Source organism: Gorilla gorilla, chromosome 5 (assembly GCF_029281585.2).
Source record: "Gorilla gorilla gorilla isolate KB3781 chromosome 5, NHGRI_mGorGor1-v2.1_pri, whole genome shotgun sequence".
In the NCBI taxonomy this organism is placed as follows: domain Eukaryota; kingdom Metazoa; phylum Chordata; class Mammalia; order Primates; family Hominidae; genus Gorilla; species Gorilla gorilla.
Genome location: NC_073229.2, coordinates 54,371,169 through 54,493,064, shown reverse-complemented (window position 1 = coordinate 54,493,064; position 121,896 = coordinate 54,371,169). Strand labels below are relative to the sequence as shown.

The window sequence follows — 121,896 nt, the reverse complement described above, 5'->3', positions numbered from 1 at the left end:
CACCAGCTGCTTGGACCCCCCAGCCACACCCTAGCTGCCCCTCAAATGCATCCAGAGACTGACAACTCAGGCCAAAGCCCTGTGCGTGGGGACACCATGGCATTGGAGCAGGGGGCGGGATCCCCAAATGTGACCCCTGGGAGGTGTGTTTTGTACGGTGGGGAAAGGGAGTGAGGTTGGGGCTCTGGAAGACAGGAGGGCATCGAGGCATATCAGAGGCCTTTGGAACATTACTCTTCCCAGGAACCAGATTCTGCTGGGAAGAAAGCCCATGCTTGCAAATAGAAATAGCGAGGGAGACCAAGCCAACAGCGCCCTGCCAGGCAGAGCACAGAGGGACCTCTCTAACACCGAGCAACATGTGATTAACAGGTTACACTAATTAGGAGCCAGCAGCACCCAAGGGAGCTCCTTGGGAAGTTTCTCTCCTCCTCCTCCACATCTCTTTTTTCTGATTATGTATTGAATACCGTTATTGTTGAAAATCTGAAAATACAAATATGTGTAAAATGGAAAGTAACACCCCACCCCCCCACATTCTCCCTAAAATTTTACACCCACAGATGTGTGGCCAATATTTTGGTGTATTTTCCTTAAGTCGTTTTTCTAGACTTTCTTTGTTTGGAGAGTTTTGCCATACCCCTGCCCCCCAAGCCTTGTTCACTCAGCAAAGCCCTCCTTTGGAGTGTGAAAGGCAGAGGTGATGCGGCCCTGCTCTGGGATCCGAGTCCTGAGTTGAGAAGGGTTTTCCTGAACCTCCAAGCTGGTCCTCTGTGTCGTTGCTGTCCAGGAACGAAGGACAGGAGCTGAGGGACAGGAAACCCTGCGGGTGTCCATCCTACCCGGGACAGGACAGGTGATCAGGAGCAACAGCTGAATCTCTTGGGCGGCCTCTTGGGGGCCACCTTCACCAGCGAGTCCTTCAGGCCTTCTTCTTGCATCCTGAGTGACCTATGTGACAGTGCCAGGCATCAGTCCTCTCTCTCACCTCCTATGGGCAGCATGGATGGGCCCATGGGTGCAGATGGGGGCTGGGAGGCCGCACCCACAACCCCCACAACAGCTCTGCCCCTGCCCTGCATTCCACATGAGACCCGAAGAATTGAGTCACTGAGACTTTGACCTTCTCTTTCTGCCCTACTATGTGCCAGGCACTGTGCAGGACTCTGACTATGATAAAGAAGCCACCATTCCCTCCCTTGAGTAGTGAGAGAGACAGACAGGAAAAGGGGTGACTGCAGCCCAGGAATGATGGGGAGGCACACAGGGACTTCACACCAGGTCCTGGAGGGATCTGGGGAGGAAGGAGATGGTGACCTAACTGAGCCATGGACAAGGTTTGCCAGCAGAAAGGGTGGGGGAGGTGCATCCCAAGCAGAGGGCTATGGCTCAGTGCCAAGAGAGAGCTTGGAGGCTGGGGAAGCAAAAGAAGTCCATTCATTTCTTCGTGATATATATACTGTGTGCCAGATGGTGCTCATCTGATCTAGCTCCCCTCATCCCTTACTCATTTTATTCATTTATGGAGCACCTAGGTCCCAGGTATGGGGAGAGGGGCTGAACAAAACAGACATGGCCCTGCCTTCCTGGACAACAAGAAAACAGATAAATGCATATATCATTAATATGTGTCGTGTCAAGAAGGGCCATGAAGGACACAAACAGGGGCTGTGATCCAAAATAGTGATGGCAGGTGGGTGATCAGGGAGGGAGTCTCTGAGTGGCTGGAGCTTAGCGAGTGTGTGTATGTGAGTGTGAGTGTATGTGTGTAAGAGTGTGAGTGTGTGTGGGTGTGAGTGAATGTGTGTGTGTGTAGGGGTGGGGGAGATGGCACTAGAGATGCTGCAGGCCATTGCAAAGCATTTGGATTTTAATGGAAGCTACTGGAAGTTTGGGAGCAGAAGAGAGACACTCCTTTTCTCAGCCCTCTTTGCAAATGAAAAAACTGAGGCTCAGAGAGCCTAAGTGCCTGTGGGGAGTGATTCAGCGAATGGGAAGGGCAGAGCTGGAGTCAGGAGACTCTCAGTGCAGGGCTCTCTCTCCCCTCAGACTGGTGAGCCCAGGTCTTTAACTAGGTGCTTCCCTGACCCATTTCCTCAGAATGCGCCTTCCTGTCCCACCTGGGAGTCAAGAGTGGGGCCGGAGCTGTCCCAGAGGATTCTGCAAGGGGAGGTGGGGGCGGCGGGGGGCAGGCAGCACTTACCTAGCCAGGTTTACTACAGGCTCCAGGATGTTGTGACCCAAGGCGGCACTGCACTCCCCAAAATAGACTCCCAGTTCCTGCAGGCCAGACAGGGAGGGACATATGTGCCTTGGGAGAGACAACTGAAAGGCCAGGCCATACCCCGCCACTAAAGTCCCAGCCATCAGAGTCCCAGTGCATCCCTAAGCTGACCTCAGTGGCGAGCAAGACAGCCCCATCTCAGCGTGGGCCACGGTCCCTGGCTGGAGCCCTTTGCCCACAGTCCCTTCACCCCGGCTGGCCAAGGTGTCAAGGAATGCATTGAAGAGACATTTCACAGCCTTCCGAGTGGCATGGGAAGCCTGCATCCCAACTTGGAGAAATGCCTCTGGAGACATTTTATAAATGTTAGTTATGTTTTTTAATTTCAGAAATATTTCATTGGGGGAATATTGGAAGATATAGTATAAGACAGTACCAGCTCAATATCTAAACCACTGCTGTTAGTGTTTGGGTAGATATTGCCATTCTGTTTTATATAACCCTTTTACGGGGCGGGGGCTAAATGTCCTGTACAGTTAGGTTAAACCATACGAAATTGCTATTTTTGGCAAGCCCCAGTCAAATATCAGCAATTTCATATGTTTCAACCTAACCTATATCTAGATTTGTAGCTGCTTATATGATTTTCTATTATATTGTAAGCATTTCCCCCACACCCTTAAATATTTTTCCAAGACAGGATTCTTAATGGCAAATACTAAACTCTCACATGAACATCCACAGTTTAACCACCAATTGCTGCCAAATGTTTGTTCTTATAAATAATATTTGAAAACCTTCATATAAACCTGTTCGATTGTACGTTATACATGGGTATCCATTAGGTGTTCCTTTAGGGATTATTACTTCTGAGTCTTCCCTTACGATAAATTGCTAGAAGATAAATTACTATGTCAAAGGGATGAGTTACTACTTTTAAGAAAAAGGCCGAGCATGGTGGCTCACGCCTGTAATCCCAGCACTTTGGGAGCCCGAGGCAGGCAGATCCCTTGAGGTCAGGAGTTCCAGATCAGCCTGGCCAACATGGTGAAACCCCGTCTCTACTAAAAATACAAAAATTAGCCGGGCGTGGTGGCACATGCCTCTAATCCCAGCTACTAAGGAGGCTGAGGTGGGAGAATCGCTTGAACCCGGGAGTCGGAGGTTGCAGTGAGCCAAGATCGTGCCACTGCACTCCAGCCTGGGTGACAGAGCAAGATTCCATCTCAAAAAAAAGAAAAGAAATAAAGAAAGAAAAAAAATTCCCTTCCAGCAGGAGCCACAATGATGACGTCACAATTTATGGGAAGTGGGAAGAGAAACAGGAAGGAAATACAGTATGAAGATGCCAAGAGGGGTTGTGTGAGAGGTGGGGCGAGGAGTGATTTTTCCCTCTATTTTTATTACTCTCCAGATTTTCTGGAATGTGGTTAAATGCCATTCATGAATAGATAGTATTCACTGTCTGGCAGTGGGGCTTTTGATGTAATCATCCCAAGGGAGAATTTGAGTCTTAAAATAGGAGAACTTAGAAGGCAGCACGTTAATTAGAGACCAGAGATAAAATTAAAATTTGGGAATTTTAAGCAAAGCTTTTAAAACCTTTTTACTCTGAAGCTATTTCTTATGTAGGTGGGGACATGGTGTGGGAATGTGCTAATTCAACAGTGAGCTTCAGTGTCACGCCCGCCACTCCAGCCTTGGGTTTGGGCTTAAAGCGCATCTCCAGAGGCCAGGGCTGTGTGGGAGGCAGACGCGGCTAGGCTGCTGTCCACTCTGAACAGGTCTTTGGTTGGGGCAGGGGCAGGAATGGGCCACGGTTTCTTCTTGGCTGCCCAGGTCAGGTGATGCCTATCCACCACCTGCCAGGGAGGTGTCTGCCCAGTCCACGCACAGAGACAGGCTGATGCCCAAGTGCTTACCTGAGCCAGTTGCTGCCCAGCTTCCACGGACACTTGCCGTTCCTCCTCACAGTCCATCTTGTTTCCCAGGAGAAGGATGACCACCCCATCCGACCCTGCATCCTGCGCACAGAACATGTTCTGTCAGCCACACCCACTGTGTGCCAGGCTCCTGGCACATTTGCCTTCCTAGAAGCTGAACTGTGTCCCCCGCATGTTACCCCTCCCAGGCCACATCCACTCCATAACCTTCTCACCTGGACCCTTTCCCCCATCCTTCCTCTCTGCTGATAAACATCTCACTTATTTTCCAAGGCCAACCTTAAGAACACCTCCCCCAGGAAGCCTTCCTGGGTTGTTCCTGCCCATGTCCTCTCTTCCTGCCTGTTCTGAACAGTCCAGCACTTGATTATACATTTTCTCAATTGTCTCATTAATAATAATAATAGTTTCTGATTAGTGAGTGATTGCTATACACCAGGTGCTGTGCTGAAAGCAATTCTATCAATTAATTCTCCCAACTCCCCTATGAGAGAATTCCAGAAATTGAAGTTCAGAGAACTCAATTCACTTGTCCAAAGTCACAGAGTTCGGGTGGGTGGGATTCAAATCTAGGTCCTGTCAGACTCCAGTGCTCAGCTCCCCTCTTCACACATTACCTTATCCTGCTTCTTTTGCTAAACTAGAAACTTCCAGAGAGAAGGCAACATGGCTAACTTCACACCCCTCTGCTGTGCTAGTACACACTGCAGAATTTCAGTATATATGCTTTGAGGAAGTAAGCAGGGGAAAAACTAGAGATGTGTGAACAGAGGAATTACCACGTGGAATGGCACAAGAACTACATTAGCCTCAAGTGTAAGAAGAAGACATTACAAACAGCTGCCATATGTAGGAAGAGAATGTTCACAGGATAAAGGAAGTAGTTTGGTTTGAAGGCTGTACTATGTGGTTGTGGTTTCTTTGTACTACTGCATTCCCAGCTCATCCAACCACATGCCCTCAGTGGGTGGTGTCACCCATATGTCTGTCATGTCATTTGTAATCCTGGGAGAAAAGAGGGAGTGGGCAGGATATAAGGTCCCTCTTGACTGGAGGGACTGGGGCCAACCCCAGCAGCCATCTGCTCACCTGGAGACAGTCTAGCCAGTAGCGCACGTGGGCAAAGCTCTCCTGGGAGGTGATGTCGTACATGAGCACCACCCCGTCAGCCTTGCGGAGCAGCTGTCGCGTCATACTGTGGTACCTGCCCAGAGAGTCTGCATGAGGCCACACCAGGCATCCAGACCCCAGGCCCTGGCCTCTGCAAAGTGGGAGAAGTAACCTATCCTACTTCTAATTGCTTCCCACAGAGCATGTCCGTATGCTTTCCTTCGTACAGTGTAGTTATTGTTGACTAGGTAACAGTTCTCATGGCTCAGATTTCAAAAGGTCTCAAGGAGAACTCAATGAAAAGTCTCCTTCCTTCTGCCCCATCCTGGAGCCACCCAGTCCCCCTCCCCAGAGGCAACCAGGGTTATCAGTTTCTTAAATATTTTTCCAGAGGCATTTTATGTATATACATATATATACACACACATATATACACCCATACACATACATCTTTCCCCCTCTATTTTATACAAATAAAGTATAAAACATTCATCATACTCATTAATATTCAGTGTTCTGCATTTTGTTTTTTTCCAGTTAACAGGATGTCTTGGAGAAATTTCCCTATCGGGCTGGGCACGGTGGCTCACGCCTGTAATCCCAGCACTTTGGGAGGCTGAGGCAGGAGGATCACTTGCGGTCAGGAGTTCCAGATCGGCCTGGCCAACATGGTGAAACCCTGTGTCTACTAAAAATACAAATATTAGCTGGATGTGGTTGTATGTGTCTGTAGTCCCAGCTCCTCAGGAGGCTGAGGCACAAGAATCACTTAAGCCCTGGAGGTGGAGATTGCAGTGAGCTGAGATCACGCCACCGCACTCCAGCCTGGGTGACAGAGCAAGACTCTGTCTCAGAAAAAAAAAAAAAAATCCCTATTAGTACATAAAGAGAGTCCTCAGTCTTTGTGTGGCTTTATGGTGTTATATTGGGTAGATTGACCCTCCTTTATTTAACTGGTCCCCTATTGATGGACATTTAGGTTGTTTCCTATGTTTCATAACACAAGTGATAATACTATGAATGGTCCTGGTCCCTTTGTTATTATAGTCATATGAGTCTATTTATAGAATGAATTTCTAGAAGTGGAACTGCAGGATCAAATAAGATATGCCTTTTAAGTTTTTATCACTGCCAGGTGCCGTGGCTCATGCCTGTAATCCCAGCACTTTGGGAGGCCGAGGCAGGTAGATCACGAGGTCAGGAGTTCGAGACCAGCCTGGCCAATATGATGAAACCCCATCTCTACTAAAAATACAAAAATTAGCTGGATGTGGTGGTGGGCACCTGTAGTCCCAGCTACTCAGGAGGCTGAAGCAGGAGAATCGCCTGAACCCGGTAAGTGGAGGTTGCGGTGAGCCCAGATCACGCCACTGTACTCCAGCCTGAGCAATACAGCGAGACTCCATCTCAAGAAGAAAAAAAAATTTTTGATCACTACTGCCTAGGTTGAAAGTAGAAGACCAGCATTTTTAGAAGGACAGGTGATTGGGTGGCTGTCCCCTAATGACCATGTTGGGACAGCCCTAATATATGCCCTGCCAGGCTGAGGGACCTCTGGCTCTGCTGCCCTCTCTCCCCTGCCTTGGGCTTGACTCATCTCTCCTTCCCTGACCTCCTGAATCCTTGGGGGGCAGTTGCCTCCTGCCTGTGTTATTAGGGCTGCTCCCTGTCCCTCTGCACCCCTACGCTCAGCCTAGGTTCCTGACACACTGATATACATTGCCTGTTACCTCTCTTGGCCAGCCGTGTCCCAGAGCTGCAGCACAAAGCACTTGTTGTCCACCAGCAAGGTTTTGACCCGAAAATCTACTCCTAGGACACACAGAGAGGGGTGAAGCCTACTAAGTTACTATCCATGACTCCTAGCCAAGGCCTACCCCAGTATACACCTGTCTCCTGTACCAGCTGCGGTGCGATGGAGCCCTTGGCTGCCGGGCTTCCCCTCGGCTCTGCATCCCATCCATCCTCAAGGACCCACTTCCTCCAAGAAGCCTTCCCAGACCTCCCTGCCGCAAGTTGTGCCAACATAGGGCACCTTGTCTACGATGTTCATTCCTTAGGCCACCCAGAATATAAGTTTCATTATTTTATTTTTACAGTACTCTTTGTTCCATTCCCTAATTACTGCATGCACTTTCCCCTCTTAACGAGACAGCAGGGGAGACAAGCAGCCCAGAGGGGCAGAAGGAATGCTGGCTTCAGGCAACTGTTACACTGGTTACAGGACCTCAGGCAAGTCACTTCACCTCTGTGAGCCTCTCTTTCCTTGTCTGCAAAGTGGCAAATTAGAAAGACCTACACTGCAGAGTGGTTGGAGGATTAAAATGCTGTTTTAAAAGGCGTGGTGACACATGCCTGTAATCCCAGCTACTCAGGAGGCTGAGGCAAGAGAATCACTTGAACCTGGGAGGCGGAGGTTACAATGAGCCGAGATCGTGCAGCTGCACGATCTTGTTGCCTGGGCAACGAGAGTGAAACTCCATCTCAAAAAAAAAAAAATGCTGTTTTAAGTGACCCAGAGAGCATGCAATTCTGAACTGAAAAGAGGATAAAACTTCTGGTGTGGAGGCAGGGCTTTTAAGGTAGGTGGCCTTAACTTTGGGGGCCCAGCTAGGGCAAGAAACTGAACCAGGTCTTCAATTCTCTGCTTTCCTCATCTGTAAAATGGGGATAGATATGGAAAATGTACATTCAAATATAACTCCGTTGGCTCTGATTCTCTATCTGGTCCCATCCTCAAATGCAGGCAGGGTAGAGTTCTTATTTTGTGAGGTGGGTGGGGCAGGAATGGAGGGAAGGTGACGCTAGGTAGGGAAATATTGACCTATGAAGGCAGGATCATTTCCTGTGGTATTTAAACCAGAATAGGCGATAGCCACCCGGGGGCAGCAAACCGTAGCTTGGGATTGGGACAGATCTGGACCAAGCACTTGGATCTCAGGTACTCCCAGCAGGCTAGCAGTGCATGCCAGCTTGCCTGGTTGGTTGGTTGGTTGGTTGGTTGGTTGGTTGGTTGGTTGGTTGGTTGGTTGGTTGGTTAGTTGGTTGGTTTCACGATTATGCAGCTTGTGTTTTTCTTGATTGAATTTTGTGAGAACTTCTTACCACATAATAAAGGAGGAGGCTCCATTCTAAGGAAGGCTGTTGTAAGGAATAAGACATGTATGGAAGATGCCTAGTGCATGAGAGGTGGTCAGTAAACAGTAGCTTAGGTGACTAATAATGGTAGCCTTGGCCAGACACAGTGGCTCACGCCTGTAATCCCCGCACTTTGGGAGGCTGAGGCGGGCAGATCACCTGAGGTCACCAGCCTGGCCAACGTGGTGAAACTTCATCTCTACTAAAAGTACAAAAATAAGCCAGGTGAAGTGGCACACACCTGTAGTCTCAGCTACTTGGGAGGCTGAGGCAGGAGAATCACTTGAACCCAGGAAGCAGAGGTTGCAGTAAGCAGAAATCGTGCCACTGCACTGGAGCCTGGGTGACAGGGCGAGACTCCATCTCAAAAAATAAATAAATAAATAAATAAATAAATAAATAAATAAATAAAATAAAATAATGGTAGTGTTGTAGAACCTGTGACCCCACTCAACATCAGGCCAGCCTGCTATAGGTTTCCTCTTCCCGAGGGAACTGCATTTCTAACTAGCTCCCAGGTGAGGCTTCTTGGGCAAGAAAAGTTTGAGAACCTGCCCCAGGTCTCTCTTGGGGGGGGCTGTCATTTACCGACTGGTCTGGCACTGATCCCCAGTCGGCATGTGCCGCGGTCTAATACAAAGACAGGCGTGACTTCTTTGTCCCTAGGTGGCTCTCCCCTCCATTCCCTCGGGTTTGCTTTTTTTTTTTTTGGAGACGGAATCTTGCTCTGTCGCCCAGGCTGGAGTGAAGTGGTGCGATCTCGGCTCACTGCAAGCTCCGCCTCCTGGGTTCACGCCATTCTCCTGCCTCAGCCTCCCGAGTAGCTGGGACTACAAGCAACCGCCACCACGCCCGGCTAATTTTTTGTATTTTTAGTAAAGACGGGGTTTCACTGCGTTAGCCAGGATGGTCTCGATCTCCTGACCTTGTGATCCGCCCGCCTCAGCCTTCCAAAGTGTTGGGATTACAGGCGTGAGCCACCGCCCCCGGCTGGGTTTGCTTTTCTGTAGCTCTGTACAGGGTTCAGTGGCCACATATCCTGATACTTTTAGGGAGGGAAGACTCTCTGCTTTCGGCCATTTCTTGCAGGAGCCACTGAGTTAGACATGATCAAATATTTACTTATAATAATAATAACAACCATAATAACTAATACTTACTGAGTACTCACTACATGTCAGTTATTATTCTAAGATCTTGACATATTAACTAGTCCTCAACCACTCTAGGAAGGCAGCACTACTGTTGTCCCCATTATGCAGATGAGGATTTGGGGGTTCAAAAGGGTTAAATCATTTGTCCAAATTCAGACCCCAATAAGTGGCAGGGCTAAGATTTGAGCTCAGGCACCTGGGTTCCTAATTTACCACACTCTACAAATACATTCTGTGTAAAATATCCAACTTGCCCAAGGTGACTTCTTGCCAGACCGTGGCTGCCCAGCCTGGAGCTAGTCATGAGCAAATCCAACCAGCACAGACCCTGCTCTGGCCTGCCCATGGGCCACATGAGTGGATACTTGCTTGCTTTCACCATCAACTCTCACAGGCACCTAAATTGCAGGGTGCGTTGTTGATGTGGCACATTATAAGCTAATCAGATCAATGCAGAAAAAGCAAATTACCTGTAATTAGAGACGATTAGTGAAATAGTAAGGTTATGCCCATATAAAACAATGTCTAATGAAGGGCCTGTGGCCAGGGCAGAACCTGCAGCTTCCTCAGGGAGGGCTTGGTCTGGGCCCGCTCCCACTCCTTGGCCCTGGCCCCTGCGTCTCTCCTTGCTCCCTGCCGCCCTCCCCAGTGCCCTTACCCACGGTAGCTGTCAATCCGGTGGCGAAGGAATTCTGGTGCAGCAGGTGCAGGAAGGATGTTTTGCCCACGTTGGAGTCTCCCAGAAAGATGACATGGAAGAGGTAATCAGGGTTGGCCTGGGGTCCCCCTCCAGCCATGGGGTCTCCCGGGGATGGGGTCAGCCCAGCTTCCCTGGAGTCCATTCCTGGATCTTCAAGCCTGCTCTCTGCCCTTGGTTCCCTGGAGTGAGGCGGGCCTTGTTCTTCTGCGTGAGCAGTCGTGAGGGATGGCCTGGGTTGGGCCTCCTGCTCAGCCATGGTGGGAGGGGTTTGCGTGGGTTCCTGGGGTCCTGCTCCAGCCCCAGGCTGAGCGCCCCCGGGAGGAGAGCCCCTTGGAGGTGCCGATTTTCCAGGAGTGGGGCCTTCTGCTTCCACCTGAGCCTGTGGTGTGGCAGATGGGAGAGAAACAAGCAGAGAGTCTTGCTGGGGGAGTTCCGAATGCGCAGTTTCTAGGCCGTGAGCCTCAACCGACTGCTCTGACTGCTCTGAACTGAGGTCCTGCCCACCTCGGCCCTCTTGTTTTCCTTCCTCAGACCTGGGTTCCTCTTCCAGCCCCTGGTGGGGGAAGGCAGGCAGCTCACCCAGCCCAAGGACCTGGCCATAAGCTTCTCTCAGCCCCTCAGGAAGGCCCTCCTGCACCGCTGGACCCGCCTGGCCCTGCTCCAGCCTCTCTGTGGGCACCGGACCCACAAATTCCAGGCCCTGGAAGGGCTCAGCTGGCCCCAGGGTGAGGGCTCTAGCCCTCTGGGTCCCCAGTCTTGGCTCAGAGCCAGTGGCATGCAGGTCCTGCTGGAGGGCATCTCTCTGCCTGGGCGGCTTGGCTGGGCCCACTCCTGTGAGGGCAGTTGTGGGTGAGGGTCCGGGCTGGGTTTCCCGCTCAGTCATGGTGGGAGGGGTTTGTGTGGGTTCCTGGGGTCCTGCTCCAGCCCCAGGCTGAGCCCCGCTGGGAGGAGCCCAAGACCCAGGGCCCTTGTCATCTGGGTCTGAGGCCTGGATCTGTTTGCTGGACCCAGCTGGGGCCTGGGGAGGGGGAGAGTTCGCAGGGGGAGGGGGCCCATCCTCCAAAGGAATGAGCACTTTGAATGCAGGTGCCACCAGGCTTCCTGAGAGACCCCAGAGGAGGCGGCCCTCGGGTGTGGACCCTGGCTCCTGGTTGGGGTCCGGGTCGTGCGGTTCAACAGGCTGCTCTGCTCTAATGTCCTGCTCATCTGGGTCCACTCCTTTATTGTCCTTGGCGCTGAAAGTCACCCCAGGCGGGGTCCTTGGAGCCCCATCTGGATCTGAAGATGGCTCCTGACCAAATAGAAAAGCCTGTGGCTCCGAGATGGAGATCTGCCTGACCACACGGGGTGTCTGGGGGCCTGAGGTGGTTCTTGGGGTTGGGGGCGGGCTCCAGCAGAGCTGCAGGGCTCCGTGCGGAGGGCTGCCAAAGTTGCTCAGGAGCTGGTCCCAGTCATCGTTGTCCCCAAATAGCCCAGGCAGGGGGGCCTCCTCAGGGGAGGCAGCCTGAGGGTCTGGGGTCTTCTCACCCGCTCCAGGAAAACTGGAAAGGAAGCAGGGAAGCAAAGATCGGGGAGGGGCAGGTAGGTGGTGTCACACCCATCCCACCTGCAGCCCTCACCATCCCTTGCTGTCCCCATGGCCAGGTCTCCTCCCAGTCTTTGCTTAGGCAATCTTTCTCACCTGGTATGTGCTCCCCATTCCTCCTCCTCATCCAATCCTGTCCATCCTCAAGACCCACATGAAGCCTCACCTCCTCCAGGAAGCCTTCCTTGATCATTCTGGCCCATCCCACTTTTCTGAGCTATAACAAGTAGAGTGAGTGCCTGCTAGGGATCTAGCACTGCACTAGGACATGTGTGTGTGTGTGTGTGTGTGTGTGTGTGTGTACACGTACATGCACACATGTGCATGTTTTACTTCTAGCCATGTGGTCTTGGGCACAGGTGTTTCCCTTTTTTGTGCCCCAGTTTCCTCATCTGAGAAATGGGTATGATAGTTCCAGCTTGGCAGAGGGTGGGGTTTAAGGAAGGAGTCTGTGTGTGCACTGTGTGCTAGCTAGATCCTTAGAGAACTCAGAGTTCCCCACTGGTTCCAGGAGGCCCTTAGAGTCCACCCCAGTCCAGGGATAGCAGCCACTTGCCTCAGTTTCTCCTCCACCTGCCAGGACACCCGGCCCCTGGCGGCGTCCAGGCGCCCCCTGGTCACCTGCAGCTGCCCCCGCACCTCCTCCAGCCGCCCAGCCAGGTCACGCTTGGCCTCCTGCAGCCGCTGGTTCTCTGAGGCAGCCTCCTGATGTGTGCTCCTGAGGTGGGAGAGCTGGGCCTCCAGCTGCAGGGTGGAGGGTGAGGCGGAGAGAAGCCCAGATGCCCTCCAGGGCAGCAAAAAGCCTCCCAAGGCCATTGTGGGACACAGACCCCCATCCCCTGTCCAGGCTCCTGGAGACCCAGCTTAAATCAGAGTAGGAGTGGGCGGTTATCCCTCCTTGGCCTAACTAGCTCCATTAGCTCCTGTCTAGGAGGGGCACTGGAAATCCTAGGGTGGGGAGGGCAGGGAGACTGTGTGAGAAACAAAAACCACCAGCGCCACAAAGGCCCCACACCCAAACCAAATCCCACCCTCCTCTACTCAGCGCCCTACAATGGCTGCTGGCCCCTGAGCCCGTCTGGTCTACAGGGGGCTCCTGATCCAACAGCAAATCGCATGACCCAGAGAGGGAGCATTGCTTGGCCAGGTGCAGGGAAAGGCAAAGCTCTTGCAATGGCCTCCGGGACACTGCACAGTCTCCTGCGGCCTCCTCACCTCCCCTCATGACCCTCACCTCCTTTCCTACGGCTGTTGCCTCAGTCTGTTCCAGTCCACAGCTCTGCTTACTGTTCCGTGAACTTCCACAGCTCATGCCCGCTCAGGGCCTTCGCACCTGCTGTTCCCTCTGCCTGGATGCCCTTCCCCCGCATATCACACTTCTCCAGGTCTTTGCTCCAATGTCATCATCTCAGCCAGGCCTTCCTTGACTCCCTTCTCAACTTACTTTGACTACGATTTCAACTCCACGACTCTTCTATCCCCCTTCCCTGTTTTACTTTATTCTCCTTAGCACTGATCACCATTTCCTATGTTATGTATGTCACCTGTCTCCCTGACTAGATGGTAACTCTGTGGGCAGAGGTTTGTGTCTGTCATGATCCTCAGGACCTGGAACAGTGTCTGGCACATAGTTGGTGCTGGATAAGTAGCTGTGGGGTGAAGGAATAAATGGTTGGAGGGGAGAAGCTTCACGTCCACAGGGGACAGGACGAAATGGCCCCATGTGTAAAGCCCTATCTCTTCACTTGGCAGGAGGGGCCTGCCTCGATTTCCAAGGAGCAGCTGCAGAGGCACCTGGGAAATCAACCTGGTAACAGGGCCAGCCCAGGCCGTGGTAAGGACGGCTCGAGCAATCTTGTCCCGGGCTGAAGGGATGCTTCTTGTCTTGGTTACAGCAGAGCACAATTTTACCAAGGTCAGTAGCCTTCAAGTCGAGGAAGGAAGAGATAATGGGGCGCTGATCACAAGGTCAGGAGATTGAGACCACGGTGAAACCCCATCTCTACTAAAAATACAAAAAATTAGCTGGGCGCAGTGATGGAGGCCTGTAGTCCCAGCTACTCGGGAGGCTGAGGCAGGAGAATGGCGTGAACCTGGGAGGCGGAGCTTGCAGTGAGCCAAGATTGCGCCACTGCACTCCAGCCTGGGTGACAGCGTGATTCCATGTCAAAAAAAAAAAATGGGGCAGGGTCTCAGACCCAAACACTCAACCACAGTGCCACCTGGAAGTGACTACAGGCTATAAGACCTGCAGTGTCCGGGCAGCAGCAAGTAAACTGACCCTAAGCAGGAAGCTAGGTCAGTTTCAGACATGGAACAACTGAGGCACAAAGCACCTACTACGTGCCAGGCACTGTCTCAGGCCCTCACATGTAGTATCTCTAATCATCACAGTACCTTCTAAGGCAAGAGTTCTGATTTCCATGTCTCTGATAGGAAACTGAGGCTCATAGATATTAAAAACCTGTTCGGAAGTGGGTTTCTGGGAAACCCTGTCACTCACCTCCCTCTGGCCCTCAGCTAGTCGCTGCACCTCACGCTCCTTGGCCTCTAGGACGTCCTGCATCTGGGAGGTGAGGGCCAGGCCCCGAGAGTCGCTCTGTGGAGTAGGTAGATTCAGCCCTCACCCTGCAGACTCTAAGAGCTAGCCAGGCAGGCCAGCCCTTCTCACACTCCACCTCCACCACCCGGGGTGCCTGGGCCAGGATGCCCCAGCAGGGAGGGTTCTCAGGACAACTCCTCCAGTTCCAGCCTAGATTGTGGCAACAAGGAGACTTGGCAGAGACGGGAAGGGGGCCCAGGCTCGACACTCCCCACCTCTTCTCTCTGGGGAACATCAGCTGCTCAGGACAGGGAGAGGATTCACTACAGCAGCCTCCTGTTCCCCACCCTGGCCAGTCACTGGCCCCACTCCTTAGCCAGCAGAGGTGTCCCAGGCAGTGGGAAGGAGGCAGGCTGCCAGCGGGAGCCCACCTCAGCCTGCAGCTGCTGCTTCTCCTGGCGGAGCTGCTGCTCCATCTCCTCATAGAGCTGCTGGACCTCGCGGTGGTGGTCAGAGTCACGCCTGGGAGGAGCAGGAGTTGGGGCCAGGCAGCCCATCAGCACCTCTGGGAGCCTGCTGCTGGCAGGGGCAGTCTGGGCTTGGGTTTGGAATCCATCCTATTGCTTTCCTCACTCTGCCAGCAGTCACTGACCTCTGTCACCCTGAGAACAGCCATCCCAGTAACAACCCCCTGACCCATACAACTTTGACATTGGTCCTGCTGATCCTACCATGCCGACCCTTGTAACCGTCACCAGTTCCCCTGGCCAGGGTCTCATTGTCCCCATCACCCCATCACTCAGTCCCCACCACCCCATCACTCAGTCCCCACTCCCTCTTTCACCATCCTCCTGCCCTTATAACCCAACTCCAGGGTCACCACATGCATTACAGTCTACGGAAGCAGGAGTTGGGCGTCACAGTGGGTCCTGTACCAAGACACACCCTGCCCTTCCCACTCCTGCCATTACCAACTCTGTCCTCCCCACCAGGTCCCCTGAGCCACCTCTTCCTCCAGCGCAGCTCTGCCCTATCCAGCTCACAGGCCCAGCTGCAGGAGGAGCTGGGGAAATTCAACCAGATTCCACTGGAATGTGAAGAGCACCTACTTCATATCAGACACCCGGCCAGGCCCCCCACTCACTTCCTCAGGGTCAGCTCCAGGGCCTCCTTGTCCGCCTGGGCCTCCTGCAGGCGGCTGGTCATCTTGGCCAGAAAGCCTGCCAGGTTGCCTGCCAGCTGGGGCTCCTCCTGCCGCAGCTGCCCCCACAGTTGCCAGATTTCCGTCTGCCTGGGGAGGGGAAGACAGCCAGAGATGGGAGGGTCAGACACGAGGTGGGATGGAGAAGCAAGGGGAGCCCCACTCCTCAGTTTTCACTGCAGCGCTCCAAGAGACTTTGGCACCTGGGCCAAATCTATTGACACCCTACAAGATGCAACTAAAATGCCACCTCCTCCGGGAACCATTCCCAGATGTGCCCTCTCCCTTCTCAAACCCCTGCCACACTTTGTCTCTCTATGATTCCGTAATAGTGGGATGGGGGGATTTGGGAGCCTGATGGCCCAGAGCTTCCATCTGCCCTCTCTCTTCTCTCACTCTGAGGCTGTGTGACCTCCAGCAAGTCCCAAGCCCTCTCTGGGCTCATTTGTAAAATGGGGTGGGGGCTGATACCTGCCAAGCAAGGTCACTGGGGAATGAGAAACGCCTGATGAAAGCACCAGCTCAGGGCCTGCTACACGGTTGGTGCCCAATAAAGGCTGCTTTCACATGGATTTAATTAAGTCACGAGGACGGATGCCAGAGGGCTGAGCCTAGGCCAAGCTGCCAAGTGAATACAAGGCTCCCCACCCCCTTGCCCCACCAGTTTACACCCTAAGTCCTACCCTGCCTGCCTCACAACACCTGGCCCCACCCTCCAGGAGCCAAGCGTGAGGAATCTTGTCCTCACAGAGCCCCACGGGTGGGGCGAGCAAACCTGGGCCAGTGGGTGAGGGCAATTCCCTCACTGGTTCTAACAGACCCGGGGGGTCCTAGGAGGGGACGTTAGCAGGCAGGGCTCCCTTTCTCTCTCTCTCTCTTTTTTTTTTTTTTTTTTTTTTTTTGAGACAGAGTCTTGCTCTGTCACCCAGGCTGGAGTGCAGTGGCGCGATCTCAGCTCACTGCAACATCCGCCTCCCAGGTTCAAGCAATTCTCCTGCCTCAGCCTCCTGAGTAGCTGGGATTACAGGCATGTGCCACCACGCCCGGCTAATTTTTGTATTTTTAGTAGAGATGGGGTTTCATCATGTTGGCCAGGCTGGTCTGGAACCCCTGACCTCAGGTGATCCACCCGCCTCAGCCTCCCAAAGTGCTGGGATTACAGGCATGAGCCACCGTGCCCGGCCAGGGCTCCCTTTCTCTAAGCAAAGGCAAACCCCTGACACCTAGAGCCTGAGATGGATGGGAGGAAATGCACTTCTGTCTCCAAACCCGTTCAACCCAGGGCACAAAATGCCTGAAATCGCCCCCAACTCCAGGAACCATCACTGAGTGAAGAAAGGCACCCGCAGGGACCCCCATGGTTTTAAGAATTCAAGTGCCTTGGGAAGCTGAGCCCAATCGCTAGTCCTCCTGGAGAGTGACCCTACAGGGCAGGACAGGGCAGGGAGGTGCGGGGGTGGGAAGGACTCCCCATGAGCAGGCATCCTCTGCACGTGGTTTTAACCCCACAACAACTTTTAGGCTCATTCTGCAGCCCAGGAAACAGAGGTCAGAAGTCAAGCCATCCCTGTGGTCACACAGCTAGCCAATGGCCAAGCCAGAATTTGCACTTGGCTCTACCTGGCGCCTGCTCCCTTGACCCCTGCTGTGTCCAGGAAAGTCCCTGCCGTCAATGGCTGGCAGAGCCTCTCCCCATGCACATGCCGCCCTGGACTTACTTGGGAAGTAAGTGTCCAGTCCCCAGCTGCTCCATGAAGGCAAGGAACGCCTCCTTCTCCTCAGCATCCGCCTCCTCCAGAGCTGGGAAGCTGGTGGTAGCACATACCCGCTTAGAGGGCAGTGGCTTCCTTCTGTGGAGCCTGTGGGGGCTCTGGCTGGAGCCAAAGATGTTTTCTGTGGGATAGAAGTGGACAGAGGGGAGCACAGTGGTGTTGGGCCCAGGCGCCTGGCCTCCTACCCAGCCCTGGTCCAGCCCTCAGGGAAGTAATTCTACCTGTGCCAGTCACATTTACACAAGGCTACATTCACATATTTCTCATATCAACCTTAGGAGTCTATTTAAGGTACCCATTTTACAGATGAGTACCTGAGGCCCAGAGACACCAAAAGACTTGCTGGAAATCACACCACACCTCCAAGGTGGTGAGCAAATTCTTCATGCATTCAATCAAGGGATATGTATTGAGCATCTACATGACAAAATTAACCAAAATCCCTAACATGGAGCTGACATTCTAGTGCGAGTTGAAAAGAATATATATATATATATTTTAAGCCAACTTGCTAAGTGAGCCAAAGGAATATGCAGGGTAATTTCCACTGAGAGACTGGGAGGATCGACTTATATGAGGTGGCTAGCAGTGTCCTAAGGAGGTGACATTGGAACTGAGATGTGAATTACAAGAAGGAGCAAACCATGTGGACTCCAGAGAAGTGTGTCACCGGCAAAGAGAACAGCACTGCAGGGGCCCTGAGGCAGGAGCCAGGCTAGCAAGATGGACGAGGTGAATGGCACTGAGTGAGCCAGAGAGGTTGGCAGCGTCTGGATGGTGCAGGCCTTGCAGGCCCCAGGAAGGGGCTTCCAGTTTGTCCCACAGTCACTGGGAAGCTCCTGGCGTGGCGGGCATGATTCGATTCAGGAATGAAGACGGCCCCAAGGCTGCGTGGACAGCAATGCTCCCTCTGCACCCCACCGGCAGTTCCTCCTGCCCAGCCCCTGAGTTCTCCTCCCCACTCTCAGCTTCTCCATTGCCAGAACTGGAGCAGCCTCCTCCTGGAGTGGGCCCAAGCGCAAATGCAGATTCCTGGCCCCCTTCTCTGCTGGTCTCCAGGCTTTTGGAGACTCAGCTGACCTGAGAACTCTGGGGGGCTTTGTGGACACTGAAGGCTGATCTGTGTCTTGCAGGGGCTCTGTGAGGACACCACACCTTCCATTGCCTGGGCTGGAAGGTCTTCCTAGGGAGAGGATTAGCGGGAGGATTGTGCCCTGCTAGCCATGGGCTCCCTAAGTCTTGTCAGCCCATCTAGAGAGGCAGGTGCTGGGGCAGCCCTGCCCAGTGGGGGCTCAGCACCTGGAAAGCCCCCACCCCTAGATATCACCCTCTGCTGCTCCCTGGCCCATGGAATTCCATTAACCAAAGCCACAATGTTACTCTCCTCAGGCGGAAACAAATCTGTGGTGTCAAGACCTCTGGCTCAGGAGAAGCCTTTTACTGGGGAGAAGACATAGGAGTCAGAAAGCAAGCCCGGAGGCCTCCCTGGAGGGGCAGAGGGGATGCACAGGGGAGGGCCCCGGACCACTGTGGCAGCTGGGGATGGGGGGTGAAAGTCCCTGGGAAAAGGGTTGCCTTTCTAACGACCCAGCCTAGCCCCATGCAGGGCACATTGCACGGAACACCTGGGTGCCCAGAGGCCCTCCAAAGACAGACATACTGAGTCCAGAGCTGAATTCTTCAAGGGACAGGTGTCCCTTCCGCTCCACGTCCACCCAGTCGAAGATCATCTCTGACTCTTCCTTGCTGCCCAGGAAGCTGAACTTGGCCACCTGGAAGGAATGGGCAAGTTGGGCAGGTGTTCCCACTGGGGAAGGCTCTCACCCTTCAAAACGGAGAGATGTTTGTCTTCAGCCACCCCTACCTCACCTCACCCCAATGTCAGAGTCCCCCCAGTAACCTGACCCAGGGCCTAAGCTTGATATTCCCAACCCCACCCAAGGCAGCCCTCCCAGCAGGGTCCTGAACTGGCTCCAGCTCTTTTCACTCTCTCCATCCAAAATCAAAACGTACGTGTCCTAAGTCCCATGTCTTTAGGAACTTGATAAAGGACAGCAGCCAATCCTCCCCAGAATGTGGTGATCAGTGTCCAAAAATTATCTGAGGCTGCGCGCGGTGGCTCAAGCCTGTAATCCCAATGGTTTGGGAGGTCGAGGTGGGTGGATCACCTGAGGCCAGGAGTTCAAGACCAGCCTGGACAACATAGTGAAACCCCATCTCTACTAAAAATACAAAAATTAGCCGGGCATGGTGGCAAGCGGCTGTAGTCCCAGCTACTTGGGAGACTGAGGCAGGAGAATCACTTGAACCCAGGAGGCAGAAGTTGCAGTGAGCCAAGATGGTGCCATTGCACTCCAGCCTGGGTGACAAGAGTGAAACTCCGTTTCAAAAAAATAAAAATAAAAAAGTCAATGAGTTAAATCTCCTATAAGAGTTCATTTTATATATCATGGCCTACAGGTCATGATTTTGCCTTTTTGAAAATTATAACAAGTTTTGGACTAAGGTCTAGGAGATGGCCCAGTGGGCTCCTCTGGCAGAATCAAGTAGCCTGCATGGCTGCACAAGTGCACGTCATGGGCTCTTTAAGCCCACACACTTTGGCTCTCAGAGAGGGAATCCCCAAGCATAATAGAACTTTGAGTTTGCTGATTCTCTGTTTCTCTAGTTACTTTTTTTCCTTTTTGTGAATTTCGTGTTTTTATCTGAGGCCGCACATGACTGATAAGTTATTCCCCATTGGTGGCAGCAGTGATGGTCTGGTCTAAACCAGTGATGGTCTTTATGTTCTATTTGGTGATCTCTGGGGGATGCATCATGGAGACCTAATGCCTATTGGTTGAAAAATAACAGAAAAACTGGTTTGCTAATCGTTTTGTTGTTGTTGTTGTTGTTGTTTGCTTTTCTATTTGTGATCTCAAATTAGTTAAGAATTCCAGGCTGGGTGCAGTGGCTCACACCTGTAATCCCAGCACTTTGGGAGGCCGAGGCGGGCAGATCACTTGAGGTCAGGAGTTCGAGACCAGCCTGGCCAACATGGTGAAACTCCGTCTCTACTAAAAATACAAAAACTAGCCGGGCATTGTGGTGGGCGCCTGTAATCCCAGCTACTCAGGAGGCTGAAGCAGGGGAATCACTTGAAACCGGGAGAAGGAGGTTGCAGTGAGCCGAGATCGCACCACTGCACTCTAGCCTGGGCAACAGAATGAGACTGTATCTCAAAGAAAAATAATTTCATATCCACTGGGACTGGGAAGGAGAACAGCTCTTTGAGATCTGGATTGGTGAGTTTTCATGTTTCATGTTGTTGTGTTTACTGTCATTCAGGCTGGAATGCAGTGGCACAATCTTGGCTCACTGCAACCTCCACCTCCCGAGTTCAACTAATTCTCCTGCCTCAGCCTCTTGAGTAGCTGGGATTACCTGTGCCTGCCACCACACCTGGCTAGTTTTTGTATTTTTAGTAGAGATGGGGTTTCACCATGTTGGCCAAGCTGGTCTCGAACCCCTGACCTCAGGTGATCCACCTGCCTCAGCCTCCCAAAGTACTGGGATTACAGGCATGAGCCACCACGCCCAGCCTGCTGTGTTTACTTTTGATCTGTGGCTGGAACTGTAGAAATGAAGCCAGACATTCTCTGTGTGTCTGTGTATCTATATGTCTGTAATAGACAGGCCTTTAACTCTTTTTTTTTTTTTTTTTTTGAGATGGAGTCTTACTCTGTCACTCAAGCTGGAATGCAGTGGCGCAATCTTGGCTCACTGCAACCTCCACTTCCTGGGTTCAAGTGATTCTCCTGCCTCAGCCTCCCGAGTAGCTGGGATTACAGGAATGTACCACCACGCCCGAAAGGTCTTTAACTCTTATGTCAGTGTGAAATACTTTTGTACATCTGGAAGGTATTCATAACTTAGCGTACTATGTCTCTTAAAGGAGTTCTGTGTTGATTGGTTTATAGAGACAAATAAGTGATTATATAAATCTAATTCTCCTAAAAATAACAGAAAATAACTGAAATTTGAATGCTTTAAATGAGTTAGACTTAAAACAATTCTTAGAAATCGCTAGCTCAGAAAATTTTTCAGGAGCCAGGTCCATATAATTAACATGATTCTTTGAACAAATTAGACTGGTTTAATAATTGTTTTGACAAAACACATATAATAGCTATCTGTCTTTTCTGTGCTTTATGTTAAGTATAATTCAAGTATACATTCTGTTTTTCATAAGGTCTATACTTGTTTTCTGTGAAGAAACGAGTTAATCTAGATTTCCTATACTTCTCATTTCGACTTTCGGATCAAATAAGTCAACTTTATCTTTACATATGTTTGAGATTATAAACATGTAAATTTGTGCCCCGCTAAATTGATTAATTATTCTAACAAATAAATTTTGTATCAACAGTAATTATAACTTCCAGTGTGTCACCTTAAACACAGTTTCCAAGATTCTTAGGTAACTTTAAAATTTTGAATTAATATTGAAGTACATTAATTAATAAATAATGTTTGGCTATCTGGATAATTTCTAAAACAAATTTAATACTGAAACATTGATTGCTAGGCATATTTTTAAGTTGATATGTTTTTTACTTCTTATTTTCACATGCTGGAAAGTAGCTATATCTTTAGGTAATGTTAAATGAATTCATTTTTTTCTGCTTTAAAAAGTTGTGCAGGCTGGGCGAGGTGGCTCATGCCTGTAATCCTAGCACTTTGGGAGACCAAGGCGAGTGGATCACCTGAGGTTAGGAGTTCAAGACCAGCCTAGCCAACATGGTGAAACCCTGTCTCTACTAAAAACACAAAACTTAGCCACACGTGGTGGTGCATGCCTGTAATCCCAGCTACTCTACTCAGGTGGCTGAGGCAGGAGAATCACTTGATCCCAGGAGGCGGAGGTTGCGGTGAGCCAAGATCATGCCACTGCACTCCAGCCTGGATGACAGAGTGAGACTCCCAGGAGGCGGAGGTTGCAGCGAGCCAAGATCATGCCACTGCACTCCAGCCTGGACGACAGAGTGAGACTCCATCTCAATTAAAAAAAAAAAAAGTTGTACAAAAGAAAGCGGCAAAGACCCAGATATTTGTATGCCCATATTCATAGCAGCATTATTTACAATCACCAAAAGAATCAACCCAAGTGTTCACTGACAGATAAGAGGATAGACAAAATGTGACGTATATGTACAACGGAATATCATTTGGTCTTTAAAAAGAACATTTGGACACATGCTACGATACAGATAAACCTTGAGGAAATTCTGCTATGTGAAATACACCAGTAACTAAAAGACAAATACTGTATGATTCCATTTCTATGAGGTATCTAGAGTAACCAAAGTTATAGAGACAGAAAGTAGATTAGGGATAGCCAGGGGTTGGGGAGAGGGAAGTATGGGAGTTACTGTTCAATGGGTGCAGAATTTCAGTTTGGCAAGATGAAAGAAGCTTTGGAGATGGCTGGGGAAATGGTGGTACAACATTGTGAATGTACTTAATGCCACTGAATGGTACATTTTAAAATAGTTAAAATGATAAATTTTCTGTTATGCATTGCATATTTGACCACTTTTTTCTAAAGTTGTGTTAGGGATATGCAAGGCTGTAGAAAGTTGGCTTATGTGTATTTGTGAGCTTTGCTTGTCTGCTAAAATGCTTGTATAAGACAGTTCTCAATTATTTACCCTTAGTTCTTTCTGTGAAAGAGGTTAATTACACTGGTTAAAAGTGCAATTAATACAGGCTGGGCATGGTGGCTCACAGCTGTAATCCCAGCACTTTGGGAGGCCTAGGCAGGTGGATCACTTGAGGTCAGGAGTTCGAGACCAGCTTGGCCAACATGGTGAAACCCTGTCTCTACTAAAAATAGAAAAAATACTCCTGGCATGGTGGCGGGCGTCTGTAATTCCAGCTAATTGGGTGGCTGAGGCACGAGAATAGCTTGAACCCAGAAGGCAGAGGTTGCAGTGAACTGAGATTGTGCCACTGCACTACAGCCTGGACAATAGAGCAAGACCCTGTCTCAAAACAACGGCAACAACAACAACAACAGTTCAATTAACTACAGATGCTTGAGGCTTTACTAGGAGCTATAGCGACAGACAAACAAAACTTTGTCTGCAAGGAAAATGGGATGCACTGTTGTGTGAAATTGTCTGGTTATTCTACAACATGAAAAAGGATAAAAAGGCAAAACTTGAATGGATATAGAATGTCGTAGAAAGTTTACTGAAAGAGAATTTTATTTGCCTTGATTTATAATGCCTGAGTCTGAAAATAAGCTATGAAATGTATTAACATTTTGCCAAATTTGGACCAGTTTTAATGGGCTTAAAAATTGATAATAAATAGGCTTGGCACAGTGGCTCATGCCTGTAATCCCAGCACTTTGGGAGGCCGAGGCGGGTGGATCACCTGAGGTTAGGAGTTCAAGACCAGCCTGGTCAACATAGTGAAACGCGTCTCTACTAAAAATAAAAATAAAAAAAATAGCCAGAGGTGGTGGCAGGTGCCTGTAATTCCAGCTACTCAGGAGGCTGAGGCAGGGGAATCGCTTGAACCCAGGAGGCAGAGGTTGCAGTGAGCCAAGATCACGCCATTGCACTCCAGGCTGGTCAACAAGAGTGAAACTGTCTCAAATAATAATAATAAAAATAAAAATAAATAAAAATAAGTAAAAAGAAATAAATAATAAAAACTCATGAAAATTTTATGGCCACATATTCTATTAAAGCAAAACTAGAATTTGTCTTTATCTCTACTAAAATAATAAATTGGTCTTAGAGCTCTTAGCAAGGGTTAAAAAGAGGCTACTGTTTAGCTTCTGTGTAAGCCTCCCAGATAACAGAGATTCCCTATCTCCCCAGAATCATTTCCTCTGCTTTGTTTTGACCTTATTATATCTTAATTATTTTAAAAAACAAAAAGCAAAGGTATCTCCCTTATAAAAAAGCTATCTACTCTTGTAATCATATTACCTTCTTCTATGTTTATTTCAAAATATTTTATTTTATTATTACTTTGATTAAATAGATAACAAAGTAATATTTCTTGGTCTCCCACGACGTCTTAATCTAGTGCCCAAATCTTCTCTAACCGTTCTTTTGATTTTGCCTTCCCAAGATCAGATCCTAAATTTAGAAAAAAATACAATAAAAATTTTAAGATATCTTTCTCTATGTGTTTTAAATACTTCAACACTATTACAAGATCATCACGGGAAGAGCAATCAAATCAGAAGAGATGTTCAGGCTTTCCTAGGCTAAATTTTCATAGGCAAAATGCTATTAATATCAATATTTCAGAAATTGCATGCTTTATGGGAAGACCCTGGAGATTTTTCAATGATTTTGCTTTTTATAATATGTTCTTTTTTTTTTTCTTTCTTGAGACAGGGTCTCATTCTGCCTCCCAGGCTGGAGTGCAGTGGCGTGATCATGGCTCACTGCAGCCTTGACCTCCCAGGCTCAAGCAATCCTCCCACCTTAGCCTCCCAAGTAGCTGGGACTACAGGTGCACACCACCACATCTGGCTAATTTTTTAGAACTTTTTATAGGATGGAATCTCGCCATATTGTCCAGACTGGTCTTGAATTTCTGGGCTCAAGTGATCCTCCTGCCTCAGCCTCCCAAAGTCCTGGGATTACAGGCAGTATGTTTTTATCTGCAGGGGAAAAACTGATCAAACCATTATGAAATAGTTGTGCATTGTACCCCAGGAGAGAATTTCACTGTCCTCCATTCTGACATTATTAGGTAGTGTAATAAATAACCACAGCCTTTCAGTCTCATTACTGGACACGTTTCTCCTTTCCAATGCCTGCCTGAAGCCTCTGCTATAAGCTGCAGGCCACAGACTGCATCTTCAACAAAGAAAAACAAACTCAAAGTCTAGAGAAAAAGGACTGTACCAGGTTCGATGAACTATTTATGCTTCACTTGGGTGTAGGCTTCCAAGCTGACACTGGATGTCCTTTTGACTGAGCTAGTAGACTGAGGATTCCTACAACTCTTTTGAGTCCAAAAGCAGACAGCTTACCCAAGATCCAGCAGAACAATAATTGATTACATGGTGTTGATTGAACAGCCAAAGGAAATCTAGTTATGGCTCTTTGTGGGCAATATAGTTGATATTATTTTTTATTGTTCTACTTTAATAGATCTGTAAGGAAGCTCTTTCCTGGTCTTCTTGAGCTATCTCTAACCCTCAGTTTAGTAGATTATACTTTTCTTTTTTTTTTTTTTTGAGACAGAGCCTCACTCTGCTGTCACCCAGGCTGGAGTGCAGTGGCTTGATCTCGGCTTACTGCAGCCTCTGCCTCCCAGGTTGAAGTGATTTTCCTGCCTCAGCCTCCCAAGTAGCTAGGAATACAGAAAATAGCCACCACGCCTGGCTAATTTTTGTATTTTTAGTAGAGACGGGGTTTCACCATGTTGGCCAGGCTAGTCAGGAACTCCTAATCTCAGGTGATCTGCCCACCTCAGCCTCCCAAAATGCTGAGATTACAGGCGTGAGCCACCATGCCCTGCCAGATTATACTTTTGTAAACTGAAATTCAACATTTCAAGTGGTATCTGAATCTCACTGACCCCCTCACAATTCAGAAACCAATAATTTTAAGCCCGGGCAACATGGAGAAACCCGCAACCCTGCCTCTATAAAAAATACAAAACATCAGCTGGGCATGGTGGCGCATGCCTGTAGTCCCAGCTACTCAAGAGGCTGAGGCGAGAGGATCACTTGAACCCAGGAGGCGGAGGTTGCAATGAGCCAAGATCGCACCACTGCACTCCAGCCTAGGTGAAAGAGCAAGACCCTGTCTCAAAAAAAAAAAAAAAAAAAAAAATTACTTTTACAGACTCTCCTTACTTTCTATGGCAATATAATTATTTGCACAGGTTCAACAGAATCTGTCCTCCTTTTTTATCAAGATATAATTGGATAAATCAATTGTGCAATCAAGACCTTACCTGGAGTGTCTTTTTATGGGATGTCCTCATTTAATCAGGTGTGACAAGCCTACTATAAGGAATGCTCATGGAGCCACTCCCTACAAAACCCTACCAGGAAGCTGGCCTGGAACCACAGGGATTGCTTCTTGGCAGAAGAGGGACCTTAGAAAAATCAGGGACCTCAAGAAGACAGGAAGCCATTTAAATTTACAGGTGATGCAACTGACATCTGGTGAAGAGAATATCTTGGGATTCCTTTTCTAGCCTTAGGACAGAAGTTGGGTGACCAACTCATCCTAGCTTGCCCAGGACTTTCCAATTTCAGCACTCGAAGTCCTACATCCCAGGTACCCCATTAGTCCTTGGAAAACTGGAACAGTTGGTCACTCAATAGAACAACAAACTACAGATTTTTAAAAGTCCAACCAGCCTGGGCATGGCAGCTCACACCTGTAATCTCAGCGGGTGTGGAACCTGAGGTGGGGGGATTGCTTGAGGCCAGAAGTTAGACAACAGCTTGGGCAACATAGCAGGACCTCATCTTTATAAAAAATTTAAGAATCAGCCAGGCGTAGTGGCCTGTGCCTTTAGTCCTAGCTACTTGGGAGCCTGAGGCGAGAGGATCGCTTCAGCCCAGGAGCTTGAGGCTGCAGTGAGCTATGATTGCACCACTGCACTCCATCCTGGGTAACAGAGTGAGATCCTATCTCTTAAAAAAAAAAAAAAAAAAAAACAACCTAAGATTCTGTATGAAAGCTTCCAGACAGAAGCTAAAATGTCTCAATACTGTCTCTATTTGTAGGGCAAATTCAAAGAGACTCACATTTAATTACATCCTTGTTGATCCTATGGAAATAAGCCAATGTAATGACAGCAGCCTTTTATACATCAAGAAAATTTTGGAGATTATCTGTGATCACAGAAAAATTATCTGGCCGGGCGCTGTGGCTCATGCCTGTGATCCCAGCACTTCGGGAGGCTGAGGCAGATGGATCTCCTGAAGTCAGGAGCTCGAGACCAGCCTGACCAACATGGTGAAACCCCGTCTCTACTAAACATACAAAAACTAGCCAGGCGTGGTAGTGGGTGCAGGTAATCCCAGCTACTTGGGAGGCTGAAACAGGAGAATTGCTTGAACCTGGGAGGCAGAGGTTTGCAGTGAGCTGAGATCATGCCTCTGAGATCGAGCTGAGAAGGAAGGAAGGGAGGGAGGGAGGGAGGAAATCTGAAACTTGGAACTTGGATATGAGGCAAAAAGAATGCTAGCACAACACATTGTTCACCTTTCATGAAAATCCCCAAACTTACTGAAGTTACTAGTAGAACAGATAGCCTGAAAGATTCATGGCCTGTTAGATATTAGCCATTTTAAGAATTGAACTCAGTAATTTTATCCTAATACTTTTCTGTCAAATTGCTGGCTTCTCAAACGCTCTTTGAACCAGTCATAACATCTTACTGGTTCCCTCATTCTTTTTTTTTTTTTTTTTTTTTGAGATGGAGTCACCCAGGCTGGAGTGTAGTGGTGTGAACTTGGCTCACTGCAACCTCCGCTTCCTCAGGCTCAAGCAATTCTCACGCTTCAGCCTCCCAAGTAGCTGGGATTACAGGCACCTACCACCATGCCTGGCTAATTTTTGTATTTTTAGTAGAGACGGAGTTTCACCATGTTGGCCAGGCTGGTCTCGAACTCCTGACCTCAAGTGATCCGCCCGCCTTGGCCTCCCAAAGTGCTGAGATTACAGGCATGAACCACAACACCTGGCCACCCTAAGACTCTTTATGGGGACACACAACCATGGCTGATCTTATGTTTCATTGAAGTTTACAGTCATTGACATGGTTTGATTTCCAGGGCTCTGACTGCTTCCCAAGATAAATGTCCTTGCTTAATGAGCCTAAAATTATACCATTTGCAAATTACTTCTTTGGCTTAAAGTACTTTCACTGGTTAAAAGACAAATGTTTCTGGAAAAGGGCAACACATAAAGCCTTACCTGTCATTTTCACATTAGTATAAACACATCCCTAGCGTTTTCTGAGAGCTCTAAATGAGAGAAAGGGGCAGGGGTAGCAAGCCCTGCCTTCCTGTGATGGTGGAGAGGCGGTGTCAGGAGCTGCGGAAAAGGGATTCAGCATTCAAATGGGGGTCTTGGGCTCACCGCCAGGTCCTCGCGGGTGACAAAGCCCCTCTCCTTGGCACCACAGTCCTGGAAGAAAGCCTGCAGTTCTGCCGCTGCCTGAGAGGACCAAGACTCTGGCTCTGGGGCCACTGCAGCGTCTTCACCATCAGCTGGCTCTCTTGTCTGCCGCCGCCGGTTGGAGCCCAGCTTCCGGACTTTTCGAGACGTTCTCTGTCCAGTCTCCATGGTGCGTTGGCCCTGGGGACAGAGGAGTGAGGGGCACCGGGCTGCTGGACAGTCACACCCTCTCATGGCTCAAAACCCTCCCCTGGCTCCCATCACCCTTGGAAGAAAATCCACTGTGGCTGCCAAAGCCCGGCCCGATGGTGTCCCGCCGGGTCCTCTGACCTCGTCGCCCAGCCGCCTCATGGCCTCTCGTCCATTCTGCTCAACGCCTTTGCCCTTTCTAAGTTCCTGCTACCTGGAATGCCCTTCTCCAAGCTACCCACCTGCCCTCATCTCTTCAGGCTACTACTCAACTATCAAAGTCTTCTCCGACCATTAGAGAATATATCCTATTCACCGCACGCAGAATCTATCCCGTGTTTTGACCTGGAGGGTGGTTACACAGGGTTTTCCAGGATCTAGCTGTCTGAAGGGCCATAAGCAGCTTCTGAGCCATCTCTCTGATGTCTCTTCTTGCTCATTAACTCATCTCAACTGTGTCAGGGATCCCTCCACCGACACTTCCTCCCCTGTCAGCCTCACCTCTCCTCCAGCCTTTTCTCTCCAGCATCATGTCTCTAGTCCTTCGACACACGCAGCATGGAATCAGTAGCACCCCTATGCGGCTCTTAGGGCCCCACATGACATGGCCTCAGCTTCATCCACCCCACCCCTGTGCCCTTGGGGTCCATGGCAACACCACTGAACCACTCATGGTTCCTGGAATTCCTGATTCCCTCCCACCCTGCTCCCTTTGCCCCAAACTCCTCAACTCTCTCACTCCCTTACATAGTTAATACCTTTTACTTCCTCACCTTACAGGCTGCCTCCTCCAAGAAGCCTTCCCTGCAGTCACCCCTGCATTCAAGCTGGGCTCAGTGCCCCCTTGTCTGCAACCCTGCTATGGTTTGAATGTGTTCCCCAAAGTTCATGTGTTGGAAACTTGATCCCCAGTGAGGCAGTGTTGGGCGATGGGGCCTGATGGGAATTGTTTGGGTCATGGGGGCGCCATCCTCATGAATGGATGAATGCCATTATTGTAAAAATGAGTTCCTTGTTAAAAGATGGACTCAGACCCTTGTGCTCCCTGTCGTCCTTCTGCCTTCCACCATGGGAAGACACCACAAGAAGGCCCACGCCAGATTCTACCTCCTTAATCTTGAACTTTCTAGCCTCCAGAACAATGAGGAAATAAATTTCTGTTCTATCTAAATTTCCCATTCTATGGTATCTGCGGTAATACAAAAGAGACTAAGGCAGGCCCCATGCTGCCCCAGCTGTGGATATCACTGTTTATCTAGGTCCGTACTGCTCCCCGCCCCTTAGCACATGTCAGGTGCTCAAGTAAGGGGTGTCAAATTCATTGTTCATTCACCTGTCACTGAATGTCTTAGTTCAGTCAATTGATAAGGATTTTGATGGTTGGGGATTCATCCAGGTGAGGCCCCTGGGGTGAGGAAAAGAGAGGCTGTGGTTTGGAAGGGATAAAGTCTGAGCCTGCTTTGCGGGAACAAGTCTGGGGCCCATAAAGCTATGGGATGAGAAGGACTTGATGTCCAGACAGACAGGGCAGCTTCCTGCAAGTGGTGGGGCTTGTGCGGGTTCTGCAGGAGGCATGTAGGATTTGGAAGCAGTAAACAGTGTGTGTGAAGGAATCGAGGCAGAATAGTAAGGCTCATGCCCAGGAGATGGAATAGACATCTCCCCTGGGCATTCTCTGTTGAGGCCAAAGGCCACAGACAGGCTGGGTGGAGTGGTTAGAGGGCTCTGCTTTAGGCCTCATGGGCTCATTCCAGGGGGTCATTCCACGGCCTCCCCTTGGGCAAGCTTCCCAAGGGGAACTGCACAGGTTGCACAGAACTTGGATGAAGCAATCTGTCATCCTGAGGAGGCCCCAAACTTCAAACAGAAGTACATTCTCTCTCTCTCTCTCTCTCTCTCTCTCTCTACCCCCCTTCAAAGTCTGTTTCAGATGAAGTTTTAAGATCATAAATGTAAAACCGCAGTGGTGAGCTGGAGTCCACTATTAGGGGCTTGTGAGGGCCGACTGTGCACACCCCTTCCTATCTCAGCAGCTTGGCATCAGCCACTGTGGGAGTATTGGCACCATGGGAATCAGCAAATACCATGAATCAGGTCTTCTGCCCCCACCAAAGAATAGTCACCAGCACACCTCTTCTGAAGACTTTCATCTGCCCCAACCCTTCCCACCCTCTATCATGCACATAAGCAACAACCATTTACCGAGCGCCAACTGAATGCCGGTACAGTGCTAAGCAGGCCCGCTGCAATCCATATGTTTCCTTTAAGTGAATTAGGAAAAGGTACTTCCTGCTGGCAGACACAGCCCAGTGCCAGGGCTCATGGTTTGACAAGTGGAATGTGGGCTGGATTCCAGTCCCCATGCACCCCCTTGGCTGGGCATCCTTGTGCAGGACACACCTTGTACACCCCAGCAGAGTCCCTGGCCCTGCAGGTAGAGGTGTGACTAACTCCTGTTCTCCCCTAGGGGCCCTCACAGCCTCATGCAGGAGACACAAACATAATTACAGTGCAGCACAGAAGGGGCAGCATACCTGTGTGTCAGGTGCTGGGAGAGCACTGAAAAAGGAGCAACTCACTGATCAGGGTGTCAGAGAGGGTTTCCTGGGGGAGGTGACATAGCTTAGCAGTGAGCTCCAGGGCAGGAGAGATTATACTTAACCCTGATGCCCTCATAGTGCCCAACCTTGCTTAGGATATGTACTGGGCTCTCAACCCACTTCCTCTGCTGATTCATGGTCCCCTAGAATGTGGAATGTTCTAACAGACAACTGAATAGACTCAGAAAATATCACGGCCAGACACAGTGGCTCACACCTCTAATCCTAACACTTTGGGAGGCCAAGGCCTCCCAAAGGTGGATTACTTGAAGCCAGGAGTTTGAGACCAGCCTGGGCAACATGATGAAACTCCATCTCTGTCAAAAACAAAAAATTAGCCAGGCATGGTGGCGTGTGCTTGAAGTTCTAGCTATTAGGGAGGTTGAGGTGGGACAATCACTTGAGCCCAAGAGGCAGAGGTTGCAGTGAGCCAAGATTGCACCACTGCACTCTAGCCTAGGCAACAGAGTGAGACACTGTCTCAAAAACAAAGTCTTTCTAATAAAAAGCAGGGAGCCAAAAAAGCCAAGAATGAGGAATAAGATTCTAAGGGTTAGAATAGGGAAGTCCCCATGCTAATCTAACTGGCCTTCACCCGGTATCTCTCACCCCTAATTCACCCCATGTTGACCCATGGAAACAGTGACCACATAGATACCCCTTCTTGGGCCTAGAGGCCTTCCTCACCTAGAAAGACACCATCTATCTCCATTCCCCATCCTCCTAAGAGGGGAGCCCCCTCCCTCCATGGGCCTATGACCCTTCTTCAGTGGCTAATGGGGTTTGGCCTGGCAGTTCCAGCCTTGCAGGTTACACTCAAAGAAAGACTCCCTGTAGAATAGAAGGGGATTAATAAACAAAACAACAACAACAAAATAAGCTGGGCATGGTGGCCTGTAATCCCAGTACTTTGGGAGGCTGAGGCCAGAGGATCACTTGAGCCCAGGAGTTCAGGACCAGCCTGGGCAACATAGCGAGACCCTGTCTCTACAAAATAAAATAAAACTAGCTGGGCATGGTGGGGTGCCTGTAGTCCTAGCTACTTGGGAGGCTGAGATGGGAGGATCCCTTGAGCCCAAGAGGTCAAAACTGCAGTGAGCTATGATTCACCACTGCACTCCAGCCTGGGCGACAGAGTGAGATTCTGTCTCAAAAAAATAAAAAAGTAAAATTAAAAGAAAGACTCACTGAGCCTCAGTACTATGAGGGTCAGTCCCACTCTCGTGACCTGGAGATGCAGAAAAGGAGGCTCACAAGAGACAGTGACTTCCAGTCCCATTGCTGTGAAGTCAGACAGACCTCTGCTTCTCCCAGCTCTGCTGCCCATGGGCTGTGCAACCTTAGGGAAGTCAATCAGCATCTCTGTGCCTGAGTTTCCTCACTGGAAACTTAGGACTAATATCTCTCCCACGGGGAGGCTGCGAGGATTAGGCAAGATAATTAAAGTTGAAACATCCGTTCCCATTCCCCAGCATGGCCCACCTCCCTTTCCAGCTTCACTTTCTCTTAGCACTTGTCACGTTCCCAGAATAGAGAGCCTTTTGCTCATTTTTGTTGTAAATTTTCCTTCTCCTCATGCTGAAATAGAGGCCTCACGTGAGTAGGGAGTTGACCATTCTGTTCTCTGTTCTATCCCAAGAGCCTAGAACAGCGCTTGGCACACAGTTGGTACTCTGCAAATATTTGCTGAATATATGATCCACATAAAGCACTTAGGAGTGCGCTTGGTATCAGTGACTACCAGGTAAAGGTAGCAGTGACAACAGTGGTGATGAAATTGATAAAGGTGAATTCTATTTGAGGCACATAAAAGCCAGGTTCCATGCAGATACAATTGATCCCATTTGACAGATGAGGAAACTGAGGGAGGTTCCAAGAGGCAGAGTGACCTGCCCAAGCCATGATGTCAGTGGTAGAACTACACCAGACTCTGCTCTTCTGGTTGGTCATGGGATGGACTTCCCCAAGGCTACAGAGGTGGCTCTTCCCTGGGCAGAAGGCCCCTCTGGGGATGACAAACGCCCAGTGGAGTATCCCTGAGTGGGACAAGGGCTTTGGAACGGGGTGGGCGTTGACGGGCTTGGCTCCTGTGGTGACGCCCAGTGTCTCGTGTACTTCCGGCAATGGAGCTAACACGGCCAAGGGAGCAAGATAAGATTCCCTGTGCAGAAGCCTCCAGAAGCAAAGTCCACTGTGATGTGAGTGTCACATCGCAGCCTGCCGGGCTCCCACAGGTGTAGGAAGTTAGAATCCTGGAAGAAATTCCCTGCAGCCACATCCTAGGACATGTGGCATTCCTGACATTCCTTTCTGGAAGTTCCTAGCCAAGCTGCACCTCCACAGCCCATTTCCAGCAGTCCCCTGGCATTTTTTAAGAAAATAGCACCTTCCAGACACCTCGCCTGCCCCACCTCAGCATCTGCCCTCTCTGCCAGTCAATCCTTCTCTCCCAGGAGGGGTACTCAGCTGCCCGCTCCTTGCCTGTTAGGTGGCCTGGGGCAGGAAGGCAGCAGGTGCCCTCCAGCCATCGCCACCTCCAAATCAGTCACTTGTCACCATCAGGTGGGATGGTGCACTCACCCCTCGTGCCTTCACATTCGGATCCCTGACAGCACCCCCACAGCCTGACAGCACACCCTAAAAACAGTCTGTGTGCTTTCTAGGCGAGGCCTGGTCCCTCAGAGACAGCAAGGACATCCTTCAGTCAATCCACAAATGTACACATGCAAACGTGCACGCACACACACCCTCCTCGGCCATCATCCTCACCCTCCAATCCCTCACCATCAGCCTCTCAGTCAGACACAGCACCCCTCACGGCCATTCCATCATTCCATTCTGCATGTGCAAATGCCGTCGCCCAGCACACACATCCCTCCGAGTCAGCTGGCAGGGCCACCCTGCCACCGCCCTTCTCCTCCACCACTTTCCCCTTAGTGCATCCTCATGCCTCACATCCTTAAGAATGGGGGACCCCTTCATGGCTGGGACACACATACAGCCCCTCAGCATGACCACCTCTCCCCACATCCCTCACCTAAGAAATCGCATAAAACTTGAAGCCAAACATGAGAGCAAATGAATCCCACTCCCAAGCACCTGCAGGAATCCACTACCACCATGGTATTCTGTTAGGCAGCAGGCACCACAGGCTGCCCACCAGGAAGTGGAAACCAGAGAAGAAGAGTGGGGTGGGGCAGCGGCAGATTACAACCTGGCATGGGCCCTGCCTGGGGCCTCTGGGTGTCCATCACTGTCTCACCAAAGGGCGCTCAGAACTGGGTCTGCTCTCCACTTGGCTGGCTTCAATAGCTGTAAATAATAGCCACAGTCGCTAAACCCCAGTGGTTCAAGTCAGTGGGCCTGAGAGACCACCTAGTGTCTTGTTCCAGTCTACTTATCCTCACTCCTCCTCTCCTAAGAGAGAAACTGAGGCTCTGAGAAACCAGGTGATTTGCCCTAGGTCACACAGCCATTTACGGATAGTGATGTACCCCAGCCTCTTGCCCAAGTGCTTTCCCATCCCCTCCCTTAGACCGTGCAGAGAGCTCCAAATGCAGGAGAAAAGAGGGCTCTGCCTTTTGCACCCTTGACATAGAAGTTAAACAGGGACCCCAGCTCCCTCCCCCATCCTCATCCTTCCAAAGAAAAAGAAGCATTGCAACCTCGGGATGGCTCCTACCTCTCAAAGGCTCCCAGTGGAACACACAGCTCTGGGCTCTGGGACCTGGTGGTGGGGTGACTGCTGCCCTGCGGAGCCCACGAGCTCTAGAACTGTTAACAGTCTTGTCTTGCTTAATCTCCCTTTCCGTTCCCCAGCGAGCCAATCTCCTGTGCTCATCTACAGGACTTCCTGTGGAAGCGACCACTGGCGGCCCTTTCACAATTTTGCCTGGCACCCCCAGGCATCCCTGCCCTGATTGATGTCTTGAAGTGGAGAAAGCTGGAGCTGGCAGGGAGGCCCTCCTAAGCAGAGGCTCCAAAGAGTGAGATGGACTGCTCAAGATCACCCAGCCCTTAGTGGCACAGCCAGGACTGGGCCTCAGTCTCTGGTTGCCAAGGCAATGCCTTATCCCAGACAGCAGCAGGTTGATGGGCACAGCCGTGGCTGAAGCTAAGTGTATGGGATGCCCCGGGAGAACTGCCCATTCTGCCTCACTTCAGGCCCTCACTCTCAGACAGTGTCTTTGAGCCTCAGGGGAGGCTTTATATCTAAACCACCTTTTAGGGAACAATCTAGTCTGATACCAAAATACATTGTAGAGCTACAACCATCAGAACAGTGTGGAATTGGAGCATGACTATAGACAGATGAATCAGTGGAACAGAATAATGAAATAGACTCAAATATTTGTGGGACAGAAATAGACTCAAATATTTGTGGGAATTTAGTGTATCATAAAGGCACCATTTCAAATCATTGGAGAAGAGATGGTTTATTCAATAAACTGTGTTGGGAGAATGAGCTAGGTATCTGCAAAAAACAAAGAGCTCTAACTCTAAAAGCATTCCAGATGGATAAAAGACATAAGCATTTTAAAAATCAAAATCACACAATTATATGTTGTTTGGGATTTACTTCAAAATTATTGAAGAGTGGAGAGAATAGGTAGGACATAGATGAAACAAGACTGGCTCTGGCCCTGTTCTGATCCCTGCTGGAGTTAATGAGGGTACCGCAGGCTCATTATGTTCTTCTGCTTTTCTGTATGTTTGAACAAATGCCATAAGAAATCATGGCATAGTTCATTTGCCATGGTTGCAGAAGAAGGAAGGAAAGAAAAGGAAGGAAGGAGGGAAGGAAGGGAGGGAGGGAGGGAAGAAGGAAGGAAGAAGGAATAGAGAGAAAGAGAAAGAAAGAAAGAGAAAGAAGAGAGAGAAAGAAAGAAAGAGAGAGAAAGAAAGAAAGAAAGAAAGAAAGAAAGAAAGAAAGAAAGAAAGAGAAAGAGAAAGAAAGAAAGAGGAAGGAAGGAAGGAAGGAAAGAGAGATCTGTCATGGGATAGGCTGGGTGTGGTGGCTCACGCCTGTAATCCCAGCACTTTGAGAGGCTGAGGCAGGAGGATCGCCTGAGCCCAGGAATTCAAGACCAGTCTGGACAACATAGTGAGACCCCGTCTCTATTAAAAAATAATAATAATAAAGAAGGAGAAGAAGAAGAAGGAGGAGGAGGAAGAAGAAGAAGAAGAGAAAGAAGAAAAAAAGGAAGAAAGAGATCATGGGATAATTTTTAAATAATCTTGGATTAGGCAAGGCCTTTCCAGATATATCACAAAGCATTAGAAGCCACAAAAGAAAATATTGAGCCATTCAACCATATGGAAACTTTTTAAAAATAAATAAAACTGAATAGCAAAAAAAGGTCACCACTGATAAGTCAAAAGGCAAACTCTGAAAAAATACTTACATATCATAGAAAATAAGTTAATTTCCTCCCTCTGTAAAGAACTCCTACAGATCAATGAAAGACCAATAATGCATTAGAGAAATTGGCACCATATATGAATAAACAATTCATGGAAAAATAAATATCAATGGATTTAAACATATGAAAAATATTTATAAAAGTAAACATTTCTGTTTATAAAAACATAATAAGAGAAATAAAAGATAGAACTACGTACCATCACAAAGAATATGAGGGTAAAAATTAAAAATAAAACTACACTGAGACATCATTTTCAGCTATTCAATTAGTAAGATCCAAAAAGTGATATATTATATCATAAAGGATGTAGGAAACACATTCACACATTATTGGCAGGAATATAAACTGGTACAACTTTTATGAAAAGAAGTGTATAATATCTGTCAACATTTAAAATGCAAAAATCTTTCTACCCAGCAATTTCACTTTCAGTCATTGATTCCACAGATGATATACAATATGACAGTATGGAAGGATACTCATTACAGTATTGTCTGTGGTAGCAAAGGATTGGAAATGATCTAAATTTCCATCAGTAGGGAGCTGGTTAAATGAGCTCTGATACATCCGAACATTGGCATACTCTGCACCGTGAAGAAAATGAGAAAGATCCAGGTGGACTGATATGGAATGACCTTCAAGATATTGTGTCATATGAAAAAAGTAAGGTGCAGAACAGTGAGGATAGTGTGCTTTTTATGAAGAAAAAAGTGTATGTGTGTGTATGAAATATATGCAACAGATAAGGGCCGTGATATAGTTAAGTTTTATGTCCTCACCCAAATCTCATCTTGAATTAGACTCCCTATGTGTCAAAGGAAGGAAGTGATTGGATTATGGGGGCAGTTTCCCCCATGCTGTTCTCGTAACAGTGAGTGAATTCTCAAGAGATCTGATGGTTTTATAAATGGCAGTTTTTCCTGTGCTTATATACTTTCCTCCCCTTCTGCCATGTGAAGAAGGTCCTTGCTTCCCCTCACGTTCCGCCATGATTGTAAGTCTCCTGAGGCCTCCCCAGCCATATGGAACTGTGAGTCAATTAAATCTCTTTCCTTTGTAAATTACCCGGTTTCCAGTATTTCTCTAAAGCAGTGTGAAAATGGACTAATACAGGCCAGGTGAGGTGGCTCACACCTGTAATCCTAGCACTTTTGGAGGCTGAGACAGGCAGATTGCTTGAGCCCAGGAGTTAAAGACCAGCCTGGGCAACAAGGTGAAACCTTGTCTCTATAAAAAATAAAATTAGCCAGGCGTGGTGGCGCATGTCTGTAGTACCAGCTACTCGGGAAGCCAAGGTGGGAGGATCGCCTGAGCCCTGGAGGTCAAGGCTGCAGTGAGCCGTGATTGCACCACTGCACTCCAGCCTGGGCGGCAGAATGAGGCCCTGTCTCAAAAAAAGAAAAAAAATAGATAAGCACACACATTCATATATGTTTGTAAATGCATAGAATATTTCTGACAGGATATGCAAGAAACTAGTCAGATTTGGGCTGGATAGAAGTGTTGGGATGGAGGAGGCGGGCAGATTTACGTTTCACTGTTTACTTTTAATGTATTTTATGTTGCGTACTATCTGTATACATTACCTATTCAAAAAGAAACAACAATAGTATGTACATATACAAAGAGAGACTGATGAAGGAAACATGGTAAAATGTTAACATTTAGGAACAATGGTAAAGGGTATATGGGGATTATTTTATTATATTTGCAACTTTTCTGGATGTATAAGATTATTTCAAAACAAAAAGTTTTAAAAATTATTAAATTTAATTTCTAAATAAATGAATATTCTCACAACCAACTATCTGAGGAAATTGATACTCAGAGAGTTTCTGAGGCTTTATTGAACTAAATAAGGCACTCATTTATTTACTATTATTATTTTTGAGACAGGGTCTCACTCTGTTGCTTAGGCTGGAGTGCAATGGCACAATCATAGCTCACTACAGCCTCCCGGGCTCAAGAGATCCTTACACCTCAGCCTCCCAAGTAGCTGGGATTATAGGCATGCACCAACACACCCAGCTAATTATTGTATTTTTAGTAGAGATAGGGGTTTCACCATGTTGTCCAGGCTGGTCTGGAACTCCTGGACTCAAGTGATCCACCTGCCTCGGCCTCCCAAAGTGCTGGGATTACAGGCACTAGCCACCGCACCCGGCTTATTTATTCAACAAATGTTTATTAAGCACTTCTAGGTGCTGGACACTTTGCTACGAAATACAAAATGTAGAAAATATAGAATATGAAAATGTAGGAAATATGAAAATGTAGAAAAATGTAGGGTAAAAAAAGCCATACGTAATATAATGCCAAACAGTGGTAATTGTTTTGAAGAAAAGCAAAGTAGACTGAAGGGCTAGAATGGTGGTGTGAGGTGTATTTTAGATGAGGTGCTCAGGGGAGGCCTGAGGAGGTGATGTTGAAAAGGACATGTGAGAAAGAAGATCTGGAAGAAGAGGTTCGAGGGGAGGGAACGGTGAGTGCCGGGGCCCCGAGGCAGGAGCATGCTTTGTGTGCAAGAGAAACAACGAGGAGAGCCCCATGGTGGGAGCACGCGGGAGAGGGAAGGGTGGGCGGAGATGGAGACAGAGGAAACAGGCAGGACCCGGAGACCATATGGGCCCATTTGGAGGGCGACATGAACCAACTTAGGTTTGAAAGGGATCCCCCCGCTGCTTTCATTCTGGAGAAGAGGCTGTACTAGGCAAAAGCAGCAGCAGGGAGACCCGTGAGGAGTTAACATAATCCAGACAAGAGGCAGTGGCTTGGCCGCGGAGGGCAGTGGTGGAGATGATGAAAGGTGGCTGGACTCGGGATATGTACTGCAAATAGGGCCAGCGGGGCTTGCTGCTCTATTTGGGCAAATGCAACAAATCCAGGACCTTCTTTCCAGCAAAGGACTCTCTCCACTCCTCTGAGAACGGAGTGAGGTTGGATTTTTAAGACCCAGCCCTCAGGATCTCAAGGCATCCTCAGTTTATTTGCCCCCCAACCCTCACCGGCCCTGCTCCCCACCATGGAAACAAAAGGGACATGGGGAAGGCAAGAGTGGTCACACCCTCGCGGGTGGAGCCGGAGTGCCAAGGAGTCCTGCGGGTGCTGAGAGCTCAGCCTGGCCTTGTCCTTGGCACCGGCCCCAGGGAAAAAACCTGCCAGGACACACCAAGCGCTAGGAAAAAAATTAGATCCAGGCACGTTTGGAAATGATGGAGCTAACTGAAAAATACGATGTTGCTGAACTTAAAAACACTGTGCTCGGAACTAGGTTTTGCAAAAATAGAATCAGTGGACAAGGATCAAGGGCAGTGAAACTGTTTTACAATTAGGAAAGTTTTCACACTCACTAATTTTTAATTCCTCACAGATGCTTGAAAGCTCTTCACAGCTTGTTAAATCCTGAAGCAAGAAACTCTCCATTCTAGGGCCCTGCAGTGTGAGCTGACGTGCAAGCTAGGACCTGAGCCTCCCTGCCTCCAGCTACTGACTCCAAAATAGCTCAAGGAGCTTAGGCAGGTGGGCAATCCCACAGAAAACCAGGGTCAGGGAGCTTGCTTCAAAGCTGCATTTGGGTAGCATTTTACATAAGATTGAGAAAACCTAAGTTACATCAAAGACTGAGGAGGTGCACAGAAAGAGGTGGGTCCCTGCAAGCCTCCTCTTAGAATTGTCACGGCAGCAGTGGCCCTGGGTGAGACACTTCCCCTTTCTGGTGTATTGAGCAGGCAGTGTGATCTGGAGTCATCAGCATGGACATCCTGGCCCCTCACCACTTCCTAGGGGTGTGAGCTCAGGCACTATCTGGCCCATATCTGTGTTCACCTAAAGCTTTGGTAGATAGTTCCTGGCAGGCTAATGATTTCCCACCTCAAATGTCTTCATCCCTCTGGTTTTCTTCACCATTACAGGAATTTCTTCCACCCCGTGAGGAGCAATCTGGACTAGGCCCTAGAGGCAGCCCTATCAGTGATGGATAGTGTCCTTAGATAAGTAGCCTAGGTAGCCAGGTAAGTACTCCAGAGAGAAAATTGTAGGGTGTGTTCCACACGGTTTCCTTGAGGCTCCCTAGCAGGTTTAAGCCCCAGTTGCACACAGTGGAACTTGTTCACTGACACCTTTATTGGCCTTCTCCTTTTCTTTCTCACATTCTCTACTTTCCTGCTGTGCCTCCAGGGACTGCCTCCCAGGCATTCCACCTGCACACAAGTCCTTGTCACAAGTTGTTTGGGGAGTGGGAGTTGGGGGTGACTAAGACAGTTACCAGAAACGGCAGAAGCAGGATGGGCTTCTGAAAACAGATCCCTCACCAGTGAAGTGACAACGTGGACCCAAATGCTGGTAGTGAGTAAGGTGGTGATAACTCTCGGCAGACTACAGCATCACAGTGTCCACAATGTGTGTAGTGGATTGGGATGAGGCGCAGGTAAAATTTCAGGGGCAACACTGACTTACACTGTAAGTCTAATACTTGAAAGATACAGGGCAATAGTAATGATAAGGATTATGGGGTTGGTTGGCTTTTGTTAATTGCCCTAGAAGCCCTGAAGAAAACTCAGGGTATGTTGTGAAGACAGAACTCCATAACAGCATTCTAAATGACACTTATCTCTCATGGCCCAAGAGTAGGCTGTGCTGAAAATCAGGCCCAGGATCTGATTGTAAAAGGGGTGAAGCTTCAAGAGAGACTAAAGGCACAGCCTCAGCAGACCTACTACCCTAGGGTCAGAATTCTGATAGGGAAAGAATGGGGCATTAGGACCTGAATGGAGATATTTGGATAGATGCACTTGAGAAGCTTGTACCCCCAGCTTCCTTGAGCCTTCTAGGCCTGCAGAAGGGCTCCTTCCGTTACTAGAGAACAATCACCCATAACCTGAAGACCACACTAATGACTCACCTGAGGTGGATGTCTCACAAGGTGATGCTTATCTTCCTAAAGATCCTTCCCTCCTTCCTTCACTGCCTCTAGACCAGGGTCAAAAAACATTTTCTTAAAGGGCAAGAGAGTAAATATTTTAGATATGCAGGCCGTGTGGTCTCTGTTGCAACTATTCGATTCTACTTTTGCACTTAAAACGACAGTGCAAAAACAACCATGGGCAACACGTAAACAAATAAGTGTGTGTGCATTCCAATAAAACTTTCTATACAAAAACAGGCAGCTGGTGCATGGAACTATGGTTTGCCTATCCCTGCTCTAGACCAGTAATTAGGGTCAGGTCTTACCATTGCCCAAGCAGGAAAGTATATAGTCCCCACTGCTGGAGGAAATAGCTTATTCACAAAAAAAGCTACAGGTCTGGCTGACAAATATTAGTAGGAACAGGAAAACACATATAGGAGGAGATCTTGAGGATGTGGGACTGGGGCTGGGAGGAGCTGAGGAATACAAAGCTAGATAAAGAGGGTTTTATGGAGGGACCCTTCCTTTGACTCGGAATTTAACATCCTGGCGAGACCACTGGAACTGGTCTTAACACACTGCTGAATTGGTCCTTAAGGTTTAGACACGGTGATGGCTGACAGTGAGGTGGCAATGCTGAAACAGCCTTGGAAGAGTACTAATGAGGGATTAGAAGGCTCAGAGAGGACGGCCCAAAAGGCCTTCCCTTTGCAAAGCAATAAAGAAGTGCCTAGTGAAAGGAGCTCAGTGCTGGGTGTCCTCCATAGCCCAGGTTGACAGAGGAGATACTCCCACGGAATGCCATGGCCACTGTCAATGGAGACATTAAGGTTCTGGAAGAGCAGAGACCACATAGGACCACTTAATCATCAGAGGCAAGGTGGACACAATTATAATGACAGGCAGCAAGGCCTGAATGGTAACCAGGGGTCTTTGGTCTGCAGGGCTCTGCAGCAGTGGTGTCCTTAGGGCAAGAGAGGTGAGCATTTAATGAGAGTCTTGCTTGACTTAACCGCAAAAGATCAAGGTGAGTGAGCAGAGGCTGATGTCAGCTGCCGAGACAGAAAATCGCAATCTCTTACCTAGTTTCCAGCTTTGAGCCAGTTCTGACCCAGGACGCACTGATGGAAGACAAAAATCCGTAATGCCACTATAAATATATAAAATAAACGTTTCCTTGATTCTTCCTGAAAGCACCCTCTGGCTATTTACCAGAATAGCTGTACAGTGTGGAACTGGGAATAACCAGATCATTTGAGGTCTGTTAGATAAAGGGTTTGAGCTTTCACTGCTTCTAGATGACCCAAAATACCATTATAGCCTCCTTTTAGAGAGGGGGGACATAGAAGGCCAGATGATAAATAGAGTTCTAGCCAAGCTCATCTCCCAGTGAGTCTGTGGACCTACTCTATGGTTATTTCCTAGCCCTTGAGTACAAATTGGGATGCATAGCTTCACAGATAGTAGAACTCTCACATTCTGCCACATTCTCACGTTCTCTCTCATCTGTAGAATAAGAGCCATTACGGGAAGAAAGACCAAGTAGAAGTCTCTAAAATTATCCCGCTGGTCAAGGTAGTAAATCAGAAGCAATAGCATATCCCAGTTGGGTAGAAATTAGTGATACCCTCAGAGACTTAAAGGATACTGAGGTGGTCCCTATAGCATCTCCATAGGTTCCACCTCATACTGCCCCTGTAAAAACCCACTGAAGCATGGTGATTGATGATTATCCACGGGGCAGCCCTAATCACAGCCATGATCAGATACCGTATCCTTACTAGAATAGTCTATACAGCCTCTGATGGTAAGAAGCCAATACTATGACAAGTGTGTTCTTTTCAATCCGTATCAGGAAAGGGGATCAAAAGTGGTTCACATCCACTTTCCCTACAACAATTTAGAGATCTATCAAATCATTCAAGTTTTAAGTGGTCAAATAAACTGGGGCATGCTGGGTCATTCCCTCTGTGGTAAAGGACACCTTAGTATATCTTGCACCTCTTATCATTTTTTTTTCTTTTTTTTAATTATACTTTAAGTTCCAGGGTACATGTGCACAATGTGCAGGTTTGATACATAGGTATACATGTGCCATGTTGGTTTGCTGCACCCATCAACTCATCATTTACATTAGGTATTTCTCCTAATGCTATCCCTCCCCCAGGCCCCCACCCGCCTCTTACCACTTTTTAATTTGGGTTTCAGAGGCAGTGTACTAAAGATCACTCCAGCCCATTTATTGGATGATTTAGTAAGCTGCCATGTTTAAGCAGCGGCCGGAGCAAGAGAGGGCTCTGAAACAGGTGCAGGCTATGGGACAAGCACTTGGGTCACACGCCCCAGTGTATTCCCTGGTCCTGGACTTTTATCTGTGGATAAGTAGACAGTTGTGAAGTCCCTGGAAGTCCCCTCTGGCGGAGAGAGTCTCGTTTCAGAACTCTATGATTCTAGTAGAAAGCTCTGCCCTGTGCAGCAGAGAATTATTCCACATTTGAAAAGTAGTTCTGGGCCAAACTGCAGTGTTGGGAGCAAATAAATGATTATTGTTTTAAGCCACTTAGTCTTGGGGTGGTTAATTATGAATAGACAACCAGAAGATGCATGCAACAGTACCTTGTTTTTTGTAATGTTGGATAACTTTCCACTATATAAATATACCACAATTTGCATATCTATTCTGTTATGGACATTTCAGTTATTTCTAGCTTGGGTCTGTTAATAATAATGCTGCTGGAAACATTCTTTTGGTTTTTTTCTTTTTGAGGGAGACAGACAAAGTCTCACTCTGTTGCCCAGGCTGGAGTGCAGTGGTGCAGTCAGGGCTCACTGCAGCCTCGACTTCCCAAGCTCCTCAAGCAATCCTCCCACCTCAGCCTCCCAGGTAGCTGGGACTACAGGCACGCTCCACCACGCCTGGCTATTTTTTTTTTTTTTTTTTTTTGTAGAGATAAGAGTCTCGCTATGTTGCCCAAACTGGTCTCACACTCTTGGGCTGAAGCCACCCTCCTGCCTTAGCCTCCCAAAGTGCTGGGATTATAGGTGTGAGCCACTGTGTAGAACATTCTTATGCCTTTTTCAGTGGAAATATGAACTCATTTCTCTCGAGAACATGTCCAGGAATAGAATTACTGGGTCATGAGGTAGCCATGAAGGTAGGCATCTTTAGAAGATATTGCCAAACAGTTTTTTATTTATGTATTTATTTATTTGAGATGAATCTCACTCCGTCACCCTGGAAGAGGCTGGAGTACAGTGGTATGATCTCAGCTGACTGCAACCTCTGCCTCCTGGGTTCAAGTGATCCTCCCACCTCAGCGTCCCAAGTAGCTGGGATTACAAGCGTGCACCACCATGCCCAGCTAATTTTTGTATTTTTAGTAGAGATAGAGATTTCACCATGTTGGCCAGGCTGGTCTTGAACCCTTGGCCTCAAGTGATCTCCTGCCTCAGCCTCCCAAAGCACTGGGATTCTAGGTGTGAGCCACTGCGCCCGGCCCGAACAGTTTTTTTAAATAAGAGATCCAGTTGCTCCATAACCTTGCCAACGCTTGGCACTGTCAGTCTTTTTTAATCATTCTGGTAAGTGTGGTATCTTAATTTGCATTTATCTGATGAATAATGATGTTAAGCTATAATATATTCTTTACAAAAAGATTACACAACAAACCAAAATATTGACATTGGTGATCTTTGCAGAGGTGTGACAGTAGTTTTTGTTTTGCTGTTGTTTTTTGCAGCACAGTCTTTCTGTTTGCTAAGTTTTCTGCATTCTCTAAATTTAAATGCTTCATTTTTAAAATTATTTTTTAAATTATGAAATCCTTCCCAAAAGCCCATTTGTTTGTTTTTATAATAAGGTATAATAACCACAATAGTAATATTACAAGTAAAGTCACTAAGAATCATTTATTGAGCACCTGCTGTATATTCAGCATTGTGGGAGGAGCTGTGAAAGACACAGAACAGTACAGGGTGTGGTCCCTGCCCTCGAGAGGTTTACAGTCTAGGTGGAGAAACGGGAACCAGGACACATGGGGAGCCGAGAGAAAACAGTCCAGGCCAGTATGTTACAGGAGCTGGAAGGTGTTTGGGGTCAGACCCCAACACTCCAAGTACACTAAGCACTTCAGTGCCTCCAGGGGCTCAACGTTAGTGCCAGGAAAGACAACTACTCCCAGCCCCATATGAGCCCACGTGGCATGCCCTGTCCATAGCCTCTACTGCCACCATCTTAAAATGTCTGACTCCTTGTTCCGCTGCTAATCAAAGTGCAATGAACTGGGGAGGGATGGGGTGGATGAGGAAGGTCGCTGGACGATTTGAGGGGCCAGTGTCTCCCTCCTAGAAAGATCTACTCCCCCATCATATACCCCTAACACAGAGATAACCCCACTCAAGGGGGCCTGTGCCACCACATGGGACCCTCACCCCCACAGCTAGAGGAGGGGGCGGTCGCTGCTTGAGCTGCCTGAGGTAGAACTAGGGTGCCCTTCTTCTTGTGTGTCCCTTCCCCTTCCAGTCCATTGAGCTGGGGGTGGGGGTGGGACAGGCACCTCAGAGCCACCTGGAGCTGAGAGGGTACTGAAGGGAAAGGACAAGGGGGAGGGACAGCAGCAGAGGGGAATTGCAGAGCCCAGCTGGAGAAGAAGGGTAGCTGGGGCTCCTCAAAAGGTACAGGGGAGCCAAAGAGGGAAAAGGCTCAACACTGAGACGGGCTCCCCAGTGCAGGTCAGAGGGGCCATGAGGGCAGGCGGGGTGGTCTGCTCCAGGACCCCACCTTCCCCCTGCCTTCACAAGACAGAGGGGGGTATCAAGAGCCAGGAGGGTACCAGGTCCCCAGCTCAGCCCTAGGCTGTGCTCACTTCAGGGTCACCCTGCCCAACCTTAGAGGAGGTGAGGGGACTCCAAAGTTTTTGATGATGCCCCCACTCGGTGAGGCCCCTTCAAAGTGCCATCTGTTTACTTCTCAAATGAAAAAGAATTCAGGTCTGAGTGTCCAGGAAAGGGGGTGAATTTCATAACCGCCTGTGACAGCAATGGGAGGGAGCCACACCCCTCCAGAGGGTACCACCCAGCGGACGAGTGGGGAGGAGGAAGTAGCTGGCATGAAGCCGGCCCACCCAACCTCCAGGAGAGAGGAAAAGAACACGGGATGAGGAGGCTTTAAATAGTATTTCATAAAATAAAAATGCCCAGCACTCTTAGGAACCTCTCATTCAACCGCCTAGTTTTTGTTTAAATAATTCTAATGCCAGAGGCTGGGGGCAGGGGGCAGCCAGGGTATGTACATGAGGAGGTGTTTAAATTAAAACACAAATAATAATTAAGACACACAAACTGAGACTAAGGCAGAAGATGTAGAGGGGGCCTTTGAGGCCCTCGCGCTTCCAGGACTGCAGGCTTCCTGTGGGCGGATTAGGGCTTCCTCTTAGAGAAGATCAGCCGGCGTTTGGAGTGGTAGAAATCTGAGGAGAGACAGCAGAAGTCAGCCAGGCCAAGAAGAGGACGCGGCGGAGCTGCCCAACTGAGGAAGACAGTGGGGGGCCGGGACACCCTTCCCTGGGGCCAATGGGGCCGACTGCTGAGAACAGGAAGAACTCGGGGAACGTCCACTCTGTCTCTTGAGGGGTATTATGGAGTGTCCCACCATGCTTCACAGATGTGATTTTATCCATCACCGCACCCGCACCCATGGGTCTGCTCTAAGTCAAGCTGCCCAGCAGAGGAACCACTACTAGCTCTGTGTGCTTGTTTAAACAGACTACAATCAAATAAAATGAACAATTCAGTTCCTCAGTCACATGAGCTGTGTGTCAAATGCACAACAGCCGTATGTGGCTCGTGGCCCCTGTACCGGACACTCCCATCCCTGCAGAGTTACTGGACAGTGCTGATCTAGGGATTCTGTTACAAAATCCATGAAAGTGTTCAGCACAATGCCGGGCCCATATAAACGTCAGTAGTTGTTGTTATTATAATTAGTCTTGACCCAACTGCAAATTCACTTTGAGACCTTAGATAAATCACTCTACCTCTCTGAGCCTGGTTTCCTTGCCCTAAAAGGATGGCAAGGGGCTGGGCATGGTGGCTCACGCCTGTAATCACAACACTTTGGGAGGCTGAGGCAGGAGGACTGCTTGAGCTCAGGAGTTCAAGACCAGCCCGGGCAACATAGTGAGACCTTGTCTCTACAAAAACTCAAAAAATTAACCGGGCATAGTGGTGTGCGACTGTAGTCCCAGCTTCCCAGCTACCCAGGAGGCTGAGGTAGGAAGATCGCTTGAGCCCAGGAGTCTGAAGCTGCAGTGAGCCATGATCGTATCACTGCACTCCAGTCTGGCCAACAGAGTTAAGACACCTGTCTCAAAAAGAAAGGCGGGCAGGGTGACAAGAATGTCTTATGTTATAACATTGCTATAAGGACTAAATAAATCTACCTTAGAAGCTTGGCAAAGGGCCTGGCATAATGAACATTCCCAATAAATGTTAGCTAGTTGGTCTTTGCTGCCTACTTGCTGTGTGACCTCAGGGAGGTTGCTTCCCCTCTCTGGGCCTGTTTCCTTCTACCTAAGGAGCATGCCGGACCAGGACCAGACAGGTCAGCCCTTGGACCATGGATTCTGAGAATCCTGGTCCCTTACAAAGTCCTTCCCTGCACATGTCCTCACCTGTCATGCTGGTCTGCCGCCGTTTTCGACCCTGAGAGTCTCCAGGTCCACCTGGGGACCCTTCAGCCTGCTCCCCTGAGCGAGGCACAAGGGTACAAGACAGTGACAGGTCCACATGGTCTTCCTCTGCTGTCCCCTGCAGCAGAGCAGGTGAGGTGCCAGGCCGCCTGCCTCCTCCCAACTCATCCCGGCCTCGCCGGGGCCCCGTGGGAAGGTAGAGCTTGGGCAGGCCAAGGCCCCGCACACGCTCCCAGGCGAAGTCACCCTCCAGTGGTGTCTCGGTGACAAAGTCGAAGTTCCATCGCTCGCGGGCCTCCTGGATGCAGCCCGCCATTAGCGCATCACAGTCGCGGCTCAGCTGCTCGCTGTCCACCGGGCCGAAGAGGCGGCGGCAGGCCTTGCTGCCACATGGGTTCTGACGGACATCCCCAGCCGGTTCTGACATGGCGCCTGCAGCAGAGATACAAGGAAGGCCCTGGTCACAGAGGAGATTAGACACGATGTTACCTGGCCGGGCTTTGCTGTGTCACCTCAGGTGACGTCTTCCTACCAGAGGGTCTCTCTCACTCCTTCCAGCTGGTCTTCCTGCTTCCTTCCCACAGGAGGCCTGACCCCCACCAGCAGAGCTCAGCCAGCCTGGCACCCCAAGGTCACTGGGAGAGCAGGCAACTGAAGGGCAAGCTAATGTCAACAAAGGCAAGTCTATTGCAAGAGCAAGGACCAGGGTCCTGTTTGCCACCAGGTATTATCAGCTAAAATCAATTTGTTTTCCCCCCAGAGGTGTCCCTCATGGGTGTGAATGCCCCCCAAATATGTGTGAATTGCCAGAGTCCAGCAGTTTCCTAATCGCAGCCCTGGCCAGAAGGTCAATTCCCAAAAGAAGAAACAGTCTGACAGTTCCTCCAGCCTCCTAAGTCCCCCCACCCAGATCCCCAAGTAGGGTAACCCTGCTCTGCCAAGTAAAAGTACCCTGGACTTTGGGGCAAAAAGCACCCGGGTTGTGGTCCTAGCTGTGCCAGTTACTACGTAAGCTTTAAAAAGCCACTTAATGTCTCTAGGTCTCAGTTTCCTCATCCATAAATGGGGCCATGTACAAGTTTAAAGAGCATGGCTACAGACACATACTCAAGAAATTGATCACAGAGTCCATGCAGCAAGGCAGACAGAACAGAGCTGAATGAAAGGCTGTATCTTGGTGGTTAAGCAGGAGGGCTCTGGAGCCGATCATCTGGGTTGGAGTCCAGGTTTTACTAGGTGACCCTGGGCAAGCAACTTAACTTGTCTGAGCTCTAGTTTCCTCATCTATAAAATGGGGATAGTAATGGTGACTGTCTCAGAGGATAGACATGAGAATTAACTGAGTTAATGTAGGTAACGTGCCAGCAGCACTTCATATAGAGAAGTGCATTGAAAACAGAAGTATGATTATTCCTCTCTGCCTTCAGTTTTACTGAGCCTCCCCCCTATCACTTCCCCCTGCCAACTACCTCCTTCAGACAGCAGCTGACAGGTGCTGTAGGCTGAGGGCCTTTCCCAAGGATGTCGTCAGGCGGGTGGCCTAGGGGTAAGGAGGGGCCGGGCGGGGCAGCGCAAGGGATGATTTCTCCCAGGCTGAGCCACATCCTGCCAGGCACATCAGGTGATCTGAAGTCTAGACACCTGGCAGCCCCTGCCTTGTGTTGCCTGTGTCCAAGGAACCCGTTTTGCAGGCAAAAAGAAAATTAAAGGTGGCTGGTCTACCTGGCTCCTCTCCTCCCCCTTCAGGAGAGGGAAAACGGAGAGTGAGTTTGCCCATGAGGGAGCCCTGGCACCTACCTGCCTGCTCTGGCTTGACTCCAGGGCTGAGTGACTGCACGACCTTGGCAGCAACTGGGTTTTCCTAGGGACAAGTCCCAACTTGCAGGCTCTGGGGGTGAAAGCTCTGCTGAGTCCTCCTGAGGCAGGAAGCCCGGGACACATGCCACATCTGCTCCACCCCACCTCACCCCACTGCTTGTGATCAGTGGAGCCCACAGTTTCACGTCCCAGCTGGTTGGGAGAGGAGGCTCTTGGTAACTTCACACCAAGTTTAAAGGGCAGGAGATGGAAGAGATATGAGACTTGCCCCTGAGTCATACAGCTAAAAAGGCCAAAGGCCACTGCCCCATAAAGGGGTCACCCAGTACAGTGGACATAGCCCTCAAATAACCTCTATCCACCCTCTGCTAGGCATGAGTTGGGATTTATTTATATATTTTCATGTTTGGGAGCTGTTCTAAGCAGTTTAAAAATATCAATCCCCCTAAAAAGTGGATATCTATTAGCTCCCTTTTTACAGAAGAGGCAACCAAGGCTCAGATAAGTTAAGTAACTTGCCCAACATCACACAGTTAATAAGTGGCACAGCCAGGATCTGAACCCAGGACTGTTTGCCCTGAGTCCTATGCTGTAGTATTGAACCCCACTCCCTCTCTAATTTTGAGGTTTCTTAACCAGAGAGGCCCATCACAATCACTTGGGGAGGCCAGGGGCAGTGGCTTATTACTGTAATCCTAATACTCTGGGAGGCAGAGGTGGGAGAATCATTTGAGCCCAAGGGTCCAAGACTAGCCTGGGCAACTAGCTGAGACCCTGTCTCTACTAAAAATAAAAATAAATAAAAATTAGCTGGGTGGTTGGGTGCAGTGTCTCACGCCTGTAATCCCAGCACTTTGGGAGGCCGAGGAGGGCGGATCATGAGGTCAGGAGATTGAGACCATCCTGGCTAACACGGTGAAACCCCGCCTTTACTAAAAATACAAAAAAAAATTAGCCGGGCGTGATGGCAGCGCCTGTAGTCCCAGCTACTCGGGAGGCTGAGGCGGGAGAATGGCGTGAACCCGGGAGGCGGAGCTTGCAGTGAGCCGAGATCACGCCACTGCACTCCAGCCTGGGTGACAGAGCGAGACCGCCTCTCAAAAAAAAAAAAAAAAAATCTGGGCATGGGGGCGGGGGGATCACGCCTGTGGCCCCGGTTACTTGGGAGGCTGAAACAGGAGGACTGCTTGAGTCCAGGATGGTGCCATTGCACTCCAGCCTGGGTGACAGAGTGAGACTCTGTCGAAAGAAAGAAAGAGAGAGAGAGAGAGAGAAAGAGAGAAAGAGATAAAGAAAGAAAGAAAGAAAGAAAGAAAGAAAGAAAGAAAGAAAGAAAGAAGAAAGAAAGAAAGAAAGAAAGAAAGAAAGAAAGAAAGAAGAAAGAAAGAAAGAAAGAAAGAAAGAAAGAAAGAAAGAAAGAAAGAAAGAAAGAAAGAAGCACCTAGGGAGTTTTTTCAAAATATAGATTGCTGAGGCCCTGCCTCCTGAGACCAACTTAATCCAAATTGAAGATTTAAGCAAGTGTTTGGCACAGTTCCTCAGATGGGCACTCTTGGGGTGCCAGCTAAGCGGAAACACACTGGTGTGTTTGAAATGGACATTCTGGGTCTCAATACATCATAGGCACAAGGAGGAGGAGCCCGCCTAGGGCTTCATCAAGGAGCTGGATATTCCCTGGCTCCCGGGAGCTCAAGACAGGACTAGGATCTAGGCAGGCACCCTCTCCTCTTCTACCACCCCTCCTTCTCTTATGGCTCTCATAGGCCTCTCCTCCCCCATCAAAATCTGCTCTCATGCTCATAATAACTTTCAGCCCAAAGAAAACTCAGAAACGCAAACCCTTGTTTTAGAAACAATTAAAAATAGCCTCCTTTATTGGCCTTCCTGCCTTAGACTTCAGCCATATTTTAATTTCCAGTAAGAACTCAGTGAATACTGTTGAACCTAAGGAGTGCTCCTTTGAAGGGGTGGTAATGGCATAGGGGTTGATCTCGGATGAGCCCAGGAGTAGCCGCGGCGGTTCGCGCCGGCCAGCCCCACTCCGCGGGAAAGCCTGTGTGCTATTCCCGCCAGGGCCGGGAGGGGGCGCCGGCCTCCAGGAAATCACGCGCGGGGTGGGAGGTGCGTGGGCAGAGCCTCGGACCGCTGGAGGGAGTAGTGATGAGTCAGTTTCCTGCAAGGCGCTGCTCGCCCGCCAAAACTCTGCTTCCACTCCGGCTGCGCGTCACCCTGGGGTGGGGAGGGGGAGAATGGGAGGGGACCGGGGGGCCGCGAACACGTCACGCTGAGCCGGCCAGGCTTCCGAAACTCCCGCCGCTGTTGGGAAACCGCGCGCTCTTGTGCCGTCTCTGACACACACACACACACACACACACACACACACACACACACACACACACACACGCCCGCGCAGACACGCGCGCGCGCGCGCGCGCCGGGAGCCGGCCCCTCCACCTTATCTCCACGCCCAAAGCACGGGATGAGTCAGATCCCTGGAAAATAAAAATAGACGGGAGCAACGAAAACAAAACCGCTCGCAAGTCCTCCCAGAAACGCGACGTGGAGGGAGGCAAGGAGAGGGGAAGCTGCCTGGGCGCCCCAAGTTCCAAACCCAGCTCCAAGATGCTTTTCCTCACGAAGAGGGCGCAAGTGTCCCCCAGGGGTTTGGGACGGAGAGGACGCGCTGTGGTCCGCGCCAGGCGGCGGCGCCCCAGGGGGCGACTCGCCCCCCTGCTCCGCTCAGCCCTGTCGCTTTCGGAGAAGGAATCTGGGCTAGGTCGGGAAGCCCTGAGCCCCCGAGGCAGCTGATGGAGGCCCTGAGCAGCGTCGTGCCCCCAGACCCCCCACCCCTCAAAGACATGAACCCTCCCCGCCTCCCATCCAGGCGTGGGCTCCGCTCTCGCCCCGGAGTCCAGCGCCCCGACCCGAGGGCAGGCTGGGCCGCGATTCTCCCGGCCGCGGTGGGAAAGAGGTAGAGGAGACCCTTGCCCTTCCCCGAGTGACAGGCTGGTTAGAGCCCGCCCGGCGCAGGGCCGTGACTCCCCGACCCCTACAGCGCGCCGCGGAGCGGGGACCCGACGCGGTGTCCCGGACCTCCAGTGCCCGGCTTCCTTGGGAACAAACTGTTCCAGCCAAATAGGTCACTGTGCCGATGGGAGGACGGAGACCGCGAAGGGGCAGGGGAGAGGGCTTCTGGAGTCCCACTGTACCCCATCCCGGGCGGGGTTCTGACCTCATACAGTCCGTTCCCTGGGGTCTCCTTGTCACAGTGAGTCACCTCCTCGCTAGTCCTTAGGGGACGGGTCCTGGCACATTCCCAAGGGCCAGGAAACAGCCCGCGCTGACCTCAGCGCTCAGCCAGGTGGTGGACACAGTGGCGTAAAGGACCTGAACCTGGGACCTGGGCCAGGGAGGCGCAGATTGGATCCCAGAGCCACCCGGGACCGATCCTAGACGAACTTACTCCACTCCGCTTTCCTCGCCCTTCCTGGGCCCCTCCAGGGACACGGACTTCATCCCCACGCCACGAGCAAACTGCGCCTGGGGCCTGGAGCCAACCGCAGCCAAAGGCGAGCTCCCAGAACGGTCCCGTCCACGCCCTCCCTCGCCCCGGCTGGGTTTCCAGGGGCGGGGAGCGTGGCCAGGGATTCCTGTACTTGTAATCCCGCTCTCCGCCCGGGGTCTCCGGCACATCCCGACCCTCGTCACCCACGCACTTAGAGACACCGTGTGCGCAAGCCGAGCGCGCACCGACCCACTCCCGTCATTCACCTGCCGCAGAAACACCTGTGAACGCAGCACACACCCGCGAACACGCATCCTCGCGGACACGGAGGGACACACGCGGGCACGCTTGGCTCGGCTCTGGGCCGCCGGCCCGGGGTCCCCTGTTGTCTGCCGCCGCTCTCTCACCTCCTCTGAGTGCCTCGGTGCCTCGGCGAATCCGCGCCCAGCTCTGGCTCCACAAGGAACTGACTTCGGCAGCTGCTCACACCTCAGCTGGCGCAGCTCAGCGCGGCCCTGATATACAACCGCCCCGCCCGGGACCGCCTCAAGGAGGCGGGACCCGCGCTCGGCCCACCGCGCCGCCCGGGACCGCCCTCCCCGGGGCCCAGGCTCCTGGCTGCCCAGCGCCGAGCCAGCTGAGCCTGGCCGAGTTCCAGCAGGCCAGCCGGTCCCGGAACCTCGCGTGCTGCAGGAGGGCACTTCCCTCCTCCCCCAGTCCCTCGCCTGCGTTGGTGCGCTGGACACATTTCCCCACGAAGTGAGCCACAAATCTGGCTTTTTTTACTTGGAGAATGAGTTGGCACTCTCCAGGAGGACACAGCACTGTTAGAATGAGCCCCCTTTCTGGCTCACCGCTGACCCACTCTGGCAGGCAAGGATTTACCCAATGCAGCTGAAAAGATCAGGAGGATGACATTAATAAATAAAAATTCATAAATAATGAAAACGATGCACCTCTCTGCAATTTCCAGAAAAGCCCCACAATATCACCTCTATTCCCACTGATCCCTCACTAGGTCACCTCTCCCAGAAGCAGCTGGAGCACCTAGACACCCCAACAAAGCATCTTGAGGCCAGAATGATTTTTCAGTCCCGTTTATTTCATAGATGAGGAAATTGAGGTCCACTGAACTTAAGTATACAAAGTTGTTGATTGTCACATGCTTCCGGGAAGGAGGGAATTGGAGAGACTGCCAAAAAAGGGCAACCTGATCTCCAGGGAAACAGAAGAATTGGACATTGAACCAATCTCCCTACACCCTACACTCACCTGAACAGAAGAAATCCCTGTGGTTGCAGCAGCTTTGTTGGCCAGGAAGGGGAGGATTTGACGAGTGAGTTGTCTGTCTCCTGAATACTCCCCACATAGCCCCTATACACTGCTGGGGAAACTGGGGCTCAGAGAAGTCTGGTGACCTAACTCAGATCATGCAGCAAAGAAATGACTATAGTTGGAACACAGGACTTTTGCCTCCTGCCCAGGGGTCTCTGCTTGTCATCCTTTATTTCTGTGGCTCCAAAATGACAAAAATGCCAAATAACCCTCATTTGCAGATGGTTTATGGAGATGACATAAATAAAGGACAATTCTGGAAGCATCTACTGGTTCTCTGACAGACACAGAAATGAGTGATGTGTCTATCCGCTCCCATCTACCTCACACCCCTGACCTCCCTTGGACTTCACCTTTGCCTCCTTTCTGCGCCTGAAACATTTGTAGTTTTGCTTTTAAAAAATTGCAGAGGATGGATTGTTCATCTGAACAGAAATCCCACTAAAAAATAGAACCCGGGCTTGGAGCAGCTACAATTACTGACATCTCAGGCTGCTCAGAGTCTGGAAATCTCTGCCCAGACATGCCCAGTCTTCTTCCTCTAACGCAGCTGACCTCGGGCAGGACAGGCTTCTTTCTCCTCTGCTGTGGGGATGGGAGCCCGGGTAGGGGTGGGAGGACACAGCAGCAGACCCCCTTGGCCTGCCTCGCCCTGGAGTCAGGCCAGGATTGTGGCTAAACCCCAGAAAGGCCACGGCACAGCCTCAGGACCCCACTCTAAGCACCAGTGCTGTCTGCACCTTCGCTCCTATACATCCAAACCATCCAAAGGGCTGGTTGTCAAATGTCCAGCAGAGGACAGGCACCTTCTCCCACTGCCTTGAAGCCCCTCTGCTTTCAGGCATTTCAAATAGACTAGACATTGTCTGTCTGTTTACTTTGGGGAGAAAATTTTTTTTAATAAAGGCTTGTAATGAATTATTTAAATTTTTGTGGTACTGAGCTTCACAATGAAATAATTCTTTTTGTTGTTGTTTTTGGGAAAGAATTTTTTTTATAACTTCTAGCTCACCACCACCATGACATTCAATATTTCTTAAGTACTTACTAAGTGTCTAGTACTATTCAGTGCTTTTAAAAAAAAAGTTTGCAACCATGCACTTGAATGTGTACCCAGACACACTCTAAGGGAGGACCTCTGCCCTGAAGAAGGCAAGGGAGCAGGCTGTTAAAAGTCACACACAAAACCTGACTCCCAGCACACACTCACACAAGCACACATGCATCAGATCCCAGCCCTGTCCCAAGGATCTGCTGGCAGATCACATACCCTGTTCAGAGTAACAGGCTAAGGTTTACCTGGGGTCTCTAGAGGTCTACTGTCTCCTACCATCCCCTTCCTCACCTGAAAACAGGCAGCCCAAGGACAAAATAGCCACCAGCCTCTTCTATGCCAGAGCTCAACATGTTGGGACATGTTCCTGACGGCCAGAAAGCCAATCAGAGCCACAGCCTGCTGCCCAAGCATGTTCCTGGGAAACAGGCAGCATAGGGATGGAGGGAGGCTCAGCCTGGGGGACAAGAGTGCCCAGACCAGCCCCCTCCCCAGAGTGCGGTGGAGCAGCATGGGGTAGGGGAATGGTGAAAGGTGGAAAGCCCAAGCCTGAAGAAGGAGGATGTGAGGAAGGCTCAGTGGTGGCTGCAGAAGCTGCCTAGGAAGGGAGAGGAAGTGCTGGGAACAATGTCACCATTTCTCAGAAAGAGACTGGGGAGTCCCAAATAGGGGCAGTCAGCTTTCAGAGGAATTCACCTTCACACAGGCTCCCAAGAAGTGAGACCCCAGAGAAGAGGCGGAACAAAGATAGAACATTATTGAGCAGAGGCAGCCCTGGCTTTTTGTTTTCATTTTGTTTTTTTGTTTTGTTTTGTTTTTTGAGACAAAGTCAGCAGTGGCACAATCTCAGCTCACTGCAGTCTCCGCCTCCCAGGTTCAAGCAATTCTGCCTCAGCCTCCCGAGTAGCTGGGATTACAGGCATGCACCACCACGCCCAGCTAATATTTGTATTTTTTTTTTTGCACAAAAAGTTGGATTTATTGTTTCTGACAAGTGGCTAGTAATTTTCAGTTTGCTCATGTTCCTAGCATCACAAATCTGAAGTACAATTTTGCTTCTCAATTAAAAATATATACTGGCCGGGTGTGGTGGCTTACGCCTGTAATCCCAGCACTTTGGGAGGCCGAGGCGGGCGGATCACAGGGTCAGGAGTTTTGAGACCAGCCTGGCCAATACGGTGAAACCCCGTCTCCATTAAAAATACAAAAATCAGCCGGGCATGGTGGTGGGCGCCTGTAGTCCCAGGTATTCAGGTGGCTGAGGTGGGAGAATCGCTTGAACCTAGGAGGCGGAGGTTGGAGTGAGCTGAGATCATGCCACTGCACTCCAGCCTGGGTGACAGAGCGAGACTCCGTCTCAAAAAAAAAACATATAAATCTTTGTGTAAAATGAAAAAAAATCAAGGCATAAAAATTTCATTGTGTTCTACATTTTTAAATATAAATTGCCTCCTTTAAAATATTTTCATCCATTCATTCAAAAACCTTTTAACTTCAACTGTCCAATTTAAGATAGAGTGAAGACATTTTTGAGTATCTGAACTAAGCATTGTCTTGACTGAAACAAAGTAAGAACTCTATGAGAGTCCTTGTGGGCCTCCCGGTCATGCCTTTCCATAGATAGGGAACCTCATCTTTGTTGGTCATCACACCTGCTATGTCTAAATGTGCCCACTTAGGATGAGTCACGAATTCTTTCAGGAATGCCACAGATGTACATGCTCCCGCAGATCTATATTTTCCAATGTTGTTAACATCAGCCAGCTGGCAATCTACAACCTGTCTTGTATAATGTTTGAAGAGAGGCATCCTCCAGACACGGTCACCTGTTTCAATGCTGGCCTCGAAGAGCTTGTTCCAGAGCCAGGATGAATTGGTAAAGACCCCAGTGGCACCTGACCCCAAAGCTACATCTATGACACCTGTTAAGGTAGTGGCATTGAGGATGACCTTCGGGTTAAATGTGTGCACGTAACAGAGCGCATCAGCCAGTATGAGCCTCCCCTCGGCATCAGTGTTATCCTGGATGGTCTTCCCGTTCCTGGCTCTAACAACATCCCCCAGCTTGTTGGCCTTGCCGCTGGGCATATTTTCACAAAGAGGGGCCAGACCTATAATATTAATGGGCAAATTGAGCTTTGCAGCAGACACAATGGCTGAGCATATAGTTGTAGCTCCTCCCATGTCGGCCCTCATGAGGTCCATATTTGCAGAAGCCTTGATGGAGATACCACCACTGTCAAAGGTAATTCCTTTCCCAACAAACAAGGGGTGGTTTGTCTGCATTGGGGCTGCCTATGTAGTGAATTTCCAAGAAGACTGAGGGCTCGTCAGATCCTTTGGCCACACTGAGGAATGATCCCATTGCCTGTTCCTCAATCCAAGACCTGGGTCTGATATGAACCTCGGTTTACTACTAGCACTTTTGAGATTCTTCTCAATAATTTCGGCAAATCTGGTTGGCATCATCTCGCTGGCTGGCGTCTCCATCATGCCAAGTTCTGCCCAGAAGCAAACAGGACTCCTTTCTGCCAGGCCTCCTGATCCCCAGTTCCATAGAGCTTCACCGACATAGCCATCTTTTTTTGCTTTAGGTCATCGTATTCATAGAGACCAAGCACCGCGCCCTCCTCAGCAGCCTGAGCGTCTCCACAGGGATCCACCTCCACGGAAGGGAGCTCCAGGTCTTGAATCTGCCTGCATCCTGCTGCAACAGCAGCTCTGATGTTTTCTTTGCCTTCCTGCCAGTTTTCCTGTTCGTCGATTCTGGCTGCCTTTTTGCCGAGGCCAACTAGCACCACGCTGGGGAAGTCCTGATGCAGACCATAAAAGGTTCGAGTCTTGCCTGCCTTCAGAGGTGGTCCAGATATGTTCAAAGTCTCTCTCAGCTTTCCAGCTATCAATTTATCAAGATTCTCTCCTGCACTTGTGAACTGTGGCACATCATCTTCTTTTTCTTTGGAATAGATTCCTAAAACAAGGCCCTTCGTCATGTCTGCAGCGGAGAGACCCCGGCTCCCGAAACATCTCACGGCCGGACGTCAGACAATGACTCGCCCCACCCAATGTTTGTATTTTAGTAGAGACAGGGTTTCTCTATGTTGGTCAGGCTGGTCTCAAACCTCGACCTCAGTTGATCTGTCTGCCTCGGTCTCCCAAAGTGCTGAGATTACAGGCGTGAGCCACTGCGCCCAGCCTATTTTTATTTTTTATATATTTTTTGAGATGGAATCTTGCTCTGTTGCCCAAGCTGGAGTGCAGTGGCGTGATCTCGGCTCACTGCAACCTCCACTTTCTAGGTTCAAGCGATTTTCCTGCCTCAGCCTCCCGAGTAGCTGGGATTACAGGCATGTGCCACCATGACTGGCTAATTTTTGAATTTTTAGCAGAGACGGGGGTTTCGTCATGTTTCATCATGTTAGCCAAGCTGGTCTTGAACTCCTGACCTCAAATTATCTGGCTGCCTCAGCCTCCCAAAGTGCTGAGATTACAGGTGTGAGCCACCATGCCAGGCCTATTTATTTATTTATTTATTTATTTTTGAGATGGAGTTTCACTCTGTCGCCCAGGCCGGAATGCAATGGCGCAATATCAGTTCACTGCAACCTCCACCTCCCAGGTTCAAGCAATTCTCCTGCCCCAGCCTCCCAAGTAGCTGGGATTACAGGCTCCTGCCACTATGCCTGGCTAATTTTTTTGTAGTTTTTAGTACAGACGGGTTTCACATGTTGGCCAGGCTGGTCTCAAAGTCCAGAAATCAAGTGATCCGCCTGCCTCAGCCTCCCAAGTGCTGGGATTACAGGCACGAGCCACCACGCCTGGCCAGGCCTATTTATTTTTATTTTTAATAATTTTTTTAAGGCTAGTTAAATGAAGCAGTGGGAGTGGAGAAGGAGCAAATAAATCTATAACTAAATATACAAAATTATCTGGACATGGTGGTGCATGCCTGTAATCCCAGCTACTTGGGAGGCTGAGGCAGTAGAATCACTTGAACTCTGGAGGCGGAGGTTGCAGTAAGCTGAGATTGCGCCATTGCACTCCAGCCTGGGCAACAAGAGCAAAACTCTGTCTCAAAATAAAGAAAGAAAGAAAGAAAAGAAAAGACATGTATTCTTACTGTGAGGCTCTGTTCTTCATTAAATATGATCTTAAAAGCAAAGTGCTTAGCCTGGCACATAGAAATCACTCCATGAATATTAGTTATAATGATAATTGCTGTACAAACATCCCCAGGAAAGGCATCCCTTGGAATTTAGTAATTATCTATATTTTAGTGGGTATCTTAGGTAGGTTTCCCAGAAAACACATTCTGACATAGAGTTTTGCTTGAAGGAAGTTTATTGGGGAGTGCATTCACAATCAACACTTGTCTGGATATAAAAGAAACAGAATTGGGCAGAGAGAAGAACTGGGAACTGATGGAGGCTGGAGGCCCAGAGAGGCCTTGGCTGATCCCACCAGGAGCCCTGGAGCTGGGATGGTCCTGCAGAGTTCGCTGAATTGAAGCATGAGAGCTAGGCCCTTACACCCTGGGTTTCCAAACAGTCATCTAAACGTGGCTGCCCCTGCAGTAGGGGAGTGCATGCCCTCGGGCAAGAGAGCTTCCTCCTCTAAGGCCAAGGAACGACTTGGCTGTAACCATCAGCAACCAACACTCATGGCAGCCATTGTGGAAGACAAGTGCCTGGCTCTTGCAGAAGCTTCTGGGTGGTACAGTGCAGAGGGAGTAAGTTGATCAGATCATTTAGGGACTAGAAGGCAGTGAGGAAACGCTGTGAACACAGGCCACCTGAGGGGTGAAGGCCTCTTTGTGCCTTTGCACAAATCTTCCTCTCTTGGTAAAATGAGTGTCCCTGACCAACTTGCCCCACCTCCACTCCATTCTTCACCTTTGAATTCCTATTGATTCTTCATAACCCAACACATGTGACTTGGGGTGAGGCCTTCTCGGGGCTCCCTCTGCTCCCAGAGCTCCCACTGAGCAAGACTCTCCACTGTGCTTTGCCCTCTTGCTTGGTTTATGTGTCTACTGAATCCTCTGAGCTGGGCACTTAGAGGGGCTGAGTCCATATTTTATTCATCTTTGTACCTTGGAGAGGCCTACCAGCTTCAGCTGGGAACTCAGTGAATGTTTATTGAAGGGTCATTTTTGGCCTGTACTGTGAGGTTAGGCTTCAGTGCTGCTGCCTTGAGCCCTCTCTTTTATTTATTCATTTGTCCATTCATTCATTCGTTTTAAAAAATAATTAACACTCACTGCTCAAACCAAAAACTAGAATATTACAAATCACTGACACTTTCTTGTGTGTTCCACCCCTACCCCAAAGTGAACACTACCTTGCATTTTATGTATAACTTTTTTTGTTTTAAATAGTTCTATCACATGTGGCCAAGACAGTAATGCTCAGCCATTTTTCCAGGTGTTCTCCAACATTTTCCAGCCCCACTTACAGTGTAGATGGGATCATGCGACTAGTCCTAGCTGATGAAATGTGAGCATAAGTGACATTTGTCTCTTTAGAGCTGAGGCCAGGTGAAATTCTCGAGCCTTTCTGTCCTTCACAGTTGTGGCAAAGGTGAGGTCTCATGTCCCAGGTGGTGCAATGGTGCCACTCCAACATGGTGGAGCCTCCATCAGCCTGGATCCCTGAGTGAATGCGTGGAGCAGAGTGCCCCACCAACTTCTATGGGATATGTATATAAGAAAAAAGTAACCATTTGTGTGTGAAGTCACTGAAATGTAGAGGTTATTTAATACTGAAGCATAACCTAACCTAATATTTATCCATGTAGTTGTGGGTGGTTGTGGTTTGTGGAAGTCAATGTCTCCCAGTGAGGTATACCTCTGGGTATTCACACTGTTTTGTAGTTGCCTCCCCTTGAACATTTCTGGCTTGTGACTCTTTTAGCCAATAGAATGGGACAGAAGTAACCCTGTGCCCATTCCAGACCTAAGCCTTAAAAAGGTATAGAAACTTCTACTGCTTTTGTATTCTTAGGGACCTTAAGCCACCATGTAAGAAGTTTGATTACTCTGAGACCATCATGCTGTGAGAAGTCTTGTGGAGAGGTCACACGCCGGATAACCAAGGCCCACTAGCTAAGAGTTCCAGCAGATCTCCCAGCAGACAGTCAGCATCAACTTGCCAGCCATAGGAGGACCATTTTGAGAGTTGATCCCCCAGCTCCAGTTGAACCTCCCCAGGTGGAGCCACATGAAGTAGAGACAAGCCATCCCCAGTAAACCCCGACTGAATTATAGAATGTGAGCAAACAAATGATAGTGGTTGCCACTGTGTTTTAACATGATTTTTTAGGCAGCAATGCGTAACTTAAACATGATTCAATCGTTTTCCGGTTTCTATGTTATTTACTTATTTATTTTGAGACAGGGCCTCAATCTGCCGCCCAGGCTGGAGTACAGTGGTGTGATCATGGCTCACTGCAGCCTTGACCTCCCAGCCTCAAGCAATCCTCCTACCTCAGCTCCCAAGTAGCTGGAACCACCTATGCACACCACGAAGCCTGGCTAATTTTTTTTTTTTTAAATAGAGGTGGTGTCTCCCTATGTTACCCAGGCGGTCTCAAACACCTGGGCTCAAACTTCAGCCTCAATCTCCCAAAGTCTTGGGATTACAGGCATGAGCCACCATGCCCGGCCCATTTTCAGTTTTTTAAATATCCAATTATTCCTTCTCCTATCAATGGGTTTGGGTTATCACCAATTTTTGTTATTATACATAGGGCTACTATAAGTATTTTTATCCATGTTTCTAGGACACATGTGCAAAAGTTTCTGGCTATACACCTAGGAGTCGAGTTGCCCCATAATCACTCTGTCAGGAGAAGCATGATTGAAGAAGTAGCCACACCGGGTATCTGGGCCTCACTGTCTATCTGTGTCTTTTAGGATTATTGGAACGAGTCTAAAGCCCTGAACACATATTGGGGATTATCATTGTTTGCATTTTTGTGTAGAAACAAAAAGTAATCCAAAGGAATGAAGCCCTAATGGAGGAATTTCAACGATTGTGACACCTGAGAATAGACATTTGGCAGCAAAGGGAGCTGCTCACAGATTCTGAATTCAGTCCTGTGAGCTGCCTTCAAAGCTCCCAAGACACCCCCTCCAGGTCCCTTAGCTCACAACAGCCTTCTGGATGATCCCAAAATAATAGGAATTGGGCACTTTGATTTTTTCTTCTTCCCTAACATATTTTTTAAACCCCTCCCAAGAAAAAGCCTCAGCATAGGCTGAGGGGCTTGGGTTCAGGGCCTCTGATTGCACAGCAGTGTGGAGTCTCAGTGACGTCAGGTTTCAGATCCATTCTCTCACTCCTCACCATCCACATGCTCCTCCCTCCCCCAACCAGGGCAGGGGTATTAGACGCTTATACAGACAGAGAAATGGAGACCCTAGGAAGTGCTGGCTTCGGCTAAGGGGACACAGACCAGGGTCAGGGCAGATCCGGGGCTCTGGCCATGGCCGCAGCCCTTCTGCTCCCCCTCCCATCAGCTGCTTGTCCTTGCCTTTGCTTCCCTAGGGTGGCTCTAAGTGTCATCTGTAATTGTAATGCCATCGGGGCTACTGTGGAATGCGACAGCTGCAACCCCCAAGCCCCAAATGCTAGTGGCCACACTAGAGCCAAGTTCAGAGCCAGGGAGGAGATGTCATTCCCTCTTCCCTATCCTCAGTGGTTTCTAACAACCCTGTAACTGCTGGGAGCAATCATGGCTGATGTCTCCTCCTACGCCCATCCAAGCAGCTTAGGACTGGACTTATGAAGAAAAGTCAGGGTGTGTGATAGGACGACACTAGCTCCTGTAATAAATAAACTCTCACATTTCAGTGACAAGCCAAATACAAGTTTATTTCTCACTCACATATGAATCCAATAGAGGTGTTCTGGTGGGCAGGTGGCTGCCCTCCGTGTGGTGATTCAGGCTCTTAGGTTCTTTCCACCATGTGGCTCCACCATTCCCTGGGGCCTCATGATCTCTGACTGCAGCTGGAGGTAGGGGAAAGTGCCAAAGAAGCCACGTGCATTTCTTCACACCAGGCTCAGAAGGGACTGGCATCATCTCCCACCCACGTTCCATTGGTGAGAACTTGGATGCACCCCCGGATGCACAGGTCAATGTAGTCCCCAGAGGGCCGCACAGATTTGTGATGACCCACTAGCCATCTCCATCAAAGCTGGGAGCACGGCAGACAGGACTCCTTCCTCTCCCCCATCTTCTGGTAAGAGGGTCTTTTCCTACTGAGTCTCTGGACGCAGCCACAAGAATAAGAAGAATGCCACCTGTGCAGAACATGAACTTGGACCTCAATATCTTCATGTCTAAAACGGGTGCTTTCATAGCTATAATCTTACCATTCTCCGGAGAGATTGAGAAAAATGAGGTAGGCATGATCCTCTTCAGTTCCCAAAGGAGGAAACCAGGCCACAAAGAGACAGTGAGACTAGCCTAAAGTTACACAGCAGGACCCAATTTCCTCCTTCTGGTACACAGCTTTTCCTTTTTCTTTTTAAACTAGTCAACGTCAAAGTCTGGGGCCACACACTGCCTCACTCCTGTAATACCAGCACTTTGAGAGGCCGAGGCACGGGGATCACTTGAGCCCAGGAGTTAGAGACCAGCCTGGGCAACATGGTGAAAACCCATCTCTACAAAAAAATACAAAAATTAGCCAGGTGTGGTGGTACACACCTGTGGTCCCAGCTACTGGGGAGGCTAAGGTAGGAGCCCAGGAGGTCGAGACTGCAGTGAGCCAAGATTGTGCCACTGTACTCCAGTCTGGGCAGCAGAGTGAGACCCTGTCTCAAAAAAAAAAAAAAAAGGAGAGACACAGGAAACAGTGGCAATGGCTGCCTCTGGAGAGAGGAGCAGGTCCATTCTGTTACCCCCTCCAGGGCACCATTAGGAAGCCTGGGTGGACAGCACCCACCACTGGAGTTGTGCTGTGCACAGCCTGTCTGTCTTGGGGTGTAAAGTAGGCTTGTTCTTCTTAATATATATTTTTAAATCGTTAATACCATCTTAGATAATAATTAACACAATTAAAATACATATTCCAAGTGCCAGCCCTATCTCAACCCACTGAATTAAAATTGGATAAGGGTCCGCCGGCTGCACAAGTGTACAGATATTTTGAAAAAATCTCCCCAGGTAATTGAAAGCTCCCCAACCTCCATCCTCAAGGCTTGGGAAGCCTGATTTAGTCTCTCCTTGCACAGGCCCCTCTATCTCAGTTCTAGAAGTCTCAACAGACCCTTTAACCCCTGGGAGACTGAGTGAACTAGGAATAGATTCTGCCACTGAACAGGGAGGAGGGAAGGAAGGAGTGAGCCAGGGTTTGGGGTAGAAAAGCTCATGGCTGAGTGAGCAGGAGGCCAGTTTTGCCTCCTGGGCAGTCGGGGCCTCCCACTTCCCTGCAGCCCTGAAACACCCTCCCCACACCCGTGCATCGCCTCGCATCAGCAACTCTGGCCGGCAGAGCTCCCGCTGGCCTTGCCCGGGCTTGTCTTTTGTTGCATTGTTGCATCATCATGCGGCCTTGCAGGGTGCCAGAAGAGTGAGCCACCCACTCACCACTGGAAGAAAACAGCTAATTATATCACCAGGAGACCCAGGGCATATGGTCACTCTCAGCTGGCCCAGCCTGTTTCTACTTGCTTTGCATGATTGTTCTGGATTTTTCAAAATAATAACTACCAACCAGGAAAAAAAAAATCACCCCTGACTGTGGAGCGTGCTGCTGAAGTAGGAGCTTTAGTCTACCTGCTGCTCTAGGAGAGACCTACACAGCCCCCTGAGCTCAGAAAACCAAAAGCCAGACTCCCAAACTAGGGTTCAATAGACAAGTGGCTCTGAGAACAGGATACACTGGAATCAGCAGAATCCAAAAGACAAGCATTGCTTTGACAGCATCACAGTAATTTATTTTTTCCAAAATCTTTAAAATTCTATTTGTAGTTTAGTCAAAAGTGCAGAGCGTTTTGTTTGTCCATAGTTTCCTGTATTTATTTTTTCAGTAGATAATACATTCACATGGTTCACAGTCAAAAGATGCAAAAGGCTATTCAGTGAAAACTCTCCCTCCTACCCCTTCCCTCCAGCTACCCATTTTCTTCCCAGAGGCTGTGGCTGGTGGCTTGTGTCCCCTTCCCAGAGATAGTCTAAGAACATCCAGGTCCTTCAGCTAAAACCCTTGGGCACAGATGGGTTGCAGAATCTAGAACTTTTCCCATTTTAGACAGGTAATAAAGTGCATACAGCCTGTATTCCACAACACCAGCAGGCTCAGCCCAGGGCGAGCAGTCATCCCAGTTTGCCCCAGACTGTTCCACTTCCATGTCCAGGGAACCCCTTCAATCCCAGGCAAACCAAGACAGTAGGTCCCGCTAGCTGTGGGCTGTAATGTATTCACACTAACAGGGACAATTAAAAACTGCAAATGGCTTCACATCCTTTTAGCTCTGGTTTTGCTACCAAATAAATTTGCCACAAACCAAAGAAAAAAGTTTTGGTTTCCAGAGCCTTTTGGATTTGGGAATTGTGGATGAGGGGCTGGGGACCTATACACAATATACATATATATTTTTAATCTGCTTGAATGGAAACACAGTGTTGGGCACATTGTTTTTGCACTCAATTTATCTTAGTGGCTTTCCACATCAGTACATAGAAATCCTGCCCTTTCCTTTTTACTGCTGCGTTGGACTTCAACACATGGGTGAACATTTAGGATGTCTCTAGTTTTCTGTTATTACAGACACACATAGTTTTACATGCAGCTAACAACATGGGGAGGGGGCAGAGGAGGACTGGAATCATTCTTTTTTTTTTTTTATTGGAGATGGAGTCTCACTCTGTTGCTCAGGCTGGAGTGCAGTGGTGCGAACTTGGCTCACTGCAGCCGCCACCTCCCAGGCTCAAGCAATTCTCCTGCCTCAGCCTCGCGAGTAGCTGGGATTACAGGTGTCTGCTACCACACCCAGCTAAAGTTTTTATATTTTTAGTAGAAATGGAGTTTCACCATGTTGGACAGGCTGGTCTCGAACTCCTGACCTCAGGTGATCCACCCGCCTCAGCCTCCCAAAGTGCTGGGATTACAGGCATGAGCCACTGCACCCAGCCAGGGATCTTCATTCCTAATGTTTGTTTATGACTGAAAGTTTATGTCCAAGCCTGCTCAGAAGTTGCGGGGCAGAAACAAGACCTACTGAGGTCTCCCAGACCAGCTGCCCCGCCCATCCACCTACATCACGAAGAGTCACTCCCATTCAGAATGATTTTTCCAAACAAGAAGACAACTTACATTCAGACCTACTGTATTAGTCGGGGTTCTCCAGAGAAACAGAACCAATACAAGAATATATTCAGATAGATACAGACATAGATAGATAGATGATAGATGATAGATAGATAGATAGATAGATAGATAGATAGATAGATAGATAGATAGATAGATGATAGATAGATAGATAGATATGTTCCTCAATTTTATGATAAAGTAAAAAAATCATAAGCTGGACCATCATAAGTCAGACTATCTATATATCTATATACAGGCTCACGTGGGCAAAAAATACCACCTAGGGTGGGTCTCTGGTGACCAGATCCAGTTAATGAAAGGGGCTAGATTTCAGCTGATGGGGCCGTGGAAATCTGAATTGGTAGCCCCCTTCCTAAAACCAAGAGAAGATCCATCCATGTGTGGTGGGGCTGAAGTTTATGCAATGATAGAGGCCTTCTTCACGATAAAGAAGGCAATTATAATACTAGGCACCCCTATGCAAATGAGAGTCCTAGAAGCCTCCTTTCATCGGTTTCACCATCAACCCACCTCTGTGTGTGGCTGAATAAAGATCAGGGAAGTAGCGGTCTCTGGGGGGTGGGTGTGACACCTGGGGGGCCACAGTTCTAAAACTTGAAGGACCAGAATAACCCGGGCTGAAGGAGGACACAGGAGAGGCAAGATAGAGAGAGAATGGGGCCATCCTGCAGTGCCCGCCGCAACCATCTATGCATCCTGGACCCCAGGCTGGCACTATACAGGGTGCTGTGTGATTCCTCACCCTCATTCTCTGCCTCCACCAAGAGTAATAGGCTGGGCGTGGTGGCTCACGCCTGTAATCCCACCACTTTGGGAGGCCGAGGCAGGAGGATCACTTGAGGTCAGGAGTCCAAGACCAGCCTGGTCAACAAGGCGAAACCCTGTCTCTACTAAAAATACAAAAACTAGCTGGGCGTAGTGGTGGGCGCCTGTAATCCCAGCTACTCGGGAGGCTGAGACAGGACAATCGCTTGGACTCCGGAGGCAGAGGTTGCAGTGAGCTGGGATCGTGCCACTACACTCCAGTCTGGGCAACAGAGCAAGACTCTGCATCAAAAAAAAAAAAAAAAAGAAAGAAAGAGTAATAATAAAAATGAAAGTAGTTCACACTTACGGAGGCCCGGTTCTAAGCACTTTATCCATAGTTACTTGGTTAATTTTCACCATTACTCATTTCAGGAATGAGGCACCATTACTTTTATCCCCATTTTACAGATTAGGAAACTGAGGTAGAGATAGAGATGAAACCACTTCTCAAGCCAGACAGAAACAGAGCAAGGATTTGAACCCAGACAGGCTGGCTCCAGAGGCAAAGCTCTTAACCACTAATGACAATAACCACTGACACTCAGGTTGTGATTATCTTATACCAGTTGCTCTTCTGAGTGTTCACACGTATCAGCTCAACTAATCCTTACAGGTACTGTTATTACCCCCATTTTACAGATGAGGCAACTAAAACACAGAAAGGTCAAGCCATTTGCCCAGGCCACACAGGTAACAGAAGAAGGATTTGAAACTAGGCAGTCTAGTTCCAGAGTCCATGTCCTTCTGCACTGAACTGTACCTCTGTGCCATGTCTAGAGCTAAGAGCAACAATGACTATGGCTTCCAGCCTCCACATCACATGTGATGTCAACACTGGAGAATTTAATAAGCACTCAATAAATAATCAATGAATCCTCCTCTGAAACAACCCTTTTCATGATATTAAAAAAATCATATTCCAAGTTCATTGAAGAAAATCTGAAAACTATAGAAAGGCTCCAAGAAGAAATGCAAGTCACCCTTGATACAGTGGGGATAAGCACCACTAATGTTTTGATGTCTTTCCAGCTATTGTTACAAAATAGGGATTCTACTCTATGTTCTGTTTTTCTTCACTTATCAACAGATCACAAACATTTTCCCATGCCATGACATTTTTTTCCCTCAGCTTCCACAGAGGAGTGCTCTGTGATTGCCTACAAACCAGAATGTCCCCCACAAATAGCCCCCTCCTCAGGCACAGACCACTACTCCCCAAAATATGCTCATCCTATACGCTCAGCCCTTTTTTACTTCCTGTCATCTCTGGAAAGCTCGTGTAATCCTTCTGCCTTCCTTCTTAGACTCAGGGTCTCCTCCACTCCTGCCAAGGACATGTCCCATCCTTCTCAACACCCTCTACCTCTTCTATCATGTTTCCCCCTCACTAAGTCACTGACCCTTCTCACACCCTCCCTCACCCAGGCTCAGAACTATTCTATCCTGTGCCCCATTCCCACAGGTCTTGCTAGAGACAATCTAATTCCATCAGCAAGCTGGCATTAGGCAATGTCTGTTGCAACGCACGGAGTGACAGGCAAGACAATGCCAGTGAAGGTGCTGGAGGCTGCAGCGTGGGAGTCCCTCCCAGGGACACAGGTGTACTTTGAACATGGGTCTTTGAGGTACGAAGCCTTAACCTAAAAGGGGACTCTCCTGGTATCATTTCAGGCTACCAGGCAGGGCTTGCAAGTGCTATTTTGGTGCAGGGAGCTCTTTTGATGTACCTTAAACCCCAACAGGGAGGCGGAGGCCTAATCCACCCCTAGGGTGGGGCAGCCTTGGCGCCTTGCCCCATTAGGAGGGAATGAAAGGCTTTTGAAGGTGGTAGCTCAAGACGGGTGGCTTCTTGATTCCAACCACGGTGTCTCAGCCAGGATGGGGAATAAAGGGGGTTGTGCAGACAGCTGACAAGAAAGGAGGAATCTGGGTAGGGGAAGCAGGGGGTTGGGACTCCTCCCAGACCTGATCTGTCTGACCTGGACTTCTCCGGCATCGCTGTCATAACAGCACCCATGCTCACATGTTTTTGTAAGGATCAGATGAGATAAGTTCAGTAAAAGTGCTTTGCCAAGGGTAAAACCCCAAAGTCAGGTGTGGTTAGGCCTCTCTGCTTCTTTCCTTTTTTTGGAAGGTGTTGACAGCTCCTCATTGTTCTTAAGGCGTTTCCTCCCTGAAACACATTTCACCCTCTAGACAGGAGGTGGGGGACTTGGTGCTCAGTGAGGCACACCTGGGTTCCCTTAGCTCTAGGCCACTGGAGCTCCCATCTCTATTCCCCCACAGCAGTTCAGGTTTTGTGTTTTTTGAGACAGAGTCCTGTTCTGTGGCCCAGGCTGGAGTGCAATGGTGCGATCTCGGCTCACTGCAACCTCCCCCTCCCAGGTTCAAGCGATTCTCCTGCCTCACCCCCCGAGTAGATGGGATTCCAGGCATGCACCACCATGCCCAGCTAATTTTTGTATTTTTGGTAGAGATGGGGTTTTACTATGTTGGCCAGGCTGGTCTCAAAGTCCTGACCTCAGGTGATCCACCCGCCTCAGCCTCCCAAAGTGCTGGGATTACAGGCATGAGCCACTGCGCCCGGCAGCAGCTCAGGTTTTATAACTGGTGTTTACTGGGGTCCCAGGCATAATTCATCTAAACAGTGCATAGGGTGACTAACTGTTCGGGATAGCGCAGAATTGAGGGGCTTCCAAGGACACAGGACTTTCAATGCTAAAACCGAGCCAGTCCTGGGCACACAGGGACGGTTGGTCATTCTAGGTGTACGTAGGGGTGTGTAGGTCAGATGTGGCTGTGATTTTGTTTGGCGTGGTACATATAAGTAGTGTGTGCTGAGGTGTGGTTACACATGTGATTATTCATGTTTGGCATAGAGGGTTTAGTGTGGATCTGGTGGCACATTTGGATTTGTGTGCTGGGTTTACGTTGCTATGTATGTGTCCATGTTGTTTGTAAGATGCATGCATGCATTAGGGCTTGCATATATAGTGTGTTGGATTTAGCGTATATGGGTAACCTTCGTACGCATGCTATTTGTGTGCGATGAATGTGTTTTTTCAGTAGTGGTGTAAATGTATGTTTTGTATTTGGTGTAGTGTGGAATGTACATGTCGTTCGTGTGAGGAGGGAATAATGCCCGTGGTGTATATGTGTCTGGTGTGAAACTCATATGTGGGTGCTAGTGACTCGTGTAGTCTCTTGCCTAAATGCAGGCATTTGTAGTGTGTGCATGTATAAGCACTAATGTGTGTATTGTGCGTGCTGTGTTTGGTGTGTCAAGGGACATATTCGTGTCATCGGTGAGCAGAGTTGAGTGTTGCGTATATATTGTGAGTTGTGTTTGGTGTGGAGGCTGAGATGTGTGTGTCATTTGCGTGCAGATGCGTTTGTGCGACGCTTTGTGCATGCTGTGTGTGCCGCCAGCAAGATGTCGGGGTGTGCAGTGGTGCGTGGCCTTTGTTGGGCTCAGAGAGACTTGTGTCATTTGCGTGTTGTGTGTGGAGGTGAGTGCTAGTGTATCTGTGCCGGGCGTGAGGTGTCCGAGTCTGCACGCTACGCACGTGTGTGGGTTGCGCAGCGAGACGCTGAGGGCGGAGGCGCGGCTGGGGCCCAGACGGTGTGACCTCAGGCGGTGTGACCTCAGGCGGTGTGACCTGGAGGGAGTCCAGCGCCGGAGCTAGCGCGCCGGGGGAGGCGGGGCATTCTGGGAAGCGGCCACGCCCACCGAGGGGGAGGCGGGGGCCCGGGGACCCCGCCGCGGCCTCGCTAAGGTCGCTGCCTGCCTCCTGAGCTCTGGTGGCTGTTTACCTCTTACTACTTAACAGTGACTCCTAACCAAGCAGGGAACTATTGGGAATAAAAATGGAGACATAAGGCCGGGCGCGGTGGCTCACGCCAGTAATCCCAGCACTATAGGAGGCCGAGGCGGGTAAGTCATGAGGTCAGGAGTTCGAGACCAGCCTGGCCAACATGGTGAAACCTCATCTCTACTAAAAATACAAAAAAGTAGCTGGGTGTAGTGGCGGGCGCCTGTAATCCCAGCTACTCGGGAGGCTGAGGCAGGAAAATCGCTTGAACCTGGGAGGCAGAGGTTGCAGTGAGCTGAGATCGCGCCATTGCGCTCCAGCTGGGCAACAAGAATGAAACTCAGTCTAAAAAAAAAAGATTGTGGCTCCTGTCGTCGGTGTATTTCCTCGTTTCATCCTCCCAGCCCACCTAGATGGGAGTCGTTATCCCCCCCGCACCGCTGAGTTCCCCGGGGGTCCCGGAGGTGAGGGAGCCCGCCCCACCAGGGTCTCCAACGCCCCGCTGGTTGCCCTCGAATCGACAGGAGAAAAACACTGCGGGGAAACCGAGCTCCCTGGATAGCGGGACTCTGAGGGTCCCCCCAAAACCTGTCAAAAGGTGCTCGCGGAAATCTTTCCCCAGAGACCTTTCTGAATTTCTCACCAAGGCTGGAAGAATGAGGGTGTTAGGTAAGCTTGTAAGGTATAATATGATGCTTCCAAGAGGTATGTAGTTGAATTAGGACAGTAAAGTAGTGAATTGTCCAAAATTAATACTTTTTTGGATTGAGGGATTAACATCGCTTTTAAAACTTCAAATGCTCATACTTCAGATTTGCTTCTGGTAGGATCTACCTCCTCCTCCACCTCTACCTTCTTCCTTCCATCCTTCCTCCTTCTGACATATTTTCATGTGTATTTGATCTATTAGGTTGAATCATATGAAATTGCCCTTTATGTAGATCGAAGCTGATCAAATACTTGAAATTTCATATGTCCAACCTAATGCATATTGAAAGCTCTTTTTAGATACACTAGCACTCACCTCCACACACAACACACAAATGACACTCATCTCTCCACGCCCAACAAAGCCCACACACCACTGCGCACCCCATCACATCTTGCTGGCCGCACATGGAGCATGCGTAAAGCATGGCACAAACGCATCTGCATGCAAATGAAACATGCAGGGGAATTGTTTGTGTTTGATGAGAGTTGCAAAAGTCCTGAGCATCACACTGATTGGAGCAGTTTGCACTTACTCACGGCTAGAGGGGTGGCATGTGGTGTGCTGGAGCCTGCTAGTACTGGCTCACCAGGCAATTGTTAAATATTTGGGAACTTTGCCCAGCCAGTTGTTAAACCACTGGTAGCTTGACATTGTCCATGAGGGAGTATTTACAGCATGGAAACTTGGGCTTCCCCCCCTATCCTCCTGGGAGCTGGTTTACCAGCACACTACTGGTTGTTTGGCTCATATGAGGCCACATTAAGGCTCAATGAAATCAGTTTCCTCAGAACCACATAAATCCCCAAGTACAAACTGAGAGTTGTGGGAAGAGTGGAAGGGATGCTGGGGAGGTGTCTTAATCGATTCAGGCTGCTATAACAAAGTACCATAGATTGAGTGACTTATAAGCAACAGAAATGTATTTCTCATAGTTCTGGGGACTGCAAGTCCAAGATGGGGGTGCCAGCATGGTTGGGTTCTGCCGAGGGCCCTCTTCTGGGTTGCAGTCTTGTTATATCCTCATATGAGAGAAAGAGAGAGTCCAAGAGTTCCCTGGGATCCCTTTTATAAGGGCATTAATCCCATTCATGAGGGCTCCTTCCTCGTGACTTTATTACCTCCCAAAGGCCCAACCTCCCCACCTCCTTACACTATCACATTAGGGGTTAGGATTTCAACATATGAATGTTTGGGAGGACACAAATATTCAACCCATTACAGGAGGCAACCAACAAGTTCAGTGGTTGTAGGAGAAAACATTGCAAATTTGGGAATGAACCATGTCAGTTCATAACTGTAGCACTTTGGTTAATATTTATTAAACATATGCCAGGCACTATTTGAAGCACTTTATATATGTTAGCTCATTTGATCACCACAATAACCTTATGAGGTGGATATCATTCATATCCCCATTTTACAAATGGAGAAACTGAGGCTCAGGTAACTTGGCCAAGGTTATACAGCTGGTAAGTAGTAGAGCTTGGCTTTGACCCCAAGCTATGTAACTCCAGGGCGCGTGCTCTTGACCGCTATGCTATGCTGCCTGTATTATATCTTTTAGGTTAGACTGCAGAAACAACCCCAAAATCTGTGTCTTAAAATAATAAAGGTTTGTCCTTGTTCACATTACCTGTTAGCTGTGTGTCAGCTGTGGTTATGCTTGACCTGTCTTGTTCTGAGACCCAGGCTGAAGGAACAGCCCCTATCATGGTATTTCCCCAGAGAAAAGACCAATTCCAGTAGCATGTGATGAATCTGAGGAGTCAAGTAATGTATGGCATACAGTATTTTTTTATCACATTCCATTGTTCAAAGCACATCACATGGCCGAGCTTGACTCAGTTGGGGCTGAGGAATAGATTCCTCCTCCTCCTCCCAGACACTGCAAGTCACATGGCAACCTGTTTGGTAGTGAATAATTGGGTACTGTTTCAGGATAGGTTCCCCAGAAGTAGACCCTGAGTCAAGGACTGTGGGCAAGTGATTTATTAAGGAAGTGTTCCTAGGAGAATCCATAAAAGGAGTTTGAAGAGCAGGACAGAGGAGAAGACGAAGCCAAGAAAGGCTATAATTTCAGGCAAAGTCCTGGGCTCAGCCTGCCTGGAGTTTAAATTATACCTCAGAGTTTATCTCAAGGCAAGGAAGCTGGGCTTTCATGTTTCCACAGCTGTCAAATTGGTTAAGTACTTAAGATGGGCTAAGTACTGCTCTAAGGGGACATAAGCAACTAGTTTCTGAACCTGGGTGAAGCAGTTCCAGTAGCTCTGGAGTAATCCTCCAAAAAGAGTCACAGGTGCATGGCTCTTAGAAACAAAATCACACAGAAACTGGGCGAGAGAATGGAACCTGAGAGATCTGAAAAGATCTGGGCAGAGCACCAATAATGCCTCTTTTTATGCCGTCTTATTTTAGCATTAAAGGTAAGACGTTATTTCTCCCATAGTTAATGGCATGTCTTTGATGCTAGGCAGAGGGGCCAGGGTGCACTCCCATTGGAACAACAGGCAACAAAGAGTCATTACAAGTTTTTCAGTAACCCAGTATAGTATTTACTGGGCAGATGTGTCTAACACAAATCTTTCCAAAGTGAAGAAAGACACAAGCCCTACTGCTGTGCAATTCTGGCAGTAACCACCTGGAGTTAATGCAGACTCCACCGGTTAAGCACGCAGTCTCCAGTAAGACTGCTCTACAAAGATGTCAGCTGCAAGATCAGGGGTCCTCAGGCCAATCACACTTCTCATGAACTGGCTACCAATTCAAGGGTCCCACGACCCCCTCAGCTTCCATAATTTGCTGAGATAATTCACAGAATTCACAAAAGTGCTATATTTACAATTGCAGTTTTATTATAAGGATAAAAATCAGGGCCAGCCAAATGAAGAGAAACATAGGGTGAGGTTGGGGAGCATCCCAAACATGGAGCTTCCATGCCCCCTCCCTGTGAAATCAGGACATGTTGCTTTTCTTTTCTTTCTTTCTATTTTTTTTTTTTTTTTTTGAGATGGAGTCACACTCTGTCGCTCAGGCTGGAGTGCAGTGGTGCGATCTCGGCTCACTGCAACATCCGCCTCCTGGGTTCAAGCGATTCTCCTGCCTCAGCCTCCTGAGTAGCTGGGACTACAGGTTTGCGCCACCATGCCTGGCTAATTTTAGTATTTTTTAAGTAGAGACGGGGTTTCACCATCTTGGCCAGGCTGGTCTCAAACTCTTGACCTCAGGTGATCCACCCACCTCGGCCTCCCAGAATGCTGGGATTACAGGCGTGAGCCACTGCACCTGGCCAACGTGTTGCTTTTCTAGCACATTGTTGTGTTCACTAACCAGGAGATTTACCTGAGCTTTGGGTATCCAGGGTTTTGAGGTTTCATTATGTATGCGTAATTGATTAAATCATTGGTCATGAGATTGAATTCAATCTCCAGCCTACCTCCTTTGCCTGAAGGAGGTTGGGCTGATATCACATGGCTCAAATCTCCAACCCTGTAACCACATAGTTGGTCATTCTGGTGTGACCAGCTCTTACCATGAGTCATCTCATTAGCATAAATCCAGGTGCGGTCTGAGGGTCCCACCATTATTAACCAAGACATTTCTATTTCTTCAGAAATTCCAAGAGTTTAGAAGCTCTTTCCCGGGAAAACCAGACAAATTCTTTATTATAGAACATGTATCATCAGAATGAAGAATCATATTGAGCCCTAAGCAGAATCATTTTTCTAATTCCACAGGTAGACACACATATATGAGCAAATGCAGTACACCAAAGACAAAAAGAAAAATCTTACATGCCTCTGGGGAAATAAGATGATGACCTACAAAGGAACTCAAATACAGTAACAACAGACTTATCTTCAATATCAGTAGAGGCTGGAAGATGATGGAATGATATCTTTTTTTGTTTTTTAGAGTCTTGCTCTGTCACCCAGGCTGGAGTGCAGTGCTATGATCGCAGCTCGCTGCAACCTCCACCTCCTGGGTTCAAGTGATTCTCCTGCCTCAGCCTCCGAGTAGCTGGGATTACAGATGTGTGCCACCATGCCCGACTAATTTTTGTATTTTTAGTAGAGATGGGGTTTCACCATTTTGGCCAGTCTGGTCTTGAACTCCTGACCTCAGGTGACCCGCCCCCCTTGTACTCCCAAAGTGCTGGGATTACAGGCGTGAGCCACCGCGCCTGGGCTGGAATGATGTCTTAAAAAGGTCTATAAGGTATGTTGCTCTTTCTCATTGGAAGGTAAAACATAAAATACCTATTGGATACTGTAGTAATATTTGTCTATCATTATAAAGGAAAGTTAATCTCATGTCATTGAAGTAATCCATTTAAAACCCAAAACATTATTTTAATAATTTCTGATGTAAATCATTCCAAAATATATCACCCCATGCTTAACTTCCTAACAGAAGACTCAGGTTCAACATTCTTTGCTGTTGAATAGTGAGAGTTTCAGGTGTTACTGAGGTCAGCTAGGCAGCTTGCACCTGCACTAAGTGTGTCTGCGCTGTGTGTGTCACACATCCTTTTTAGAGTTCTGTCTCCTCTCTGCAGCAGCAGCTTTATCAGCCTCTTAATCTTCTGCTACATTTTATATGCAGTTGTCTGCATGTGGGCCAGGGGCTTTCTCCACTCGCTCCATCCTCCTAACATCTGTAGCTCATTAGCTATAAGTGGCAGATTATATTTTCCAAAAACAAGCACTGCAATATCTCCCATCCAACATGCAACGTAATGTTAACACTCCACCCATCATTTATGCTCTCTCCTCTTAAATCGGGTGTCTTCCAAGGCTGGGTCATAAAAGGTGATATGGTTTCCACCCAGTCCTCTAGGAATGCTTATTCTTGGAACCCAATTACCATGCCACAAGGAAGGGGAGAAACCACGTGGAGAGACCATGTATAGGTGTCTGGCGGACAGCCCCAGCCAGGGCCCCTTTCAGCCAGCACCAGTCCTCAAATAGGAGCAAGGGAGTGAGTGATTGAGGCTTCCGTGATTCCACCCTAGCCTTTGAATTCCCCTGCTGATGCCAAGTGGAGCAGAAACAAGCTGTCTCTACCAAGCCTTGCCCCAAGTATTTATGAGCAAAAGAAGTGATGGTTGTTATCTAAGCCTCCAAATTTGAGGTGGTATCATTCACAACAATAGATAACTATATGACACCACTTTTTACTGTGCTTAAAAGCTGCTCCAGGGCTGGGAGGGGTGGCTCATGCCTATAATCCCAGCACTTTGGGAGGCCAAAGTGGGAGGATCACTTGAGGTCAGGAGTTTGAGACCAGCCTAGCCAACATAGTGAAACCTGGTCTCTACTAAAAGTACAAAAAATTAGCCAGGCATGGTGGCAGGTACCTGTAATCCCAGCTACTTGGAAGGCTAAGGCAGGATAATTGCTTGAACCCGGGAGGCGGAGGTTGCGGTGAGCCAAGATCACACCATTGCACTCCAGCCTGGGCAACACTCTGTCTCAAAAAAAAAAAAAAAAAAAAAAAAAGCTGCTCCATGTGATGCGTTGGTTGGAGTCCTTTGGGAACTCTTAACCCAGAGGTTCCTTTGTCAGTTGTAAAGAAGTTCAAGCCTTGTAAATTATTTCAAGTTTCCTCCTACTCTAGATGAAGCCTCTTTGGTTTCAAGGAAAAAAAGAAAGAAGAAAAGAAAAAAAATTAGTATTCTGTGGTGGTGCATGCCTGTAATCCCAGCTACTTGGGAGGCTGAGGCAGGAGAATCACTGGAACTCAGGAGGTAGAGATTGCAGTAGCTGAGATCATGCCACTGCACTCCAGCCTAGGCGACACAGCAAGACTCCATCTCAAAAAATTAAAAAAAGGAAAAAAAGAAACCCATCCACTGTATCTCAGGAAAAGGGGGTTTTAGGCTTTATGGAAGGATTCAGAGGGGCTCATGGAAATCGAAGAACAGCAACTTCTGCACAGCATGGCCTCATGGCAATTGTTGTAGATATATATATACACACACACGCTATACACACACATATATATGTATATATGCATACACACATACACATACATACATATATATACACACACACATACAAGTATTTATAACTTTTCTGTTACTTTCTGCACATATACTCTATTCTTTTCTCATTTCATAGGCATAGGCTTGGTTTTTTAATTCATCAATTCACTGGTTCATTAAGCCCTTTTCTACTTTCTAGTTCCCTATGTACATCACAGCCTATGATACAGGTGCCACTGCTGATCAGTGCCTGGTTCCAAAATTCCCGAAAAGATGTCTAATTAATACAGCTCCTCTTTGCTAAGCAAGGTCCCATAAAGCACAGGTAGCTGGACTAATTACACCTGAACTGACCTTGGTCAGGTGTCCATCACAGAGCAATCAACTGGGGCCCTGGAGGGCCCTTTTGGAAGAGAGAAGTCCCCTAGAAGGGATTTGGGCAGGACATGCAGTGACTGACATTTTCAGGACACCTCCCCATTAAGGCTGTTTACTCCTGCACACCAGAAAATGAAAGCTGACATGGGCACAAGTGTGACCTCCAGATAATAGCAAGACATAATCAGGAACTGCCAACCCAGGGGAGGATCTGGAGCAAGGGCGGATGAAGGGGAACCATGTCTGGCAGCAGATGGTGGTACCAGTAGGTAAGGAGATAAGCCTAAAGGCAAAAAGTCCCCCAAGCAACCCCTGCTGTCGATTTAGAGAGAACTGTACTAAGACTCGCAGATAACGTTTCACTCTTTAAGGCTTCATGGTGGGCCAGGCGCAGTGGTTCATACCTGTAATCCCAGCACTTTGGGAGGCCAAGGCAGGTGGATCACAAGGTCAGGAGTTCAAGACCAAGCTGGCCAACATAGTGAAACCCTGTCTCTACTAAAAATACAAAAATAAGCCAGGCATGGTGGTGCGCGCCTGTAATCCCAGCTACTTGGGAGGCTGAGGCAAGAGAATTGCTTGAATCCGGGAGGCAGAGGTTGCAGTGAGCCGAGATCTCGTCACTGGACTCCAGCCTGGGTGGCAGAGCAAGACTCTGTCTCAAAAAAAAAAAAAAAAAAAGGCTTCATGGTGTCCTAGATACAAAATTGCTGGAGTCCAACAGGCAAGGCTCTATGAGCTTTGATTTCCTCATCTGTAAAATGAAGATAGTACCGACTGGCTGGATGTGATGGCTCAAGGCTGTAATCCCAGCACTTTGAAAGGCCGAGGCGAGTGGATCACCTGAGGTCAAGAGTTCGAGACCAGCCTGGCCGACATGGTGAAACCCCTGTCTCTACTAAAAATACAAAAATTAGCCAGGCATGGTGGTGGGCGCCTGTAGTTCCAGCTACTTGGGAGGCTGAGGCAGGAGAATTGCTTGAACCTGGGAGACGGAGGTTGCAGTGAGCTGAGATTGTGCCACTGCACTTCAGCCTGGGTGACAGAGTAAGACTCTGACTCAAAAAAAATAAAAAGTATCAACCTTGCAGGGCAAGGGTGTGAATTAAATGCAATAACTCTGTCCAAAGGTTTAACGCAGGCTTATGTTTATCACAGCTGCTCGCTAAACATTTGTGAACTCCCTTTCTTCTTCTACTGGGGAGTCAGAGCTCCCCCTTTCAGGTTGTGAAATGGGCTGGGACAAAGATCGCAGAAGCTTTTTGACTGGAGGTCAAAATTTCAATTTTCAATCCCTAAAAATCTTCAGGGGCTGGGCACAGTGGCTCATGCCTGTAATCCCAGCACTTTGGGAGGCCAAGGCAGGTGGATCACTTGAGGTCTGGAGTTCGATGCCAGCCTGGCCAACACAGCTAAACCCCGACTCTGCTAAAAATATAAAAATTATCTGGGCGTGGTGGCGGGCACCTGTAGTCCAGCTACTTGGGAGGCTGAGGTATGAGAATTGCCTGAACGCGGGAAACAGAGATTGCAATGAGCCGAGATGACACTGCTGCACTCCAGCCTGGGGGAGACAGTGATACTCTGTGAAAAAAAAAAAAAATCTGCAGAACAAAGAGAATTAGACTATAAAGAGTTTACAGAGTCATAACCAAGAAATGTGCACATTAGAAATCAAGGAGTAGAGTTTATGGTGCAATGACATTGAAGCAATGCCCTGGATGGGCCCCACTCGTTTTAAGAACTCAGTGAAATTGTGAAACCTGTGGGGCAGACCTCAGTCCCCTGAAGACCTCCACATTCCTCAGGGAGTTCAGCAGCTCAGAACAGTGGCAATTCCTGAATATCCAGGATGGCACGTCAAATGCCAGAATGGAGGCACCAAGGCTGAAGGGAGGAGCACTAGATCAGGAGTCCAGCCCTGGGTTCCATTTCCAGCCTTGCTGCTGACTAGCTGTGTGTCCCTGGGCAAGTCATTTTCCTACTGGGTACAAGCCTGTATCTCCACAGCAATAAAATATGAAAGCTGGTCCAGATTATTTCCAAGAGGCCTCAAACTAAAGTAGGTAAGGGGATCTTAGTGATTCTAAGATCCTGCGAGCTCCAGACCTCAAGTGATCTGCCCGCCTTGGCCTCCCAAAGTGCTAGGGTTACAGGCATGAGCTACTGTGCCCAGCCCTTGCAGATTTTTAGGAATTGAAAATTAAAGGCTAAGGCCGGGCATGGTCCCACACCTGTAATCCCAGTACTTTGGGAGGCTAAGTCGGAAGGATCAAGTAGGATCAAGTAGGTAAGGGGATCTTAGAGAACTTTTAGAGTTACACAGACTCAGCTCAAATCCTGGCTTTTCCTGGAAGGACAGTGATCCCAGGCAAGTTGTTTAACCTCTATATGCTTCACACTTTCCTTATCTGTAAACTGGGGGTAATAGCAGTATAAGGTTGTGAGGATTAAAGGAGAGAATCCATGAGTGCATGTAACACAATACTTTGCACATAGTAAGTTCTCAGTGAATGTTAGATATTATTGTTAGTGAAGGGATATTTTAAAATACATTTGTGAAAGCATAACTCCTTTAATCACCTTGGCCCCCGGGGCTCCCCAGCCCAGAATTGACAGGTTCCCTGTGTTAAAAGAGGAACAGATACCAGTTTGAAAGACAAAGTCATTGCTTTCCCTCAACTAACAAGTTTCCTTTATCTGGCAGCTGGGTGGGGTGGGAGCTCCTTGTAAACAATAACCTTCAAAGCCAGGCTTTGAGGCAAAGGGAATTGTCCTACAGTGTTTGAAGTTCCTGTTCCCTTAACAAGTCGGCCTGAAGGACTTGGCCACTGAGGTTACTGTAAGCCTTGCTGAAGAGAACTCAGTATCTGGCATAGAGCAGTGTGTCTCTAACTTTCTGGGAGAGAACTAAAATACATGGATTCCTGGGTCTCTCCTCAAATCTACTTAATCAGACTCTCCAGGGTAGGCACAGGGAATGAATATTTTATTTTATGGTTTTTTGTTTTGTTTTGTTTTTTTCTGAGACGGAGTCTCGCTCTGTCTCTCAGCTCACTGCAACCTCCACCTCCCGGGTTCAAGTGATTGTCCTGCCTCAGCCTCCTGAATAGCTTGCTGGGGCTACAGGCGCGTGCCACCATGCCCTGCTAATTTTTTTGTATTTTTAGTAGAGACAGGGTTTCACCATGTTGGTCAGGCTGATCTCGAACTCCTGACCTCAAATGATCAGCCCGCCTTGGCCTCCCAAAGTGCTGGGATTACAGGCGTGAGCCACTGTGCCCAGCAGGGAATGAATATTTTAAACCAGTGCCCCAGTTGCTGCTTCTAGTCAGAGAAGCCTAGGAAGAGAAAAAGTGTCTTAGGCAGAGACAAAGGGTCTGCTCCTCAGGTCCCGGTGTGTTGTAGGGGAAGAAGGGAAAGGGGCAGGGAAGCAGTAGGTTCCATGTGTGACCCCTCTCCAAGGTGGCATGGAGACAAGCGGGTAGGGAAGGGAGAAATGTCCCTATTCATGTGGTAACTGAGTGTTTACCCGTTAGATACACTTCAAATGGGAGTAGACCAAGGCACCTACTTGGCAAATTGTCCCTTTCCCTTCCCAGCTCCAACACCCGAAGTGGGGCTCGTGGGAGAGATTGAATCAGTAACAGGAAGAAAGACAGAATATCTTCTTTGTGCATCTGAGCGTCCTGTGGGTAAATTGCTCTTGTTATGTCACTTCATCAACATAAAAATGTTGCATCATCATTGTCACCAAAAAGTCTTCATCCAAGAGTGCCTCCAGCTCTGGGGTCACTCAGGAGCTAAGCCAGGTGTGTGCCCCTTTTGGTTCAGGAAGCTGCCCCTTTGCCCTCAGGCAGGAACCAGGAAGCACGGTCTTCCAATCTGGCTGGGAAACAGTGTGGGCGCAGGAAGCTGGGGATTAAATCTCCCCCAAGGGATCACACAGCCACCAAATTAAAGGGTGAGCCCACGCAGATGGAATTTGAAATTCCCAGGTCAGTGCGCTTCCCTGGCCTCGCCACTCCGGGTTTCCCCTCCGGCCACACTTCTCCTGGGCTGATCCTGAACAGTGCATGTCTCTGGAGCTCTGCACACTTTCAGGGTGGGATTGCCTTTTGTTTTGTTTTTCTAGTCACTTCTTTCTCTGCCCTAAAACGGAGGAAGAACCCTGAAATTCTGGACACTTATTCTTTTGATTATTAATTGTGGAAATAATAATCATAATAAACTCAGATTTGAGCCATCGTGTATACTTTTTTCAGTTTTTAAAAACTGTGGTAAAAGACACATAAGACTTACCATTTTAACCATTTTAAAGTGTACAATTCATACAAAGAAAACAAACACAACAAAAAAGTGTACAATCCAGTGACATTTAGTATATTCACAGTGGCTTGCAATCATCACCACTGTCTAGTTTCTGAATATTTTCATCGCTTTAAAAGGAAATCCTGTACCCATTAAGCAGTCACTCTCCATTCCTCCCTCCTCCCAGCCCGTGGCAACCACAAATCTGCTTTCTGCCTCTATGGATTTGTCTATTCTGAGTATTTCATATAAATGGAAGCATACATATGTGGTCTTTTGTGTCCGGCTTCTTTCTCTTAGTGTAACGTTTTCAAGGTCCATCCATGTTGTAGCATATATCAGGACTGCATTCCTTTTTATGGCTTTTTATAATATTCTGTTGTATGGATATACCACATTTTATTTATCCATTCATCATTTGACATCCTTTACACTTTTCTGTTGTTGTTGTTGAGGTGGAGTTTTGCTCTTATTGCCCAGGCTGGAGTGCAGTGTCATGATCTCGGCTTACTGCAATCTCTGCCTCGCAGGTTCAAGCAATTCTCCTGCCTCAGTCTCCCAAGTAGCTGGGACTACAAGCACCCGCCACCACACCCAGCTAATTTTTGTATTTTTGGTAGAGCCGGGGTTTCACCATGTTGGCCAGTATGGTCTCGAACCCCCGACCTCAGGTGATCTGCCCGCCTCGGCCCCTTTACACTTTTAAAGTGCTTCATGGCCGGGTGTGGTGGCTCATGCCTGTAATCCTAGCATTTTGGGAGGCTGAGGCAGGCAGATCACTTGAGGTCAGGAGTTCGATGCCAGCCTGGCCAATATGGTGAAACCCGTCTCTACTAAAAATACAAAAAAAAAAAAAAATTAGTCGGGTGTGGTGGCAAACACCTGTAATCCCAGCTACTCGGGAGGCTGAGGCAGAAGAGTTGCTTGAAACCAGGAGGCAGAGGTCGCAGTGAGTCGAGATCGCACCACTGCACTCCAGCCTGGGCAACAGAGTGAGACTGTCTCAAAAAAAAAAACAAAAGGGTGCTTCTATGTACACTGCATCACCTGATCGTCACAAAAACTCTGTGAGGTGGAAAGAGCATATATGATTCATTATTATTATGATTCTCTGCATTTTACAGATTGAGGAGACTGAGGCTTACAAGGTGAAATGATTTTTCCAGCATCTCACAGCTGGTTAATGGCAGATCCAGACCCAGAATCCAGGTCTCTTGCGTTTGAATGAGCAAAACCATTGGGCAGTTTGCTTTGTAATCATTAGTGGTGTTTTCTCACCAAGAAGATTCTGGGTGGACATGTGCTCACAATGGCAAGGCAGGTGGGGACCAATGAGGCTTTGACCCTTGGACAGGCCTAATTTTGTCCATTGGTAAAGTTGGCCACTTCCTACAGGGCTTGGGCTTGCAGCCTCTGCTGAGACCTCCTTGAGGATGCCCCTTGCCCTAGGATGCCATAGAAGGCTGGCGCTCAGGTTGGGCAGCAACTGGGGCTTCCTATCTTTGTACTCCCCCAGCACCAAGCCTGGCAACCGAGGCTCCATAAAGTGTTTGCTAAGACATTTTAAAGGTTTAAGGGTGCTCTGATATTTTGCATTCTTTCCCCAGCAACATGTTACTGGTAGCAATTTCCTATCACCCAAGTAACTCCTGAGCCTCCTTACTTGGAGTGAATAACAAGCAATTAGGAGCTGTAACTCTTTAACACAAATCAGCAGGACTTTGGGGAGTGGAATCCTGCTCTGCAACAGTGAGGGTTTTGTTCCTGCCAAAATAACAACAAAACCACATAATGAAAAGTTTGGAAAACTGAACAAAGCAACAAAAATAACCATAATCTTACTACCTAACACAACTGTTATTTTCAAGAATTCCCTTTACTAATTCGCTCCCTTTCTTTCTCCCTCCCTTCCTTTTTCCCTCTCTTGAGTCCTTCTGTCCGTCCATGATGAAAGTAGCACGAGATCACTGCCATATTCTCAAAATCACCTATTATCTGATACCCAGAGTCAGTCACTGGAAACATCTTGCACATTTCCTTCCAGTCTTTTTCAATACCTTGTTTAATAATTGAGATAATGCAGGCGGGGCACGGTGGCTCACGCCTGTAATCCCAGCACTTTGGGAGGCTGAGGTGGGTGGATCACGAGATCAGGAGTTTGAGACCAGCCTGGCCAGCATGGTGAAACCCCATCTCTACAAAGAAATAAAAAAATTAGCCCAACATGGTGGCTTGTGCCTGTAATCCCAGCTACTCGGGAGGCTGAGGCAGGAGAATTGCTTGAACCCGGGAGGCGAAGGTTGCAATGAGCCGAGATTGAGCCACTGTACTCCAGCCTGGGCAACAAAGCGAGACTCCATCTCAAAAAAAATAATAATAATTGAGATTATGCAGAATGGACAGTTCTTTTAGTATTTCCTATGTCACTAGTTTTTTCTAATAATGAAAACAACATATGTATATTATTGAAATTTATGGAAAAAATTACAAGAAAGAAACATTCCCTAGAATGTTTCTTCTACCAACAGAAATCTTAACATGCATTTATTATATATGGTTGTAATCCTACTGAATATATAATACATCATTTTTTAATCCATTTCCAACTTATAAGCATTTTTCCATATTGCCTCAGAGTCTTTATAATTTTTTATTTGTAATAGATAACACATTTACATAACACAATATTCAAAAGATTCAAATGCGATTCAGTGGAAAGATTTCTTTCCACCCCATTCTCCCACTAGCCTATTTTTCATCCCTAAATTGCCCACTGTTGCCTGTTTCTTGTATGTCCTCCATGAAAGATTTTTTTATGCTTTATCTAAACAAATGCAGGTATATTTAAGTGTATTCCTTCCTCATCTCCCCACTTTTTTTTTTTTTGCGGGGGGGACAGAGTCTTGCTCTGTAGCCCAGGCTGGAGTGCAGTGGCACGATCTCGGCTGACTGCAACTTCCGCCTCCCGGATTCAAGCAATTCTCTTGCCTCAGCCTCCTGAGTAGCTGGGACTACAGGTGTGTGCCACAATGCCCGGCTAATTTTTGTATTTTTAGTAGAGACGGGGTTTCACCATGCTGGCCAGGCTGGTCTCAAAATCCTAACTTTGTGATACCGCCCACCTCAGCCTCCCAAAGTGCTGGGATTACAGGTGTGAGCCAGCTCACCCAGCCCATCTCCCCATTTTTTACACAAAGAATAATGAGCTATATACACTGTCCTCACCTTCTCCTTTTTAAAATTTGTTTGAGCTGGGGTCTCCCTATGTTGCCCAGGATAGTTTCAAACTCCTGGGCTCAAGCAAGCTTCCCCTCTCAGCCTTCCAGGTAGCTGGGACTACAGGTGCAGGCCATTGTGCCTGGCTTTACCTTCCTTTTAAACTCTTAAACTCAAAAGTGTATCTTGAATGTCTTCCTATTTATGCTCAAGACAGCTTTCTTATTTTTTTTTACAATAGTATTGGAGTCTGCTCTATATAGATAGGTGTACCATGATTTATTAAATAGGCCCCATAGATGAACATTTAAGGTATTTCCAATTTTTTTTTTTTTTTTTTAAGAAACAGGGTCTCACTCTGTACCCAGGCTCAAGTGTGGTGGCACAATCATCACTCACTGCAGCCTCCAACTCTTGGATTCAAACAATCCTCTCACCTCAGCCTCCTGAGTAGCTAGGACTACAGGCATACACCACTACACCCAGCTAATTTTTAAAATTTTTTTGTGGAGACAGGGTTTATGTTGCTCAGGCTACATTATTTCCAATCTGATGCAAACAATACTACAGTGACTACCATTGCGTGTGTATCAGTTCACATGTGTGAGCATCCATCTGTCAAATAAATTCCTAAAAGTGGAATTGCTGGGTCAGAAAGTGCATGCATCTATAATTTTGATAGACATGGCCAAATTGTCCTCTGTCAGAGAGCAGCACATACTTTTTAACCCAGCATCTAGCCTTAAGTATTTTCTCCATCTTTTGTTGTCCATAAATAACAAAGTTAGGACTTAGCTTCAGACATAAACCACTTCCTCTATTTGTCCACTCAAATGTAATCTGCAATATGTCAAAGGCCTCTTAGGTGACAAACACTTGCCGGGTGCTGAGAAACAAAGATGCACAAGACACAGGTGCTGTCCTTGGAAGTGAGTCTGGATGCTGGGGGTAGGGGAGGCGAGAAGGAAGGGATGTGTAAGAAGAGTTCCTACTGCTGTCCATCAGGCCCTAAACACCTGCGGAAGAATTGACCTCCTTATCTCAGCACCCAGCAAAGCAGGGCATGGATCAGATGCCCAGTATACACTGAATGGGTGAAAGATTGAATCATTGAACGTCTGGTGTGGAGGAAAGAGGGAAAGGCAGCAGATTGGAGCATCCCCCAAAAGTCTCGCTCTGTCGCCCAGGCTGGAGTGCAGTGATGCAATCACAGCTCACTGCAGCCCTGACCTCCTGGGCTCAAGCAATCCTCCCATCTCAGCTTCCTCAGCAGCTGCGACTACAGGCACATACCACCATGCCCGGCTAATTTTTGTATTTTTTGTAGAGATGGGATCTCATCATGTTGGCCAGGCTGATCTCAAACTCCTGGGCTCAAGTGATCCTCCCAACTTGGCCTCCCACAGTGTTGGGATTACAGGCGTGAGTGACTTTTCTTGAGGATCAATTTCAACATACGAAATTCTGAGTCAGAGGAGCTAAATGTCTTCTGGCTTCCTGACTCAAAAGGATCAGTTTGGGACTGGGCGCGGTGGCTCACTCCTGTAATCCCAGCACTTTAGGAGGCCAAGGTAGGCAGATCAGGATTTCAAGACCAGCCTGACCAACGTGGTGAAACCCTGTCTCTACAAAACACAAAAATTAGCTGGGCGTGATGGCAGATGCCTATAATCCCAGCTAGTCGGCAGACTGAGGTGGGAGAATTGCTTCAACCCAGGAGGCAGAGGTTACAGTAAGGCGAAATCATGCCATTGCACTCCAGCCTGGATGACAGAGCGAGACTCCATCTCAAAAAAAAATTAGAAATTAATTAATTAAAAATCAGTTTGATTGGTGAGGAGGTGTGAAGGTCAGGAATGATCTAGAGGCAGATCTGAGTGAGTGGAGTTTGGGAGGTCCTCTGATTAACCCTGGACAATGGGCATCTCCACCAAATAAGCCAGATGACCTCTGAGTTGAGACAGAGGTGAAGAAGAGAGGATACTAGTGAGAGGTGCCCAAGAGAAGTTCCCCATTTCCCCACTCTGGGGTGGAATGCAGCTGCTGTGTGGGGAACAACCATTCTCCCTGCCCGCTGCAAACTAGGGCACACCCTTTGCAGTCCAGAGTCCGCACCCTCCTAGTGCGAGCTATGGAAAGGATGCCCATCCCCTGCCCCACCAACCAGATTCCAAGCCCCGGAAATTGATCTGACAGTTTGGAAACTCCAGCTGCATCCCCAGGAATGCAGGTACCCATTTCTCTATTTGGAGAAGGAAACCAGCGTAGTTTCAGCTCCTCTGGTTCATGCCCTAGAATTTTAGAAAGAACAGTAAAATACATAATGCTTCCAAAAAAAATCAAGAACCAATCAAATCCACCCGTTTTACAGATGAAGAAACTGAGTCCCAGAGAGGTGAAGTGGGCTGCCTGAGGTCACACAGAGGGTAAGAGGCTGAGCAAGATCTGGAAACAGGGCTCCTGGCTCTGTACCCAGTGCTCTCTGCTCTGAACAAGGGGGTGAGGGAGGGGATGGTGACCTAGACGTGGCTCTGGGAAGCCAGAGAGAAGAGAACTGTGCCAGAGCTGGAGGCAGGTTCAGAGCTGGGGTCGTGGGTGGGAGTCATCTACCTACACCTGTCCCAGTTTCTGGATTGTAAATCCTCCAGGAATTCCTGATATTCTACTTATGTCCAAGTTCCCTGCTTGGAAGCTGGTTTGCCAGCATGGGTTTCCAAGTGTTGTCAGCCCTGAGAAGGGAGGCACGGTGTGGAGAGAAGCAGCCTGCCGAGGCTGGGGTTGCTGGGCAACCAAGCCCAAGGACCACCTTGAGGGAGAGCTGTCCCAGCTCTGTGCTCCCCGTGGGCCCAGCTCTGTGCTCCCCGTGGGCCCAGGGTGGCTTCTAGTAGTGACTCAGGGCTCATGGGCAGTGTTCCTGGGAACAGAGTAGGAAGGGGTGGCAGCCAGCCAGGATCTCCGTTCCCTGGACAGAGGCTGGTGGATGACTCCTCCTCCTGATCTCTTAGGACTTTGACTCCCCTTTGGAAGCTGCTTTGAAAGTTTTCCAGAACTTGATTTTACCTGCATTAAACCCTTAGGAGAGTCTCACCTTGGAATTGAGCTTTTGAAATACTTTTCTGGGTACTCTTGACCCCCTGGCCTAGCCCCAGCCAGGGATTCCAAGGGGTGAGGGACATGTGTGTTCCTTTCTCCTGAGGTGGAAGAGCAAGAAAACAATTCCCCTCCTAGAGCAGACAGACTTGCATGAAATGGTGAAATAACAAACCACCTCTGACATCAGCAAGGGCCTTCAGGTTCTTCAGCTCCTGGTAATCCTCACAGCACCCCATGACAGATTTTTTAAATCCCTTCTACAGGTAGGGACATTGGGGCACAATGAGGGACATTGAGGCACAGGGACACTGAAGCACTTGCACAGGCAAGTCATGTCACTTGCCCCAGGACACAGAGAGGAAAGAACCCAAGGACAGGGCTCCATGGCTCTTTGCCTGGACAGAGTGACTTAGATCCATTTCAAGTCCTTGCCCTGGAGGCCCAGCCCTCACCCCCATAGACTCCAAGCCTCCCCAAGAGCTGACTAGCTTTATCTTTAAATTTTATTTATTTTTTGAGACGGAATCTCGCTCTGTCGCCAGGCTGGAGTGCAGTGGCGCAATCTCGGCTCACTGCAACCTCTGACTCTCTGGTTCAAGCGATTTTCCTACCTCAGCCTCCCGAGTAGCTAGGATTACAGGTATGCACCACCATGCCCAGCTAATTTTTGTATTTTTAGTAGAGATGGGGTTTCACCATGTTAGCCAGGATGGTCACAACCCCCTGACCTGGTGATCTGCCCGCTCGGCCTCCCAAAGTCCTGAGATTACAGGCGTAAGCCACCGTGCCCAGCCCTGACTAGCTTTTTAACCACAAACTCACTCTGAAGGAAATTGGAAAACACTGGTAGGTCAGTGTTTTCAAAATTTTTGGGCTGAAACTCACAGTAAGAAATGCATTTAGGCCAGGTGCAGTGGCTCTCCCCTGTAATCCCAGCACTTTGGGAGGCTGAGGCAGGAGGATCACCAGAGCCCAGGAGTTCAAGACCAGCCTGGGCAACATAGCGAGACCCTGTCTCTATTTTTTTTTTTTTAAGAAATGTATTTAACACCACAATGCAGTAATCGGACACACAAACATAATCATAGCTCTTAGGATAATTTGTAATTATTCTGTTTATTTATAAATATGTAAAATCAAACAAAGTTGCATGAAGTAACACTTTTACTGCCTGAGAAACACCCTGGCATTTTCTATTATCCGCTGTTCTGTCTCATTATTTCCAAAAAGTACTCAAGTGGCTCCCTAAATTATTTCCATGACTTGAATTTTGAAAAGCACCCTGGGTGGATAGCAGCTTGGGTCCCCCTGACCCTTGTCAGCAGGTCGACAAAGCTGGCAGTGAGGACAAAGGTCTGATTCTGTGCACTTTGTGCCTGGCATTGAACTGCACCCTGTGGGGACACAGGAAAAGATACTCCTTCCTGGATGTCGCCCTCAAGTCATTTACAAGCAAATGAAACAAGGCCACACATAAAACAAAGCCAAAGCCAATTAAAGGCAGAAAGAATAGGTGCCTCTGAAGGACTGTATTATTTTGCCAGGACTGTCATTGCAAAATACCACAGGCTGGGTGGTTTCAACAATAGAAATTTATTTTCTAACAGTTCTGGAATCTGGGCATCTAAGACCGAGGTGCCAGCAAGGTTGGTTTCTCCTGAGGCTTCTGTCCCTGCTTGCAGACGGCTGTCCTCCTACTGCCTCCTCACACGGTCATCCCTCTGTGCACGTGCACCCCTGGGGTCTCCTTCCATGTCCACACTTCCTTTTGTTATAAAGACACCAGCCATATTGGATCAGGACCTACCCTAATGGCCTCATTTTACTTAATTACCTCTTTAAAGGTACTGTCTCCAAATAGTCACATTCAAAGGTACTGGGAGTTAAGACTTCAATATGTGAATTTGGGGGACACAGTTTAGTGTCCTACTATGTGTGCAGTACATTAGCTCATGTGTTTTCACCCTAGCCTGGGTGCTGCAGGCCTTATTCCTTTTTTGGGGGGGGTTTTCTTGAGACAGAGTTTCGCTCTGTTGCCCAGGCTGGAGTGCAATGGTGCGGTCTCGGCTCGCTGCAACATCTGCCTCCCAGGTTCAAGCAATTCTCCTGCCTCAGCCTCCCGAGTAGCTGGGATTACAGGTGCCCACCACCACACCCAGCTAATTTTTGTATTTTTAGTAGAGACAGGTTTTCACCATGTTAGCCAGGCTTGTCTTAAACTCCTGACCTCAGGCGGTCTGCCTGCCTCGGCCTCCCAAAGTGCTAGGATTACTAGTGTGAACCACCACAGCCAGCCTTACTCCTATTTTAAAGATGAAGAGTCTAAGATAACGGTTTTGGAAAATAAAGAAAACAAAAAGGCCAGGCGCGGTGGCTCAGGCCTGTAATCCCAGCACTTTGGGAGGCCAAGGCGGGTGGATCACCAGGTCAAGAGATCGAGACCATCCTGGCCAACATGGTGAAACCCCGTTTCTACTAAAAATACAAAAATTAGCTGTGCGTGGTGGTGGGCGCCTGTAGTCCCACCTATTCAGGAGGCTGAGGCAGGATAATTGCTTGAACCCAGGAGGCAAAAGTTGCAGTGAGCCGAGATCGTGCCACTGCACCCCAGCCTGGCGACAAAGCGAGACTCCATCTCAAAAAAAAAAAAAAAGAAAAAAAGAAACAAACAAACAAAAAAAAATGAGACTGGATGCAGTGGCTCATGCCTGTAATTCCACACTTTGGGAGGCTGACGTGGGCGGATCACCTGAGACCAGGAGTTCGAGACCAACCTGGCCAACATGGTGAAACTCCATCTGTACTAAAAATACAAAAAAAAAAATTAGTTGGGCATGGTAGTGCATGCCTGTAGTCCCAGCTACTCGGGAGGCTGAGGCACAAGAATCACTTGAACCCGGGAGGCGGAGGTTGCAGTGGGCTGAGATTGCACCACTCCACTCCAGCCTGGGCAACAAGAGTGAAACTCTGTCTCAAATAAAAAAAGAAAAAAAAAAAATGAGGAGGGCCGGGCCTGGTGGTTCATGCCTGTAATTCTAGCACTTTGGGAGGCCAAGGCAGGTGGATCATCTGAGGTCAGGAGTTCGAGATCAGCCTGGTCTAAAAATACAAAAATTAGTCGGGCACGGTGGTGCACGACTACAGTCCCAGCTACTTGGGAGGCTGAGGCAGGAGAATTGCTGGAACCCAGGAGGCGGAGGTTGCAGTGAGCCAAGAGTACGCCACTGCACTCCAGCCTAGGTAACAGAGCGAAACTCTGTCTCAAAAAAAAAAAAAAAAAAAAGGGGAGGCTAGTGTTGGGAGCAGCTGGTAATGGCCAGTGGTCTGCCAGCTGAGAAAGAATGTCGCAGCATTTGGGTTCACACTTTGCCCCTCACATGTTGCCTTGCTGTGGTTGAAGCAGGTGGGCTGAGTTTTAAAAGGCCATCCTATACTTACCTGGCAGGGGAGATACTATGATCACGAAGGTGGTTTTCCCAGGGCGAGGCTTATCCATTGCACTCTGGATGTGCTGACCCCTGTGATTTCCCCAAATGAAAAAAAATTCAAAGAAAATAAAAGGCCATCCTGCTGTGCAGATAGGAGATGAGTGAGGCCGGAGGAGTGGCAGGAGGAGGTGCCTAGGCCGGTCCTCATAGCTTTGTCCAGATAGAAGGAAGAGGAGAGCTTTCCAGGCTGGGATGGTGGGAGCTGAAAGGGCCCACTGAGAACTCCTCCCATGTCATTGGGGTGCTGGGCCGGGGGTCTGAGGCCTGGAGAGGAGGAAGTGATGCAGTGCTCGCATGTTTATCTCATGTGAAGGCTTGTCTTCTCCCTCTTCTCAAGGCCAGGCAGTGCCATTCATTCCTCCGTGTTCCCCATCTGGCCTAGCGTGCCGTTCAGAATGAAGATCTCTGGGTATCCATAGGACCCTCTAGACATGAGACCGTGGGAGGAAACGGGGCAGTGGGTCTCAGGCTTATGCCCCTGACCTTTAAATGTGTATAAGGTGTGTACCTGAGGAAGAAACAAGCAATTGCCAGTTACAAACACTCCTAGCGCATGGGGGCATGGTATATTTTTCCCGCTATTTTTAACTTTCCACAGAGAGACACCCTTCTGCCCATATGGAGTCAGCATCAGAGGGTCCTTTCTCTCTTCCGGCTCCTCTTCCTTTCTTCCCTGCATCCACTGGAATTCTCCAGGTCCTCCCATGTTTCTTTGAGTGAGGTTTTCGCTAGACAAACCCATCTTTCTTTGACTAAAATCAGTCGCTTCTCATGCTGCCTATTATTTCACCAAAAGACCCGCTCAGTGGTGTGTTGGTAAATGTTGCACAACCAGCTCTCCAGGGGAGAAAAGGTATATCCATGACCCCAAAAGAATCAATAATAGTAAAGTGCAGCAAAGCAACTAGGAAGTGCTGTGCTGTGAGCGTATGTTACCTTTGTTTTGAATATAATTTATTTAATTCTGAGTTTATAGCATGCATTCTCAATAGGGGCAAAAACTGATTCTTGATGGGGAAACAAAACAAAAAGTCTTGCTGGGTGCAGTGGCTCACACCTGTAATCCCAACACTTTGGGAGTCTGAGGAGGGCAAATCGTTGGAGCCCAGGAGTTTGAGACCAGCCTGGGCAACATAATGGAACCCTGCCTCTACCAAAAAAATACAAAAATCAGCCAGGCGTGGTGGTATGCGCCTGTAGTCTCGGCTACTCTGGAGGTTGAGGTGGGAGGATCACCTGAACCTGGGAGGAGGAGGTTGCAGTGAGCCGTGATCGCACCACTGCACTCCAGCCTGGGCAACAGAGTGAGACTCTGTCTCCAAAAAAAAAAAAGAAAAAGCAAGAAACTTAATCCTTTTGTGTGTAAAGCACAGATATCTCTCCAGTACTTAAGCAGATATACAGTATCTGTGATATTAAAATTTTATGGGACAGTGATGGTAGGAGATTGGAGGAGAAAAATGTCTTGAAACTCTTCTCAGGAGGCAATGATGAGCAAAAGGTTGAGAAACCCTGTCCATATAATTTAATTTAATTTTAATGATGGCTGTGTTTAACAACCAGCTCACTAAATTCCTGCATATTTAACCATCTGCTCTTGCAAGCCTATGTGAGCTAGCTCCAACACACTCCCAGACCTGCCCACTTGGGGTGAAAGATGCCCCCAGCCCCCCACCACCCAAGCGGTGCATGAGGCTGGTAGAAGAGATGGTGGTGAGTGGTGCTGCGGGTGCTGAGGGGGTAAGGGGACCCAAACAAATCAGTGGGGGTCACCTCCTCTGTCAGGTGCTGAGTCCCTGCCTGAGCCCCCGGCCCCTGGGTCATGTCATCCGGCTCCGCAGCGGTTCTCCTAATAGCCCCAAGACCTAATCAGCATGGCAGATGGGTGGTGACATCCTGCAGGCCCCCCAACCCAACAGGGCACAACAGGGATTTGTGCACACACCCTCACCCTTGCCCTGGAAAGGAGGCTCAGGGAATCCAAATCATCTTTATTCGGAGCCTCTGGTCGGGTGGTTCTGCTGAAAGGCCTACCTCAGGCATGGGGGGTCAGGCAGGGAGGGGAAGCCTGGCCTTCCCATTTCCCATTGGGAATCAGAGGGGCCCATTCAGTGATGTTCCTCCTAATCAGATGCTCCCAGGGAGAGTAATGAGGATGACATAGTCCTCAATGCTTGATTAGATTGAGCCCATGGAAACTTGAATAGCTATGGGGCACCCTTTCAGTGCTAGCTGGAGTGGGGGAGGGGGCTTGGGGACAGGCCAGGCATGCAGATCCCAACAGACACAAGCATGGGGCCCCCAGTTGGGCCTTCAGCTGCTGCCTGGAGGGAGGGGGCGTGATGGGGGAGGGGGAAGCTGCTCTTCCTGGAGCACTGACAGTGGTTGCTCTAATTGCTTTGGGGGAATCGGTCCAGAGTCAACCAAAGGCACTTTGTTTTCTGTAAACAGGGCAGAGAGGAGGCATGGGGAACCAATGAAGAGGTGGTTCCCTTTCTTCCTTCTGCTCTCTGCCTCTCCCCTCTTTGAGCCATTAGGAGTCTACTATCTTGTCCACTGATCCCAAAAGCTCTCTGGATCCCACACAAAGACACGGTATGACTCCTCAGAACCTCATTCTCCAAACGCCCAGCAGCCTCCTGAAAGGGTCAGGCTGAGAAGCTGCCCCAAACAGCAATGTTCCTCTCCTGCCTTGTCCTTGGCCTGCGTTCATCATTGCCCTCCCAAGCAGTCAAGGAGTGGGAGTTAATTCGTGTGCCTTCAGTACTGCAAGTCTCCTAGTCAGAGCCCTCATGGTGGGGTGGGGTGACTATTCAAACCCCCCTCTCCCTTGAGGCTTCATTTACATGGTGCACTCAGCTACTCTCCAAAGACTCACTGGGAACTTACCCCACTTTCTCTCCCACAGGACTGCCCCTATTGGTCCCCAGAGCAGCTTTCAGCTTTGGGGCTTTTTCAGGCCTCCCTCAAGAGTCCCCTGAGCCCGCCCTGTTCCTTGGAGCTGTGGGAGGCTGGGACCCAATTAGAAGGTGATGGCTGGCCTCCAGCATGATGCAGGAAGGGCTGGCTAGACGGCTCCAAACTGGAGTGGTGGGAGTCTTGATGGGTGGGCTGCATGCCAGGGAGGGCTGGCCAGAGTTCAGGAGCAGGACTAGCAGTCCTCCCACTTACCATGACCCCGACCCTCACCCCAGGGCCTTTGCACATGCTGTGCCCGCTGACCAGACCTCTTTTCCTTCTTCTCTCCATTGAATTAACTCCCACTCATCTTTCCTGTCCCAGTGCAATCATTACTTCCTTCAGGAAGCAGGCTTTCTCATTCCTATGTTTACAACAAACCCCCGTGATTACAATTTTCACAGCAAGAACCTGTTGGTTGGAGCTTGCTTTTTTAGATATGAAAATTTGAATAGTATCTGTGTCTCCACTAGAAGCTTCCTGAGAGGAGGCAGAATGTCTGCTTTTGTTTACCATCACACCCCAGTCTAAAGACCTATTGAATGAAGCTGGGCATGGGGGCTCATGCCTATAGTCCCAGACCTGCGTACTTGGGGTGAAAGATGCCCCCAGCCCCCCGCCACCCAAGGCCAAGGCAGGCGGACCACCTGAGGCCAGGAGTTTGAGAACAGCCTGGCCAACATAGTGAAACCCTGTCTCCACTAAAAATAAAAAAAATTGGCCAGGCGTGGTGGTGGGCGCCTGTAATCCCAGCTACTAGGGAGGCTGAGAAAGGAGAGTCGCTTGAACCTGGGAGGCGGAGGTTGTAGTGAGCCATGATCGCAGCACTGCACTCCAGCCTGGGCAACAGAGTGAGACTCCGTCTCAAAAAACTAAAAAAGACTTATTGAATGAATGCATGAAATGAACTACCACTTCTGTGAGGCCTCCCACCCATTCCTGGTGGCATTCTCCACCCTGTGCTGTGGTCAGCTGTGTACAGTTCTGCCTTTCCAGGACTTGAGGCAGTGAGGGGGCTTAGTGAAGAATGTAGGTCGTGGAGCCACTCTGCCTGGGTTCACAGTCAGGCTCTGCCAATTACTAGCTAAAGAATAACCTTGGGCAAGCTGCTAAACGTCTCTGTGCCTCAGGTTCCCCATCTGTAAAATGAGGGTAATAGTTAATGTATTAATGCATATGACATGCTTAGAGCAGGGTCGGGCACTACGTTTGCCAATGAATGTGGATGCTGTTACCATATCTATATCTGTGGCACCCAGACCCCAGGGCGGGTGCAGCCTAATAGGTGTTCAGCAAAGCACATTATTGATTGAGCCAGCAAAGTATGGGGTTGTTCCTGGAAAAAAGAATACTGAGAGGGGAGTGTGAGCCTGCAGGTGAAGAGGGATAGACCCTAAGAACAGGGAGGAATTAACCGGAAACCCAACTGCCCCGACATGCCGCTACCCTAGAAACGTTTTTTTCCATCTGACAGCAGCAATTCACTCAAGGAGCAGCAGTTGATTCTGGTTTGTGTTTTTTCCAGTACTCACAGAACCAGCCTCCTGGTTCCCCCTCGGAGACACCAGCACCACCAGTAGGCAACCCATCCCCAAAGTCTGAGCTTCAGCACCACGGGCACTCCCGCAAGCTTCTAAGTTTCGTTGTTTTTTTTTTAATACTTGAAGTTCTAGGGTACATGTGCACAACAGTTCTCACTGTTTCCCTTTGGTCCTCCAGCCCGAGGGAAGCCCTGGCTGCTTCTTGTGGTTGTGACTTCCATAATGCTTCAGCGTTCTCTTTTTGCCTTTTCAGTTTTTCAGTACCTAATTAACAATTCTGCATGTTAGATTCTCGCTATTAAAATAACTGGTGTAGGCTGGGGCACGGTGGCTTACGCCTATAATCCCAGCACTTTGGGAGGCCAAGGCAGGCGGATCCCTTGAGCCCAGGAGTTTGAGACCAGCCTGGGCAACATGGTGAAACCCCGTCTCTACAACAAAAACAAAAATTAGCCTCATACGGTGCCCGGCATATAATCATGTTTGCAGGCGCATGCCTGTGGTCCCAGCTACTTGGGAGGCGGAGGTGGGAGGATGGCTTGAGCCCAGGAAGTTGAGGCTGCAGTGAGCCCAGATCGTGCCACTGCACTCCAGCCTGGGCAACAGAGCAAGATCTTGTCTCAAAAACAAGCAAACAAACAAACAAACAAACAAACAAACAAACAAAACACTGGTGTGGTTTCTGTATCCTGACTGGACCCTGACTGATAGACTCACTGAATCCTCAAACTCGAGGCTCAGAGTGTTACAGAGGCAGGAGCCAGGCCCCCTGTACCTCTGACTTGCCTCATGGCTAAGAGAAACAACGGTTTCGGCCCCTTTTTCAGGAATCCTGTGGACTAGAAATGGATGTGCTGCTCACAGGGATATCTAATCAGCACTGGAAAAACTGGGCCAACAGTTAAACCACACAAACAAAAGAGCCACAGCTCCACACAGAACTGCCTGCTGGGCAAATGCCAAAACAAACAGCCACGGTCTCTGGGCCTCATCAGGGCTGCAGGCTTCCTGGTCCCTCACGGAGGCCTCTCAAGAAGTAGGGGCTAAGGCCAAGTGCAGTGGCTCATGCCTGTAACCCTATCACTTTAGGAGGCTGAAGCAGGAGGATCACTCGAGCCCAGGAGTTCAAGACCAAACTGGGAAATAAAGCGAGATCCCCCATATCTACAAAATAAAAAAACTAGCCAGGCGTAGTGGCATGTGCCTTTAGTCCCAGCTACTCAGGAGGCTGAGACAGGAGGATCACTTGAGCCCCAGGAGGTCAAGGTTGCAGTGAGCCATGATCACACCATTGCACTCCAGCCTGGGAAACAGAGCGAGACTCTGTCTCAAAAAAAAAAAAGAAGAAGAAGAAGAAGAAGGCCCTCAGAGTCTCTCCTTTCTGGACTCCAAGTCTTCTCTCATTCCCACCAGGACTGAGGAACAGCCAAATGAATCAGTCTGCCCCATTCTGCTCCTCTAGAACATTCTGGTCAAACAGGGAGCCTTCAGTGGTTATTGTCCTGAGTGCGTGTCAATGGAGTGACATGCTCATTACATTCATCTGGAGAGCTTCTAAAAATACTGCTGCCTGGGCCTCACCCCAGAGATTCTCGTCCTGGACAGCACTGGTCATTATGTCACTAAAGCTCCCCAGGTGATTCCACTGTGTAGTCAAGATTGAAATTTGGCCGGGCGCGGTGGCCCGCGCCTGTAATCCTAGCACTTTGGGAGGCCAAGGGGGGGTGGATCGCCTGAGATCAGACGTTCGAGATCAGGCTGGCCAACATGGTGAAATCCTGTCTCTACTAAAAATACAAAAATTAATTGGGTGTGATGGTGGGCGCCTGTAATCCCAGCTACTCGGGAGGCTGAGGCAGGAGAATCACTTGAACCTGGGAGGCAGAGGTTGCAGTGAGCCTAGATTGCGCCACTGCACTCCAGCATGGGTGACAGAGCGAGACTGTCTCAAAAAAAAAAAAAAAACCCAAGATTGAAAAACGGCCAGGCATTGTGGCTCACGCCTGTAATCCCAGCACTTTGGGAAGCCAAGGCAGGCGGATCACGAGGTCAACAGATCAAGACCATCCTGGCCAACATGTTGAAACCCTGTCTCTACTAAAAATACAAAAATTAGCCTGGTGTGGTGGCAGGCGCCTGTAGTTCCAGCTACTCGGGAGGCTGAGGCAGGAGAATCACTTGAACCCGGGAGGCAGAGGTTGCAGTGAGCTGAGATTTTGCCACTGCACTCCAGCCTGGTGACAGAACGAGACTCCATCTCAAAAAAAAAAAAAAAAGATTGAAATCCACCTAATTAAAGAATGTATTTGGATGGCAATTCTCAAATTTGAGAGTGCATCAGAATCAGCCGGAGGGCATATTAAACCAGGGGCTGTACAGCCTCGCCCCAAGTTTCTTACCAGGTCTAGGGTGGGGTCTGAGAATGTGCATTTCTCAAAAGTTCCCAGCTGATGTTCCCGGTCTGGGGACTATACTTTGAGATCACCTGGGTATGGAGTCCAACAGTCCAGGTTCAAATCCCAGCTCTGTCAGATGCAGTTGACCCTCCACCCGGGAGGGTTTTGGGAGGACTGAAGGGCATAACTTGGACAAAGAGCCTCATACGGTGCCCAGCGTGTAATCACGTTCAGCGAATGTGTTTTCACCACGATGTGATTATTAGTAGGAGAGGCTGCAGAAGTCTTGAGCTATAGCATGTGACTTTGAACTATCATTTTAATCAGAGCCTCAGCTTCCTCATCTGTAAAATGGGATAATAATATCCTGTGGCTCAGCCCTCCTCACAGGCTGTGAAAGGATCAAAGCCGTTCCCAGATGTGAAAGTGTTTGGAAAGCGGCCGGGCGCGGTGGCTCACGCCTGTAATCCCAGCACTTCGGGAGGCCGAGGTGCGCGGATCACGAGGTCAGGAGATTGAGACCACCCTGGCTAACACAGTGAAACCCCATCTCTACTAAAAATACAAAAAATTAGCCGAGCGAGGAGGCAGGCGCCTGTAGTCACAGCTACTTGGGAAGCTGAGGCAGGAGAATGGCTGAACCCCGGGGGGCGGAGCCTGCAGTGAGCCGAGATGGTGCCACTGCACTCCAGCCTGGGCGACAGCGACAGCGAGACCCCGTCTCAAAAAAAAGAAAGTGTTTGGAAAGCTGGAAAGCCCAGTAAGGGGGTTTGATAAGACAGGGGTGAGGCGGGAACAGCCCCATCCTGCAGACATCGTGTAGGGTTCTCTGCTGTCTAGGGACACTGAAGTAGCAGTTGCACATGCTTCTGAAGCGGGTTCCGATGCCCCCCTCCAGCTGCTCACATGCCTCCCTGCCACCCCTAGCATTTGGAATGCCAACTTGACATGCCTGGAATGCAGGAGTGGCAGGTTGGCTCTTCAAACATCTAAGGGGAAGAGATGGGGGCGTTGTCACACCCCCAGCCCACCCCCTACCCAGCCGTATTTCTGCCAGGAAAGGGAATGTGGTGGAAGGGATCAAAGCTGTCCAATCAAAGATTCCCTCCGCAGGCCCGCACCACAGAGTTGCCATCCCTGCGACCCTTCATCTCCCTTTCCATCTGCCCACCCATGCCCCTCCGTCCACCTGGCTCCAGGGAGGGAAGATGGGCAGTAGCTGCACCCCCCAGCCAAGCCAGGAGGGCAGCAAGGAGACAACTGTTCTCCTCAGGTCAGGAGCTCGTCCACTTGGTTTCACACCCTTTCAGTTCAACTTGCAGACACATATTGCACGTCTGCTAGTATACAGCTAGTTAATATTAATGCTCTGTATTTTTTAAAAGATGTATTCCAGAGGAATGTCCTCACAGGGCCTGAGTTGGAAAGAGCTGAGAGCCCTTGGCTGTAAGGACATGAGAAGTGAGGGGCCCCCACACTGCCAGTGGGGGCAGGGGGACAAGTGGGTTTGACTTAATTCAGGGGCAGTTTGGCAGAACAGGTCAAAAGCCTGGAAGTGTGCATGCTATGACCCAGGGATCCAGGTCTAGGAATCTGCTCTAAGGAGATATCACAAAATGATCAGTCTGCCGGGCACGGCGGCTCACGCCTGTAATCCCAACACTTTGGGAGGCCGAGGCAGGCGGATCACCTGAGGTCAGGAGTTCGAGACCAGCCTGGCCAACATGGTGAAACCCGGTCTCTACTAAAAATTAAAAAATTAGCCAGGTGTGGTGGCTACTTGGGAGGCTGAGGGACGAGAATCACTTGAACCTGGAAGGCGGAGGTTGCAGTGAGCTGAGATGGTGCCACTGCCCTCCAGCCTGGGCAACAGAGTGATACCCTGCCTCCAAAAACAAACATACAAACAAACAAACAACCAAAATGATCAGCCTGGTTTGAGTCTTGGCTCTAGTGATGAGTGACTTTTTAGCCTCATCCCTAAAATGGGACTTCATGGCATCCCACCACACAGGTTTGAGGAAAAACTGAGACAATGCCTGCCTGCAAGGCGTCTGGGACACAGTAAGTGCTCAATAATATAAGCATCTTGGTTTGGGATCCTCCAGAGGCTGACCCCAAGACAAGGATTTTGGAGATAAGCCCAGGAAGCACAAGTGGTAATGTGGGGAAGTAAGACTGGGAGGAAAGGAAGCCCAGGGAAGGTGCATTTATCAAGCTCCACCGGGAGCCAGCCACCTGCTTGCAAAAAATGCCTGGAAGTGGAGTCAAAAAGGTGAATGGTCCAGGATTGTCTCTGCTCCTTTAAGTCTTGGTTTTTGTTTTTGTTTTGGTTTTGGTTGTTGAATTGCTTGTTTTGTTTGAGACGGAGTCTCATTCTATCACCCAGGCTGAAGTGCAGTGGATCTATCTCGGTTCATTGCAACCTCTGCTGCCTGGGTTCAAGCAATTCTCCTGCCTCCGCCATCCAAGTAGCTGGGATTACGGGCGCCTGCCACCATGCCTGGCTAATTTTTTATTTTTAGTAGAGATGGGGTTTCACCATGTTGGCCAGGTTGGTCTTGAACTCCTGACCTCGTGATCCACCTGCCTCGGCCTCCCAAAGTACTAGGATTACAGGCGTGAGCCACAGAGTTTGACTTGTTTTGTTTTTTGAGACAAGGTCTTGCTCTGTTGCCCAGGCTGGAGTGCTATGGCGGGATCTCCACTCACTGGAGCCTTGACCTCGTGGGCTTAAGACTTCCTCCCACCTCTGCCTCTGGAGTAGCTGGGATTACAAGTGCATGTGACCAGGCCTTAGCTAATTTTTTGTTTTTACTTTTTGTAGATATGGGGTGTCGCTTTGTTGCCCAGACTGGTCTCAAACTCCTGGGCTCAAGCGATCCTCCCTCCTTGGCCTCCCCAAATGCCAGGATTACAGGTGTGAGCCACTACACCCCGGCATAAGTCTTAGTTTTGTCTGCCTCCATAATTATTTTATGTGAAAGAAAAATCAAACTTTCTCTGGTTTAAGCGACTGACTTGCCTTTTCTGTTATATGTGGCTGAATTCAATCTTTATCTGATGTGGAGACCAGTGGCTGTCTCACCAGGAAGTTGTCCAAGGGACCCACCCACCTTGGAGATCCAGTGTCATGGTCAGGTGCTATGGTGCCAATATCATACCAAGGAGATGATCTCACCAAGAGACCCTACTCCCTCTTGGAGCCTTATGATGCAGTGAAAAAAAAGGCTTCCTAGGCAGGGGTTCATACTTTTGGCCCAAATCCCCAGGTGTCTGTTACTTCCTCACTGTCCTCTAGCCGCTCAGAGCTCTGTGGTACCTCTCCAAGCAAGTACTACACGCCCCCAACCCTTCCCACACTCTCCCTCGAAATGTAGCTGTTCCCTGTGCCCTTCTCTTTGGTCTCTGCTCGTAGGCAACAGATAGCGCATCTGACATGTGAATTGGAGTTACTGGGTTAATGTGTCACCCTCCCAAGTAATAGATGTGTATTTTTGACAGGGCCCTTCTGGAAACAACACCTTATGCCCAGAATTCACCCTCCCGAGTAATAGATGTGTATTTTTGACAGGGCCCTTCTGGAAATAAGGCCTTATGCCCAGAGCTGAATGACGTAAAAATGCCCAGAAAAACAAGAGGCCGCCCTGGTGCTGGTCTCACTTCCTCTGTTCCACTCCTGTTTCCTCCTTTTTTTTTTTTTTTTTTTTTTTTTGAGACAGAGTCTCACTCTGTCGCCCAGGCTGGAGTGCAGTGGCGTGACCTTGGCTCACTGCAACCTTCATCTCCCGGGTTCAAGTGATTCTCCTGCCTCAGCCTCCCGAGTAGCTGGGATTACAGGCATGCACCACCACACCTGGCTAATTTTGGTTTTTTCTTTGCTTGTTTCTTTGTTGTTGTTTTGTTTTGTTTTTTGAGATGAAGTCTCACTCTGTTGCCCAGGCTGGAGTGCAGTGGTGCAATCTTGGCTCACTGCAGCCTCTACCTCCCAGGTTCAAGTGATTCTCCTGCCTCACCCTCCCAAGTAGCTGGGATTACAGGCACCCGCCACCATGTCTGGCTAATTTTGTTGTTGTTGTTGTTGCTGCTGTTTTCTTTTTTTGAGACAAAGTCTCACTCTGTTGCCCAAGCTGGAGTACAGTGGTGCCATCTCAGCTCACTGCAACCTCCACCTCCTGCATTCAAGCGATTCTCCTGCCTCAGCCTCCCAAGTAGCTGAGACTACAGGCACGTGCCACCATGCCCAGCTAATTTTTGTATTTTCAGTAGAGACGGGGTTTCACTATGTTGGCCAGGCTGGTCTTGAACTCCTGACCTGGTGAGCTGCCCGCCTTGGCCTCCCAAAGTGCTGGGATTACAGGCGTGAGCCACCACGCCCGGCCTAATTTTGTATTTTTAGTAGAGACGGGGTTTCTCCATGTTGGTCAGGCTGGTCTCAAACTCCCGAACTCAGGTGATCCACCCACCTCGGCCTCCCAAAGTGCTGAGGTTACAGGCATGAGCCACTGTGCCCAGCCCTGTTTCCTCCTGTATCCTGTCCTCTCCCTTGGCACAGCTGGCCTTGGCCACAGCTCCTAACTCAGCAAATGCCAGGTCCCCACCCTCCTCCACCATTCTGCCTGAGCTCCCATACTGAAAGCGAAAGGAAGAGTTGGAACAGAAAGAAAAAAAATAATAAAACCACTGAAAGAGAAGAAACAGCTGGCAGAATATTGGAAAAATTCCCAGGTGGGAATTCCCAGCCCTCAAGGCCTATGTCAGCCAGGCTGAGGAGGTTCTTAAAGAGCAATCTTGAAATCAGCTCTTGACATCGTTCCCAGCTCATGGGAACACCTAACCCCTTGTCCCCGCCTTGGCCCGGAGGGAGGTATGTGCCTGAAGTTGGAGGTGAATTTTGAGGGACAGAGCAGAGCTAGGGTGGGAGGGAGAGGGTAGGGCAGGGGGGACTCTGGGGAAGAATGGACCCTGGTGGGTAGGGTCACAAGGTGCCTGAGGGTCCAGGCCCTTCTGGGCTTCCAGGGGACAAGGCCTTTCCCCCAAGGCAGTGCACAGTGAAAAGGAGGCTTGGCAAAGCCATGTGCCCAGTGGTATGTGTGAAGGTGTGAGGAGGGGCACTCTAACAGGCTGAACTGACAGCAGCCAAAAAATAAAGTTGGCTGCTCTTACCTAAGGCACGGTGAGATCCTATATCCATTCAGGAAACATGGAGGAAAACTGGAAGAGGCTGGAACAGAGGTCTGGCTTGTGCTTGTGGGAATCTGGATCAGGTGTGGCAGTGATGGGCAGACAGGGAGACAAGAGCAGTGGTGTCACCTGTGTAAAAGTGTGGCTCTGGCCATGCAAGGGGTCTGCAGACTGGCCACCAAGGGGCTGGTGTCGGGATTTCTCAAAAAGAAATGTGGGCCAGGCACAGTGGCTCATGCCTGTAATCCCAGCACTTTTGGAAGCCAAGGCAGGCAGATCACTTGAGGTCAGGAGTTCGAGACCAGCCTGGCCAATGTGATGAAACCCTGTGTCTACCAAAAATACAAAATTAGCCAGGTGTGGTGGTGCACCTGTAATCCCAGCTACTCGGGAGGCTGAGGCAGGAGAATCACTTGAAACCAGGAGGCGGAGGTTGCAGTGAACCGAGATCGTACCACTGCGCTCCAGCCTGGGTGACAGAGTGAGACTCCATCTCAAAGAAAAAAGAAATGTGAAGGGCCCTGCCATGAAGAGAAGGGAAGAGGGGACAGGGGTGGGTTAGAGTGGGGGTTGGGAGTGGGTGTACGACTCATCTAAACACCAAGTTTGGGGATTGGCTGAGGGAATCTGGACAGAAGGCCTGAGCATTATGCAAAGCATCATCACATCATCTGGCTGAGCCTGTGAGCCCCAGAAAGGCCCTCTCACTCCTCATGAATTTCAGTGAATAAAAACAAAAAGCCTAACCCACGGTGAACTGGTAATCAGTCCACTTTGACCAAGGAGGAAATGATTTCTGCCAAGTTCACTAATTCCTGTTAAGATATGACCTGAGAAATGTTCCAAGCCCTATACTGATTCTTCTCTGTCTTCACTCTTTTTCTCCTCCCGAGTGAGGCCCCATATCCCTCCAGCTACCTGTCCTCCCATCAACTCCACATATTTCCAAATTAATCTTCCAAAAGCACCAGCTCCCCACTCCCCCTGCCCAGTATTCACCACTCTCCAGACGTGCCCTTGTTCCCTGGTCAACTGGAATTTTGGCTGCTTTCTTATTCTCGTGGAGTAGGGGAACATCATGGTCACCACATGGGCTCTGGGTTTGAATTCTGCCTCCACCATTCAATGCCTTTACTTCCTCATCCATGAAGTGGGAATAACAATGCTACTACTTCATGCGGGTGCTTTGAGGATTAAATGAATAAATATATACTCAAAATAGTGCCTGAAGCCGGGCGCGGTGGCTCACGCCGGTAATCCCAGCACTTTGGGAGGCCGAGGCAGGTGGATCACGAGGTCAGGAGATCGAGACCATCCTGGCTAACATGGCGAAACCCTGTCTCTACTAAAAATACAAAAAAAAATTAGCCAAGCACGGTGGTGGGCGCCTGTAATCCCAGCTGCTTGGGAAGCTGAGGCAGGAGAATGGTGTGAACCCGGGAGGCGGAGCTTGCAGTGAGCCGAGATCGCACCACTACACTCCAGCCTGGGCGACAGAGCGAGACTCTGTCTCAAAAAATAAAAAAATAAATAAATAAATAAATAAATAATAGTGTCTGGCATGTTTTGAGCTTTTGTTCACTTTTATTATTTATATTGTTGTTAGTCACTAAAATGTCCATAGAGGATGGATTTTGTTTTGTATACCAAACCTATCTCAGTGACTAGAACAATGTCGAGCATGTAGTAGAGGCTCAATTAATAGTGTTGAATTTTTCTATTCTGTAAACTCTGTTCCAGCCAAACTCTTTCCCATGACATACCTTATACATTACCACCTCTCTGCCTTTGCTCATGCTGCTCCCACGTCTTAAAGGGCCCTTGCCCCATCTCACATAACTCCTACCAGCTCCAGCTGCCCCTCTCCTCAGAAGCCCTCCCTGGACTCAGAACCTGCACAAAACAAATGTTCAGTGGTTTGTGGCTAAGGTTTTTTTATGCTTTGGCTCCAAAACAGAGTTTCCTCTCTTCCTGGCACTTAGTGCTCACCACCTCCGGGGATGGCCCCTAAGAAGTGGAGCACCCTAGCTACTATATATATGTCCTTTATCTCATGGCTTTGACATTCAGAAAGGGCTTCCCAGGTGAAGCCATCTGAATTACTAGACATAACAAGACATGTGGTCTCCAAGCCACATTTTCTGGGCTTCCTAATTGGTGAGTTGAGAGACACGGCATCTGTTTGACCAAGAAATCTGAGCCAGGCAGTTCCACATCAACAGGCTGCTTTCCACCCTGGACGGCACAACAGCTGCCTAAAACTTAGCTGTTTACACACTAAAAAAAGAAATTCCATGGAGACCAGTTGACTCAAGCCAGCTCCCAGTGTGAGGCAGAGAAGGGTTTCAAAGCAATCCCCAATGACACCAAAAGCTCTCCACCCAGTTCTCGATAAAAATAAAAAAGAAAACAAGAGCGAAATTAGAGCCAAGAATGAAGACTGCCTGGAGGATGAGGTGTTGGAAGCTGGAGTTGGACTGGGAATCAGCCTGACAGTTCCCTCCAGGCAGGCTTGTCCGCTGCCACCCCTGCCCCCACCCCAGGGATGGGACACTCACCACTTCTTGAGAAAGCCCATTTCGCCATTGGGAAGGTTTATTAAACATGAAATGAGGGAAAAACCTAGTAGCTCCATTGGATTGGGAAGAATGGCAAAGAGAGACAGGAGTCATTTTCTAGAAAGCAGTCTTCACACCTGTTGGTCCTCACCCATTGAATGTCCTCACTCAATCTCCAACACAGAAATGAGTGACTGTGTGTGCACATGCGTGTGCATGTGTGAAGGTATGAGTGTGAATGTGTCTATATGGGAACATATATGTGATTGTATGTGTGTAACTATGTGTGACTGGCAGCGTGGGGAGTGCTGGTTGGGAAGGTCCTCTCTGGAAGGCTGGGAGTGCAGAGGACAGGAGACTGACCTTGCTGAGTGGGAGCCATGGGCCAGGCTCTCCCCAGGCTTCATTGCCTAGAATGTCTTCTCCACACCCACCAGACGAGTACCACTCACACCCTAGACCTTCCTCTAAGTGCATCACGTACATAGCTCTTTTCATCCTCACACACTGCCGGGAAGGTAAGCTTGGTTACTTCTGCCATTTTACAGGTGGGGAAACTGAGGCTAAGAGAGGTTAACTTCTGCCGGCAACACTTGGAAATGGTTGGTATGGTTGGAAGCCGGCCCCGCTGGGCCCAGGGTCTGGGGCGAAGTGGAATTCAGTGTGGGTCTTTCCTTTCCCATTAGAATCCCTCAAGTGTCAGACCCTCTGCCCCTCCTCGCGGTACTTCCGCCTTGCCTCATGCCTCCCAGGCACTATCTCTGTGAACTTTGAGCTCTGCCCCTATTGCCCAAGAAGGGCTCGCTGATGAGGAGGAAATTGCCCAGGTTTATAGTTTCCTCCCAGCCTCTCTGGCGACACCTGAGCCTGCTGCTTCTCCCCTTCCGCCTCCCGCCGCAGTCATACACACAGCCACTCATGCATACTCACATCACACCACACTCCAACCAGCACTCCCCACGCTGCCAGTCACACATAGTTACACACATACAATCACATATATGTTCCCATATAGACACATTCACACTCATACCTTCACACACGCACACGCATGTGCACACACAGTCACTCATTTCTGTGTTGGAGATTGGGTGAGGACATTCAATGGGTGAGGACCAACAGGTGTGAAGACTGCTTTCTAGAAAATGACTCCTGTCTCTCTTTGCCATTCTTCCCAATCCAATGGAGCTACTAGGCTTTTCCCTCATTTCATGTTTAATAAACAAGCCGCTCTTGCGGAACGATGGTTGGATCCCTCATCAACCACCACACACTCCCGACCCCACCCTCCTTCCTGCCCCTGCCAGCAAACCTGACGGGTCCAAGGCCTGGAATTGAGAACCTGTTTTCTTCCCCATCCTGCCCCCTTGTGACGGGAGCCTAGAACTGCTGGCTCTGTGCCCAGAGGTTAACCACATTTCTCAGGAAGGTTCCAGTAGCCAGGCGGGTTGTTAGGAGAGGTCTGTATCCAACTCCCCTCCTCTTGCAGAGGGGCAAACTAACTAAATGAAGATCCACTCTTCCTTCACCCTGATCCTCAGGGCCACCAGAAGAGCTAACTGCTGTTTCACAGGCACACTCCACCGGCACAGGAGATGGGTGGGCGTGCCAACTGGACCAGCATATGGCAGGACCCTTATGATGATCAAGCCTACAGTCATCATACAATCACAGGATTGTTGCCCTATATCCATATTTTCTTGACACCCTAATAGTGCATTTGGCTAAACCTTGGTGAAATAGGCATGACAGCAGGTGACTGTGCCACCTCTGACACTGACCACCCAGGCCTTTCTCTTCACTCCTTCCCTGAGGCCTTGGAGGGTCTGCCTGTGGCCTTTAGTCTGGTGTTTGAGCTCACAGAACTGGGTGTGGTTGACCCTCCCTTTGTCCTCACCCCCTCCACACACACACAGGGACGCTCTTGCAGGCTCCTGGTTTGATGAGGCAGCCCAGGATGTGTCCCCACCTTTCCTCTTTGAGCCCAGGGCCAGTGTATTTCAGGCCGAGTGATTTCACCCAGGGTCTTGTTTCCATTCCATTTTATTTTTAGTCCTCAGGTGCAGTGGGATGAGTCCCTCCTATTCCCCAGGTGATGGCTGGCTGTCATCATTGGTCCTGACTAGTCACCTCTTGCTTCATGTATTCCCCCCTCACTCCATTGTCATTTCCATGCCCCCACCCCACAGGCAGCCATTCTACTATATCCTTTATTTGTATGTGTTCTTGTGCAGTGCTTTGTAGGCATGGATTTTGGTACTGCAAAGTGCTGCATTGTACACATAGCATTGCATAGTGTTGCCTTATTACCATTTCTGTAACAAACTGAATGTGTTACTTTATGTTGGAGCGTGGTGGAGCCTTAAGAATTTATTGAGAATCTCTGCATTAATGATTATGAAAGTGACTGCAAGTTTTCGCTGAGTCTTATTTCCTGAACATAAACTCAGGATCCTGGACCATGGTCATGTGGGAATAGCAAGAGAACTGAAAGTGGAGCCTGTCACATCTCCAGACTCCAGTTTTAGTTCTCTTGCTATTTCCACCACATCTTTCATCACTTCCTCCTCTAAAGTCTTGAACTCCTCAAAGCCATCCACGTGGGCTGGAATCAACTTCTTGATGATGGATGAAGCCACTTCCTTGTGGCTGGAACCAACTTCTGTGTTTCCTAAAATGGGGACAGCAATAGTACCTACTCTCTAAAATTTGTTGTGGGCCGGGCATGGTGGCTCACGCCTGTAATCCCAGCACTTTGGGAGGCTGAGGCGGGCAGATCATGAAGCCAGGAGATCGAGACCATCCTAGCTAACATGGTGAGACCCTGTCTCTACTAAAAATACAAAAAAGTAGCCAGGTGTGGTGACGGGCGCCTGTAGTCCCAGCTACTCGGGAGGCGGAGGCAGGAGAATCACTTGAACCTGGGAGGTGGAGGCTGCAGTGAGCCAAAATCACGCCACTGCACTCCAGCCTGGGCGACAGAGGGAGACTCCGTCTCAAAAAAAAAAAGAAAATATTTTTTGTGAAGATCAAATGGGTTAATACAAGTGAAGAGTGCCTGGCACTACTAGTGCTCAGTAAACATTGTTTATGGATGCTTCCTTTTTTTTTTTTTTTCATTAGGCCTTATAATAGCCCTGTGAGGTAATATAATTAGTTCCATTTTACTGATGAAGAGACCAAGGTCCAGGGAACAAAACAACTTGCCCAGGTTTGCATCATGATACTGCCAGAAGCTAAATCTAGATCTTCAGACCCCAAGACGGCCACAGGACCTCGATCCCCATGTGTTCCCTAGAGGTGTTGTGCAGAACCTTCCTGATGCTGATCTGGATGACGAGCGGTCACCCACAGGCTGCTGGAGATGATTCCTGGTCGGGTGGCCCTCAGTCCTCCTTGGTCTTTCTCCCACACTGTGATCTTGACACCCACTGGCCATTTCTGAGAAAGAACCTGCCTTCTCCAGGGCTTTTGTGGGTGCCCATGTTCACCAAGCAGCCTCTAAAGTGATGTGAATCCTAGCGCCAGGCCTGGTAGTAGCACATATGCATGGTAGATGCGTGCTGGAAAAGCAGGAGCCCTAGGAGCCTGCGTTGGGTTCTAGTCCTAGCCATCCATTGCCTCACCCTAGGGTCTAACTTTCTATCTCTAACCTTCAGTTTCCACATCTGCACAATGGGGATAGGAACTTTTCTGTGAGGATCAAGTAGGTTTTAGGAGACTATTCCAATCTTGATCTAATACTAACAGTCGCCTGAACCCTGCAGAACAATCCCTGCTTGTTGTACAGTCTGATGCCACCTCATGTGAACCATTACCCACTGTATGCACTGAACATTTTCCCCTCCCCTCCAGGAAGATCATCCTCTGGATCTGCCCTCCTCACAACGGCCTTATTGCTTTTCTGGAGTCACTGAATCTTAGAATATCGGTGCTGGAAGAGACCTTGAGGACCATCAGTCCCAGTGTGGCAAACTTATCTCCTTATCAAGGACCCCCGCTGCCTAAAGCAGTGGTTGACTCAGTCATTGCTCCCCTCACTGCAGGGTGCAGTGTGAAGAGGGGACAGATCATCCTGTGAGTTACAGGCCACCTTCAGCCCAAATACCCCCTTTCTACAGATGGGCAAACTGAGTAAATGATGATCCCAACTTCCTTCACCTGACCCTCGCCTCAGGGCTACCAGGAGATAGGGATGCCATGTTGGCACAGGAGATGGGTGGGTATGCCACCTTCCCCATGGGCAGGCCCCTATTGCGGTCACATCTCAAGTGATTACTTACAACCATCAAACAATTAGGGTTTACTGGTGGATGTCTTTATCTTTTTGACATTCTGTAGAATTATGCTAACAGATTTTGGAAAACAATTTGCCCAAAATCTACGTGACTTCATCCTTTGATTTTTGTTTGTTTGTTTGTTTGAGACAGGGTCTTGCCCTTCACTCAGGCTGGAGTGCAGTGGCGCCATCACAGCTCACTGCAGCCTTGACCTTCCAGGCTCAAGTGATTCTTGTGCCTCAGCCTTCCAAGCGGCTGGGATTACAAGCGTGCACCACCACGCAGTTTTTTTGTTTTTTTGGTTTTTTTTTTTTTTTTTTTTTTTGAGATGGAGTCTTGCTCTGTCACCCAGGCTGGAGTGCACTGGCGTGATCTCGGCTCACTGCAACCTCCGCCTCCCGGGTTCAAGCGATTCTCCTGCCTCAGCCTCCCAAGTAGCTGGGACGACAGGTGCGTGCCACCACACCCAGCTAATTTTTGTATTTTTAGTAGAGATGGGGTTTCACCATATTGGTCAGGCTGGTCTTGAACTCCTGACCTCATGATCTGTCCTCCTCAGCCTCCCAAAGTGCTGGGATTACAGGCATGAGCCACCGCACCCGGCCATGCCTGGCTAATTCTTGTATTTTTAGCAGAGACAGGGTTTCGCCATGTTGGCCAGGCTGGTCTCGAATGTCTGGCCTCAAGTGATCTGCCTGCCTCGGCCTCCCAAAGTGCTGGGATTACAGACATGAGCCACCGCAGCTGGCCTTAATTTTTGTATTTTTTGTAAAAATGCAGTTTTGCCATGTTGCCAGGGTGACTTCACCCATTTTCAATGCAGAATTTTAACACAAGAGTGTACTTTAGCCAGTGAAATGTGCACGCTTACTTCTTTTAGGAAAAAACTGAAATATTTGCTGGGAACCCCACAACAGTTGCCACAGGAAAGACCAGAAGAAAGCAAAAACAGGTAAGGAGCATCCTTTAAAGTGAGGGGAGGCCGGGCTCATGCCTATAATCCCAGCACTTTGGGAGGCCAAGGCGGGCAGATCACTTGAGGCTAGGAGTTCGAGACCAGCCTTTAGCAACATAGCCAAACCCTGTCTCTAATAAAAATACAAAAATTAGCCGAGCATGGTGGCACGCACCTGTAATCTCAGCTTATTGGGAAGCTGAGGCAGGAGGATCACTTGAACTCAGGAGGTGGAGGTTGCAGTGAGCCAAGATCGCACCACTGCACTCCAGCCTGGGTGACAGAGCAAGACCTTGTCTCAAAAAAAAAAAAAAAAAAAAGTGAAGGGAAAGCCCACAATGATAGCACTTTCATGCTGGCAAGCCCACGGACGGTGCATACTCAGTGTCTCTGGGGGAGCAAAACTCAGGGGCCGACAGCCCTCACCTAGTCAGGTGGTTTATTCACAAACTGTCCACTCCCAGGACTTCAGGATGGGGCAAGTCACAAAGCAGGATGTCTTCAGTGGGGAATGTTTAAGTCCTTCAAGGAAAATACCGTATCATGAGCTTTTCAGGGACAGGTATCTGTGACCCACCTGTGTGCAACGCCTCTGTGGTCCTGATATTCTGGTGCTGGGCTTGGACTCAAGCTGTGGGTTTCAACCCAGCTTAACCTTATCTGCATGACCTTGGGGAAGGCACTTCCTCTTTCTGGAATTCAGTTGTCTCGTTTGCAAAGTGGGACCATGATATCATCTCTACAAAACCCTCTAAACACAAATGAAGAAACTTCCCATACCAAGCACCCAGAATAAAGAAAAAGGCTAGAAAAACCAGAAGCTATTGAGTCACTTTTTTCCCTTTTTTTGCTTATATGTGCTCTCTAATTTTTCTACCATGGTCATGGGTTACCTTTGAATTATTATAAAAGTGAGTAATTAAAGGGGGTGGAGCAGAGCTGATGATGTGAAGGAAAACGCTGAGCTTGGCAACTTTCAGGGCCTCCTCTGTGCCAGGCACAGTTGTTGATGCTTCACCTATGTGACCTCATCTCTTTGTCCCAACAAGCCTGAAAGGGAGGCATTATGGCTCCTACTTCCAGCTGGGGAGACTGAGGTTCCCGAAGGAGTCAAGCCCTCACTATCATGAGAGCCTGTGGTGATGGTGATGTACCAGGAAGGTGCATACAGATGTGTGGCAGCAGCAGCAAGGTGAGCACTGCAACTCTGAGAAAGCAGAGCCTCCTCCCTCTCTTGAGACACTGCCTCAGAGCCTCTGAGAAAAGCCTTCCCCACTGGTGATACGCCAGGAACCTGCTCCTGGGGGACCTGCTCTCGATTATTTTAAGATCAAAAAAGTTTATTATTAAATAGCAGCATCGTGTCCAGTCAGAAAAGCTTAAGTGTATGAATGTCCTTTTTTATTTTATTTTTTTTGAGACGGAGTCTCCCTCTGTCTCCCAGACTGGAGTGCAGTGGCGCGATCTTAGTTAACTGCAAGCTCCGCCTCCCAGGTTCACGCCATTATCCTGCCTCAGCCTCCCGAGTACTGGGACTACAGGCGCCCACCACCACGCCCGGCTAATTTTTTGTATTTTTAGTAGAGGCAGGTTTTCACCGTGTTAGCCAAGATGGTCTCGATCTCCTGACCTCGTGATCCGCCCACCTTGGCCTCCCAAAGTGCTGGGATTACAGGCATGAGCCACCACGCCCAGCCTGAATGTACTTTTAAAACATGTTTCTGCTGCTGGGCGCGGTGGTTCACGCCTGTAATCTCAGCACTTTGGGAGGCCAAAGTGGGTGGATCACTTGAAGTCAGGAGTTCGAGACCAGCCCGGGCAACATGTCAAAATCCTGTCTCTACTAAAAATACAAAAATTAGGCGTGGTGGCACATGCCTGTAGTCCCAGCTACTTGAGAGACTAAGGCAGGAGGATCACTTGAACCCAGGAGGCAGAGGTGAGCCGAGATTGCGCCACTGCACTCCAGCCTGGGCAACAGAGCAAGACTCTGTCTCAAAAACAAAAACACATGTTTCTGCATAAAAGCATTGTTTGTATGTCATATTCTCCTTCTATTGAGTAGCAACACAATTCATCCTCTAAACAAAAAATGCTAATTATACTTTGCTAAAACATATCTCCAAATATGGATTTAATAAAATGCTTTTCTCAAAAAAGAAAATAAAAAGGGTCCTGCCATTTATAAGTAGATTGCTTCTTTCAAAAGGCAAATGCCAATAAATGACACTTTATCCTGGAGATGTGTAGTCCACCTGTTCTGTGCCCCTGAGCCACCACCTGTTGCCAATGTGTCTGCAGCCAACAGGGCTAGTCCTAGTAACACGGTGCCCCACCCCACACCACTGCCCCACCCTGATACTGAAACTGCAGCTGATGGGGTAATGCTCTGAGCTGCCCAGAGGAATGAGGCAGACAAGTCCTGCTGTGGCCTGGAAAACCCTCAAAAAAGTCAGTGCAATTCTCAAGATCACAGGTATCTGCCTGTTGCTCAAGAGTCCCAACCTGGCCACAGTGAGGGTAGTGAGTGATAGAACAGGGGAAAGGAGACAGCCTGTGGCGCTGGCTCGGGCACAAACCGCTGGTGAATCAGACCTGAATTGATTCCTGGAGCCAAGTACTGTTTGCCATCTGTCTGAGGCTTTATCTGCCAGGGAGATGGGCAAGTGGCCAGAGCCCTCTCAGGGTGAGGGGTTGAACAGCCAGGCTCCAGCACACTGCCATACCAGATGTCATGACTGGTCACTCAGAAAGGGCACCGGATGGGGTGGCAGGAGGCCGAGCCCCTGGAGATGGCCCCCCTAGGCTCCCTGAGTCTCAGCCACCCCCTCCTCCTCCCTGGGCCTCAGGCTCTTCATCTGTAGCATGAAGGTGTGGGCAGTATAAGGACTTTTCCCACTATGGCTGCAGAGGGCTCACAGGCACTTGGTTGAGTTGAAAATATATACACGTCTAACAATTTTTAAGTTTTCTGTTTTTTCCCCCACATAAAACCTAGTCAACCAAATGCCTATAAACATGTTGGGGTGATGTTCTTCTGATGTCTGTGCTTCTAGGTTGTTTATGGGGTGGACCTTCCTATCCTGTCACCTCGGGGATTGCAAAATAAAGTGTTAAAAAATGTTACCATTTGCACTTCTCTGTTCAACCAAAATAACAGAAGGAAATTGGATTTCTCCTGTCTTTATGAGCCAATACTATCTATTAGAACCTATACTTTTTATAGCTATACCATTTTTAGCTGTTTTCTGTATTCTACATAAGATTTCATTCCAAAAACTTTAACTATATTTAAAGTTTGAAAATCACCATCCCTGGCTGGGCGTGGTGGCTCACGCCTGTAATCCCAACACTTTAGGAGGCTGAGGCAGGCAGATCACCTGAGGTCAGGAGTTCCAGACCAGCCTGGCCAATATGGTGAAACCCTGTCTGTACTAAAAAAGCAAAAATTGGCCGGGCACAGTGGCTCACGCCTGTAATTCCAGCACTTTGGGAGGCGAAGGCAGGCAGATCATAAGGTCAAGGAGATCGAGACCATCCTGGCTAACATGGTGAAACCCCATCTCTACTAAAAATACAAAAAATTAGCCGGGCATGGTGGCGGATGCCTGTAGTCCCAGCTACTCAGGAGGCTGAAGCAGGAGAATGGCGTGAACCCGGGAGACAGAGCTTGCAGTGAGCTGAGATCGCGCCACTGCACTCCAACCTGGGCGACAGAGCAAGACTCCGTCTCAAAAAAAAAAAATAAAAAATAAAAATTAGCCAGGCGTCGTGGCAGGCGCCCATAATCCCAGTTATTCAGGAGGCTGAGGCACGAGAATTGCTTGAACCCTGGAGGCGGAGCTTGCAGTGAGCCGAGATCACATCACTCTACTCCAGCCTGGGCAATAAAGTGAGACTCAGTCTCAAAAAAAAAAAGAAAGAAAAAGAAAAAGGAAATCACCATCCCTGATAATCTCTAAGGTCCCTGTAGCTCTGACATTCTACTAGTCTACCTACCATTCTAAAGCTCTGAACAAATTCATAGGGTTTTAAACCTGTCAACATGGAACCTTTTAGTTTCCTGCCTTTGTTTTTATGCACTTGGCTCTTCATATATCCAACTTCCTATCCAAATCCCATTCTTTCAGCACTTCAGTAAAACCCCTTCCTCACAAAGCACTTAACATGGGTCTTGGATCTAAGCCTTGGTTTCAAAATAGGGTAACAGAGCCTCCCTCAAGTGGTTAGGTTTAAGTGAGTAGGTAGTATGTATATCTAAAATGCTTAGCAAAATGCTGATACATAAAGCTCAAGGATCAGTAATTACTGTTATGATTATCTTTGTTAATGTGTTATTATTGTCATGGTGGAAAAGTCAGTGCAGACTCAATTCCCTGAAGAGATGTGCAACCTCAGGTAAAAAGTCTGGCCCATTCTCGATGGTGCAGTACTGCCTCCTAGTGGGTAGCTGGGCATTTTTTTTTTTATTTTTATTTTTTTTAGACTCCTGTCCCCCAGGCTGGAGTGCAGTGATGCAATCACGGCTCACTGCAACCTCAATTTCTCAGACTCAAGCGATCCTCTCACCTCAGCCTCCAGAGTAGCTGGGACAACAGGCACGTGCTACCACACCCAGCTGATTTTTTATTTTTAGTAGAGACAAGGTCTTGCTATGTTGCCCAGACTGACTCCTGAGCTCAAGCAATCCTCCCACCTCTGCCTCTCAGCCCAAGTGCTGAGATTACAGGCATGAGCCAGTGCGCCCAGCCAATTTTTTTTTTTTTAATGATTGTCACACTGGCCAGGGAGGTTAACTGGCTGTAGGGTGAAGAGGACAGATATATTAAATGTCTGGCACACAAAGAATTGCCCATGCCCACAGGACTGAATCCATTACAGGTATAAAATATAAAAAGTGCTTTAAATTTTTCGAAACCTGGCTGGGCACGGTGGCTCACGCCTGTAATCCCAGCACTTTGGGAAGCTGAGGCAGGTGAATCACCTGAGATCAGGAGTTCAAGATCAGCCTGGCCAACATGGTGAAACCCCATCTCTACTAAAAATACAAAAAAATTAGCTAGGCTTGGTGGCAGGTGCCTGTAATCTCAGCTACTCGGGAGGCTCAGGCTGGAGAATCACTGGAACCCAGGAGGCAGAGGTTGCAGCGAGCCCAGATCGTGCCATTGAACTCCAGCCCGGGTGATGAAGGGAGATTCCATCTAAAAAAAAATAAAAATTCAAAAGCTGGGGAACTTAGCACAAGAAAACATTATGTGCACATTTCACATATAGACATACCTCAGATATATATATGGGTTCAGTTCCAGACCATGTCAATAAAGCAGGTCACACAATTTGTTTCCCAGTGTATATAAAAGTTATGTTTACACTGTACTGTAAGTGTGCAAAAGCATTATGTATTTAAAAATGTACAGGGGCTGGGCATGGTGGCTCATGCCTGTAATCCCAGCACTTTGAGAGGCCGAAACAAGTGGATGGCTTGAGCCCAAGAGTTTGAGACCAGTCTGGGCAACATGGTAAGATCCCGTCTCTAAAAAAATACAGGCCAGACGCAGTGGCTCACGCCTGTAATCCCAACACTTTGGAAGGCCAAGGCAGGTGGATTACCTGAGGTCAGGAGTTCGAGACCAGCCTGGCCAACATGGTGAAATCCCATTTCTACTAAAAATACAAAAATTAGCAGGGCATGGTGGTGGCTGCCTATAATCCCAGCCACTCGGGAGGCTGAGGCAGGAGAATCACTTGAATCCAGGAGGCAGAGGTTGCAGTGAGCCAAGATCACACCACTGCACTCCAGCCTGGGTGACAGAATGAGACTCAGTCTCAAAAAAAAAAAAAAAAAAAAAAATTAGCCAGGCATAGTTGTGTGGGCCTGTAGTCCCAGCTATTCAGGAGGCTGAGGCAGGAGGATCACTTAAGCCCAGGAATGCTTACAATCATATAAGCCTTCAGCCACATAACCTCGCTGGTGGAGGGTCTTCCCTCAGTGTTGATGGCTGCTGACTGATCAGGATTGTGGTCGCTGAAGGCTGGAGTGGCTGTGGCAATTTCTTAAAATAAGACAATAATGAGGTTTGCCACATTAACTGACTCTTCTTTTCACAAGATGTCTCTGTAGTATCTGATGCTATATGATAGCATTTTGCCCACAGTAGAACTTCTTTCAAAGTTGGAGTCAATGCTCTGAAACTCTGCCATTGCTTTTTCAACTAAGTTTATGCAATATTCCAAATCTTTTGTTGTCATTTCAACAATGTGTGCAGCACCTTCAGCAATAGATTCCATCTCAAGAAACCACTCTTCGCTCATCCATTGAAACAAGTCTTCATCCGTTCAGGTTTTATCATGAGATTACAGCAATTCCGTCACATCTCTACGCTCCGTTTTTAGTTCTCTTGCTGTTTTTTCCACCACATCTGTCATTACTTCCTCCACTGCAGTCTCAAACCCCTCAGGCGTCCATGTGGGTTGGAATCAACTTCTTCCAAACTGCTAATGTTGATATTTTGACCACCTCCCATGAATCGCATGTGTCGTTAATGACATGTAAAGCAGTGAATCCTTTCCAAAAGATTTTCAATTTACTTTGCCCAGATCCATCAGAGGAATAACTATCTATAGCAGTATAGCCTTATGAAATGTATTTCTTAATAAGACGTGAAAGCTGAAATGACTCCTTGATCCACCGGCTGCAGAGTGGATGTTGTGTTTGCAGGTATGAAACTACTAATCTCCCTGTACATCTCCAACAGAGCTCTTGGGTAACCAGGTGTATTGTCAATGAGCAGTAATATTTTGAAAGAAATCTTTTTTGAGCAGGTCTCAATAGTAGGCTTAAAATATTCAGTAAACGTGGCTGGGCACGGTGGCTGACACCTGTAATCCTAGCACTTTGGAAGGCTGAGGCAGGCGGATCACTTGAGGTCAGGAGTTCAAGACCAGCCTGGCCAACACGGTGAAACCTCACCTCTACCAAAAATACAAAAAATTAGTCGGGCGTGGTGGCAAGCGCCTGTAATCCCAGCTACTTGGGAGGCTGAGGCAGGAGAATCGCTTGAACCTGGGAGGCAGAGGTTGCAGCGAGCCGAGATAGCACCACCGCACTCCAGCCTGGGCGACAGAGCAAGACTCCTGTCTGAAAAAAAAAAAAAAGAAAAAAAAAAACAGTAAACCATGCTATAAACAGATGGGCTGTCACCCAGGCTTCGTTCCATTTATAGGGCACAGGCAGAGTAAATTCAGCACAATTAAGGGTCTTGGGAATTTCAGAACAATAAATGAGCATTGGCTTCCACCAGCTGCCTCAGTCCTCAACGAGTTAGCCTGGGCGGGGCGTAGAAGCTCCACGCCTGCAATCCCAGCGGAGTTCAGGAGTTTGTAAAGATGGGGTCTCAACAGACTGGTCTCCTGGGCAACATGGTGAAACCCAATCTCTACAAAAAAATTTTTACAAATCAGCCGAGCATGGTGGCGTGTGCCTGTGGTCCCAGCTACTTGGGAAGCTGAGGCAGGAGAATCGCTTGAGCCCAGGAGGTTGAGCCGTGTTTGTGCCACTACACTCCAGCCTGGGCCACAGAGCAAGACCCTGTACCAAAAGCAAAACAAAAAATCAAGAGTAGGACTGTCCTTTGAAGCTTTGAAACCAGGCGTTGGCTTCCCCTCTCTAGCTATGAAAGTCCCAGATGGCATCTTGTTCCAATGGAAGGCTTTTTTCTACAATGAAAATGTTTAGTGTAGTCACCTTCATCCATTATCTTAGGTAGATCTTCTGGATAACTTGCAGCTTCTACATCAGCACTTGCTGCTTCACCTTGCACTTTGTTTTTTTGTTGTTGCTGTTGGTCTTTTTTTGTTTTTGTTTTTGAGACAGTCCTGCTCTGTCACCCAGACTGGAGTGTAATGGTGTGATCTTGGTTCACTGCAACCTGTGCCTCCTGGCTTCAAGCAATTCTCCTGCCTTGGCCTCCCAAGTAGCTCGGATTACAGGTGTCCACCATCATGTCCGGCTAATTTTTGTATTTTTAGTAGAGACGGCGTTTTGCCATGTTGGCCAGGCTGATCTCAAACTACTGACCTCAGATGATCCGCCCACCTCGGCCTCCCAAAGTGCTAGGATTACAGGCCTGAGCCACCGTGCCCAACCTGACTTACATCTTATAGCACACTCATATCTGATATTTACATACAGAACGTTTATTTTATAAACTGCTTTCCTTGTATTTTTATATTATTGTTAAGTCTTTGCATTTCTATAATCCATATAGAAAATGGATTTCACTTCAGAAGAGTCAAGGGTCATTACCAATTTTTTTTTTTTTTTTTTACAAAAAAGGGGCCCATGTCTGATAAGTCAAGACCACTTGTCCTCTCGGAGCTTCTTGAGTAATGGGAGATTAATTCCAACGTCACAAGGTTGATGAAAAAAAGCACCATTCATGTGCTTGGCATCTATTTATTCCACTTCAGTTTTCTTCCTATCTGGTTGTCTACTTTTTCTCTCCTACACCTTGCTCAGGGGATATCCCCAGTACTGGCAATATGAGTGTGTTTAATAAAGGAGCAAAGGAAAGCATTTTCCGGTGACAAGTCTCATCTGGCTGTTCGGTGACACCAAGGCACATGCCCGGGAAACTGGTAGTTTCCAGTCTGGCACCACAGCCTCTAGAGAAACAGAACCAGGGCACCTTTCCCAGCAAGTTTATGGAGAAAAAACAGGGATGGGCAGGTATCATCAGGAAGCAGGGTCCCAGGCTGAGGGCAGAGATGTGGCTTGTTTCCCTATCTAGGGATGCCTGGGGGGAATTACGGTAAAAAGGCAAACAGCAGG

The 121,896-nt window shown here is 48.8% G+C and overlaps 2 protein-coding genes, 1 non-coding gene and 1 pseudogene across 5 annotated transcripts; 1 reads left to right on the top strand and 3 right to left on the bottom strand.

Annotated features, from left to right (window-relative positions):
* Window positions 1-564: 564 nt before the first annotated feature.
* On the bottom strand, window positions 565-42,827 carry RAB44 (RAB44, member RAS oncogene family). The gene is made up of 14 exons (XM_055390303.2): window positions 42,732-42,827; window positions 28,490-28,708; window positions 19,030-19,141; window positions 17,316-17,490; window positions 15,541-15,687; window positions 14,828-14,918; window positions 14,358-14,453; window positions 12,411-12,598; window positions 10,228-11,810; window positions 7,008-7,089; window positions 5,257-5,371; window positions 4,147-4,248; window positions 2,204-2,280; window positions 565-951 (listed from the first exon to the last, which is right to left on the bottom strand). Exons 2-14 carry the CDS (start codon window positions 28,694-28,696, stop codon window positions 861-863), a joined length of 3,066 nt encoding a protein of 1,021 aa, XP_055246278.1. The 5' UTR covers window positions 28,697-28,708; window positions 42,732-42,827; the 3' UTR covers window positions 565-860.
* Window positions 42,828-45,539: 2,712 nt separating this feature from the next.
* Window positions 45,540-54,144, bottom strand: CDKN1A (cyclin dependent kinase inhibitor 1A). Of its 3 annotated transcripts, none has more exons than XM_055390301.2 (3): window positions 54,069-54,144; window positions 48,321-48,770; window positions 45,540-47,117 (listed from the first exon to the last, which is right to left on the bottom strand). In XM_055390301.2, exons 2-3 carry the CDS (start codon window positions 48,763-48,765, stop codon window positions 47,068-47,070), a joined length of 495 nt encoding a protein of 164 aa, XP_055246276.1. In that variant the 5' UTR covers window positions 48,766-48,770; window positions 54,069-54,144; the 3' UTR covers window positions 45,540-47,067. The 3 variants fall into 3 exon arrangements, with proteins under 3 accessions (XP_055246276.1, XP_055246275.1, XP_063563634.1); XM_055390300.1 differs by lacking the exon at window positions 54,069-54,144 and adding an exon at window positions 53,928-54,062; XM_063707564.1 differs by lacking the exons at window positions 45,540-47,117; window positions 54,069-54,144 and adding an exon at window positions 47,136-47,413.
* Window positions 54,145-57,578: 3,434 nt separating this feature from the next.
* On the bottom strand, window positions 57,579-59,102 carry LOC101129893 (cytosol aminopeptidase-like; annotated as a pseudogene).
* Window positions 59,103-93,136: 34,034 nt separating this feature from the next.
* On the top strand, window positions 93,137-93,296 carry LOC115935208 (U1 spliceosomal RNA). The gene has a single exon (XR_008681224.1). It is a non-coding gene; the product is annotated as a U1 spliceosomal RNA (small nuclear RNA).
* The last annotated feature ends 28,600 nt before the right edge of the window (window positions 93,297-121,896 follow it).

Excerpts from the sequence above, each read along its gene's own strand:
- CDKN1A (XM_063707564.1), bottom strand. The coding sequence starts at position 48,765 with ATGTCAGAACCGGCTGGGGATGTCCGTCAGAACCCATGTGGCAGCAAG. Across the intron at positions 47,414-48,320 it reads GCGGCAGACCAGCATGACAG|TCTGTTTAAACAAGCACACA; the intron begins GTGAGGACATGT and ends ATTTGATTGTAG.
- RAB44 (XM_055390303.2), bottom strand. The coding sequence starts at position 28,696 with ATGGAGACTGGACAGAGAACGTCTCGAAAAGTCCGGAAGCTGGGCTCC. Across the intron at positions 14,454-14,827 it reads AGCAGCAGCTGCAGGCTGAG|AGCGACTCTCGGGGCCTGGC; the intron begins GTGGGCTCCCGC and ends CCTACTCCACAG. Across the intron at positions 12,599-14,357 it reads TAGCTGAGGGCCAGAGGGAG|CTGGAGGCCCAGCTCTCCCA; the intron begins GTGAGTGACAGG and ends TCCACCCTGCAG.